General features: G+C 42.1%; 3 protein-coding genes and 1 long non-coding RNA gene across 6 annotated transcripts; 1 reads left to right on the top strand and 3 right to left on the bottom strand.

Moving 5' to 3' along the window:
- Positions 1–3,155: 3,155 nt before the first annotated feature.
- Positions 3,156–40,238, bottom strand: LOC148187465 (uncharacterized). Its single transcript, XM_088087679.1, has 5 exons — positions 40,058–40,238; positions 37,719–37,816; positions 26,700–26,929; positions 21,021–21,092; positions 3,156–3,301 (listed from the first exon to the last, which is right to left on the bottom strand). Exons 2-4 carry the CDS (start codon positions 37,776–37,778, stop codon positions 21,068–21,070), a joined length of 315 nt encoding a protein of 104 aa, XP_087943805.1. The 5' UTR covers positions 37,779–37,816; positions 40,058–40,238; the 3' UTR covers positions 3,156–3,301; positions 21,021–21,067.
- Positions 40,239–49,302: 9,064 nt separating this feature from the next.
- Positions 49,303–58,701, bottom strand: LOC121953272 (uncharacterized). Its single transcript, XR_006106497.2, has 4 exons — positions 58,567–58,701; positions 53,086–53,359; positions 52,306–52,423; positions 49,303–49,892 (listed from the first exon to the last, which is right to left on the bottom strand). It is a non-coding gene; the product is annotated as an uncharacterized LOC121953272 (long non-coding RNA).
- Positions 54,131–59,751, top strand: otx2b (orthodenticle homeobox 2b). The gene is made up of 4 exons (XM_042500985.2): positions 54,131–54,470; positions 56,626–56,834; positions 57,405–57,556; positions 58,201–59,751. Exons 2-4 carry the CDS (start codon positions 56,738–56,740, stop codon positions 58,822–58,824), a joined length of 873 nt encoding a protein of 290 aa, XP_042356919.1. The 5' UTR covers positions 54,131–54,470; positions 56,626–56,737; the 3' UTR covers positions 58,825–59,751.
- Positions 59,752–81,890: 22,139 nt separating this feature from the next.
- tmem260 (transmembrane protein 260) lies at positions 81,891–112,502 on the bottom strand. 3 transcript variants are annotated; one of them, XR_015778634.1, is made up of 17 exons: positions 112,092–112,502; positions 108,674–108,705; positions 106,600–106,751; positions 96,475–96,652; positions 96,246–96,359; positions 95,721–95,900; positions 95,375–95,415; positions 92,451–92,537; positions 91,211–91,319; positions 90,720–90,892; positions 88,637–88,808; positions 86,779–86,918; positions 85,978–86,154; positions 84,085–84,138; positions 83,706–83,790; positions 82,957–83,537; positions 81,891–82,040 (listed from the first exon to the last, which is right to left on the bottom strand). XR_015778634.1 is itself a non-coding variant. In XM_042500870.2 (16 exons), the coding sequence occupies exons 1-16, from the start codon at positions 112,198–112,200 to the stop codon at positions 83,277–83,279; spliced, it is 2,064 nt and encodes a 687-aa protein (XP_042356804.2). In that variant the 5' UTR covers positions 112,201–112,502; the 3' UTR covers positions 81,891–83,276. The 3 variants fall into 3 exon arrangements, 1 of the variants encoding a protein (XP_042356804.2); XR_015778635.1 differs by having other exon boundaries at positions 83,218–83,537; XM_042500870.2 differs by having other exon boundaries at positions 81,891–83,537.
- Between the last annotated feature and the right edge of the window lie 610 nt (positions 112,503–113,112).

Raw genomic sequence — 113,112 nt, 5'->3', positions numbered from 1 at the left:
CATCTCAGCTCTATGCCTGGTCTTGTTATTCCTTTATTATGAGTCCCGGCCACTAACTCAGGGGGCTAATATTGTTTTGCTTCCGACGGTCATTTGGCACTGAGTATTCTTAATTTCTTGCGCCCCCTCTCTCCATCCTACCTTTTCTTTGTGTCTCGTGAGGGTGGGGGCAGATGAGGCATGTCGGCAAAATGCAAAGGTTTAATAACTTTTTGTTGAATTAATTAAGGAGGAAAAACTTGTTCTTGGGGAACAAAAGTGAGGCTGGCTGGAGGCAGTGGTCGAGAATGGGCGCATGGCACAGCGAAAGCGTCATAGTAGCCTGGCAGCCGCAGAGGATTTAATTTAGAGTGGGTCTCCTGGAGGGCCCATCTACTGGAGCCCTGGGCCCCAAATCGACCACTTGGAGGCTCTTATTGGTACCAAGCTTACAGCTATCCATCACTGTCACACCACCCTCCGAAAAGCAGGGCACACGGGGAGAAACTGCATCAACGCTTGTGGCTTCAGGAATCTAGAAGTCACTGTCTGCAGGGAGGGCACTTCAAACCCGAAAACTCAACATTAACTTCATCCTGCGCCTGCAGACAGTCGGCTGTGAATTTTATACAAATAAACAACATCATCTCTCTAAGTGAGAAAAATATGACTGTTTTGTTAATTTGATGCATAGCCTGGAGCTGCTCCATTGACAGAACAAAAAGTTAATTTGTTGATACATCACATGTTTGTTTTAGTTTTTTCACCCTAAGGGCTGTGAAGTTTGTACAAGAAAATGCTCTCATATACCCAAATAAAATCGTCCTCAGTATGGCTGAGACAAGAATAACCAGCTAGCCTGGCCAACTATATCCAAATGTAACTGAAAGTAACTAAATCTGCCTAACAGCACATCTGAAGATCACTAGTTAAAAGGGAACTCTGGTATTTTTCAGCCTGAACCCAATTTTCCCATGATTTGTATCTGAGCGACTAATGGAAACAACAACTTTTGAAAATGGCTCGGTATTGAGAAAGTGCTGTTGCAGTCCACTAACGGTGCTTGTTTTTGCCACAGACTGGCTCACATGATGATTATAAGTGTGACAGAATTATGGAAAAGACCACATCTTGTTCCAGTCTGTTTTGTGTCCGTCTTGCTAACGAGAAGTCTCATTCTGAAATATCACGATAGGCAACTTCTTGCAGGAAAAACAACGGTGAAAACATTAGTAAGAGTTGGGAAGAAGAGTGCCATACAGATAGCGTTACTTAAGTGTTATCTGGAAGATTTTCAATTTCATGGCTGAATATGTATCTGATTTTGACAATGTGGAAAAGTCCATGAGACTTCTCCTTGAGCAAGACTTGGACACAAAACAGAACGGAACAAGCGATAGGTAAGTGAAAACGTGGGCTCTTTTCCCACAATGTTGTTGGACACTTACAATAACATACAATACAACTTACAATATCTGAGCCTGTCAGCAGCAAAAACAAGCACTTTAAGTGGATGTACCATAAAATTTCAAATATAAGCCTTATGTTTTTTACTAGCCAGGTGTGGCTATGCATTTTGACAAATTATTTTGCAAAAATGACAAATAAATCTACCATGTACCTTGTTTGTTTTTTTTTTACTTTTATGGTGCTATGTGGTCCCTTCAGCAATCAAATACAAATGTGAGTATTCCACTCCAGGTATCCTCCTGCGTCAGCTGTTGGCTACCAGGATGCTGCTACTGATGCCGGGATGTCAACAAAAGCACATGGTGGGATTCCACTACAAAATCTGGATATAATTAGGCAACAAAAGCACAAGCAAACCAACACTGAGAGACTTTAACAAAAGCACATGCTTAGGATTAGGCAACAAGGGCACGGATGATTCGGTTTAGGCAAAAGGGGAACATGAAAAAACCATCACATTCAGGTGACAAGCAAACACCGGACTCCTGCATGAAAGTCCAGGAGGCGAGCACTGGACTCACATGAAAGTTTGAGGTATCGTGGACGGGACAGGTTCACTCCGGCCGGGCTCTCAACTGCTGCCACCCGTCCGTGTATCATGTTGCCATGGTAGGTGGTTGTCAAGATCTCCCAAACTCCCAGTTTCTCCCTCTTATCTGGATTCACTGGCTCACATGAGTGCTCAATGTGCCTCTGCACCCTGATTTCATATTGGAAAGACTTATCTCTATGTAGCTGAGACTTATTTTTCTTCCTGTCCCTCTTCTGAACCCTTATCTGCCTATCACATTATAATGTAGATGTCCAATAAAGACATGAACATGAGATTTTTTCAAACACATGAGAAGATACTTAGCTTGGCAAACACGATAACTACACGATGTGTTGCAGTGTATTTGTTTTTTGTGTTTTTGTGCTCGTGGCAAAGGGGGAGGGGAAGGCTGTTTGAATACTACATCCAAAGTGTGCATGACAGAAATATCACCAAATTAGATGTCTCTAATCCCTCGGGAATATGAATTAGCCTGGAATGAATCAGTCCTCAAATGAGTAGGTGTTTTGAGGAAAGAGAGGCACTGATATAACACGCTGGAGCCAGTAAACAACAATCCACAATGAAAATACAAAAAGGAAAGCGAGTGAGGCTGCCAGAGGAAGATGCCAATGAGATCTGAGACATTCAGTATCACAAACAATGAGATAGTGCCTTTGTCAGCGGAGGATTTTTTAGTTTCGTGTTCCTTACCTTTTGGCTTAATGTGAACAGAATCTTAGGGAAATATGGCACAGTTTTCAGCTTCTTGGTGAGGGTTTTTACTTTTGTTTTATTTGTCAGTGCATCTAATATGTTAAGTTTTAGTTCCAAAATGACATTTATAGACAGGCACTGAATGGTGTTTTGTCTTTTTTAAACAGAGATGGACGAAACAGCCTCGCGCTTTGATGTCGAGAGTAGAGAAAAAAACGAATTTGAGTTTTTGTGATTTAGTGGAAGTGGGTTAAATGGTACTGGTGGATGTGTTCATGTCGTCACTGCCAGTGATTCAGTGATCAAAGCTGCTACTTCTGCAGCCTTTGGGTTTGTCTGTGTGAGTGTGTGTGAGTGTGTGTGAGTGTGTGTGAGTGTGTGTGTGTGTGTGTGTGTGTGTGTGTGTGTGTGTGTGAGCTGAAGAGCTGGTGCTGAACTAATGCCTACCATCGCCAGAGTGTAGACTTTCTCCTACCGGGTGGCCGTGCAGCCCCTTAGCTCTGTGTCTCTCCATGTGTCTGCCCACCCACAGTATGGAGGTGTTCAAATCTCCATCGGGACAAATCTGCATCTCTCTGGCCCACGGCTCCCTCTTCTTTCTCCCTAACACACACACATAAACACACAAAAAGATCATACCATATGATGTCATGTAAATGGTGGTGATGGCAGCCAAAGTTAGCACAACTCTCTCACGTTATTCTTTTAAGAAGCTCCAAATTGTTTTTAGGGGGGTAAACAAAGCGGCATGCAATCCTTCACTTTTCTCTGCTGCGTACCAACAATTAAAAAAGGTATAACGCTGAATACACACATTCACACACAGGCATCAAAACAAAGGTTTCCATGCTGAAATATAAGAGACTCCCCTTCCAAGGTTCTGCAGCCATGCAAATGAATTCCCAAGCGGGGTAGCATGGCCTGCAATCTAAAAGTGTTAACTTTTTTAGAGGCACCATCTTCCCCCTTAATCACACTATCAAGTTGTAAGATCAATAAAGCTTAGTGCTTAAGCTCTGTTTTATTTTAGCGAGGAAAATGGAGGCAGTGTACTCTGTAAATGTTCTTACTGGCACATGTGAATTTCTTTGCACTCAAATTAAGCAGGATTAAGGAGTGAGGGGAGGGGGGACAGAGAGGGACAGAGGGGGGAGCACCAGCGTCTTCAGACTACAGCTCATGTGACAATAGCTGAGTGTGGTCAGCCAGACTCTCTGTCCAGCAGTAGGCAGCAGACAAGGGAGGTGTGAGGTTCCCCTCTGTTAGCACACAGGGACACAATAATGACATGAGCAGATATGTGACAAACTAAAAGTAAGGTGTTGGGCCACCAAAAGATGCCAGAGCAATTTAGATACACTTTGGCAAAGATTTTCAAAGTCTCTGAAACCTTGTCAGATAATCAGACTGAACCATTAGTGCAATTCACTTCCTTTATTCAATCTGACATCATGTCCCTGTTAACCCATTTCTTGTTGTAAAGAGGGGTTGCAACAGCTAGGTGCACTTAACTAAACGTTTTCCACATTTATTAAAGAAATATGATCTATTTCTCTGCGTGGACTTTGTCCGTCTGCGTACCTCTGTCAATCTTATCCACGCTTGTTGACATTATTTTCTGTAGCTTCTTTTTTGCATTAATGTAGATAGGCAGCTAGCTAACTATATAGCCTCATTCACACTAATACATTCTCTTTTTTTTTTTTTTTTTTTTTAAAAGAAAGGCCTTTTTCGACAAAAACAATCCCCATATACACAAGTGTTTTTTCACCATTTCAGAAATCTGAAAACGCATATCACGTGACTATTTACACACACTGGACATGTCAATGGAAACAGAAAGCAGACTGTCTACTCTGTGGCTGGTTTCTTAGCTAAAGGCAACACAACAGAGATGACGAAAGGTAAGACCAGAGATTTCTTTACTTGAAACTGTAACTAAAAGTATCATGAGTATATGGCAGTAAAGGCAGTGGAAAACAAATTGGGAGTTGTTATAAATCAATTAAGGCAACATCTCAGAGAGGGAGGATTATTCATCATCGGAGGAAGTCATTGAGACAGATAGAGAGATAGAAATCACAAAAGGTATTTAAGACCTAGCTATAATGTTAATGTTGACTTGAAAAGCTGGGACTGATAAGATCTGGTCCGGATGTGGACGCTATGTGTAACCAGTGGTGGTTAATAAAATGAAAATCTATACTTGAGCAAAAGAACAACTATTTCCAGAAAAAAATGACTCAAGTAAAAGTGAAAATCCCTATTTGAGAAACCTACTCAAGTAAAAGAAGCAAATGTAGTCAAATGTAATGAAGTTGTTAAAAGTACATAACTGGCTCAAAAATCTTCTCAAGTAAAGAGTACAAGTACAGTTTTAAAACAGGAAATGAGAAGAACTCATTCCTTCAGAAAACTCCCTTTTTACTCTCTTTTTGTGCATTACTTGTACTGAATCACTACCACCCTTGGATGTTACTGTACAGTTATGCCTTTTTGAACGAACATGTATGAGTGCAGACGTAGAACCCGGCTATCAGAAGATTAAAACCAAAGGTATTTTCTCAGTGATGATAATGTTCTGTATGAATCATTTTTGTCTCATTTATGCAGGATTTTACTTAAATTTTTCACCTGTCTGTATGATATAGCACTGCCTGTATAGTTTTAGTATGAGCATGTCAAAATCAACACCAAATGCAAACATTTTTTTAGTTTATTTTGGGTTTTTTTTAGTAAAACCCTTTCTGGAGTTATTATTTCTATGAAGGAGTAATTTACCATTATTACAGAGATATAGACAGAACTGAGATGCCATCACCAAGAACTGTTAAAAACATTTATTTCACCATATTGAGGAACAGGGTAGGAGCCCATTGGAATATCATTTATAAAGTGATTATTGAGTATGTAGATCTGTTTTTTTCTGATGATACGCTAATCCTGAAAGTACATACAGAGAAAAGTGGTACAAGTCAGCTTAGAGAATGGTTGGTGCAAGGCAACAACTTTATATAATAGACAGCAATGTTCAGTGTGACCAAAGAGAGATACAGTTGCTTGAGGATGCCTATAGTTTGGTGCACTTTAAGGATGGATGAGTATGGAGTGAGTTGTGCCTCAAATAAAACAGATTAGACTTTTCAGCGAATCCTCGTTACTACCTTCCTTCTCTCTTTTTCTGTTTTTTTTTCTTTCTCTGTCACACACATAAACACACACACACACATCCTTCGCTCATGTTGACCGAGAGCAAATGAAAGCAGGCAGACCCAGAGAATGGATGAAGCTGCGGCCACAGTGTGAGGAGGGGAGGAGGCCCCAGTGTGCTGAAATAGCTTAGGCCCCAAAAGAAATGAGATCCAGGCACTTATTTGTCAGGGTGTCTGCCTGCTCTTTCCCCGTCTCTGCACTGTGTGAATATGCATGAGGATTTGAGAGGTATAAATAGCGGAGGTGTCCATATTGCCACTGCGTTTTCCATCAGCACAGAGAAAGGCTTTAATGGGCTTATTATGAACCGCATTACATCACCAACGGCAAATTACAAATTCCTTAAGGGAGAAGGAAAGGGAGAGCTTACTCTGTGGCAAAGTTTATGCAGCTGACAAGTCACATGGCTCCGTGTTTTGGTTTAAGTGGAGGCACTGGTCCTATGGGTGCCATTTAATAGCTGTAATGTAACACCATTTATATCTCACTTTGTCTGCTTAAGAAACATTTGTTAATTTGCTGTTGGCAGCAGAGCCAGTTACATCTTCATACCTTTCAGTGGAGACTAGTTTTATTCTAAAGGGTGATTTCACCCAAATTAAAATTTCATTTTAAATCTGAGATTTCTGCCGCCAGAATGAAGGTGAGTGGATTTTAATGTGATATTCACAACAGCTCTTTCCATATTCAGTGTCCCTCTCTGTTACTTAAAATTTACAGATCTCACCACAAGAAATAGTACCTTTTAGAACTTTTGATTTTGTGTTTCAATTAACTGGGGCATGAATCCTAGAAAATGATGCTGTTAGTAAAATTTTTATTGGCTCTTTCAATGTTAGGGAGACCACAAATGAACTTCCGCTTACCTGAATTACGACAACAGAAGACTCAAGCCTCATTTTCACTGCATAAAAAAACAGCTAACACCTGCTAACATCTGGCTTTTTAATGCAGTGGGATTGTGTACAATTGGCGTTCACACAAGGGTCAAAAAACTGCAGTAGATGAGGGGTTTTATCGCCTCTGGCTCAGATTGGCATTGATAGGAACACAGCATCTGCATGAACGCGCTAATTCCAGCTCCTTAACCAGTGAGATGCAATGAGGCGCTGCCAGTTATTACCATCCATCTCCAAAAACATCAGTCCAAAGTAGTCTGCACTGAGTTTGAAAGAGAGACTGAAAAAGTAAAAAACGCAGGCCTCTGTCCATTCTGCTTTCTACTATTGACCTGTTTTTTTCTGCCTGTCCGATGTCAAGCGGACACACCAAAAAAATCCACACACATGCTTGTCTGCTGCAGAGCCGTGTATAAAACTCTGCGCTTTGGGCAGTGGGAAAGCAGTCTATAGCCAATATTTAGGGGGTTTACCCGTGTTTAAAAAACCTACATGCACTCACTAGTTTTGGTTGAGAAAGGGGTGTCAGATGGATATCAGAAAACCTGGGCAAACAAAACCAAAACTATATTCCTGGATAGATACCATTACAGGTAAGTGACTAAATGTTTGGTATGCAGTGATTTATTTCAGTAAACAAAATCCTTAAAGTACACTGAAAAACAGATCTTTTTTTAACAGACCAGTTTTGCCACATGAATAAAAATTTAAGGAACTCTTTCAAGAGCACTCCGATGATTTTACACAAAATGTCATTTTTTTTGTCATAATAAGTACAACTCAACTTGTAAAAACATATGTAAAATGTCTTCTGTGGCTCTGAAGTTGTATTATGGGAATTTGATCAATCGATTTAGTTGCTGAAGCAGTCCACTTTTAAAATGACTTGTGCAAAGTCTGGAGCTGTCACACACACCATTTTCCTAAAAGTGAACTGCTTCTAGTCAGCGTGCCTGCAGGTTGATGACGTGGACACCCAAAGACACACCAATATAGCATGCTGTTCCTAGCTAACTAACTTATTAATCTTAGCTTTGCTGAGTGCATGTGTAAGCATGTGTCATTTTTTTTTTTACAGAAAGAAATCATGATTGGATTTTGATACATTTTGAAGAAATTAGGGTTGTCAAATAATTGATTCTTTAAAATCACGATCAATTGCAGAATTTCAATTGTTAATCATGATTGATCACATTTTTTATTTGCATGTATTCAATTCAATTATTTTGCATTACAAAACAGTAGTAAAGTATATACTGACAAGGTAAAGCAATTCTTATCAGATTATCTTGATTAGGAATCAAATGACAGCAATAAATTGCATGAGTCTTGCATAATGTGGGCATGTCTGTAAAAGGGGAGACTAATAGGTACCCACAGAACCCATTTTCATTCATATGTCTTGAGGTCAGAGGTCAAGGGATGCCTGTAAAATAACTATGCCATGTAATCGCATTATGTATTAAATAGTTATTAGTATAGTTAATAGTAATTAAATAGTTGCACAATATGATTGGAGATGTGATCTAAAAGGGTTCATAAGGCATCTTTCATTCCATCTCAACTTTAACAGAACAGCAAAACTAAATCGTTGGAGAACCTCTTTAACAGACCTTAATGGAGAAAGCATGTCTTGGTGTCTGAGCCTTAAATAAACCTCAAGTTGTAGAAACATAACAGCGACAAGAAAAAATACATTTCAAAAGTTTTATTTTGTAGCTACCTGTTTTGACTCTTGTTGGCAAATCAGATCTCCCTGTGCATTTCTGAATACAATCTTTGCTTATGGTGTTTAAAATTGTTTAGCAGCGTGCACCCTGGCCCACTTCCACCCATAGTTCCTGATGGGGATTCACTCAGTCAGACTTCTGCTCCACTTTCTCCTCACAGCTCTGTCTTTGACCCACTTTGATTCACCTGAGTCTCATCAGCATCCCATGACAACCACCTCTAAAGATGGAGATGCTGGATAAAACAAAACTGAAGGAATTATGGATGTATAAGTGGAAATATTCCATCCCTTGGGGGAATGAAGAGATGAGCATGAGGTTGCGTCATCAGAGGATGGCAACTACATGGTAAACGGTGCGTTCAAGAGGAGCACAGAAGGTCAGGAGCAGAAAGCTCCCTGTATGGCTGAAAAGAATGAGTACAGCCGTGAGAGATTAACATGTGAGATACAGCCGGAGTCAGTGTAGGAGAGAAAGAGAGAGCGAGGAAAGTTGAGGAGGGTGGGCGAGGAGGAGATGAAGCGGTGATCTCATGATAAGCCTGATAGAAAGAGGGCTCAGAGTTCTCCCAGGGAGCAGGTCGAGGGAGGCGGATGGATGCGGCAGACGGCACATTGGGCACCCCTGCCATCAGCGGGACCCCGGCACCAGCAGAGGGCCTGCGGCCGGGTAGGTGCCAGTGCAGATGCAGATGAACGCGCGTCACAGAGAAACAATTGGGCAGGGGGCAGCGGGATGGGCATGAGGGGAGGCAGATAGAAGGAGAGAGGGAGCTAGGGAGAGGGTACCATCCCTGCTGCTCTTTATCGCAGCCATTGATCGTGGCGTGTGTGCATTGATCCAAGTCGACCATCTGCTAGAGTTAGATAAGCGTGCGAGGGCCTGGGCATTGTGCTGTCACTCATGGAGTGTGCACTAAGAGAGAGAGAGAATGAGCGAGATAGAGGGAGAGCGAGATAGAGAAAAAGGGAGTGGTGATGTTGAGGAAGGAGGGGTGCTTTGGCTGCAGGGAATTATGGGGGCAGGATTAGCCTCCTCACTTGCAGGAAACAGAATTTTAAACGGCTGTCTCCTGGCTCCCTCACACACACCACCCCCCCGTGTCTTCTCCCCCTGCCCCCACCCTGACTCCTCGCACTCTCTATTACAGTGAACTTCATCAGAGCTCCAGTGTGTGTGTGTGTGTGAGTGTGTGTGTAGGTGTGTGTGTGCCCCCAGAGGCCACAGAGTGGACAGTCTCAATGACTTCAGTGGCCTTGAGCTCTGGCATTTCTCGCCTTATGTTTACATGATGTTAGAAAAAGAAGAATTACTGTAAGTCAGACTAAAACTGGACTTTTAAAACACATGTAAACATGTTCGTTCAACTTAAATCGTACTAAATTGAATTTCTCAAAGTCAGACTAACACACCTAGATAATTCAGTTCAGGATCAAGCTACTCTTTCATGCAGCTGGACCTGAACTGGCCGAGGCATTCTGCTCATGCTCCCAGTCGCTACTCTGGGACCGCTCATTATTTAGGAGGGGGAAGAGGTGATCCAAATCGGGCAATACCTTTAAAAGACATTAAGCACTTTGGAGGGACTTGTGTTTTGAATTTTGGCATAGGTGAGGGGCATAAAACTTTAAATGGTAGTATTTGTATTTATTTTTAAAAAATTAAAAACACCCCAGCCGCCCTCCTCTTCTGATAAAGTACTGTCCCACAACACTGAAGCAAAGCAATGTACTGCTAATGATGAGGCCGCAGCAAAACATATTTTAGCCGCCTAAAAAAAAAAAAAAATCAACATCAGGTTTAGTGTATACTTTATTTGAATATTTGCTCTGCTTTACCTTACACAACAGCTGATTGAGGCAGCAGTAAACCAGCGACTCTGCTGTTCAGAAGAGATGAGAAAAATTGTGTTTTTCACAAAAGTCTGGGATTTTTGAAATAATGGCGTCAAATTTCCATCTGTAAGGGCTGTCTGAAAGCAAGGTAAAGTGATGAAAAATATTTAAATTATAGCATATACTTAAACTTAACTTGAGGCCGACTTTGCTCAGTGCTGTCTGAATATAAGTACGTGACACAACTGTTTTCCATGCCAAAGTTACTGTAAATAAACATTGTTATTCAGTCTATAGCGACTAGCTGAAAGGGGGCATAACACCACCTATCATGGTGGAGTTGGACATACTTCATTCAAGATATTGGTTCTCCCCCAGTGCTGTGCATTTAAATCCCTCACGAGAAAGAGAACCCCTCTTCATCAAGATGTCTCATATCATAATCAATTCTCATCATCACCATCAGGATCGTCACTCTTATCAGATGCCAGTGCAATACATTTTTCTTCTTTGGGGTGATTTCTGACGCAATTTGGTTTCTAGAGATGGTTCAAGAGACATCAAATGTGGACAAAACCACCAAATCATGAATTACTACTGCCTGATTATGAATGCTTACAACCAGTCTGTCCCCATGTAGACATATCCAACTCTTGTTTAAGGAGCCTGAAGTGAGATTCACATTTTGTTGATCATTTCTTAAAAATCACTTTTGATCCACCAGCAAAAAGAGCCCTTGGAAGCCACAATACCCACTTTTTTTGTTTGTTCACATTTGGCTGCCTTTTTGTTTTACTGGCTAATCCAGCAGGATTTAGAAAGAAACAATATGGTGTATCACAGTCGGTATTTGTGTACAACGGTAAGCCCATGTGCATTCGGCTGAGTGGCACCTGTCCCCCCTTCCCCCTGGCTTGTAGTCTTGCTAGAAAATGAAAAAATACGGAGGATTCGGGCGAATATTTCAGTTGCCAGGGAGACCTATAAAAGAGCAACTGCAGCAGCATCAGGGCCCGACCTGAGGGGGAGAGTGGCAGCAGAGGGAGCGTGTGTTCTCGCAGCGACGGAGCCTACCATGCCCCCACCCTCACCCCGGAGCTCACCCTATCTTCTGTGCAACTGTCTTTAAGTCTATTCTGCTCTGTTGTTGCAACTTTTTCTTTGCTCCATTTTCCTCTTTAGAATTTGCACATTGGGGTCCAACGCACAAGACCGCTGCTTTGTGGGAGGGTGGGGGTGTTTTTGATGTGAAGGCGAAAGTGGTATGGAGGGATTAGTGTGGCCGGTTGGATCATCTTACAGCCGCCGACCCCCCCTCCTCCCAGACTTGTGGACAATGGGGATTAAAACTTCTCTTATTCTTCGGCCCCAAACGGCAGGATGACAAAGACAGTATTCCTCAGGGTCTTTTAACACCGGGCTGCACAGCTGAAGTTGTGCACAGGGTGGGGGTTGGGGGCCTGGGCAGGGGTCTTATACAGAAAATTAATCCTATGGAATTTTCTCCTCATTGCAAATGGAGATTTGTAGCTTTTGCCTTGCTATCTTGGCCAATCCCACATAACGCATCAGTGTCACTCAATAAAGGATAACAGCATCCGGTGGAGTGAATGTTTATATCTGAGGCACCCAGGGGCCAGACACAGCTGATACGCATCTACATCCACGCAGCAGCACAGCTTCAAAGGGAAGGTGTCAATGGCTCATTTGGAATAGATGTGATAGATTAATTATATTTCACTTACACCAGCGTCCCACAGCACAGCTCCTTTGCAAATTTCAAGGCCCAGGCAACAGTCAAAAACGGGCCCCGATTTCTTCCTCATCATTTCACTGAGCAGTGTTGCAATTCTCCGCACAGGGGAGTGAGGTGTTTCATCTGAAATTGACCATTAAATGTCATGTTACATTGTGCATGCGAGGTCATCTGAATCATCTGAATGTCAATTACCTGACTATTATAACCTGCCTGCCACTCTGTGACTCCACCACAAGTCAACAAAAGGCTACTTCTAGGTTCAATTATGCTCTAAAATCACTCTGCCATCATCACATTGTATTGTGGTGTTGCTGTTGTTGTCGGTTGGCTTTATCCCACCAGAGGAAACTCACAATGTCACTCCGTTCTCTTTCACTGATGAATGGAAAAATGCAATGTTGTCTTTGGGGGTTGACAGCGAGCAATTTCCAACAACAAATGACAAACTACCCCCGCCTCCACCCGTGTGAGTGTGTGTGTTTGTGCGTGTATGTGTGTGTGTGGCAAAATTGTTTCTCTAATAAAAAAAATGTATCTTTTGATTGTGAGGGTGGGGATATTTTAAATATATGCATATTATCTTTCACCCTAGCCTCTCTCACCCCCTCCCCCCCTCTCTCTCTCTCTCTTACACCCTCTTCTCCCCTCTCTGTCTCTTGCTCTCTCGCTCCCCCTCTCTCTCTTTGCAGTAAATAAAAGATTAAAATGACTGTTCTAAAAACACCGACTGGTCACCAGAAGATAATTGTTTCAGCTTTGTTTACTGTGCGTGAATGTTTTCTCCCTTTTTAGTCCTTTTTTCTTTTTCATTGTGTCCATAATTAAAATTCCTTTATTTTCAAAGTAGTTCTAAAAGAGGGAGCTAAATTGCCTTTTCTGTGTTTATGTTGTCATTGGCCCACTGTCGGGAAGGGTAGAGGAGGGGGAGGATGGGAGACAGCAGCAATGTCCTTGGGCTGGATGGAAGATCACCTTTTAGTGTATAGTAAATGGCACATATCCCACAAGTATGTGTGTATAAAGTATGTGCATGGGAAGTCAGTGTATATTTTTATACATATGTACACTCAGAGGTGTGTGCTCATTTTAATGCTAAGATTTACAAAAATATAAATTTGTGCTTCTGAAGTAAATTCCCACCTGTGTTCTGTGAGGAGGTGCATGCTGGGTGGGCTAATCTAATATCCTCAAATTGGTCGTTATACGCAATTGAGGTGTTGATGGATCCCAACAACAACAATATGTAAATGTGAAAGAAATTTACAAGAGCCACTCTAACACCTTATAATGAACACAGCATCTCCGTCGCTGCACAAACACTGACCTGAAACATGCTTATGTGGCTCAGGCGGCAGAAATGAATTTCCGGAAGCCTGACTTTTCATGCACATTGATGAAGCCACACTGTAGCTCCCATTCGCCTCCCACCCACCAGGCTGTGAGTCTACACCTCCTCCTCCCTTTTTCCTCGAGCAATGTCAGAATTGAGAACACATTTGATGATCAGGGAACTCATTAGAAAAAGGTGACAATGAGGTTTCACAACTGTGAATTTCCACCAGCCAATTTTCCACATCTCCCGTTGCAACCCAGAGCACGGCCGGGGAGACTGACGTGGGCTGCTTTTGAATGACGATGAGACTCCTGGAGGGAGAGATCGGAGGGCCTTTTGCCCCTGATTCAAGCCAGTGAAGGCCAAAAGCAACACTGCATTATAAGCCCTCATATATAACTCACCCACAGGTCCGAGACCAGGAATGTTCACATATAGATACACTTCACACAGATACAGAAACATACGCACAAGCTTCACTATACAATCACAGTCCCCCTCACCCCTGCTCGCAGCGCTATCCCTCTTCTGCTTAGCCAGGCGCCCATAATTGAATCTCAGGTTGGGATTAATTCTAGGAGCTGCACTTGACTCGGTCAAAAACAACTATTACAGGGAGGCAATGTATTTTTTTACACAGCACTTCACATTGATTAGGCAATGTGCAGCGATGAGAGATGCATTGGATTCTAGATGACTGTCATTTGCATTAAATGAGGGGTTTGCCGCATACAGGGGAGAGGGGCCGCCTGACACCAAGCGGAACAGACTGAATAGCACTTTCCATAATGTACTGAGGGCGACACACGCACCTGCATGCACAAGTGCACACACAAACACGCCTACACTCAGGTTTGTATGCATATACACATGCCAAGCCTATATATACATCATACAAAAACACAGCTGGTATGGGTGTAGTAATGTGGAAAAGGGTTCAACTCCATAAAATCGGGGCTCTGGGTGGAGGTGGGTGGAGTTTGCTCATGGTTTGCAGTTCAAGACAGTAGACATGATCATAGTATCTCCAAATGTAGCTCCTCTGTTGTCATTCCAAGGATGAGCTCAATGAAATGTAGTGTGATCTCAGGGGAGCTAGTGGTCCAGGGAAAAGCCTGTTTCATTGCAGGGTGAAAAGAAGAAGAGGGGCGAGAGGATGGAGGGAAGACAGGAGTGGTTGGCGGGTGGGTTGGTTGGTGGGGGGGACTAAAAAAGGCCCTCTTTCAGTTTTGAATGAGAACAGGAGAACGTTTTTCTTGCCTCCTCCCGTCGTGCTGTCAAACTCGATCAGCACTGAGGAGCAGTGACGCTCCTCGCCTCCCAGACTCCCCCTCTGCACAATGGAGTCTGCGAGGACCCACCATGCATTTCACATTCAATTTAGCCCTCCCCGGGACATGGCTGTCAGGGTCAGCATCGGCGGTATGAGACAAGGCTGGGGGTGGAGGCCAATGTCTTGGACTGTGGCAGGTTTCGAAGGGAGGAGGGGTGTAATGACAATGCTGATGGGTTTGGGCTCATAGTCGAGAGAAGGGGTGCTGGTGCTGGTCAGGTTGGAGGGAGGTCGGCGGGGACAGAAGATCCAAGGAGAATGGACAGGAGATTTGGGGTGAAAATGGGGGTGATGGAGGGTGGCCTCTTCCCAATAATAAAAAACTCCAAAGAAAGGTCTGGCCAGGGCCTTTATTTGATGGAGCTTATGCTGCTTTCCATGGGGTCCTCAATGGGAGCTAGGAGACTGTTACTCTGCCGAAGCCCATTAGCCAGCATTAGGAGCGTCCACACATCCGCACAAGGAGATTTGAGACAAACCCTAAACAGCCCACAATAACCGCGAGGTACAAGCCTTGAGCCTTAAGACCTCGGCTTGGCCCAAAAGGGCCTTGAATAGACGCGCCCCAAATCATGTTGTTGAACAAATCAGGTATTAAGGAGAGAGGAGTTTGTCCGAATTTACTTTCCCTAAAGACTTTAGTTAAGCTAGTTACTGCGGAGCTTTAGTTAGGCGTCGGTTGCTTGTGTGTGATTGTGCATGTGTGAGGGGCCATCATTCTTCAGACGTCTTACACTACGACACCCTACAACCCCCCCTGCAATATAAACCCTTCCATCTCTGCCCACAGCCACACTGAAGCCTAAATTCAGCCACTCCAAACAATGGGCTGCTATTGGCAATTAAATGGCATTTGGCGATCCAGGGTGCAAGTTAATGGTATTACTGTTGCAATTCTTCTCCTGAATGGCAAAAAGGATTCCCCTCTCCACCAATAAAGCACTACTCACTGTCTTACCAGCATTACATAGCTTACCTTGGGCTTATGATTCACGGCCTTCCGATTACCATTTGAATATTTCCTTTTTTCAAAGCGTTGGCAGATGTAGTTTTAGGTGCCGCTGGGCCCCTAGCTATTCATGGGTTAGGAGCCCGGGCTGTCGCCACCCATCGCAGGCTTGTCCTTCAAGCCAGCCGGTGCTCTCCCACAGCCCATCACTGGACAACCACCCAGGTAGATGTGCTTTACTCCTTAAACACATTGCTGTTCGGATTTGTCACTCACAGCCTATAGAAGGTGGATGCTTTACAGTTTTGGGATTCCTAAACTAAAAGCAGTTACAATCTGGGTTTTTATCAAATTCAAAGATAATTTTAACTGAATTTTCAGAAATTTGCCCCCCCCCCCCAAAATGGATATCTATGTGCATGTTTTTTTTATCCACTTCTGTTATGCAAATGTCGTTATATCATGCAGTTAATTTCAAGATAAAAAGGGGTGTCGATATCAAAACAACTCTACAACTAATAACAGGTATCCTGTAACAGCCCTGTGTGTATAAACGTGTTAAAAGCCATCTAGAGAAGTTGAGAAGAGCTTACAGGGGCCTATGCATTAACTGTACGTTGCAACTGTACATCATTTATTTGCCAAAATGTTTCCATTGCACTTAGTTGCGTTTACCTTTTAGTGACAAACCAACTTTTCCACTTCCCCAAAGTGTAAAAACCTTTTGCAATTCACCAAAAAGGTTTTCATGCACAAATTTAAAAAGTATCAAAATTGGTCAGATGTCCCCTGTGATGTTTTTTCTAACACAACCAGCAGCAATAAGGAAAGTGGTAGACTGAGGCAGAAATAGGAGGAGGCTTTTTTATTCCTCACCAGTGGTTAAATAATTTGCCTCCTATCTCTCTCTTTCTCCACATCTCTTGTTTGTCCAGAGATCCGGTTTGGCAGGCGCCTTTTCTATGGACAAGATGCTTTGAGAGGAATATGAAAAGGCAGATTTAAAGGTGACGGCTGGTCAGAGGGGACGGAGAGTGAGAGAGCCTGGTTATCACAGCTATACGACTACATTTAGAGCACTCCCTCCCCTCTTCACCCCGAGCTGAAATGAACAAGGGAGGAAACGCTGAAATTTAACAAAGTCACAGCGAGAAAGGTCTGCTCCTCACAAAGATGAATGAAATGATGAAAGGACTGAAAAGCTGTGGGGAAATATCTAATGTATTTCTCTGCTGCTCTATTCATTCACACCTTTATTTTGGTCTGAGGCACATTCTCACAATGTGAAGTGCGCCTCAAACTTTATTACAGAGATACCGCCAGACCCTCAGATGCAAGTGCGTTGAAATATAATCCCCCTCTCGACAATATGGAACAAAAAAACTGGCCATTTTGTTGTAGGGGCCAATTAAATAATGATTCCCATTGAAAGAGCCGGGACGATGGCAGGCCGAGGACAATGCATAGGAAAGACTCGGAGATCAGTTGAGGGTTTGTTTATAGATTTGGTTCCCACAAGCACTAGAGGGGCTCCCTTAACTTGACAGACCAAACAGATCAGGCGGAGAACAGAGCAGGCCCTGTCAATAGTGAGGATTATGGGAACGGCTGTTTGGCCTCCAACCATTTTGCCCGCCAGAAGACACAAGAGGGCTCCAGTTTGATTCAGTTCCACTCTTATTGTCAAGTGTCTCTGGCTCTAACAGGCGCAGCCACTAGCAGACAGACTGACAGAGATTTGGCGATTGACCTACTGTAGACTGAATCGTAATGACTCTTTTTTTTGCCGTTTTTACATAAAACAGTTGAATCAGCAGCAGAATGCCGTGCGCTCAATAAATGAATTTTAATTATCTCTTTTAAAGTGTGTCAACGGTTAGCCGTGAATCAGTTCACTGCCGAAAATATTTTTGATTGGTTACAGATGTCGGTCTGTAGGTTAATTTTTCTACTCTTTAGTTTACCGCACTGTGCACCGCCCACATGCAGACACTGTAGACCGTATGTAAAGATGGATGACGCGTGTACTCTGACTCCCAACTATAAAAAAATAAAGTCAAATTATCCCAGATACGGTCGCTGCCATGTTGCTCTGGTCATTTGGAGTCTGCTGTTGGGGCTGTTTGGGTGGAGACCAGAGGTTTGCCATCATGTTTCCACAGCAACATTGTCCCAACACCGGGATGGCATTACCAGCGGTAACTGCAAAATAGCAGTGTCACTGACTCATTGTCAGTGGAGACTGAAGGGTGGGCAGTGGGCACTATGTTTCAGCCCTAGACTATATATAAAGATGGATGACATATCAGCTCCCAAAAAGTGAAGCCAAAACTGTCCATAACCGGGACATTTTGACCTAATTTTCTAGTGAGGGAGTTGGTGGAGATGCACCATTCATTTTATATACAGTCAATGGTTTCACCATGCTTAAACGACACGCTGTCTGTCAGAAAAGCCAACAGAAAATAAAATAAAGCATTAAAATTCAACCACCTCTAAATGGAAAACACTGAGTCAATGGAGTGCCAAAATAACAGGAAAGACTTCTTGTATCTGACATCATTTTCCATTTTTTCTTAAAAATTAAGCGACTAGTTACCTGTTAATGAGAGTCCAGCTATTGAAACTGGTATCCCTAGTCATATCATTGGCTTAACATGAATGTCTTCACACCAACATACTGGAAATAGCTCTTCTTCGTGCTTTATTAACTCCCATTAATGTAAAGAAAAATGTATTCAGTCATGCACCCTGCCTCCCTAACGCTGTTCTTTAAATCACCAATAGCATTCATGGCGCTGCAGAAAGATGTTGTCTCACTGGCATTGTTCTGTTCCTCTGGGACATGACTGGTGTTGCAGTGCAGTTTAAGCCATTTCAGCCACAGCTATGATCTTAATTAGCTACACCTAAAGCCCATCTCTTCTCCAGACAAGTCTAATTAAGCCCAGCGCCTTCCCCAGCCAGAGCCCCTCTGCTGGCTGAAAGGGAACCCACGATCTCTTGTCCGAGGATTACAACCTGGGATACATCACAAGCAATCATCTTCCCTCGCAGCCCCAAAAACGTTGGTCGCTGCCCCCCCTCCATCCTTGTTTCATGAAAGGCACAATGCTATTTCCTCACTAATTTGCTGTGTGTGTATTAAACAGCCTCTTCACCCGAGTCAAAGAGGAGAATCCCTCTTACAGGAGTCTTAATAAGTCCAGGGCAGAGGGGCTAACTGTGTAGCAAAGAGCAGTCGTTCCTTTGTACACGGCAGCAGTCGCTCAAGCTAAACGGCTTGTTATTAGTAGATGGGGGTGTAGCTTCTCTGTATTAGCTCGAGCAGTGTCTCTTGCCTCGCTTGTGAGCTTCCAACTTTGTGTGAATGCATTGAAAGGCGCGCTTTCTTAATTGGATAGTTCCCTTAACCCTGCGAGAATCTTTGATCCTTATTGTAAACTTTCATTGTTGTCCATCAGTCTTACGGCAGCCACTGCAATTGCTGGGTCTCATCTTAGCATCCTAAACTCCTTAGTGTTAGTATCAGCTCAAGCTCTTAGCGCTGGATAAGCCCTTGCTAATGTCATAATGGTGATGATTTGGCTGAGCCCTCCGGCGTTATGTCAATTCAGCCGAGGGAAGTAAGACCCACAATTAACAGAAATTAGCTAAATGCTATTGAGTGGTTCTGCGTATTTGAGGGCAGGGCGCTGACCCTAACAACCCCACGCTGTGTTGCCAATCAATTATGTTTTTACTGCTGTGGGCCAACTTCATGATTGTGAGCATCAGGCAGAATCACTCAATTATCCATGTAGCTGTTAACGATAATCTGTGGAGTCTGAATGCTTTTTGCCTCATCATCAGTTCACCCTGAGCAGATATGAGTACACTCTTTTATAGTAATGTCGTTATATTCATGAATGGTGCCCACGTTGTCTATATTAAATACATGTCAGCATATGAGCCATACTGGAAATGTGTGCTTTTGAGTAAAACTGACAATTTAATGGCAAATAATTTAAATATCAAAGGTAAACTATGCAGGAATTTTTGGTTACTGTTGGTAAAAGATATTGCCAGTGAAAGCGGAGGTGACAGACAACCTCAGGTTCAATCTTATGCTTTGATTGAACTATTACTATTGAGCTGTAGCTTTGGTTTTTCAGGTGGTGTGTTCGAAATTTTCATGCCTATTCTTGGATGCAAGCTGCTTACCTTACCTAACCTGAGATGAAAAAACAAAATCCACACACTAGACTGTGCTCTCATAAATATTTTATCCATTTACCACCGAGGTGAGCTCTTCATCAGGTCTGATGCATGTACCACCTTGGTGGTAAATGAATTAAATATTTATGGGAGTATAGTCTAATGCATGGACTTAGTTATTTTCTTCTCTTGTATTATATCTTGTCCAGTACGTAGTTTTTCTTCATCTGGATGTGCATGCTTTTGTAAACTTTTGGTATACCTCACCTAACCTACCTTTTTATACACCCTTTCCAACAACGTTAGCGCATGTAAGCAGGTTTTTTAAATGCGGAAAAAAAGGTTACAAGACGTAACAGACTGCCTTTCTATTTCCAGAAGAATAGAGCTGTGTAGCCTACACGGCTGTTTTTTGTTTTTTTTCTACTATTGTCATGTTTAACATCACAGAAAACACGTTAGTGAACAGTAGAAAGCAACACAGAAGCCAGTGAAAATGTTACAGTGGCTATTTCTTTTTTTTTTTATATATCTCTTACATTTTCAGCCACTCTCTTAAACTCTGTGCTGACTAAAATTGACCAACTCAAGCAGCTTGCCGTTGCATTGCACCAGTAAAGAGGCTAAAATGAGCATATCCACCCAGATGTTATATTGCTATAATTGCCGACCGAAGCTGATCGGAACTGGAGCCAATAAATACCGTGACTTCTGCAGAGTCATTTGACCCGGGAGTGAGTACTGATAGTAAACTTTTCCATTAAATAAAAAAGCCAGACGTTAGCGAGTGTGGGTTGTGGGTTTTTGTGCAGTAAGAAAGGGGCTATAAAGTCTTATGTACTGTGCCAAGGAACATCCCAAACACAGCTAAATCAAAAAAAAGTGCAGATAAATGCACGGCCACACACCTCTAGTGAGTCACAAGTTATGATCGAGAGGGATTACTTTTGTATGAGTCTGTACATTATATGTTTTTGTGTTTTTTTTAGGGAAAATCTTGCATGGTGTACTTAAAGCATTTATGCCAGTGGTAATTGTAGGAACACAGTAGAAGGTGTTATCAGCTTCACTCACAGTTGAAACAGCTGAAACGACTCCGTGCACTCTCACTTTGAAGTTCCTCAGCAGACTTGTGGGTCAGACCTCCTGAGGAGAGAGAAAGACTCAATTCATCAGGGTGCAATACAAGTGAAAGTAGAATACTTTTCATGTCCAATCACTGGAGGGGGGCCCGAGGAAGAGCAAGTGTGTGAGGCTGCTGCAGGAAAGACGGAGCAGAGCAGAACAGAGCTGAGGAGTGTGTAGGGATCTCCTGCGAGGAGGCCAGCCCTGGGTGGTTCTCACTGAAAGCCTATTTGTGGATGAAAGTGCAGCAGCCCTAGGGTCCACTCGCACAGAGAGACGAGGCCAGTGATTAAGGGGGCGCGAGGGCAGGACGGCCCTTTAATTTGGGGCTGCGGAGAGAAGGGGGGGCCGGCACTGGTGTATCTGTAGCCAGACAATGGCGATTACCTTCCTCTTTATCTGGCGGAGAGGGGGCTTTGAGAGAGCAATCTGAGGAGCGGAGGAAATGGCACGACACAGGATTAGTGGCACAACAGGACGGTAAATTAAATGTTGGAGATGAAAGAATGAGGCTCTGACATGCATCAATAGAGAGCATTTGCTGCATTCTAATAACAGCAGCCGAGGAGAAATACCTGTAGAGATTAGCGTGTGTGTGTGTGTGTGTGTGTGTGTGTGTGTGTGTGTGTGTGTGTGTGTGTGTGTGTGTGTGTGTGTGTATGAGGGAGAGACAGAGGAAAGATACACAATCATATAAATGACTCTGGACGCCTTTTGTCATGTGACAACCCTGAGAGGGGAGGGTGTGTTTGTGGCCATGAATGTAACTCTACTATAAAGTGTGTGTGAGGGAGAAATGGTGCCAGCAGGTCACAACTCCACAAACACACTGGATGTATAAATGTGACTGCATTTGAACTCAGCTAATCCATGACACAATCCACATCGCAGCAGCACTACCTGGTTAGTGAAATGTTGACTGAAACTTGGATTTTTGTTTATTGTTTGAGGACCTCTGAAGGTTGTATTTGGACATGTAAAAAAAAAAAAGGAGAAGAAAAAAACATAAAGAAAGTGGTGAACGATACCTCTAAAAAGGTTATTGAACAAACAAGTTTACAGATGAGCAAACAAACACCTAAATAAATATCTGATAGCTGCTTCAAATAATAAATCATAATCTTAAACTAAGCAAGGTTGGTTAAGTTTTGGTATTGTTGGCGTTGAATTATTTTAAAAACTTCAAGGATTACTCCACAAAATGATTGTTTGTATATTAGTTACTCACCCTGTATTACATTGAATTTGTAAAGATTTTTTTCTCACATGCCTAAATGTAAAGACGTGAGAGAATTCTAAATGAAGTGGATTAAAGGTGGCCGTGTTAAACTCTATTAAAACATCTGTTTACAAACTCTCATATCACATGTGCAGTATAATCTAATTCTAATCTATCAAGTCGTATGCTCAGTGCTTCTCATACAAATGTAATTTCACTAAAACCTTACTATTTAACTCTTTAACTCCACAGCCACAGAAGAACGTTTTCTGCATGATCATGTTGAAATTGGTCTATAATAATACCATAATAGCTAAAACATTCACTCTTTTTGCAGCAGAAAAATAAGGCTGTCTTCCGTGTTATCACACTGTGCACTCATTACATTACGTTATGTGTGTTGTAAAGATTTAAAAAATATTTTGTTCTTTAGGATAATTTTACCACTTTTATCAATTATTATGGTTTACTGACCTACATACACCTTTTAGCTAAGGTTGTACTGATTTTAGCAATATGAAGCATCTTAAGATATTTCAACATCCCAATCAAAGCATAATACCAATTTAGGCACCAGTGGACCATTTCCGTTGCAGAGTTCAAAGGGTTAAAACACTTTTGCATACGAGTAGCGCACCTGAGCATGCGTGTGCATCTGAACTCGAAAGTTCAAACAAATGTGCACTCCATTTTTTGGAGTCTTCATTCATCGTGGAGGCATGCAAGAAAAATATTCTTCACAAATTCAACACAACACAGAGGGAGCAAATAATATACCAATGGTCACTTTGTGGGTAAAGTAGACTATTATTATATTTATTTAATCCTATAGTATCATAAGATATGATAACGTATCTGTCACAATCATTGTCGAAGCTTTAGGACAAATAGGGTTTTAGGACAGAATCACTTCTGTTTTTTTAATTGTCAGATTATGACCTTACACACGTGGTTTTAGGCAGATTACTTCTGAGCACAGGCCTAAGAAAAAAAAATGAACTGCTGGTTATCATGAACTTTGTCATGCCGACCTTGAAAGACCCTCACCTTGAGTCAGGGGTCAACCTGAAATTTCTTTGCCTTCTGTATGCATATCTCTACCATGTGCCATAAATATGATACCCATAATTATTAAGAATGTCTTCAGGATTTTTTAATTCATGATTATGGAACCATATATTTCACTTCCCTAAATGATTGTTGGTACCGTCATCAGGCCAAATAACTCATTTTACACAGCATTTACATGGTATGATGTAATTGAGTGGCATAATTCAGAGTTAATATTCATATAGAAGTCCAACACATCAAAACCCCCAAAATCCAAAAGACATGCTGCACCATTCCCAGGCCGCCTAATTTGAATATGAGTGTGTGAGTGTGGGTACATCATTATGAGGCTGGCACCTATCAATACGAATGTTGTACTGAATGCGACCGAGGACACCTCCGGAAGGATCATCAATAAGTCCCTGTCGACTCCCACATGACACCAAACACGGCTGAAGTCTCCTACGCAACACTGTACCTACACTCAGCCCCCAACATTGCAAAATAATCCTGCATTTATAGACTGCCGAGCATAACTGCTCAAATTAGTTGGTGTTTCTTACATCATCTGAGGATCCAAAGAGGACCCAAACAAACCTAAGAGACTTGAAGCAATTATTAAAAGTTCTAGCAGAAGTTCTTTCCTTTGTTTTAGATACAGTTGAGATATTTACAAACAATATTCAAGTCATCATTAGTAAAAAATCAGCACTCACAAACATTCTCATTAGCATCGCGCATTGTGACTGACAGGTATTATAGATGAAAAAGTGGGAAAATAAAAACAGAGTTATGAAGGGGAATAAAGAGGAGAAGCGAAGCGTCTGATGCACGAGCGACAGCTGATGGGGGGTGAGTGAGAGCAGGTCCTGAACGCGGGCAGAAATGATTCAATCAAAGAGTAGCTTTATCTAGGTTATTACTACACTGAAGCAGGATGATGAAGAGGAGGTTCGCCTTAATCTCAGCCACAATGGAAGGGAACAAAGGCGTACTTACAAGCACTATCAGCCACAAATATCAAATCAGCTCGAGCTGCACCTAATCCTGCCAGACAGCATTGTTGATTCAATGAACCTGCGGTCAGAGACATACACAGCCATATGTGCAAAGGAGCTACACACACTGACACGCACACACATTAGGTGAGAGCTACAATGTGTGTCATGTTGTTCTGCGATGATTCAAACTGTAATAATAACAGGAAGCACATTTAATGGTTTTATTTAAATGGTTACTTTGCTGATTTTCGACCAGCTTTGTATCATTACAATGTAGTGTGTGTTAATGAACTATGGCAAAGTTCCCTCCACTTTAACAGCGCCCTGATCTCCCAGCTCATCTCTTGGCTCAACTTCACACTGGCTTTAGGGCTGTTGCCATAAATGTATAAAAATAACTGCATACTGGACCCTTGGGGCGCCCAGTAGCTCAGTTGGTAGAGCAGGCGCCCCATGTACGCCTACATCCTTGCCACAGCAGTCGCAGTTTCGATTCCAACCTTGGCCCTTTGCTGCATGCCATCCTCCCTCTCTCCACTTTTCATGCTCAAGCTGTCCTATCTAATAAAGGCAAAAAAAAAAAAAATTCTTAAAGAAAAACTAGATATTGGACCCTGAGATGGCACCCATTAATTCCAATGGAGTTGCGTGCCTTCAGCATACACCAAAAAACATTTCCTGCCTTACTTTCAAGAAATGTGACCCACTGAATATGCCCAGCAGTGTTATCCCCTTTGGTCCTGCCTAAAAGTATCCAGTCAGCTCATAGACTTCATCTTGTGATGACTGATTTTTAAATTGCTTTTCTCGGCTCAAGGTAAGTTTAACAAAAATAAAACCGCCCTTCACATTCTGGCAGTTGTAGGTTTTTTATCTCTTCAGCAAAAGCATCCTTTTGCTCTGTTTTCTCTGGTCATGTAGCACCAATTTCAAAAGTCTTTGCATCCTTATACTGCATAAATAGACCAGTTTTATGAAAAGGCCATCTTCCCAGCAGTGAAATACTTCTTTAATTAGTTTTCATTAGGACATATCATGTATATTAGACTAGTGGTGTCTTACAGGCCACCTCATTTCATTAAGTGTTGATTACACTTACTTTTAAAGGCACCGCTGATGCAAATATCTGCTCGAACACAAAATCAATTAAGGGTAACTTCCTCTGTTACCACAACACCACTGTTATTAGACAAGCCTCACCACGACTAAACCTCATACTATTTCCTGACAAAAGGCCCCTGCAGATCTATGACACACCTCTTGACCTCTGAACTCCACCACACCCTCGTCCACAGGGTCCTGTCCACAGTAACAGCAGCAGCAGTGGGAACGTCCTTGCTCAGGATGGCACTTGGCAGAGGGAAAAGGACACTGGCAACTTCATTATCCCACAATAACAGGCTAATTATTGTGTTTGTTAGCAACAAATCAGAGCACAACAGCCTGCATGTCCCTGTCCTGTTTTGAGCATCTTAATTACTTACCCCCCCGCCCACACCCCCATCCCTCTCTCTGTTGCCACTGCTGCTGTTGTTATTTTGCATATAAAAGGCAACAGCTAATTGTCTGGACTATAAATATTCGGCATGCAATTAGCGTCCTGGCCTGCCTCTGCGTTGTGTTATCACCTCGCTGTTTGGTACGTGGTGCAGACCGCACACTCAATTCTCCATATCTAATGGGAGTTTGATAGCAGCACAGAACCTTTGTTTCTAAGAACAAATGACAGCGAGCGCCTCCCTGTCGTCTCGCCCCTCCACTTGGCTTTGAGGAAAGAACACATCCACATCATCACTTGAGTGAGGAAACACTAGAGGGTTAATGCCACACAGATTACACCTGTGAAAGGTGCGCTATGGTAGGTGAGGTAGGACAAGTTAATTTGTAGCACAGTTTATACACAAAGACAAGTCAAAGTGCTTTAAATAATCCAATGAAAACACTGAAAAAGAAAGAAAAACAGCATGGAATCATTAAAATGCAAAGGAAGCCTTTTAAAAGGAAATTAAAAGGGTCATGTCAGGGTCATAAATAATAGGTGCAGTGTGTGACAGAGAATTAGATTAAAGAGAATTTTTTCTTGTATTCTGAGAAAAGACAAAACAAGGCAGACTTTTATTTGAATGGTATGAATAATCAGTCTTTTTGCTTCTTAGTATTGCAACAAAGAGAAGTTCACACAACTCTTGGTGACAACAAAGTCAGCTTCACTGTTGCAAGTAAAATACCGCAAAGGAAATATTTCCCACTGGCCTCGGGGAGACAGAAAAAGAGTGAAAGCATGAGAGAGATGAGGAGGGGCTGAAGAGAAAGAGGAGTCAGAACACCAGAGTATGCAGACATTCTCGTCCACCTCACCTGAAATCAAAGAAAGAGGGGCAGGGGAGAGACAGCCGGGGTGGACGGGTAAGAGAGCCTTCACGGATGATTGCAGCCCAGTTTGAGCTGCTAAAGTGCAGACGTGAACTTCTTTCATCTCCCTTCAGGGTCACTGTCCATGGATGGAAGGGTCCTGTCATCCTGCCCTCACTTCCCCACAGTGAGCTTCCCAGCTCCTCAAGATTCACAACAAGCAGAGCCATGGCACCCTGTGAAAGCCCAGCGAACGCAGAGAGAGCAAGATCACCCCAAAGCTGAGAGCAGAGCTATGTGCAGGGGAGAGTTAAGGCATCACATGAAGCAGGTTAGAAAGAGGCCTTATTTGCTCACACAGGAAGGGAGGACAAAGTGACAAAGTTCGCTTCAGGACGAGTCAAAATGTGAAGGGTGTTCAGAGCAGGACCAAAAACGATGATTGGAAGAAGCAGAGACTATGCCCCTTGAAAGTCGAATCAGTCAGAGACCCTCAGTCAACTGAGATTGCTTCAAGTTTAACAGCTGTTTTTTTGTTGTTGTTTTGTTTTGTTTTGGCTTGTTTGTGTTTTCTGTTTGTGTTTTTTTTGCTGGTCAGTGTGCTGTGCAGTGTGCTTCCGCAGACGTTTGTAAAGTGAGTGAGTGTGCTGGACTTTTACGCTACTCTTTGGAGCTGTGATCATGCATGCAGCGGCACAGAGGAGGAGAGACCTTCTGCTTTAAGGTGGTGAATTCGCAGCTCACAGCAACTTAATAGGATACAGTCTCTGGCTTCTGTTTGATATCTAGTATCGGCAAAAAAACGTTTTTGCACATTTACGACCGTCGTTAGCACCATTAGCTTGTTTACTATACTAAGCAATTACCACTATCACACTAGACGTCCCACTGAGCCCATTCAAACTTAAAAACTTTGTATGGAAAACAGAGATAGAATCACTGAATGTTCAGATTGAACAGCCAAATCCGATTCAGATGGCATAACTCTGAGTTGGGTACAGCCCTACATGAGATAAAAGCAAAATTCTCTGTCGGTGAATAGGGCATGTTTTTTAAATATAATGAGTTGAAGTGCCCGGATGAGTGAAAACAAAAAAAAGAAAATAGTTTAAAGAAAATTCAGACCACCAACCTCCAAAGTGGGAGAAACCAAAAAGATTAATGGAAGAATAAAGCAGGTGGAGATTTGGCAGGGGGGGAAGAGGCGGAGAATAAGTAAGACTGACCCCCAGTCTGTGTGGAGAGGCCGACTGGAGCCTGGAGGCTCGTTAGAGGCAAGATCCTGAGGGCTCCTAATTGGGCTGGCCAGGGCCAGGCAGTCTGAGAGAGAGAGAGGGGAGTCAGTCTCAAGATCTGGGTTTGGAGAAAGGGGAGGATGGAGGGGTGTGGGAGTTAATGGTGAAGGGGGCTTTCCAAGTCACATGAAAGTTTGTGGGGATGAATGTGCCATAATTAGATTAATAAGTAGCTTAATTTATCGCAGCAGAGGATATCAGCGGCTCCACATTAGAGGCAGGCCAGAAGATTAGCCTCGATCGGCGTTTCCAAAACACGATTAGCCCCCCGGCACAAAGACCAGGCTCTTTCACAGGTTCCTACCACAAGGGCTGGGATTAGAGAAACATGTTGAATAATCAGCAGTGCCCCTGCATGCTCCTCTCAAGTCTGCACCGCAGCCAGGGGTGCACCACAACCCTGTGCCCCTTCCCTGTCCTGCACATAACACTTATCAATTAGACTATTATGGGGCCAATTAAAGTCACGAGCAGCTACACTAACACCAGGTTTGGCTGTGCCACCCAGGTTCAGACACTTTCTGCATGTTCGCTTTATCCACCTGTCGATACATGCGTCGTCCTGTAATAATATCAAGAAAATCAGTGTTTCAGAAATTTCACCCAATGGCATCTGCCCACGAAGTCAAGCCCAGTCAATTAGCATCTTGGTGTGTGTATGGTCACTAAGTCATTTGGATATCCCCAGAGCCCCTGGGGACACACAGCTTCATGGCTAATTGATTGACCCTCCAATCTTCTCTAGAACGCCAATAAAGACCTCAGCATATGTTCGCTCCAGACCCGGCCACCAGCCACTGCATCATGAATGCAGTGCTCTTACTAAGCTTTAGATCCCTTGATCCTCTACATCCTCTACATCCTCTACATCCGGCCTCTTGTTTGAAAAAAAGTGGATGAAGAAAAAAAACTGATGGGCCTTGAGCCAAGATCTTTGCGAAGTAGCCCATCGATTGTAGAGAGGTTGCAGCTGTTAATCATCTCCTGATAGAGAACTCAAGCAATATCTTTTGAGCCCTTTTGCATGACCTGTTCAAGGCAGGAATGTTGCATCGTTATTCCACTTCACCTTCACTGTTCTGTATAAAAGGTACAATCAAGAAATCGGGGGAAAGCATTGTCTCGCCTTTAAGCTGGCAGCGGAGGTAGTGTAAAAGGGAGAGCAAGCAGAATGACACGTGTTTTGATGATGTATTATGTACGCTACCCATTGCAGGAAATTTAAAAATCAGCTAGCAGCAGTTAGCAGATAACTCAAAGTAGAAGAACAGCAACCAAAAATGTTGGCAAACTGAGGAGATAATGAGATCCGGGAGCTCCTTACCTTCTGCCATATACAGTCAAGGATTGTTTTTGCCATGTTTTGCCATTGTAAATGTTTAGATACTCTACTAACGATATGTATATGCTACTCTGGAGGCCAACATTGTATTACACTTCATTCACCGACGGGCTACGCAGCTGCTGCTAATTCAACATACTGAATCAACAAAAAACAGCCGACGAGGGTCGATGAGGGCCAACGGTGCGAGATACACCGCGTCAAGGAGGGCCTCAAGCACTTGCCATTGGCCAAACATGGGAGGATGGCCGACAGTGTGCTTGACGTGCCTTAAAAACATACCCTGGGGCAGCATGATGGCGGCGTTATTTGGATCTGTATTAAAAAAGCAAAGCAGGCAGAATAAAGGGTCTTTGTCGCAGCCCTATCGCAGGATCTAGGATGTAAAAAAGGCTTCGGATTTTTAAAAAATAAGCAAAACCTTAGCATAAGAGGACACTTGACTGGTCTTTGTTTCTGTTTACCAGGACAGTTGAAGAATTTTAAGGGCCATGGATAAGAAAAGCATCAGGTGGGATATTTCTCCGAAAACTGAGAGCCTTGGTATTTCAGCACTTCTGTGCACCACAGGAGCACATTTACAGCATCTAATGCCACTTCTGCCGCAGATAAGCCATCTTCACATGGTTTATACCTCTCAGAACCATGGTATTGTAATAAACATACCAAATATCTAGCAGGCTGGTTTTGGACACTACTGGTGCAGATTTTGGGGCGTGGACACCCCGTCATGAATATGGACCCCTTCCCCGGAGCATGTTTATAAATCACACAGCTGTCACCACCTTGTCAGGGAGGCGAGTCCTGTTTACCCTTGAAAAAGCAGCAACTTTTACATTTCCCGCTGCTGTGCCGCCACTGCAGGCCAATTATCCTGTGTGACTATGCAGCGCCATGCATTGGTGATAATGTGCACAGAGTCAACATGTCTTGCAGACTGAGCTCGCTGGCAGGGGTTGGCCTCCACAAGCCCCAGCCCACCCTGCCACACAGGGTCACTACAGCAGGGCTCATCTCTGTTAGCTAAGCTGGAGGCTGGCTGTGGCTGCATTAGTGTGTGTGAGAGTGTGTGTGTAAGGTGTGGAGATCTGACTTGATCTAACTCCAGCAGCACTGTTGGGAAAGGTGTCACAGTGCACAATATCTACACTTAAAGATTCTGTATACCAGTGGTTCTTAACCAGGGGTCCAAGGACCTCCAAGGGGCCCCAAAAAGGCTCCAAGGGGTTAAAAACAGATTTCCCATGAGAAATCATTGTTTGCATTGTCCTGTTTAAATCAATTCAAAATAAGAAACGTAGTAAGTAGAATATTCATTCTTTTTGCAGCACAAAGCTAAGGCCTCTGTTTTCATTTCATCATGTTGCACGCTCATGATGACACAAGTACGTTACGTTCTGTACAAAGAGTTCAGAAGTATTTCGTTCATGATGCTATATTTAGAAATCTTTTAAATCAATAAGTTTTGATTTAGTAAAATCTGATGAAAAACATGTCCAAAATTGTAATTTTTTACATGTCAGACAATTTCAATACTTTTATAAATGATTATGGTTTATTGACTTACATAACCTTTTAGCTTAGGTACAGATTTTAGGGATATAAAGCATTTGATGACTTCACAATAAGTAAAAATACCACAGGCACTGGTGGATGACTTTTCTTATCATAAGTGTCACTTCCTTCACAGTTATCTTCGCAATTGTCATTGACAATTACAGAATTTAGATCTAAATCGAATCTAACAAACAAAATCTAACAAACAAAATCAGATGGAGGTCACTGAAGAGAAATCTTATCGAATGGGGATCCATGACCTGATGTGTATCAATTGAGGAGTCTTGAATATACCACTTATAGGGACCAATCTGCTGCACGATGAGTACTATACCTGAGGGTATATTTGGCTGATAGAACTTGTGTACGTTTTGTTATGTTGGATGCAGGACTTTTATGTAATGGAGTATTTTTTCTCAAATATTGCAGCTTTTACTTAAGTTAAACATTTTAATATAATCTCAGTACAAGATGCAACATCAAAATTGGAAGTGTGCTGTACATTTTCAGATAAAGTCCTTCTTATGTGAAATTCTATTATTTTTACTTTACTGGAACTTATGGCAAAAGAAACTGGAATATACAGTATATAGATACCACTTAAAGTATATACAACATGTGTTTTTGTCTGTTATTACATTTGTGCAAATAAAAGTCTTTGTTTAAAGAACACCCTAGTGTCAGCAGTTTCTTATCCTCTATCAGTTCTTATTAAACCTTTAATACTTTGGAGCTCTTTATTCCACTTTATTATATAAATTGGTGCTTAAAGCAGAAATCAAGCTTAGTCTGACTTTTTAAATTGGTATCTTGACCTTTGAAATCCCTCCTTGGCATTAGATTGTTAAATTTAAAGGGTTGGCTGGAGCTGAGGAGAGGACTTAACTAGCTGCTCCACCTGAGAGTCACTGAGTGAAAGGTAAAAAGAAGTTTAGATATACAGCGTGTGCTGCAGAGAGAAAGTGACAGCTCGGGGGCCTTGATGAAACATTGTCAGTAACTTTTAAATCCTACTTTAAGTGTGACTTAAAAGAAACTCTTGGATGGATTAGGTTGGTGTCTACAAAATAGCATTGATAATGTAACAGGCCATGATTGCCAGCTCCACCAGTGGTCAGCCAGCTCTCTCCAAACCCTCACCCCAGCATCACGGCCCAGCACTCTCTCTGCACTCTGCTTGTTAGATAGCAGCTGTTACACTCTCTCTTGGTGAAGCAATGTCTGTTGCTGAACAAACGAGGGGAAAAACAAACAAACCCCGGGCTTGATCGGGCCATGTGTAGCGTGCGGCGTGCTGCACGCCCTGCTCCGCTCCGCTAGTTACCCCGGCAGCTAGCCTTCACCATGCACCAAATTAGAAACCCTCGCCATCAGGCAGACAGCTGGCAGCCTTCCCCCGGGAATGCCAATTAAGTTTGTAAATCATTTAGACAACAAAACTGTACAAGAGAAAAACATCCCATAGAGGCGGACGTCCCCGCAACTCCCAAAAGTCTTCAACACGACCTCCACTGCACCCCACCCATCCACCCCCCATCTGCAGCAGCCTCAGGAAACACCACCTCCAAGCATACACAGGCCCAAGAGATCAGCAAATATGCTCAGAGAAATACATGAATACAAAATCAAAGCCATTGATTTTGTCATGCTAATGTGTTGTTATAGAAAATTAAGAGATGATGTTTTATTAATAAGGTGGCATCAAATCCAACGGATAATGATTCAGTCTTCTCCTACACAATCACATATTAACTGACAGCTCCATAGCAGTTCTGATCACTTAGTTTGACAGAAGACAGGCGTTGAACCCCTGCCTTTGTCGACCTCTCATGCCACACACAGAGTCGCTACAAACTAAACCACAGCTTCAAACTTGAGCACTACACCAGATCAAGTGTCCAAAGTGGTAACCTGAGTTTGTTCGGCCTTGGGGGGGGTAAAAAAGCTGGGTAGGGATTAGAATAATACCTAAGTAGCTTTCTGAAAATTGAACCCTTGAGTAGGAAAGGAATATGGTGGCCTTAGGCAAGAGTGTGACCCACGCTCTCCTGCTGAACGCTCGCGCTCTGACTTGTTGTTTGTTCATCTCAGGCAGCCCACTCCACAGTTGTTCCAGTGTGACACACCAGGATGTGACAGACAGAGTGACAGCGTGAGTAACTAATTGAGACGGATGCAAAAGAGATCCTCTGAGCTTTAAGTAAATGGAAGTGGGAGAATGCCCTCATCTCCCTGCACCCCCCACCCACCCCTCCACACAAACACACACAGAGCACTATCCCTGCTCAGGGCGTCTCTATCAATGCTAATTAGGTGAGCAATGATTAATATGGAAGCTAGATGAAGTTATTTTATGAGATCCGTGTTTCCTTTGAAAGATTGCTCGTTATGTCAATAAAACTCGGGCTTCCTGACAGGCAACATTGTTACAAGTGAGAGGGGTGAGGTGACGGAGCTGAAAGACTGAAAATGAAGAAACTTCCCCACACAGGCCGAATTTAATCATTCATGACAGAGCTTTTCTTTCACCTCTTCCATTTGAACCAAAATGCCCGTTTCATCTCTAACTAGCAGCGATTCATAAATGTCCTTACAACTTAAGTTCTTGTAGCTCCAGTACATGCATGCGTTTGCCATTTTTTCCTGCAGATGCAATAAACATTGTCATAGATGCACACATTTAGACAAACTAAATAACAAAAGTTTGATGCATTTTGATTTTGATGCAAAAACGCTATTGTAGCAGTGTCCTTCTATGAGCATTCAGAAATATAACAAACCGTATTGTCATATCTATACTCAAATTATTTGCAACTAACTATTCAATCAACCTGCTAACACATCAATACAGCTCTAACTTTAAGTTAATGCAAAATCAATTTTAAATTGACATAAAGGTCCAAACAAGTAAGTTTTTTTAAGCTGTACCCCTTGTACCACGATCATGTATATTTTAGGCACATTTTAGTGTAACATGTGTGTAAAGCCAGAGAATCAACTTGAGACCGTTAACTCACTCTACACTCGTTACTGCATTATTTATAGAGGTGTATCAGTACTCCATATCTTTAAGGTATTGACTGAAATAACCCAGTACCAAGAAGTATTAAAAGTCAAACAATATTTGCATTGTTTTTGCACCGGGGGTTTGTTACCGGACAACCCGTACGCCCCGTCAGATCAGCAAACTTTCTCCTGTAGCAAACTCTCTATGGCTGCAAACTTTCTGTTGCTGCCATCTCTGGGGCCACTTTTCTGCTGACCAACCTTCAGCTCAAGGACTATCCAGTTAGCTCAAACTAACACAGAAGTGGCGGCTAACATCCATCATGAGCGAAACGTTAAACAGACCAACAAACTGGCACCAACACGGACACAGCTCAACTCTGTCATTAAACCTTTTCATTACCATTAGGCAATGTTAGCTGTGTGATGCTAACAGTTATCCCTGTCACTGTGTGTGCGGCCGGGACGGCTCTCTCAACTGTCCCTGAAGCAGAGCTCACACCCCTGCAGCAGCAACTACAGCCCACACAGATTTTGATGTGGTGAAGTCAAGGGTGGTGTGCTCAAAAGAGATGACAATTCAGCTTTCTGAAATGCCACCAGAACGTACTATACTACACACCCCGATACTATATGGGTATCACTTTGAGGGTAATGATTTTCTAATTTTTTAAATGATTCAGACAACAATAAAAGCAGACATCATGCTCACTGTGGCGAGAAACCATAATCCAGCAGGTTTCAAGTCTCTGCAAGTTGGGTTTCAATTATTATAAACTGCGGCTGTATGAGAGGCGACAAAAACTCTTTCCAAAAATCTAAAATTGCACAACATGTGTTTGACAATGGTCAGCAGTGATGCGGTAGACACATCTGCAGGAAACTGGCTACAACATATGAAACACATCTGTTATTTCAAGGTACAGAGAATGTGGACAGTGGCCAAGAATAATTTAGAGCAGCAAAACTTTTTTTGTCTTTTGCCAGATAGGGGGAGTGGAACAAGCTGTAAATACAACACTGACATATTATCATAAAGTTGGTGTGGCATACAAGTTGGCAAACAGTTGCCTATTTACACCATCAAACACAGAGACACACACATCAGCATTAATTTCCACCAATTCCTTAAAAAAAGGATGTGATTCTTTAGCAGCCAGATGTATGCAAGTTCTTCAGCTCGAGTCAAAACTGTATCTGTTGTTGGTTTATCGGGCACGTAGCATACAGTGGATTTTTGATCTTTTTCACTGAGAACTGTGTCCTGTTGCTGGATACTATGGGGTTCAGCACAGCAAGTGAACCTAAACAACACAGTTACAGGCCATAAAACGAGCTGAAAGACAGTAAAACCTTCTAAACCACAGCTGTCCAAACTTTTTTGAATGTGTTAGTTTAGATTATGTGAAAGTTACTTACCCATTACATGGGTTATTAAAAGGAAAAAAAACACAGATTAGAAAACATGCAACTGTTTCATATTTAACTGAAAAAGTTTTCAACTCCTGAAAGCGATGGCCCTCGCTGCCAGCACTGTTTTGCTTCTCGTCTTTGTTTGCTTGTTTATTGTCTCTTTATGAAAACACACTTCTTCTGCCTGCATAGTTCCTCCTTGGCACATTTCTACAACTGTATGACAGTTATGCCATGAGCAAAAAAAAATGCAAACTGATATTGTTTAATTAACCTACATTATGCGATGGGCCACATATAAATAGTATATTTTGGAAATCATGCCACGGGCCGTTTAAAATCTGTCCGAGGGCCACAGCTGGTTGGACCACTTTTGCATCATACAAAGTCATTTGATTAAAGGTGTACTGGGCAGGATTTTTGTGAAAAACAAAAAATATATATTTTCTTTCTGTCTTATTTTGCTGTGGTCAGCATGTCGACAGGCGCGTAGCCAATAACAGCACGCAGGTGAGGTCGGGAGAAGCAACACACATCCAAGAAGAAGCTGCTAAAAGCATGAACACAGCACCAAAAATACTGTTAAAGCATAGTGAGGTGAGCAGACAAAAACTTTCTAAAGCGAAAGTAAAACTAGGGTTTGTGTACACTTTCACTGGTGAGCACCGAAGGAGAAGACTGGACTGGACTGTTTTCTGTTAGACGTGTAGGTGGCGGCTGTTAAGCTCAGTTAGCTTGCTAAAGTATCAGCTTTTCCATTTGAATGTTGTGTTTGCAAACAGTAAACAACAATTCCTATATTGTATACTACCTTAAAAAAGACATACATTTAAAAAATGTTGATCAGTGCACATCTCTCTCACCAAATTAAAACCCAATGAAACAAAATTACATACATCCAATCAGACAGCTGTTGTTTCTGCTGATGAGTGTTTCTGCTTCTAGAGTCTGAAGAGGAAACAAGTGGATGGTGACAACTTGTTTTCCCAAGAAAAAGTATGTATCAAACAACAACACTGGCTCTCTCTCCTTCAAGCTGTGATTGCCAAAAAAGAAAACTCACCAACTGTAACACCAAACTATTCAATAATTCTTGGTGTCTGCTTCCTCTGACCAGAGAATCCTGCATGCACTTACAAAATCATCTTCTTAAATTAATATTTACCGCGTGTGTTTAAATTGCTGGAGCTGACTCCATCTGCCTCTGCAGTGATGAAGACAGCACACTGTAGGTGGAGCAGAGCCGCGGCCACTGGAGGCAGTGCAGCACAAAGACTCAGAATCTAACTTTCCAATGTTTCAGCTCTCTTGTAAATCAAGAGCAGCAATCAGTAGATTAAACTGTTGCCATTGTCAGCGTCTGTGCGCCTGATTTACTCCTCCTCTCTCTCATCATCGCTGCTATCAGATGACCTCTCTTTCCACGGATGGCACAAGAGCAGATGCTGACAGCTTCATAATTCTCCTGACAAACAGCTCAGTAAATGATCACTTTGCCCCAGTGTTAACTGCCAGCGTGGACGTAAAGCACTCAGACCCAGGAACGGAGCCAGAATTTAATTTCAGCAGACTGTGTGCTTCATCTAGATATACTTTTATTAAGAAATGAAAGCTGGTAATTTTAGATACAAGCAGTGTATACGCATAGACTGCTAATGGAGTTCCATTTTAGAGAGGCCTTTTCCTTTTTGGGGCTTTTGGAATCTAATCTCCGCCTATTGTCAGGATGGTCAGGGTGTCTAATCATCCTTAACCTTGCATCAGTGCCATAACCCCTTCTTTTTTCCCTGCCCTCCAACAATTTAAACATCATTTTAACATAATAACAAGACTTTAAGCATCCCAGTGACTGCACCTTCTACCAGAATCACCACAACTAATGGGATCTAATCTATACAATAAGGGACATTAATATATATGCAAATCAGCCGAGGCTACATCTCTCACGGGGGAGATCGACCAAGTTGGCATACACTTGTATCATTTCTGTCACATGTGTCACTTAGTCGTTAATTACTGTTAACATTCCTAAAATGCAAATATGTAGTTCTGCAAATTACCACAGCGCATGTATCGTTAAGTAATAATGTTTCGGGAAGAGAAAGGCCCCCTCCCCCCTTGAAGGTCCAGCAGTGTGGGGGGAATTTGAGGCGTTGGGGGTTGAGGGCTGCAGGTCGGCTGTTCAAAGCCACTCTGTGCATTGTTGGGTAGTAGGGGATTAGGTCTCTCCAGGCTGCAGAATTTGCTTTCTAATTAAAAGGGATAAGATGTAGAAAAATAGTGAGGGGCATTACTACTGTAGAAGAGAAGAGGGGGTGGGGGGTGGAAAGGAGAAATGCTGAAAAGAGGGGATAGAAGTTTGTAGTGTCACCACTGGTGTTTGATCACAAGACTATAGCAAGAGTTACCAACCTCTTGTTCTGACTCCCACTGCCCAGTTTTTCCCCTCTGTGCTCCGACTCCAGCCTCCATCTCATTAACTCGCCTCACACCGCTCACACACTTTGAACCTCAAAACAAGGAGAAAACAGTTATTTTTACTTTTCACTATTTTTATGCGTTGGTGGTAAACATGCAGGCTGCAGCAGTCTTATATATCTGTCCCAATCTTTGTTCATATAATTTAAAGCTGTTTGTACTGAATTAAAGTAGGCTGTCAGCCATTAAGGCCTGAACATAACTTCTTCTTTTTTCAAATCACATTGATCGTATGCTGCTTTTATTTCAGTTGACAAGTCAAAAGTAATATGCACCTTGTGTCAAAAGGATTTCATAGATCACCTAAGTACTTTGAGTTTAAGTTACCACCTTCAAGCTGAGCACAGAAACAGGAATGGAGATCGAAACCCAGTTCTATTGGGGACACTGTTCCACTTTTTCAGAACCTGAAAATCAATAATGTTTGAGCTTATTGATACTGCTGTAGAGTCCCGTGGCACCGATAACGTAACATTACATCTCGAGTCGAATCATGTCATTTAAATCCAATCACTGGCCGGCAAAACGTCATCATGATGTATTCAAATGTAACATTGAGAAAAACAAAATTTTGTTTTTGGCGAGAAACTTGAATAATACAGTTGTTTGGGTGAGAAATTTGTTTCCCCAGCAATTCAAAACAGATTGTAGAGATGGAATTACAACCTGTTTAAGGTCCTAACATGACCTCTAATCATCGTATAATACATAATTAAAACTACTGATGCCAAGATTTTTCAAAGTATCGACAGTGGTATCGATGAGGACTGAGATCGTTAAGGAGTCTCGATAATACAATCAAAATCAATAAAAATGAATGATCCCCATCCCTACACAGAGATGCAGCTAATCAGACTGATGACAGCGGGCAACCGCAGCGCCAAAGATGCAGAGCACTGCTAAAAGTGATGGACAGTACCGAGGGACATTTACTCAAGTACAGTTTTTTTTTATCTTATTACCTTTACTCCACTACATTCAAAAGACAAGTATTGGACTTTTGACTCCACTACATGTCAGGCTCTCTTGACTCATAACATTTGCTTTGAAGTCAGCGGCAAAACTCTATAAACTGTGATCATGCAGTTATTTGTGTGGTTTGTTTATACTAAGATTGGGCAGCTCATTGGTAAATACAGGTAGGGAGGAGAGGTTATCAGCAGGCGGTTGTATTTGTTTATGCCATGTCAGAAATGGCTACGGCAGAAGACGGAGTTGAGGATTCCCCGCCAGATCACCCGTAGATATAACTGGAGTTCATGTTTGAAGTTTTTGACATGAAGAATTATTCATTTCATTCTCAGTGTTTTCTGTGTTTACTGTTCGTAAACGTCATCACGGCCTACAAGAACTCGCCAACCTGAGAAAGTATGTTGAGGTGTTAATTTTCCCCCTCAGAAAGTAAAATGAAAGTGGTGCTCATTTTTTCAGGCTGTGTTTCTATGAGCATTTCTTCAGGCTTTAGTTTATTCAACAAGCATTTCATGCTACAGATTAAGCAAGCCAGTCAGGGCCTTCAATTGGTTGTTTTATATATGCAAATATATTGTGATAATATACAACAACAGGTTATGTTTTTATAAAATCACACTGAATATTTGAGTAGCCCATTTTTAAAAGCAAGTAGGCTACTCAAGTGCTCTAGATAGATAGATAGATATACTTTATTGATCTCAAAACTGAGAAATTGGGGTGTAGCAGCGCCATGCAGTAAGAACAAGAGAATAAAGAGCACACATTATTAATAGAATATAAAGGAATACGCTCAAAAAAACTAAAAAAAAAAAACTAAGAGACTGTACATATATACATATATACACATGTATATATGTATATATGTACAGTCTCTATCAAGAAGCCTAATAATTTGACTCAGCAACTTTTACTTGTACTGAAGTAATACTTGACCTGGAGTATCAAGTAGGATACTCAAGTTGTGAACTCTCATTTATATGATGTAAAAGAGGCTTGTGAAAATCACGTTAGCATCTTAGCATCATGTTAATGTCATTAGCACTACTAGCATTTAGCATTTTATAAGTTAGCCTAGCAGCTGGAGGGGTTTTACTCTACTCATAACAGGACAAGGACAACAACAGTATTTAACAAAGTAAAATTCGGCTCGTTAAAAACTCACAAGGTTCACCGATAAATTGTCTAATACTAGACACACTATGTACACAGTTAGAACATGCTAACGTAATTAGCAGAAGTCTACAGCATTTACATTGCATAAATTAGCACCGCGGCTAGCGGAGAGTGTCTCTACTCACCTGAAGGCAGAATAAATCACACACGGGACTCAAAATGCAGGTCTGCAGTAAGTTTTCACCACAGTCTGTATATACAGTCTATGTTTGTCAGTCATAGCGCTGTAGTCACCTTCTGTTTCATCCACAGGTCAGTGATACCTGGCGCACAATGTTGAAAAGTTTTACCGGGTTTGTTGATGTGGTTACCTGCTGACGTCAGTGTGATTAGCTGCAGGTGCGTGCTCAGCTCAGAGGCGCGAGCTCAGGAGAAATAACAAAATAAGACTTTATTCACAAGTTACAGCAGCTCAGGAGACAGGAGCTAAAGAAAAACGTAATACAAAGTTATTTGACGACTTCCAAAAAAGGATCATATATTACAAAAATACAAATGACATCATATGTAGCCTACACTAGGCTTATATAGGCTACACACAGATGAGCCTTCCAGCTAGACTACTTTGAACTTAAAGTAGGCCAGCTGAACCTACAAAGAGGTTTATTTGTTTGCTTTTTTTAAGTGACGGGAGTTATTCAAAAGCATTGTCTTATTTTCCATCACTGCTGCAGCAGGAAGCTGCGTCAGTTGAGTATAGGCATTATTTTCTCAAAGCTATTTTCAGACTGTAATCACATCACATAATGTTGTCAGCCCTAAATATTTCCTCCCTGTTTCTTACTTTAATCTGGAAAAAAAAGATGTAAAATTGCCAATTTGCTGTTTTAGTTATGGTTCCCCCCATGAAATTGTGCGGCATATAACCTCCTGTAAACTTGCTGTTCTAACACTTTTGTTTTGTTCATATTAGATCAGTATTAGAGTTTAATAAATATATTTTATAGAAATATCTTTTGTCATATTTGCAGAAACTGTCAGTATTTCCTGGCAGTAGTACATGAGACAGATAATCTGTGAAAAGAAATCAGGCTCCTCTGACTCATTTTCGTACTCCTAATGGCATTTAGAAAAATTTATCAGAGCAAGAAAGAGTAACACACATGCTGCATAGTAACCTACACACCCATCCCAACATATTAAAGTGGAATCAATCTTCTCAGCTAACTTTCCAGCAGAGCTAATAAGCATATTTCCCAAAATGAGCAGCTATTGCTGTAAATGTGTAGCTGCATGTAGCAGTGAGGTTGCAGAGCTGAAACTCCCTTGAGCAAAACGTGTAGGAACACTACGGCAAACACACATTTCTCTATCTAGAGCCAGTGTTTGATTTGTTTATTTAGCCATTTAGCCATCCTTCAAAAAATGTTGCAAAACTACTTAACAGCAGTTAAAATTAGCATATCAATACAACAATAAAATGTTACTTACACATTTGAAAATATCAATAATATAATACTCACAAGCCACCTTTTTTGCATAAAGGGAAGTTTTATTTTGCTACTTAAAAGTACATTTTTTTAATAATACTTTTGTTGGAAAATTTTGAATGTAGAACTCTATTTGCAATACACTGTGGTATTATGACTCTTACAGTAGTGCAAAAAAAACTTCTATTACCACTAATAAAAATAGGAGATCAATTAAAAAAAAACTATTGTATTAAAGTAAAGTGTGAGGGATCTCCAGAATATTGAAACCCTTCATTTGTGCCACTTAACTGTATAATACTGAACCCAGGGGGCAGGTCTGTGACCCAGCATGTTTTTATTTAACCCTTTCCTCCAGTGTCCAGCCCTCCTTCAGTCAGCATGCTGCTGTTTTGTTACCTTGTCCTCCAGCGGGGGTCCAGCTCTCCCCAGGCACCTTACAAACGAAGCTTGAGTTTTAAGCACACACAGAGGCCTACTTATTCTCCCCTGAGCCCTGGGAGGTTAACGACATGCCAACGACATGCCGGCGAAGAACAAGACCTCCACCTCGCTCCCCTCCTCTCTTGGCCGCCCCCCTTTACTAGCACACAAGCGCAGGGGTTTTGTGGTTGTTCTGCGCCGGCACAAACCCCTGTAAAACCTTCAAACTCCATCTCAAACAGAGCTCATTTCTGGGTAGTGTCTGGTTGCGGGAGCTCCCCCTCCACACCACCACCTCTATTTTTTACCAAGCTCCATGAAGCTCTCACCTTTTACTCCCAGGCAATCCGATCCTATTTGGAGTGTGTGACGAGGACCATTCTCCATCACCTCACTGATCAAGAGCCCCCCTGTAAAGCGGGCCCAGGGATGAGCAGGTACAGATTTGGGGAGAAGAGGGAGTGGGGCATGTAGTAAAAAGAATCTGCAGTGAGCCAAGGAGAAGATTAAACGGCGGCTAACCGTCAGTGCTCCTCTAACCCCCCTCCTTCTTCCTTCAGCACTCCCTTCTACTTCACTGGTGCCCTGAGGGGGAGTACCAGGGGGAGGGAGGGGAGGAAGAAAGCGAGGGGAGGCCAGTGGCACAGTGGTGGCTGAGCCATCTTGTCATCATAGCAGGACAAGCACATTCAACCGTGTCCTCTGTACCCTCCCATCTTATTCCAGACACTGTGCTGCCCTCCACTGAAATCCATCAAAACCCCTCTCTCGGCCACTGCCCCCCCTTGTTGGAAGAGTGCTCTCCGCTGGTGTCTTTTCTTTTTTTAAAGGGCAGAGATGAGTCCTGGGCTCTGCAGTCTTTCCAGGCGTCCAAATTAATTTGCGTCTGGGCAACAACATAAGCAGCACGGGGCTATTTGATGAGAGTGTAGGGCAATGACATGCACTGGCAGTCATGCCTTGATCTCTTGCTTTCTTTCCTTGTCACTTTCCACCTCACCTTAGTGCCAGACTCATGCCAGACTCATCCACATGGGTGGCACACAGACCAAACCTTGTGTCTCTAGGAGTAATAACTGAGAATACACTTCAAATCAAGTGTTTGTTTCTGTGCAGCAAATATCTTGTACATGTCCTGCAGAAAATGCTGCGAATGCCAGATTCTGAAATTATTTCAAAAACAATGGTTAAATGTCAAAGGTGGAAGTTGAAATTAACTGAAAAGGTTCAAAGATAAATGCTTCATACCTTAAAAAGCCAAAAAGCAGGACTAAATGAATAGAAATATAAACACCCCTAAAAAGCATAACAGTTTGAGATTTAAATGGTTTCTGTAGCTAAAAATATGCAGGAGTAGGAGCCGATCAAAAAAAGGATACAAGCACTATACTGCTAGTACTAGTACTAGTCGTGGTAGTAGTGGCAGAGGTAGCAGCATTAGTAGAAGTAGTAGTTGTAGAAGTAGTAGTGGTAGTTGCAGTAGTAGAAGTAGTAGCAGCAGAAGTAGTAGTAGTAACATAAGCAGCAGCAGTAGTAGTAGTAGTAGTTGTAGTAGTGGCAGAAGTAGTAGAAGTAGCAGCAATATTACAAAACAATACTACCATACAATATTTGTGCATCAAATATCCCTCTTAATACAATCTTAAATTAGCAACCCCCCCCCAAAAAAAAAACACAACTCATAAAGTGTATTGTCCTCACAGCAAGTTAAATGAGGATGCACTGCACTAAGCAGTTTCCGAAAATCCCTCTGCTAATTTTTTGATCAATACCTCAAGAACAGATCAGTTTCATAATAATAAACAGACTAAGGACATCTACAAAACAGCATTCCTTTAGTTTGATAAATGGATGTCAAAGTAAACTTAATGCAATTTGACATGCATTTGAAGTTGTGATCCAAAAAGGGGACCACAGTTAATGCCTAATTAGCGTCCCTAAATAATAAAGCAACTTAGACTAATAATTATTGCATGTACCCATTCTACCAGTTGCACTGACAATTAACCTTTCTCAACTGGTGATTCGCAATTTGAGTAAATCCTGTTATCAGCAAATATAACACATGGCACACACACGCACACACACACACGCGTTTCAAACACCACTCAAGGAAATCTATGCAGTGTTTACGGTCGGAAAGCAGAACAACAAAACAAACAGCAGATATCTACTTTCAGTAAACACCACCCAACCACTTATACAGTATCTTCCCAGTGGCTTAGAGTGGGTGGAGAATCAACTTTAGGTGGCTGCTGTGAATGTCATTGAACTACTTGTGTTTACGCAGGCTTAATATTGCCATGACAAGGTCTCTTTAAACACACAACGAATGCTTCTGAATGTATCGGGTCAATTCTGCCCAGCGGCCTAGTTTTAAAATGCCTGGTGTTTGCTGTCAATAAACTGACAATTAAAATTTTAGCATCCAAAGAGTGGTTTAAAGGGATAGTTCAGGTTTTTTAAATGTAGTAGTATCAGGTATGTATCCACAGTCGGTGTATTACACACAGCGGATGGCAGTCTGCATGCCCTCAGTTTGGAGGAGCAGGCAGGAGTCTGACACAGGAGTGAAGCGCTGTAGTGGTGTGGATAGGGACAGCAGTAAAATGAACTTTTACTTTACCTCTCTGTCAGACAGTCTGCTTTATCGGGGAAGTCAAGTCATTAACGGATTCAGTTCTCCATTTATGCTCTCATCAAAGCCACCAGACTCCATTGAGAAAAACAGCAATTTTAGCTCACTGAACACAGGAGCTGCTGGTCTACTGCTGCCGTGAACATGCATTCATTCATTTTCTATAACCACTTTTCCTATTTGAGGGTCACCAGAGAGGCTGGAGCCTATCTGAGCTGACATTGGGTGAGAGGTAGCGTACACCCTGGACAGGTCACCAGACCATCACAGGGCTGACAATAGAGACAGACAACCATTCACATTCACACCAAAGACAATTTAGAGTCACCGATTAACCTGCATGACTGTTATGTTGAATTACAGTTTTTCTCAATCAAATCAAATCTGGTTTTGAAGAGAGTGATATAACAGCTTCATTTTCCTGTTGGAAATTACTGTCTGACATTAACATTAAAATACTCTCATTATAAAGCACAGTAAAACTGGTATTGATTTTTTAAGTGGGAGTTTTGTAAGACGGCTGAAATACATTTTGTTGCTGTTCCCATCCACAATAGTATATTGCATAACTCCTATGTCAGACTACTTCCAGCTTCTCCAAACTGGGGTCGAGCTGACTGACATCTACTGTGTACAATATACTGTCTATGGATAAGTTCCCCACTTCAAAAAATCTGAATTAATTGTTTAAGTAACATGTTGCAGTGGTGGAGAAGCACACAACACAAAGTGTGGTTGTCTCTGCTGCTGCTGACCACCATTCAAATAACAAATGCCATCCAAATCTCTGATATTAGATCACTGGAGCCAAAAACACGATTACCCAGAGACAAAATAAAGGTGAAAAGATTCAGGATTGAGCATTCTCCCAAAATGTCTCTCCCTCATCCCAATTTGGCAGCACTTGGCTTGTTGCCCACTCACATTGTGTGGACGGCCCTGCCACTGTTGCCATGGGGATGTGTGGACCTGCGCAGGCCCTGAAGGCAGAGCGGCCTGGTGGTGAGGTGGGGGTTATCATCAGCAGCAGACTCCGCTGGGCCCTCATCCAGAGGCCTGGGTGCAGGAGGTGCTGTGAGGCAGCGGAGGTACCCACCAACCCCCCCATCGCTGCGGGGCCTCTGTCCCGGAGGACGCTGCCGCTGCATCAAACCCAGCGGAGGCTCTAAGATGGGGCTCAGTAGTGCAGGGCTCCGGCCTGTCCACTGGGGGTCGGCTGCCTGACTCCCGTAAGCCTGGGCCAGACGGGGTGGGCTGGGGTGGGAAGGGGCCAGGCGAGGCGAGCTGGACCGTGGCCCAGTGCGGTGACTGCCTGTCTGCCCAGGCGCTGGGCCACGCTGCCACTCCTCCCTGGGCTCGTGCCCCTGCACTTGGATTTCAAAGGGATGTGACAGGGGGGACTGGCTTTCCCTCTCCGTTGCAGGATGCCTGCCTTACCAACTTCTCCAAAGCCCCCCCTCAAACAGCTTTCAGCCCCCACTCTCCCCCAGCCCACAAATGCCCCTCCAACAGCTTTTCTGTTTCAGCCATGAACCCAGACTCCCTCTCACACTGTGCCATTCCCACCACTGCTGCCTCACATTTGGGGAGGAGAAGGGGGAGGTTGTGCTGCTACACTGCACCCATCTGCCCCATGTCTTTCCATGCTGTGGACCATGATGCTGCAGCATGGCTCTCTGGGCGCCGTAAAGACTTTGGCAAGTACACTGGGCCTTCAAGCACCCCTCCCTTTGTACTCTCCCTGTCCGCCACATGCACACACTGATGCACACCATCTGATTTAAAATGTACTTACACAAAAACTAGTGCATGTGATCATCCTCGTGAATTGGAGAGACAGATGGCGACTAATACAGATGGATGATTAACACTGAAACTGTAAAAACAATAATGCGTTTAAAAATGCAGTGACTTTAGTTGAAGCTACCTCAGTGACACCCAGTGAACCCCCAAGCCATCTGCGAAAAGATCTGAGTCAGATGCGGTGCCACTGTGTCTGTGTGGCAACCAGCTCGTTCAGCAACTGGCCCATCATCAGTAAGCATCCTACAAAACCAAAATGACACTGACAGGCTGCGTTTCAATTGGCTGAGATCTCCTTTTCACCCTCTCTCTCTCTCTCTCTCTCTCTCTTTCGCTCTCTCTATCTAGGTTTCTCTCTTCATCGCTCCCCGCATGGCATTTCTCTGGCAGGTCCTCCAGTGAAATTCCTCCCCTCCTGGTCTCGGCATTCCCGCAGCCAGCCTCCCTGCCTGGGCAGAGCGGAGTGGCTGGGGTTGGGTGGGATGGCGCTCCCCCCGAGCAGGTCCCAAGCTACGGCTACAACTCCAGCCCACAACACATTCCTCCAGCCGCTGACCAGTCCCCCCAGCAACCAGGAGAGAGGTGAAGAGAGGAGGCTTAGCGGTGGTTTGGTTCATATTAGGGGGGCTACGCGGAAATAAATCTGGTCAAAATGTGAACAGAATTCAGAAAACAGCTTTTACTCATCAGTGTGTTCTTCTGAAAGCTCTCAGATCATTTCGACTGATCAGCTTCTTTGTATTTTCTCGACAAAGGTTCAGTTCAATGAAAAGACTCCTCAGTGATTCACTGATGCTCAACAAGGTACAAACGGAAGTCTGATGTTTCCCAGCATCTTAACAGACTCTGCTCTCCTTCACAGAGATGTGATGGGGGGCATATCACAGTCTGTCAGTCCAAAGTTGCTCCTGGACAGCTCAAGCAGCAGTAGGACAGGAGCCGGACGGTCCCCTCCTCCGCTCCCTCCTACTTCTCCCCCAAGCCGAGCCAGGCGCTGTGTTTACTCTCCTAATTACAGGGGAGGGGCCGGCTGACAGGCGAGCCATCACAGATTCCCCACAGGCCCGGGGCTGGGAACGCTACAAACACCCGCTGCTGTCTCCCAAATGTGAGGGCAATGTCCAACTGTCACGGGGGAGCCTTCACTGGCAAAACCCAAGGGCCCAAAGAGAGATATTAAAGACATGAGAGGAATTGGCAGAGTTGGCACTAACAGGGGGTACGCTTGAGAAGTCGAAGTGGGGAGCTGGGGGCATCGCCAAAGTGTCATTCAAAGCAAAGTGGGGTTTGGACAGGGCACAAACACTGATTTACACACACACACACACACACACAACAGTGCTCTCACTCTTATCGAACGAAGGCGGGAGATGTACCAGACGAGAAATCCAAGCAGTGGAGCCACCAAACCATGTGATGGAGCATGTTTGTAAAGAAAGTTAATTCACCGGATGACATTATTTACTCCTTTTTGATGATCTAAAACACCAGCTGTGTTATCTTTTTGCTGTTTCAATAAAGCACCTGGCCAATGATTACAGGTTTGGTAAGCACATACGCCTCATTTTGAAGGCAAAGGGGCATAATGTTTAAAGCCACACTCCATTTGACAATATGTTTTGCTTATTGATGCTTCACTCAGAGCTTTTTTCAAATTAATTTGCTAAAGGAGAAACTTTTCTCTGTGCTCGCCTTGAATATGAGCTAAGACACTGTGACATCGAAACGCATCTGGAAGTCAATCATGGTTGTCCAGTTTGCACCTTATGCCCCAACTGCACAAAAACCAACTAACACCCGCTAACATCTGGCTTTTTTTATTTAATGGGAAAGGTTAAAATCTGCATTTATTCTCTGGGTCAAATGATTCTGCAGTAGTCACAGGAATTTATCAACTCTGGCTCTGATCCGCTTTCATTGGCAGCAATGGAAATACAACACCCAGACACCCACTGATTAAATAAAATGTAAAAAAAAAAAGAAAAAAAAGAAAAAAGAAAAAAAGAGGTAACCAGTGTAACATTTTCATTGGCCTCTGCTGCTTTCTACTGTTTACTTCTACATCTTTTCTGGTGTATTTGTGTCATTAAATTTGACATACCTGTAAAAAAAACCCACACACAGAAAGGCATGATCGTCTGCTGCGGAACCATGTACAAAGCTCTGGTCTTTTTGCAGACTATTGAAATAATTTTAGAAAGTTTTCCAGTGTAAAAAGAAACATGTACAAATGGTCATTTGTGTGGAAAAAGGGGTATTACACAAGTGTGAGTTCACAAACACTGAGCATGGACTATTCAGTGACAGACAAGACATCTTATGTCCAGCAGTTAAACTTGTGAGATTATTGCATATTCATTGATTCTGTTTTTTTCTAAATGGTGAAGAGGGATCAGCTGCAGTTTTATGAATTTTTAAGATAATTTAACTTTTTTTGTGGAAAAACCATATCAGACACTAATTATTATTCAACGCTGTGTATCTTATATGTCGTACAGCATGTCTGGAGGGGGCCTTTAAAATTGGACTCATTAGACTTGCATATTATTTAATACTTTGCAACAAGTATGAAACGATACAGCCGCACAGTTTTCTACTTATGCAAAGTATGAATCACATTATGGAGAAAAGAAAGAGGCTTATTAATCTATGACTGCGGCTTTGATAAAATATACACAGAGTTTAATAAACTGTACCTTCAGTGTGCGTGTGTGTGTGAGTGTGTGTGTGTACACTAACCCTCCTACCAGGGAGGTATAATCCACTAGAGGTTGTAATGCTCCACTGCTGTTGGGGGGTCTGAGAGAATCCCTCTGGAGGCACGGTGACTGACCCTATCACACATTCAGGTCAAATAAAAAGAAAAAAAAACAGAATTGAGAGAAAGGTTAAAATCGTCTCCTCACCGGCTCTCCCATCCCAACGGCCGAGATCGTCCCGTTCCCTGCCAGCAACACACACCTCACCCCCGAGAGGCAAGACAAGAAAACCATTTGATAAATCATGAATAGTCACAGTTGTGCAAGTGCTGTGACCATTTCTAAAATTTATTATGGGGATTACACACAAAATCACACAATGTAACATTTTCAAATGTGTTATGAATGCCTCCCAGAATCCAATTCAAATCCTAGGTTACCAAATAAGCCTGAACAAATCCCCCACATTGAGTTCTTCCTCCTTTGAAGACTTGAGAGGTCCGGTCTGCAGGGCAGGTTTTACCACGCCATGCAGACACCTCAGCACACACAGGAGAGGGCTACTGAAGGTGCAGAGGGAGAGAGGAGGAGAGAAGGGTGGTAGTTTGACAATGACAGCCTTTATTTTCAAATTATTTTTTGATTACTTCCAACACAGTGTGACAGTAGGAAAGAAATGTTTTTTTTTTAGCAAGCATACAAAATTATAACATCGATTAAGAGTTATATCAGGTTGTAAAATGAGAATGTTTAATATAAAAGTGCTACTAATGTGTGTTTGTAGAAGAAGTATCAAGAGAGAAGTCAGGCTCTTAACACAGTTCAAGTTTAACCTTGAGGCGGCGGAGTCTTCTCCCGTCTTCCATTCGTCCTTGTCGCCTTTTCCACCAGTCTTGACTTTGCTCTCCTCATTGATGATCTGAAGGCGAACGCGTTTAATTGCATCCGTTTGTTTGTTGGTGAACTCCTGCACAAACACAACACAAACAATTATGGCACTAATTAAAAGGCATGTCATTAATGTCATTAATGGAAAGAGCAAACTTGGCAAACACACAGGCACAGCCGCAGCACTATCGACGCATCTTGTTTGAATTCGCAGAGGAAATATGTGTGGAAAATAAAAACCAATAATTTCATGATCAGCACCTTTTCATTACAGAGCACTAAAAACTAGACTCATTCAACAACATTTTCTATAATCTTTTTAAGCAGAAATTAGAGCCAAAGCTAAATTTGTAACATAGTTTTATAGATAAAATCCAAGACGCAGAGTGTCTCTTCTGTGTCAGTAAACTCTCCCCAAAATGACACTGAATGGGGTTTCTCCCCCTTTAATCCCCAGGGAGGAGACTGAACGTGTTTTGATGACCTTTAGGGTCAGTTACATGTTACATTACACAAAGGTTTAGCTCCTTTGTGATAAGAGAGCAGCATGGGGAAAGCCCTCTGTTTAGACACCTTTCTCACTACGCTCTGCACCTTTTTTTTTTTTTTTTTTGCAAAGCAGCAGCAGAGGCAACGTATCCATCAAACCTGCCAGGCTAATTAAAATACAGCTTGTGATTATCCTACTTCAGCTCCCCTCTCTCTCTCTCTCTCTCTCTCTGTCACCCACACACACACACACACACACAACCAAATACACACACACCGCATATCTATCCACAATAATTACCCTCTGTAGCCAGGTTTAAAAAAAGGACTGTGGTTTTATTCACTTTGCCCAGTGCGATACATACACATCATCCTAAATAAATAATAAAGATTTCTGAAACAAACCAAAAAAATAATCAGATTGTGTCATTTTTTTAGGCAAAATAATGTAATTCTGTAAAGCCAGAAAAGTGGTTGGAGGGTGTACAGATCTAATGTTTTAACCTAGTAGTTAAGGCATTAATAATAACTTTGTGCTTTTAATAACAAAATAAGAAAATAGGGGGAAATGTTGATGAAGGCAGCTTTTGAGTAACATATTGTTTTATAGCCAAAAGGCAATATGGACTGAGGTAAATTTAAATCCCAAATGCAGAAGGAAAAGCTTTTTCTTGACATTAAATATGATCATCATTTCTATATGATTTAGCTTTCTTGGATTTTTTTTTTCCCCCTTTTTTTCAGCTCTTTTTTAAAGCTCAGAATGAATTCCACCAACACATTCCTCACATTCAGCCATGCGAATATCAAACAAGGAGGGAAAAAGGCAGAGCAGAGGAGAGCTGCCTAGAGAGTTAGAGGATGTATATGTGTGCTAAATATGCAGCTTTAAATTCTGAGGAATCATAATCAGCATCTATGATTTATTTTGCAAATGACCCAACAGTTCAGTTATTGTTCTGTTCGGTTTTATTTTGTTCTATTTATTTTATTTTTTAATTTGAAAAAAATATCCACTCCATAATTTGTTGGTTATTTCTTTTTATGGGTGGATGAGAGCAGGGGGGCGCAGGGGGCTGCCTGCCCGGTAATTATCCAATCTTGAAATAAGATTTTTCTTTTCAAGGCTATCAAAGAAGGGTCAAACATCCATGCCTGCGCAATGCATTAGTAAAGATGTATAGGCTACGCATTAACTGGTAGAAATCACAGGTTGGAGCAGGCCTGGTGAAATCCTCACCCTCAGGTTGAGTGTAGCAGAGGCGGAGATAAAAGCCGTCGTCGTCAATTAGCCGGGAGTCAGTGGGAGCGCTGCTCGCCAGAGGCGTTTAACTCCTTCTCCCTTTAAACGTCCTTTTAAGATACAAAGTCCCCGCGGAGGGCCTGGCTTTACACTTTAATAAATTATTTAGCAATTTAAACGGTGAGATCCAGCAGATAACTGCATCAGACGTCATGATTTTCCACGCAGCAGTTTGAAAGTCTCGCGTTAGGGCGCATTACCATGCAGCTGCTTAATATGAGGAAATATTGACTTTTTTTTTTTTTTTAAATGTAGATTTAGTTGCAAACTGATTGTTCTTATGTTGCATTCTGAGACTATAATAGACGCTCTTATGGGCTCGATGTGTTAAGGCGTGAAAGTTAAACATTTTTTAAGGAGCTATAAGTCTCCTATTAATTTAAACTTCACATCAAGCGCTAAATATGATTTTTGTCTGAAGAGCTGGTGAAGATGTTACAGTAAAAATGTGGCCGTGACCTTTGTGATGGTCGTAAAGCGAACAGCAACATAATTAAAAATCCACCATCCCAAGACTGAATCTGTCCACCCGTTTGAAGCTGCACGCTGTGACGCATGTCATTAATTTGACATCAACATAAACAGGTGAGTTTATGTGATTTTGCTCCACTTTTCTCCATCGTGTTAGATGACAAAATACAACTGTATTATCCGGTGGTGAAATCACATAAAATCATAAAGAAAAACACAGGAAAAATACCTGAAGGTGTTGCAGCTCCTTTCTTCCAGACAGGCATCAAAACTTCCCCTCTGCAGTCTGGTCGTTAAAAGAAATCCGGAGGTTTATGATCCATTCATCCGCATCCGCTGATCGAAATCTGTCAAAAGAGATGTCACTGAGTTTGTAAAGTTGATACGTGTTGTATCAGTTTGTGTGAGCTCCCAGTATGCAGGCTGCAGCTCTGAGTGGAAAACCCAGTTCTCCCAGCAGCAGCTGTCACTGCACCTTTGACTCTGGCCTTCCACACGAACCACAGAGAGAGGCAAAATGACGATTCATAAAACCCACGGTCTGCCTGTGTTTATAAATCTAAATCAATATTCAAATCTGTTTGAAGTGAGCGGGTGTGTCCGTGCAAGCGCGCAGTGTGTGTGTGTGTGTGTGTGTGTGTGCGCCTGTGTGTGAGTGTGAGTGTGAGTGTGTGTGTGTGTGTGTGTGTGTGTGTGTGTGTGTGAGTGTGTAGGTGTTCCGCAAAGCCTCTTAAGATGATACATTTACCAAGCCGTGACAAAAACCTTCGGCATATTATTTTGAGATGGGCACGCAGGTTCAAAATTCAAGTGACATAGAGGGGGCTTATTTGTCCCTTGCAGCTTGTGGCTCCTCCAGCAAATATGAAATAATATAGACAATATTATAACATCAATTTTTTAAAAATTATATCATTATTATTATTATTATTATTATTATTACATGCTACACAAAACTTCAAAAATGCACTTTCTTATAAATGAAATAAAAATAAAAAAACAGGCCTACCTTCATATTTATGTCACATCTTCTTCCTGCAGAAAATGTGTCAAGTGACCGTCCCCAGCAGCAGCAGCAGCAGCAGCAGCAGCAGCAGCAGCGGCCTATTTGTTTTTTCTCCCCTTAAATTTCTCCTCATCTCTGGGTGCATGCACACTGCAGCTCCGGTGCCTGCAAGTCCTCGGCTGCTCGGTGTCTCTCGGTGGGAACTCCCCTGTACAATATTGTAGGTGAATTTTTGGTGCAGGCCTGTATCAGGCTGATGGGAGCAGACTGGCTGGCTCTGTGGATGGGAGGACAGTTTTAAGAAAATAAGTCGCTCTAAATCCCCTTTTTTTGCGACGCGCTGGAATGTGAGAGGACGGTGCAGCCTTCACATGGAGAGCCCTGCTTCAGTGCAGGCGATTTTTTTTCTGCTGTCTTTTTGTCACATATTTATTTTTATACTCTTTTATACAATACGTAGAAAGAGTAAAAAAAATGCTTGCATTTGTTTTGTTCGGATGCCTCAGTTTCATGTAAGGATGCTTAATTATTCCTGTATTGTTTGGAACTTTTTAAATGTTATTAAATCTGGGGAAATATATAAATCAAATTATCTGATGAATTTATAAGCAGTGTATCAAGATTAATGACGCATGGGAAAAATATTTAAAATATATAAATATGAGTATGTACTGACACCACTAATATACTGTACATGTATTATTTCATTTTTTTTATTTGCGCCCAGCCTTCATTTAACTTCCCTCAGTTTAATGCATCCACTGGATAACAGCGAACATAAAATATAATTTAAAAAAAAGACGACTAAACTGACTTTCCCTCGGTTTAAACTCCCCTTCTCGACATCCAACCGTTTATTTATTATCAATGTCCCCTCTCTGCGGTGGGATGGGGATGTTGTCAGTCGTTCTGTCGCTGCCATTGGCTGAGCACTGTGCGTCAAAAAAAGTAGCTGGAGACATTTGTTTCCCAGAAAAAAAAAAAGAAAAAAAATCCTCATCCTCCCCACCGGTGTGAGAGACTGAGACAGAGACAGACCTCAGCTCAGTCCTGCGGCTCCTATTGGCTGGCAGTTTGTACAAAATCCAACTCAAACCACTTCACTCACAACACACCAACAAATCCTAAAGGCGTACATGCAGCCTCCTCCATCACTGCGCCGCTGTCGCACCGCTCCAAAACCTGATGCAGCCGCTCCACGTTTAACTTTTATCCGCACTGTTGTTCTTTTACAGAAGAGGAAGAAGAAGAAGAAGAAGAAGACGGCTGCTTCTGCTTGGTTTTGTGTTTTTTTTATCCGCCAGGACGCCGCTTCTCTGTTCTGAGTTTTATTATTTCTGCTGGAGGAAAGCGAGTAGACAAAGAACTTTGCAGACATCGATATCAGGGTAAGTTTTACTTGTATTACTAATGGTATTATTAGTGAAAATATCAGCATTATTATTGGTATTATTATCTTTAATATTCCTATTATTATTAGCCTATATCGAATTAATGATCGGGATCGATTAAAATGAGTAAAATAGGGAGCCTACAAAACATCAAAAAAGGTTATAAAACCACGTTTAAACAGCTTACAAAATCAGTTTCTTTAAAATAGGCGAATATATCGGTGGATCTGGTGCTAAAATAAAACCCACGAAGAAGCTCAAAGAAATGCCAGTGAGAAGCTTTAGGCTGCAGATGAAGGCTAAACCCTCTTTAACTCAGCTTTTTTTTATTCAAGCAGAGACAGTAAGTGTGTCTGCTCACCAAACCCCATTTATAAGAACGCTCATTTTAACGATATAAATGATGTAAATGCACATAAAGATAATTATAAATGAAGGAAGATGCATTATCACAGTCTCTGCTACTAAAAACAAAGATTCAAAGCTAAATTAAAGCTTTACTGGTATTGTGATTGCATTTTTTAAAATAATAATTTTACAATAATTAGATTCATGGCTCATATTTTACAAATCTCACACTCACTCAATCTCTCACTGAGTGAAGCCACCGAGGACACCGAGTCCACATTCAGTGAAGTTTCAACTTGAATCCAAATCATTTCATGCTGCACACTTGTCCTCGACGTGGATTTACAGACGAAATAACGCAAGAAAAATGGATCATTTTTGGAGAGGGTGAGGCTGAAAGCTGCTGAACAGGAAAGCACAGTTAGGCCTGCTATCGAAATAATGTTTCGGGGCCTTACTTTTCCTCTCTGCCTCCAGAGACGAATCATTAAGGGGACAATAAACAAACACGTCACATTTTATATATATTTGAGGATCCAGTGACAGATTGTGTTTACGCGTCTAAACTGGCTCGATTAAATAAATATTTATAAGAATTACATGTCTTTTCTGAAGGTTTTTTTTTTTTTTTTTTCAAAGTGCTGATAATTATTCGCGTAAGACTGAATAATTTAATATGATTATAATTCAGCACCGGCTGCTGATCTGCAGCATCATTTTTAAGGAGCCTGAAGCACTTGCATTGATACCAAACTGCAGCTCCACTTAGATGCCACTCGGATTATCTCTTTAATTCATCAACAGGAAAAAAAACATTTATCATAATTAATTCTCGGACAGGGTGATTAATATTGAGCGGGTGTGTGCAACTGGTAGACGGGTGTGTTTTAAGTGTGACAGATTGGGATGAGGGGGTTAAAACCGTTGGATATTGGAGGAAAAAAAAATGCAACTAATCAAGACGCGCAGTGGGGATAACGGGTGAGGGTCACTGAAGTTGAAGTGACAGCAATCACATATTTACCAATCAACATCACAAAGCACATTTATGGCTGTTTAAACAACTGCAGCAATTAAGTGTTCAGTATGAGAGCATGTCTCTCTCTCGGAATAAATTCTTCTCTGCATCAAATAATCTCGTTTTTTTTTTTAAAAAAATAAATAAATAATGATAGTTTTCACTCTAAATTGCCCACGACATTTACAGCAATCTTATTATAAAATAAAATAAATTTATTCAAGACTTTTTAAAGACAGAGAATATTTTTAAAAGGGTTTGCCGTGTTAAACTGATGATGATCCTTTATGTTGGCGGTACGTGTTTTACAGAGTACATTTCCATAACAGTGATTTAAGTTATTCTTTCACATGGTGGTTTTCGGTTTACATTTATAAACTAATCTTTACATTAAATAGAGAGGCAATTAGAGGATAAAATGACGCTAAAGAAATACAGACTAATAGAGTAAAATAGTTTTTGCTTTGTTTTTGAGCTTTCTTTTAAAATTTCTGGGCAGTTAAAGTTCCTATATTTAATTTCATTGCGCTTCACACACATGAATGAGTGCCTTTAACAGAACTTTTAAGTGACTTGTTGCGATTCTAGTGTCGGTGTGTTGCTTTTTGTTTGTGGGAGGGGGTGGGGGGCTGTAGCGATGAGGACAGCTGGAGATGTGGTTGGTGCTTTTTAAGGAGCGCCGTGCATTTTGGAGAGAGGGGCTTATTTCGCGACAACAGACCTCACTGTCTCTTCACAAGGTGCCTCTTCATCGGTGTCTTTTACTCTTGTCATTTTTTGGAACAGGTGCTCAGTGTAACGCGGACCACACGGCGAACAGTGGACACCCAGTGCATATCGAGAGCTCCATCCATTTTTCAAAATTTTCTCCAACTTCAGCCCACAGACAAACATTAGCATGATGTCGTATCTAAAGCAACCACCTTACACAGTCAATGGCCTCAGCTTAACTACTTCCGGAATGGACCTTTTGCATCCATCAGTGGGCTATCCAGGTGGGTTTCAACTTTATTTTGAAGAATAAATAAGGAGCTATGAGAGAACATTGATGGCTTGGGGCTACAAACTTAATTGGATGGGAATTTTACAGTGTGTAATCAAGGTTAATTTCAAAACTCCTAAATCTAATAATGACTTTTGAATCGTGGGGGATACAATACAGGCTAGATGAGTGATATTAATTGCTAAAGAAATCGAAGAGATTACACAGGCTGTTTTATCAAACTTCTTGCGCAACAGCCCTCAGCTTGGAAGAAACTGCATTTTTCTCTTGTGTGATTTTATTTATAGATGTGCCTTTCGGATGATTACGGGCAAATTGCTTTGATTTTTGCTTAAACTGCATCACATTTTTGGCACATTAAATTAAAGTACGTCGAGTATAATTTGCCACCGGTGTTTAAGCCTCACGGGACTTGTGCGTAATTACGCAAACAACAAAACAAATATGTGTTCTGTTACGGATGTGCCTTTGATTACTTTTTTTTAAACTTGCCTTTTATATTTGTTTTTTTTTGTTTTTAAAAACATATCTCATTTAATTTACGTTTCTCCTCCACTTGCAGCAACACCACGGAAGCAGAGGCGAGAGAGGACTACTTTTACGCGCGCACAGCTCGACGTTTTGGAGGCGTTGTTCGCCAAAACTCGGTATCCGGACATATTCATGCGCGAAGAGGTGGCGCTAAAAATCAATCTACCTGAGTCCAGAGTACAGGTGAGTTAACGGAACATCTGCCATATTTGGAAATTAATCGATATGAATAAATATTTAAAGGGTGACGGAAAGTGTCTGTTATTTGTGAGACACCAAAGCAAAAATGGCACTGTGTGCCCAACACATTTGATTGATTAAACAACTAATGGACAGATTTAACAACGTGAAATTATGTATATCCTACGTCTTATTTAAGGGGATAAATACAAAACAAAAAAAAAGCTCGACTGAAACTGTTAAAAATCAATTTTATATCTGCACTGCGAGAAACACTCATGTTAACCCCTGACTGACAGACAGAATATCCAAAGCTTAGCATTTGTCTTCCTTAAATCAAGTGGAAAACTTTTGCCAGTGGGGTGAGATAATTCCACTTAACGGTGGATTTTTGTTTCGAGAATTTGAGCACTGAATTGAGACCGAGCTGTCCGCTGAAAAACGTGGAGGAGAAAAAAAAAGTCAACCAACATCTTGATTTGGACTGAAAAAAAACATTGTTTTTTTTTTTTACAGGGATCAATTAAAATTGGATATTATTTCAGTGAGGGGAAAAATAGTTTGTGCTCTAAATATTCATAGATTTGGAGTTGCATTTACACCCACAATTAAGGGATCTTGACAATAACGTTGTGTGACTCTTCCAGGTCTGGTTTAAGAACCGGCGGGCAAAGTGTCGCCAGCAGCAGCAGCAGCAGCAGAACGGGGGCCAGAACAAGGTGCGACCTGCCAAAAAGAAAAGTTCCCCAACCAGAGAAGTGAGCTCAGAGAGCGGGGCCAGCGGCCAGTTCACGCCCCCCACCAGCACCACCACAGTCCCCGCCGTCTCCACCACCACCGCCCCGGTGTCCATCTGGAGCCCGGCGTCCATCTCTCCGCTCTCAGACCCCCTGTCTACCTCCTCCTCCTGCATGCAGAGGTCCTACCCCATGACTTACACCCAGGCCTCGGGCTACAGCCAGAGCTACGCCGGCTCGACGTCCTATTTCGGCGGCATGGACTGCGGCTCTTACCTCGCTCCCATGCACCACCAGTTGTCAGGCCCCGGCTCGACTCTCAGTCCGATGAGCACGAACGCGGTCACAAGCCATCTGAACCAGTCCCCGGCGTCCCTCTCCACCCAGGGCTACGGGACGTCCGGCCTGGGCTTCAACTCCACAGCAGACTGCTTGGATTATAAGGACCAAGCGGCGTCGTGGAAGCTGAACTTCAATGCCGATTGCTTGGATTATAAGGATCAAACTTCCTCGTGGAAATTCCAGGTCCTGTGAACAGAGCAATCACAAAATAAGTGCACAAACAGTGACGATCACATCAGACACGGCGCTGCCATCCCTCAATAAAAACATCGGACTGGTTAAAATGTGGCTCGGCGAGGCAGGGCTCTCAGGGGCCTTTGGGGTTTTTTGGCATGATGGTTCCTCCTAGAGGAGAGGTTTAATTTATTTTAGCACTGGCAAAGAGATTTTTCTCCCCGTTCATTCACAGGTTGTAGCCCCTCATCCATGTCTGTCAGTGTGTGCCTCTATGCGTAAAAAACACCTGTTGAGGGCCAACACAGAGCGGACTCTGAAAGAAAAGTACACCACAGCCACGGAACTAATGTTTATCCAAGAACAAAACTCAAGTTAATTCTCCTGGTGAAGTGCTCGGGCTGGACAGACCTCCTTTAAGCTTCTTACACAACTTTGCCGCCCTGCTGGCAGAGAGACATGAGGATGGTGTGTGGACATGGATGCACTACTTTATTTAAGAAAAAAAGTGTTTATAAGGAATCAATATGTAGTTTCTAAGAGACAATCAGTGTGTGTCTTATATAAATGGTACATATGTGTTTTTTTTATCTGTGCTAGCCTTCGAAACTGTGATCTGTTGTATTGTATGCAATTTGTGAGCCCCCCTCGCATCAGACTCTCTGCTGTGATTTTAATAGATTTCTAACTTTTTTGGAACAAGATGCTAATGGTTAAAAAAAAACAAAAGACCCGCGCATCAGAAAGAGAGACAAGACTTTTCCAAGCACATGGTAGTAATAATCAAGAGTTAGCCATACTGGAAATGACTCTCGGCTGCTGAGAGCTCCACACTTGCTCCCCCTCCATTGATCTCAACACACGGTGATTGTGGATCCTTCACTGGCTCCAAAGATGGTGTGACCTCACCGCTGAAAAGACATGAATAAAGGTCCTGTGAGCTTATTCTTTCATCAAGAAACGATCTGTGTGTGTGTGTGTGTGCGTATGAGTGTGTGGTGGTAGGGAGAGAAAATGGAGAATGAACAGAGTGACAGGAAGTGTGTGTGTAAAATTAAGCGTGTTTTTTTTTAACTAAAGGAATATTCTTACACTAAAATAAAAAATGAATAATCACAAATGCATATCATACAATTTAACGAAACGAAATAGTATATATTAAAACCGATACAACATATGATAATTAGGCTACTTTATTATTTTTTATTTTAAATGGGGCCTTTCTTCAAAAATCTGACTCAATATGTAGGGAAAAGGAAAAGGAAAAAAATCCACAATTTAATAAGAAAAAGTGTTTTTAAAAAGTCTACGGCAGTTTTACATACCAATAATTCCAGTCTTATTTAGCCTACTTCCTTGTGTATAATTAGCTATTCCAACATATGTGATATTATAAATATTAACACAATATGGATTTAAATCACATTTCTCGTTTTGTTTCATATGGTAATGGGGAGACAATAACCCCGAAATATTGTAGGTCTGTTAAAGATAAATAACAAAATTAGAACGCTGCAAAAATAAATAAAATAAATAAAAATGAGCACAAATAAAAACTAGGCCTGAATAAATAAATAAGGGGTCATAGTTTTATCTTGGCTCTGGATTTTGTTCTTTTCTTAGTTTCCGGTACTGGTTTGAGAAAGCAGTGTGTTTAATCCCGCGGCCTCCAAGAGATGTTAATCCCAATATTTTGCCGGCGGGGGTTTCTCTGAGGCGCAGGGGCAGCAGTGGTCCCATTCAAAGCCCACCGCATGGGTTTACACGCCTGATCCCCAAATGTGCGCTCTAATATGAAGCCTAATAATTCATCTAACGAGGAAAAATGTAAACACACGTCAATATGTCATTAATCTATGAAGAAATAGCACCAATTTGCTTTAACTAGATTTCAGGAATAAGAAATGCAGCAAAACTTGAAATCCTCGGGGATATTAGAAAGTACAAAATGAACTAAAAATCACTTCTTGTGCTGCTGATTTTTTGGTAGTTGGCAGTATATGTGATCATTTCCGTAAATATGAAGCTGGGTCGCGATTTTAAAAAAGTCATCCAAGGGATAAAACCTGCAGAAACTCGGCACCAAAACCCACAAAGTTACTGCTTAAAGCAACATTGTGTGCTTTTGAACCTGAACTCAAGAAAAAAAAAACTCGCCATAATATTGCTGTCGAATTATTAAAGGGGCTATAAAGTGTGCAGATGACTTTGAAACGCGTTTTACAGGATTATAACTTTTTTTCTGTCACCTATATGCTGCATAAGGTGAATGGGGTTTATTTGCACATTTCTCGCGACGGTAAATAAATTGCTCTCTAACTCCACTGCAGAGGTTACAGCTGCTGCAAATAAATCGGATGAGTCAGATGGTGAAGGCTGCTTTTTATTTACTTTTTTTCCTTTTTTCTTTACCAACTCTAAAGTCCAGCGTTACTGTGAGCTTGACGACAGGAGACAATAAAGTCAGAGCGGCTATGGGATCTGTAATGAGTCGACATGGCTCTGCAGTGGGCTAATTGTTAGAAGTCCAACATTCAATTAGCATCCTTGACATTGCCAATAATCTCTCTTTCATTGGAGTCTCCACTAAAGGAGCGCACTAATTAAAAGCGTTGCTTGAAATAATCGAAGCGTTAAAGAGAGAAGAGCGACTTTGATTCCACTCCTGCGTGGACAAAAAATAGGTGTGTGTGTGTGTCTGCATGTGTGTGTGTTGTACTTTTGAAAGACTTAATTATACAATAGCCCGTATCCATAACTTATTCAAGGGTGAAGCAGAAATAGCTGTTTATATCAGGGTGCATATTTTAATTCATCACACGGGGCTGATTTTAATGTTAGAATATTCAAAAATCGAGTATAAAATCGCCACAATAACGACGCCAAGTTTAGCACCACGCATACGCATCGTTATGGCGATAAAACAATGCAACAATTGAACTTGTAAACAATAGCCTGGGCTGACAGAAGCCTGAATATTCATGAGACGCGTCTCCTCTCAGTGTCAACAACTCCACTATCCAGACTGCTCGAGAAAAAGAGACACACAGAAAGTGTTTCAGGCTGCGGGGTCACTTTTGAACAATAAAAAAAAGCCATTTAACGACTGATTGAGATGCATCAAGTGACTGGAAGGAGGAAGAATGAGAGAAAAGTTTGGAGACTCCATCAAAAGACGAAAAATATTGGACTCATTGGATATAAACAATTCCCTTTCAGCATTATCACAGACGATTATAAAATTACCATATGCGTAAAGTTTAAGTCACTACCAAACGCTAAATATCGAAGAAAAGATACTGTAAAATACACCAAGTTGATCTTTCTTTAAAAATCTGGGAAACCAATTGCCTTGAAAATGTAAGTAAATACAGCCTAACTATTAGTCTTAATTTATGTTTACTTTATACTTAATTGTTGAAGTTGTAGCAACTTAAAAATGACAAATTTAATTAAATCAATCTCTCTAAGTTTAAGCAACGTCAGTAAACCAAATTTACTGTGCTATATATCTGCATTCTGCTGGCGGCAAACTATCATATTTGTATTTTGTTAAACAGAAATCAAAGATCTCCTAACGCTATCATTGTCAAAAAAATGGTCTTTGTGAAGATCAAGTCAGAGTAACTTGGTTTACTGAAGTTACCAACACTTAAAAAGAAAAAGGTAATTCCACGTGCAACTTTAAATTTGCAGCATCTGTGCAAAATTAAGTAAATACTTGATTATAAAGTAGATATAAAGTAAGATTTACTTGCCTTTTTTAAAGGCAATCAGTTTCCAAAATTATTTTAAGTACGATCAACTTGTCAGATTTTACAGCGTAAGGCCCTTACAGCGTGATTTAAAGACAGAGCACAAAGTTTCACGCTAAACAAAGCACCCACTTGGCCCTAATCAATGCTCGCACTGATACATCCAATATCACCCAAAACACAAAGGCTCCACCCCGCTTGTTATTGTAACCTTGGAGCCTTCAAAGTGCACAAGTCATGAGGAGGATTAGACATCCGGCCTCCACAATGCTTCATACATACAATGAGTTTTAATCAAGACCAAAGCAGCGCTAAGGAGCATATGGGACCAACAGACGCTGCATTAATCCCTCTTGTTTTTTTTTTTGTCTAACAGCGGGCTGCACGGCACCCCTTTCCCCTCGTCCCCCGGCCTGGATGCTGTCCGGTCGGTCACAAACACGAGTCGTCCTCCGCAAAAAGCACCGGCCTGCTCTGAGGTGGTGTTTCAGGCCGCAACGCCTGCAGGAATGAGGACGGGGGGATTATTCACAGAGTATGTGGTCTGATTATGAGCTGTGAGAATGATATGAGAGCAGGTTGAACAAGCGATCCTATTTAGAAAATATCAAAAGGGATCAAACAGTCTGTCATAGTTAGGATATGGTGATTGGGAGATTCCCTTAAGGAGGGTTTCTGCAGAAGTCTGCAGGCATTTTCCCCTAAAAGCAAGCAATCCTACTATTTTGCTATTGAACTTTCAATGAATACTAAGGGTAAGAACTGGACATGAAAAGGCCAAAAAAACAAAAAAGAAAAAAATACCCTAGATTGTTTTGAGACAGACAAAGACAGATTACAAAAATTTCACAGATATATGGGCCATTTAAACATATTTGTTAAAATATAGAAATACATTTGTGGCTCTAAAAAAAAAAAAAAAAATCACAGTAATTTAGATTCAAATTATTGCTTTTATGTTCTTACAACTTGTTTGATAGCCTGCATGGTAGGGTGCATGATATGCACAGTATATGCATGTGTATTTATATGAGAATAAGTAATAGAATAATGATGTGGAAAAATGTGCCAACAACTAATAAAAAAACAAAAATAAATAATATTTTTTAAGCTAATCCAGCAGTATCCCCTTGAAAGTGCTTATCCAGGCTTAGTCGACATTTTCTGAAATTATTTAAGTTTGTGACATCATCAATGAATTTGATAATCTTGTCAAAGATTAAATTAAAAGGGTTTTGTATAGCCTACATAATAACAGATTTAGATGTTTTAAAAAATGAAGTCTAAAGAGATTTGAAGTAAGCGCAGTAAAAAGCATGTTATTTTAATTTCTCAGACTGCTCACACAAATCCGTGGATTTACAGAGATCCAAAACTGATAATGATACGAGCAGCTTGACTAGCTGGAGGTCTGTTGAAGCAAAGGGCCACACATTATTTCAACATGAGACAAATCGAAAATACTCAAAATGTTGAACTGTTTCTTTCATGACCTACAGTGATTTATTCTCACACTGCTGCAAATGTAGGGACTATGTTATTTATTTATTTCAGCAGGGTCCTTTGCCCACATAAGTGCTCTTTAAAAAAAAAAATCAGTCTCACTAAATATGCCTAAACATTTGGCTTATGATGTTCATAAGCCCCACAGGACACAGAGGGCTTATCAGTTCATTAGCCACTTGATGGCCTATTTCAAGTTATAGTAGCAGGGAGGAGGGTGATGGATGAGGATACAACCATCCATTACTGAGGCATATTTTGTTAAGCTATTCAGGGGCGCAGAAAAAAAACCTCAAACCCATAAGAAGATTACCAGATCTCAGCATATGTTAAAAAACACATTATTACTATGCTTATGGGGTCGAGTTAATACCTAGTTAGTTAAAGCTCACCTAGTTAGCAATAAAAGTCATTTTTTGACAAAGAATTTATGTTTCATTTTGACAATTTAGGACCAAGCATTCAGACTAAATCCACTTTTTTTTTTTTTTTAAATATCTAAAGAAAAATAACAGATATGTATAATGACCACATTGTTCTTGGTGAAAGTACCAACATATTAAAATGGTAAAAGTTAATGCACTTTAAGCTTACAGGTCTTTCAAACTCCTTGGATTAAATATTCACCGACCATTAATAAAAATCTCCTTACCAGACAAATGGAAATATTTTCATAGTGGATTATGCTTCATCCTAATGGTGATGTCCCGAACACAGCGGGATGGTAAAGAGTAAAGTGCTGAAATATTCGAAGTATAATCGCCCCTAACTGATGACTAATGGGCATTAATAATGCTGAAGTCCTATAGAGTTCAGACAATTTGGCCACTCAGTATTAAGTGGAGCCACATTAAGCTTCAAAGCAAAGGACGGTTCTCATTATTGCTTTGTTGGTTTCTGTCTTACATGTCGTACGTACGGCATGTAAAGCTATGATAGGAGAAAACACTTCAGCTATATGCAATCAAAAGTGCACTCATTTCCTAAACCAGGGACACTTTTGGAAAATTACAGAAGATCACTAACAAGTTAATAAGCAAACATTGATAATTAGCATGTATAATAAATTAATTGCCTGTTTTCAACCTTTTGACATTTGTTTTCTTCACTCATCTTAACCAAGAGGCAAATCCAGCCGCAGCAGCCCTGCACAGGTCAGTTCACACGGGCACTTCTAGGATTTAAAGACAGTGGAGGCTTAACCCCGACGTCAGTTGGAGTCCAAGCTCTATTTTGATGCATTTTACTGCACTATGGCAACTTTTTTATCATTCATAGTACAAAAAAAAAATCCCTGTGTGAATAGCTTCATTTCATTGCGAATTAGAAAATCGTCAGTGGGCACCATACTGAGGGCCACATTTGGCCGAGGCAGTAAGGTGAGTATCACTGCCCTAGACCTGCAATAAATGGGTTATTTCTGCAATGGAGATATGCAGGTAAATAAACTATTCCAGCAATTTACAACTCAAAATATGCATACTGACATACAAGTCCTCAACAAATGGTCCAGCTTATGTTTGGTTTCTCAGACGTTCTCGTGACCTCGGTCACTGGATGGAAGAAGCTGCCATGAAGATATCAGTTTCTCCTGCTATTCTACCCCAAAATTCTGCCGAAGGAAAGCCACAAGATGTGGTTGAAAGCTCCAGAAACAAGTGAGTTGGACATTTATTATTTTTTTCAAGCTGCAGGTCAAGCATGAACCTTCAAAGTTCAAAATATTTCAGCATGGTTTAGTCCGTAAAATGTACACTATCAGGGCGTGTGGTCTGAGCCAAAGAACTGATGGACACAACCCAAAGTAATCCTATCTGAAAACCCACTGAGTCATTGCAAAGTGAGATTTTTGGGGCATCAAATGGGAGTCAGAAACAATACAGTATATAATAAACTTCAGTAATGGTATTTAACAACATTTACATAGCAAGCTTTTGATATTCTCCTCTGGTTTAATACTTACTTTCAACTGAAATTGGAGGGAAATAGCAGGAACAACTGACATTTGACACTGCATGTAAGCCATGATCAAACTCCTTAGTTAATGGCCTCAAACACACCTTTTGATCACAAATAGCTTACAAATTTAATGACTTCATGGTGAACGGAGCCAATTTCTCTCCATTCTGCCAGTATTCTCACCACAGGCTACACGGTATATCAAAAACAGCTACAGTGTATCTCAAAAGAGGAGAAGTAGGTGCAATAATATAATTTACTCACATTTTAGACACATTATCCCTGGCCCCATGAATTCAGCAAAGTCAATGAATTATATAAAAGCCAAGATTTCTCTCCGTGGTAATACCAGTAACGACAATTTTTATTTTTTCTCCAACATGTTTAGACTCTATAAGTACACGGGGTCCTAGTTACCTGTGAAAGACCCACTTCTCTCCTCCTCATCACCAGGCCGCCGAGCCCACGAGACTCCTCATTATAACAATTAACACAGGTGCATGTGATGAGGCCTCCCTGATAATTTACACCTTTCTAACAAACACTCTATCTCTTAATCTCCTGCAAACACTATTCTCTTGTGAGACAGTGGGCCTATAGGAGGAACCAAAAATTAATTAGCTGCATCAAACAGATTAGAGCCCCCCCTAGATGGACAGTTAGTTCGACTGCAGTGCAGAGAGGGAGGAGAGGCAAATCAGCCCAAAGGCGGAATCTCTTCTTTGCTTATTTCAATATTTCATTGAGTGTTATACATCAATGAACTGTTTCAGGGTGTCATCGCACAGAAGCTAAGCCTTTTGAGTTCAAGGCCCCGCAAGTGTATGCCTTCGTCCAACGTGCCTCGAATACATGAAAGCACGCGTCTCTATCACACAAGTTTAGCTGAACTTTGAGAAACAGTGCAGCCACAAGACTGAGACACTTTTCTACCAGCAGCACAGACACAACTCTTAACTCAAAAATCAAGCCAGTTCAGCATCCAAACGAACATCTTCGATACAGTTAGTTACTTCTGCAGTGTGAATGTACGATGTACAATTGTACTCACAACTGCAGTTAGAATATTTACGCAGTATGGACCAGGCACAGCTACAGAGGCATGGATATAGGCTTTTTCCCATTACGAAATCCTCACATTTTACAATATAAATTCAGTTTCTGCCAACTGCACAAACGCAGCAACAGATGCCTGCTGAAAAAATGACGCTCAAGGGCCTGAAAGCCAATATGGCCGTTAGGCAGAGACAAAAAGTGCTTCTCATAATGCAGACCAAACATGTAATGTGGCTTAAGGGTTAAGAATCTCCTCTAAGTGAAATCTTCCAGGGACAGCCAAATCTCTCTCTTTCTTCTTATAAAGCTAATTTGACAGTTTTAAAATCCCTCCATGATCAATTTTACCTCTTGTAATCCCCCCTTTCCCCCCTCCACCTGTTACTGGGTGTGCATGCGTGCCTCCCTCTCTCCTGAGAGCATATGGGGCAGTGGCTGACGCAGGGAGTCGTTGAGTGTGGGGACAGATGCAGCCTCTTCCCTCCCCTCCCCCTCCTCGTCCCCCCTCTCAGTCCACCCACCACCACCAGCCCTTCCCTCCTATCCACCTGTTTAGGTCACAGACCAGGGGGATGAGTGGCTGTGCGCGTGCCACACCAGCGGCTTGGCCACTTCTTTGTTATCCCACCCAAGACAAAAGGGTATTTAGGGAGGCCGGCTGCCTGCCCAAGGGGAACACAATGCCATGAGGCTGCCAGGCCTGTGGACTCGGGACTGTCGATCACATGCCCGCTTTATGTGAATGAGCGTCAGGGGGCATCTGTTGAGTGTGTGTGTGTGCGCGTGTGTCTAACCTGAGGTCTTATGCCAGACGAGGGGGCAGGAGACAAAGAATATGACGTGTGTGTGTGTGTGTGTATTTTTTGGTGAGTGTGAGAAAGAGGCAAGGGGGGGGGGGGCTTTAAAACAATTGCATCCATTATAATTAAATGAGGTCTACACTTGCATACATTGTAGTCTTTCAATTAACAGGTCAACTTCTGCTGCTAATGAAATTCATACTGGAGTACTTACAAACTTGTGCCTCATAATGTATGCTTTGAACTGATTTTAACGTGCAAGAAAAGTGATGCTCAGTAGTCATAACCTCATAGTGAACTGTGGTGCACTGTAAAGTAATTATGATGTGATATGAGTACACAGAGTGCCAAGCCAAGACTTTTTTTTTTTTTTTAAACGAATAGACATTAATTGCAAGGGCTAGAGGCTAGAGACAATTTTGCCCGAATGTTTATTGTAACATATAACATAACCTGGTGACTTTGTGTTCCTGACTTTGTAAGGGGAATACCACTGCCATGACCTCCATTGGGCCGAGCTTCTAAAACTTTTTGAATTAAATACGCCAAGTCTCATATCCATTGTTTTGTACTAGTTTCAGTCATTATGCAAAATCTTGGTTGAATGGCCGATTTTCATCCTGACACAAAATATTAGTGTTGTTGGTTCCTCTATCCTGATCTGTGTGACATTAATGCAAGAGGCACCCTATAACAAGTTTTAAAAAACAGATATTACTGATGACTTTGAGATTTCACAATGCAGAGTCAGAAAAAAGATCAATAAATCCTAGAATTCCTAGAATTGGCATTTTAGGAGTACTGAAAGATTGTTTTAAGATATTTTAATACCAATTGAGGCCTTATTTTTAGATTAATGAATTCAATGGCTTTTAAGACTTAAGGATCTTTGGGAACCCTGACTAAAAGTTAATTCACAACTCCACTGAAAAATGTCAATATTCTACAAACTGATCCAAATCTGAAGGTGAATATTTTTTTTTCTTTTATTTCAGAAAACATCTACAATTCCATGTACTCCATGTACTGTATAATTGATGTTTTGACTACATTTTGTCTCAGTTGGCACTTGCTACAGTCCTTGCTCAATCACATCCCTTCACAGATCAGTACAATTGATCAGCTCAAACAAGCAATGATTAGCTGCTGTGCGATTTATGAACTCAAGTCAAGAGTGACGTTTTAATCAATCCTATCTGACCTCTGGGCTTCTTTAAGAGGGCAGACATTGCTTCAAAATCTTTCTTATAAAAAACTTAATGTTAGACCTCTTTAAAGCTGACACATATCATCAGCTGACATCTCAATAACTGCATTTTATAACTGTTATAGCTGTTTAAGTCTCCTGTAATGTGGTGTTCCTGTTATTTTGTCCACCCCCTGTGCGCCTGCTTTGTAAACCCATTAATTCATGCGTGTGTTTTTGTTTAGTCTAGACAATGTTACATCATCCTGGCAGGAGTGTTTGTATGTTATTGTGTCTATTGTGGCTCGCTACATTGTGTCATGCTCTCTCGTCAGGCACGGTTACACATGGCTTGTGGCGCCCTGACCTACAACTCCCCCTCTTGTTTGTCAGCGGTTGTTTGGCCTACTTTCATAAAGACAAACACGGTCATTTGTTTTGTTTTGCATTTCCATGAAAATGGAATAAACAAGTGGCAGGGAGGGGGACAGTTGGTGGTGTTTTTTTTTTTTTTGTATAGGATGGAGAATACTTAACTGGACAGAGCAACTTCTGAGTAATTCCTAGAAAATTATGTTTAAAAAAAAATCTAAATTATATCAATTTAAAAAAAATATTTATTTAAATTATATATATATTTTTTAAAATAACACACACACACACCATATATATATATATATATATATATATATATATATATGTGTGTATATATGTTATCTTATTGTAAAATATGTTTTTAAATTTTTTAACATATATTTAAAGACAAGAATAAACTGTCGTAAACAATAACTGTAAAGAATGAAAAGCTGGTTAACACTGAATAAAATGAATCAAACTAGTTAAAGACCACATCGTAACTAAAAAAATACTACAATTACCACCATGTGTTTTACAAGTGACAGGAAAAATATTCATTTTTCATCTCAGTGGGTCTTCCCTGACCTTCTGGACACCAACTGAACAGCGAGCCACGAGGCCAGCAGACCTTCAAACTGAATCAGTCCTCCCTCCCCTATTCTCTCACTCTATGGACAGTAAGGATGCTACAGTTCGTTAATGAGTGTGCTTCATGGCTCTTAAAGAGTCCTTAATTAGTGGTGCACTGACACTAGCCAGTCATGCACCAGGCGGGGCATGCTGGGAGGATGGGGAGGCACACTGGGGGAGGGGAGGGGAGTTTATAAACCCACTGCTGCCTTCGCTGTTGTAAGAATTTATCTTGTTTAAAAAAGCAAAAGGACATCTAACTTATTGTGAATTATCAGCCCACCAATTGGATTCCTAAAGAAAATCAATTGTTTTGACATGAGGAACTTGATCAAACAAAATTGATTAGGTCTTTGAAAGGGTGTGACATGGATAGCACTCCAAGGCTAGGCAATGGACTGTAGCAAACACATGTGATTGAAAAGCTTTAAATGGGTGTCAAACAAGCGGGGACATAATGTTTGACTTAAATTATCAGCAGTCCCACAGGATGCTTCTGGGACCGCTCCCCGGAGCAGGGGGTGTGTGTGGAATACAAACAGGGGATTCACCAGTGACCAGTGGGTCAGCGCTGGAAGAGGGACGGGTGCTGGTTGCTCCTGTGGGACTTGGCGGCATTCCTACAGCAGCTTTTTTAATTTGCTGGACATGACCCCCCCTAGCAGGCGCTAACGGGGCAGACAGCACTTCTAACATACAGCCACAGTCCCTTTGAGAGTGTGTGTGTTTGTGGGGCAGGTGGGGGGGGGTGGGCTGTTGTAGGGTCCCAGATGGGTTAATGGGGAGTTTAGCATCAGGATTACAATGCAACAGTGTGGCTTTGGATTGAGTAGTGATTACCTCAAACTCACACTGGCGACCCCCTTCTACTGCTCACCAACACCACCGCCGGGCCAGAACGACAGGGCATGGTTAAACATAAAAAGAAATACATTAATATGCAGGTGCATATAAAAACAATTTCAAACCACAAACTACAAATTTAGCACAAAAAAATGTGCAGAAAAGTGGTGGTTATCCACAACCAAAAGGTATCGTGTCTTTTGAAAAATATGTCACAAATCAGCATTTTAGCTACGATTAAAGAAAAAGTTTTTTGTTATAACATATCATTATCAAGTAAATGTTGATTACACAATGTAATGGCAACAAAATAATGACATTATTGTGCATTATTAAGTCTGGTTCCTTATAAGCCTAACTTTCACTATGCAATTCTGTCTGCCAGAGGTCAATTTTTGGTGCAAAGGAAATTCATCAACCATTTTATAACCAAAACAAAAAGAGGAAAGTGCTTGTGTTTTCCCTGGTGGCTGTTACTATCCCCAGTAGAAGAAATGGCGGGTGGTGGGACAACAGCAATTACTGTTGAAACCAGGCCCCCAGGAAGTGCGCCAGGCTTTGAAGCCAATTTTTGTGGTAGCCAAAAAGTTTAATTACATCTGTCAGTGATGTCCTGTGGCCTAAACAGACTTTTTGCCTTTGACTTTGACTTACATGGTGAGAGACGTCAGTCAATCGTGGATAATTTATTTATTTATTTATTTTTTTGGAGCATCACAACTCGCGCAAAATAACTTGTTTCATGATCCTAATCCGATGAATTTGGTCTGATAAAAAGTGGAAAGTCTAGAAGCGCCGTATTAGACTCTGTGTTTTTCCCATTAAAGGTAGCAGAATGCTAAACCGGAAGCAGCCGGCTCAGACGGCAGAAGTCTCTGGTGCTTCTGTTGCAGCAGTGCCGATCATCTGGGGAATTTTATACACAGCAGCTGAACTTTTTTGGCTTCACACATCACTGAGCAAGTTTCAATGAATGAATGAATGAATGGGGCTACACCTCCAAAACACAGTACGTTTACATGCGCAGTTAAATCGAACTATGGTTTTAGCTCCACTGGGCCATTTAATTGGACTTCTGCCCTTGTCCCAGTATACAAGCACCGGGGGAGAATAGATTTTTTTGATGGAAGTTTGTCTGACTCTGCTGCTGATGGTGGTGATATGCCGCCTTTCAGCTAGTTGTTATAGACCTATATCATTTATACAGTCTATGCTATAGCCATATCTCGTGCATATAATCAAACAGCAAGGAGCAAATTCTGCCTTCACTGACTGATTTTAACCTACCAAAAAAAATCGATTTCAGTTTAACTATACGCTATATTTACAGTATTTTTGCTGCTTCACCTTGCCATAAGACAGCCCTTAGCGACTCCATAGAACAGGGGAGTTGCTGGTCTACTGCTGTCTCGATCAGCTGTTGTGTTAGATAAAGATAAAAAAAATATAAAAATGTATGTCACTCCTTGGTGCTTACTTTTCAAAAAAGATGCCTGACCTGTTTTGGAGCACCCCTTCCCTTCTCATAGATAACAAACAGTCCCCTTCCCTAACCACCAAGGGAGGCCGACATGGCAACTAGGAGCGCAGAATGCCTAGTCCAGTTAAAGTACGACTAAGGTGTCCACATGTCAGAGGAGATCAACTTCCAATCACGTTATCTGGGTGTGTTAGTCCAACTTCAAGAAATTCGATTTAGTCCAGTTTCAGTCAGACTAACACAATTAGACTTTTCCAAACAACATGTAAACATGCTGACTGTATCCAGATCTTTTTATACAACCATGGCTGAAACTGCAGCAGTTGCTAGGCTCTGAGAAAAACCAAAAAGGAGGAATCTGGTTGTCTTTACAACAGTGGAGTCAACAATGATACCACTTAGCAGTGCAAGTGGGAAAAAGTGGAAAAGTTGTCTGATTCCACTTTAATTGATAGAAAACAATACAGGCTCCCTCTCATGGCCATAGCTGGTTATTATGATTTTTAAAAGTTAACATGTATGTTATGATAATTTTTCTACAGTGTGTCATCAGGTCAAAAGACAATGTTCATGCTTTGTCAGCCCTTCTCTAGTCCACCCTTCTCCATCGCCTCCCCCCACCAGGAACACTCTACCAGGGTGCTAGACTAATCTGTTTGTCAAACGCGTGTCTTGCCTCTGCACCCTACATCACCCCTGCCTCCCTCCCTCCCTCCCCAGCTGCTGGCCACCACAGGTCCAGCTCCAGCACCGCCAGCCAGCTCAGGGAGATTGAAATGTTAAGGGCAGAGACGACAGCTCCACTAATTAAATTCCCCAGGTTAATCCCTGCCGATCCCCTCATCGCACTCTCCAACCAGGCCCTGCAAGGAGACAGGGGGCAGAGACCGGGGGAAAGGCAAACAAACATTCAACACTAACAATGGCCAAGAAAATTTCAAAAACAAAAAAAAGAGGTTGAATGTGAAAACGAAAAGAGTGAAATACTGCACGTGGCGGGGGGTAATTTCAATAAGCAAATATGTGGACAAACAAGCATCAGTATGAAGCCAGAAGCATACACCAACATCGCCGAACAAACATGTGCATCCCAAGAAAAAAAACTTGCTGTGGGTCATGATGATAATTCATCTTAGTCCTATGTCTTCCCTATAAATGTGAAAATATGTTTTGAATGATTCGAAACAATGCTTCTGCTGGTTACGGCATCTTCTTCTACGTATAGACTTATTAAAGTAACCACTAGCAGCGCTCATGTCGACAGCCTGTGTGGCTGAGCCCCAGGACTACCCTCAGACCTGTCATCATCTCAGCATGTACAGTGGCCTTACGTCTGACCCTGTGCCACTGTACTGACGTGCTGACCAGTCATGAGCAAACTATGTGACCTTGGCAGCATCAGAAGAGGTGATACATTCCACCTCCTCATAAGTGCAACGCACAGAAATTACTTTCAAACTGGTCTGAGTAACATCTCACTTTTGCATGGGCTTTTATCCTGAAAGAGACCATCAATTGGCCATCATATTATCATGGAAAACAAAACCAATGAGGCTGGAATACAAGGGAAGCTTTTTTGCTCCATACCACTTCTGCAGTACAAGATGTTATCAACAAACATGGTGCGCAGACTATACTCATCTTCCATCATGCACGTCAACATGTTGTGTCTTAAAACTTCAAAATATACGAGACTAACAACTCGCTTTGCCATAAATGTGAGTTCTAATATTCACAGCAGATGCATTGTCAAAAAACAGCACAACAGGCAAAAAAAATTGCTGTCTCAATAGCTCTTTGGTAGTGACTGGATGCACTGGGTACAGAAAAAGTACATTTAAAAGGAAATGAATACAGCAGGTGCTTTTGTACATAGTGGGTGTGGTGTTGGAGAAGACGCGGGTGTATCACACAGTGTGGGCGTGCTGCGTCACAGACACCACGCGCCTGCGTTGTGGCTTCGCTCAGAGGTGTAATGCCTGATTAGGGGATTACAGGAAAGTGCTTCTTTGCAGTTCTGTGAGAAACAATTATTAACATGTTGGTGTCTCTAATCCTGGATAAACACAGCTTTTCAAGAACAACAGCGAGTCTTTCTTCCCCCCCTTTTTTTTAAAATCCGTGTTTAAACCCCGTAGTCACTTGAACTCCAAAGCCTAACTAATACCAGCGGAGGAGACAGGCCAGTCGTGTGGAACACTGTCATTACAGAGGTTGTGCTCTTGGTGGAAGACATAGCTGGCCAGCAGGCCTTCACATCGGAGGGGGAAATCCACATTTAGCTTGGGGAGAGAAAAGCATTGTGCTGAGCACTGCTTGTTGAAAGGGCATTAGACTGAAACATGTTCACAGCCTGTAATCTTTTATTTGTTTGTACACTTTACTCATGTAATCTGCTTTCTACTAATACAGAGACGATTTCCTAAGTCATGCCAGGAAACCCGAGGATAACAGATCCAGGTGGGGTAGTATCACAGAGACTTACGGCAGGTTGACAACGCTGCATACTACCAAATTTTAACATGAAGATGTTTTTGTCAAATGGGCCTGCCAGCAGGAGTGTTAAGCTCAAAGCACTGAAATGTGGATTGGCTTATTTTAGGTATGAGAAGTAGTATGGCCCCTATGGATTAAGACTGTGGTGGCAACAGCCAATAGGTAGCAGGTATAGCTGCAGCTGGAGCAGCTACATGACCTGCCCACTATGAGTCAAGCAGCCTGCTTCTCTTCTTGGTCCAGAAGAGGAAACCCTGAAGACAATGCTATGTTAGCTACAGAGAGTTATGAAGTGTGAGGTTCTGAAAAAAAATAAATTGATAGAGTTGATTATGGCTACGTTGGGCCAAATATTTAGTCACTACAAGTGGCACTGTAGCAGAGTACAGCTAACCGTCGCATTAGTGGGTTTGTCTTGTATTGTTGGTGGGCGCAGTTTGGAGCAGGCGTGTTGTATACGCTACAAACAGACTGTGGGTGCAGCTATACATGTTCAGATATTTTGACGATACAGCCAGTGCACATCCACATAACGGATAACGGCTATCAGATATCAGGGCCAAGACTTCCTTGTCCAGGTGCTGGTTGCAGTTAAAAGTTTGATTAGCAAGTTTAGTCATTGTATACTCCTGTCGAGTTACTCTATGAACAGATATCTGCATATGAATGCAAACAAATACATTTTAAAAATCCTAACATAAAGCTAAATCATTGTCAGTCGATAGCTGATGGGTTGCTTTCTGGTCTTTTGCTCTAAATGTGGACTGTTCACCTGCATACAACTAAAGGCTGCTCAAACAGGATTCATCTGTACAACTCTGACTACAAACATACTAAGGGTGTCTACTTTTTAAACTTTTTGAAGACCTGCAGACACACTGAAACTATAAATGGAAACCAGAACACTTCTGATACCAACATCTTGTGCCATTGTCTACAGATTCTGCATCTATATGCTTATATCTCCTCTTAGAGAATACAATAAATATAACCAGTGGTGAAGCTGACTTGAAATAGTACATAGAAGGGGGCACTGGTGTCGGGTGTATGCAGGTATACATAGTATACACCCTTTTTTCTGTCCGTTTACAGTATATCAACCAAGCCAAAAACCCATCAGAATATAAAGGAGTATACCCACTTCCTCCTCAGTAACCTATCCATCTACCGAGTGGTACGGTCACCTCATCAACTACGACTATACCAGCGGCAACAGGTCACAATAATGACCATCAGACCCTCTTACAACCATAAACTTCCAATTTATGCCCCTGTAATTTCAAATGAAGTGTGACTGAACATGAATGTCTTCCAGAGATCATAAACGTATGCATAAAAACACTACCAAATAAAGAGAAACATCTAGTGATTCATGCACTGAATTGGAGACTATTTAGAGCCGGTTGTGTGCGATAAAAGTCGAGCAGGAAGCAATCAACACACTGCTGATTCCTGAGCCACCAATCTATCCTCACACACATACACCTGTACACACACACACATACACACACTTTATCATTTCAGTGTTGCCTGTGGCTCTGAAATACAGCACATCAAAACAACCTGTAAGTTTCATTTCCGATACCCTTGAACCTGCTGACTGGCCATACTGTCCACTAGCTGACACTTTGAAGAGTACCTCATCTCAGTCGTCTCCTCTGACGCCGTTCTGTGTGGTCCTGAGAAGAAACGATTGATGATACATTCACTAAACAAACACATCTCATCCATGTAAATAATGAGCTAAAAAACAGCAATTTTCAACTGGAATTAAGGGATAATCTTTAAATGCATCAATTAATAATTTCTTTCAAAAGTTTTATACTAGGTAGCCTCCATATATAATTTATTGTGATCATGACAATGCACTTTAATTGACCTCTGAGCCATTAAAGAGGCATACCAGTGAGTATCAGCATGGTTCCAGTCGCCTGGTTTCCACAGAAGAAGGTGCTGGTGCTGATGTGAGATGCTCTGGATGTGCTGTGCCCATCTGGCAGGGCAGGGTTTAGCCCTAATCCCAGAGCCCCTCGGCAGGGGTGCCCCAGTCTGTTGATCACTGCCCCCCTGCTGGCTCCTCCACAGTCCTGACCTCCTCAGCACACAAACACGCAGACCTTCGTCGCAAGAAAACAAGCATGCAAACAACATCAGCACAGAAACCACTGCACGCTATGCAAGATTAGTTCAAGAGAACACCGTACTCACAAACTTTCTCTCATTTTTGTGGACATATGTCAATATTGACTTTTGATGTCCAGTAGAAACACACAGGCTCAAGTAGGAGCTCCAATACACAAATACAAACCGGCACTGTGAAAGACAAGAAGGAAACGTGACCTCGACCAACAGGAAAACACAGAGAAACATATCCCCACACATGCAGAGGGCACAGAGACTTGTTTTTGTGAGGCAATGTAGAATAACACATTTATCACACACACACAAGTAGAGACCCGAGTAAATATACACACACATAATTACAAAAACATAGACAGATAGGCAAACACACAAAGACACCCAGAAGCAGTCACCCAGCCATACACACCACACACCTAACCACTGATAATCCCCTAGACACGGGAACACACTCACACACACACACGCACACATACAGAGCATCATTATGTTTATCACTGTGAACCAGCCCACCGACACCCATCACTCTAATTCCATTTGTCTGTTTAGATTCGTTTTGCTTTAATCCTCCCTTGTTTGTGCACATCTGCAAGCACTGCAATAGTACAGACACAGCGAGACCGGGAACGAGAGGGAGAGAGACAGACGGAAAGACACAGAGAGTGAAAAAGAGAGAGAGGGAGCGCTCACAGGGAGCACTCTCCCTCCTGACATATACTGGTCCCTGTAGCTCCAGCAGAAGGGGCAGACAGGCGTATCTCCTTACCCAGGGAGAAGCTCCCTGTCCCAGCCACGGAGCCGCCGCCAGGCCCGCAGGCCCCTGTAATCACTGCAAACAGTCAAACATCCAGTCACACAGGCTCTTACACCAACACAACATTACAGGCTTTTTACACAGTATTACACCACATCTTATTATCCCATTCAAGTCCCTCTATTAGCTCAATTGGATGGTGGGATTTTCATTTGTAAATTGGGGGATTTTAGATTAGCTTGTCTGTCAGCGATGAAATGCCCCCTGAGACTGTGAATTATGTGACCAATCACATATGAATCAATGCTTACGCATACTGTAGTGCATGAATGGATGGTGTCAGCAGAAGGAAATGAAACAACCTTAACCTAGATTATATGCTGTACGTATACTACATCACAGATTTTTATCAATGTAAGCACCACAGCTGTATGGCTGCGTGGTCACAGATTAGACACACTATAGTCTTTAACTTCTTAAAATGCTAAATACGGCCTTTAATGTATCAACAAAACGTGAATGACACCATTTTTGTGTAGCTGACAATGAGCAGTGTTAGCTTTTATATGGCAAATAATATTCAGGTCTAATAGAGAATTATTAAAGAGATAAATATTAGATGCAATACACACCTAGCAGCAACATTATGCAGAACTGAAGCCGGTTGGTTGAAAGGAGGCGAATGAATTACCCCTCTTCCTCCCCAGGCCTTCCATTCAGACACGGAGTGAGAGAGAGAGAGGGAGGAGAGAGAGGAAAAAAAGACACCCCGAGCTAGTCGAGAGACCCGGCAAATTATGAAAATGCCTCTCTGTGTCCTAAATGGAGGCCGAGCTCTTTAATGTGGCACAAAATTAGAACCTGGGGGAGGAAGTGTGGCCCGCTTGATTGGCGAAACCCCTCCTGGCCCACTACCCTCCTTCCCCTCCTCCCTCCCCCTCTCAAAGCACACAGAGATATTATCCTGTGGCTGGTGGCACTCTCTTGTATTGGGGAAACTGAAGGACCCCAGAGAGAGCCCAGGGGCGTCCATAAAGGTGCCTAATTTGTCAGTTTACTCCTCAATTATTTAAATAGATCTAAGAGGGGAGTGGAGAATGGGGCTTTTTCTGCCTCTTCGCAGTCAAAGGCAGAGAGAGACCTTTCTCCACGGTAGCCATTTTCAATTGCGCTCTGCACTGCTGTCTTTGATATACAGAAGTGCTGTAGTGGAGAGGGGCTGTATCAAATAAACAAATGTGTGTACACAAGATAACAACGGGAACTTGGGGATAATATTCAGTTTGCTCTGAAGAACTCAAAGTTATTTCACATTTACAGATTAAAACAAACTTTACGAACGTGTACACACAGAGTACACACACACACACACACACACACACACACACACACGATAACACATGTCACACATGAGCACACACACATGCATTTCCGCATCTATTTGAGAGGATTTAGGTGAGGTTTGGATAAGGGATGCAAAATATTGGATATTTTTTCCCAAGATCCGATATGCTGATATATAACAACTTATTTCTGTGATAACGGACACAGATATCGATACCTTTTTCTCTACCTAATTTTAGTGATCCACAAGGCTCTTCTATAGTGGAATTAACATATTATCATGATGGCCCATCAGCAGATGGGGATATAAAATGTAATACTTTTCAGTGTATGTAATATGAATTCATTGTGCAAAATAAGAAAAATACCTTGACTTAGGGTTGATGTTTTCATGTTCACTTTGTCAATTAAAAATAAAAAACACTGGTTTGTAATATCTGCAAAAATCAGCATGCTGGCAGATACCGATATTTCATTTTAAAGCCAAAATGAGCCGATACCGATGACGTGCCGATGTCATCATGCATCCCTTGTCTGGATATAAAACGAGGACCCTTTGTTACTCATCCCTCTGCTCTTCCATCCATCCACACTATCAGGTTATAACCCCCCCCCCCCATCCTATCAGCTCTCAACACTCAGTGGGAGCACCAGCTCACACAGCCTGGCAATGCCAACTCACAGCCAGAGAGACCACTGGAGGTATGCGGGGCCTGGGGCCAGAGATTACCAAGCAGTTGAAGATTGATCCTGGAAATGGAGATGTCGCATTCCCCAGCCCTCTGACCTCTAATCCTTCACATATCTGCTTCTATTGTTTGGTTTGTTTTACTAGAGGGGTGAGGCTGTGCTGGCTGAGGAGGATGAGGACGCTGTGAAGGTGGAGGGGGTCCACACAGGGTCCTAAGGTGACCTTATCTCTCATATGCGTCTGGCGGAGGCAGGTGAAGGAGCCTCTCTGTATATGAATGGCTTGCCACAGACCTCTATTGAGATGAACTCTCATCTGTGCAACAACAATCACTTTCAATAAGCTCTATATCAGCAGCCATGCCAGCACTGGGTCCAGTGGCAGTAGTACAATAGACTGGGTGCGCCTACACAAAGACGTGAGCACCAAGACAATAACACAGTCCTTTAAATACAGGAAAGACACTTACAAACAGCGAAAACACTTTGTCCATTCTGGCACAATAGACGCATCGCAACCCAAACAGGAAACACAATGGAGAGCATGACAAACACCTGAGCAAATAAACTCAGTAAACCTGCAAACATACTGTACCTGACACACAAACCGTGGGCACCACACACTGAGAAACACACACATCAGGAGTGATAGCAAACAAAAACCTGAGACAAGTCAATCATGACATCATGTCAACACAGACTGACGCTAATGGGTCTAATTCTACCCAATACACATCACAGAGTTAATAGAAAAATATTTAATTTAGCCAAAATAACAATAGCTTGAAGTATGTTAAAGTTAAGGTTCCACTCTGTTGATTATCTGTTATCTAAGACGTTGCAGTCAACCAAAATGACAAGAGTTGCCATTTTGGTTAAACCTGCAACTTAGTGGGCTAGAATAACAACAAAGCTACAAATATGTGTGGAGTTTGGTAGCAAGCATTGGCACCACTCACAAAGATGGGTGGCACCTCGTAAACATCCTTGAAACAGGTTTCTCATGCTTAGGGAAGGGATCTGCCGGCAAAGTTTTTCAGAGTGCAAGATTCTGCAAAATCTGTGGCCAGCTCAGTATATCATGCCTCTCACACCCTCTATTCTCTTCCCAAACACTAACCAACACACCCCAGCCCTCCGCCTCCCTCCACTCCAAGCTTCCATCCAGCCAGGGAGAGGAGAGGAGAGGAGATAGGCCCAGTTGCTAAAGCTGTCTTTTCAGCCCCTGCTCCCGCTCGGTCTATCTGAGATACACAGCAAGCGGAGGTGTCGCTTTTCCGCTGGCATTTCGGACAGTATCTACTTATAGACGGGAGAAAAAGAGAAAAGAAAAACAGAAGGGGTATTATCAGGGAGGGATGAGAGCAGCAAAGGCATTTTGTCTTTTTATTCCCCTCCTAAGCCCTGGGCTTTGCTCCCAATCCGATTGGTCGATACGGCCAGGGATGTAAATGAAATGCAAAGAGGAATAAGGCTGGCTTCCCATCTCCAGTGTGTGCCCCCCTAAGTCCTCCGCCCCTCTTTCTCTGTTTCACTGTCTTGCTCTCTGGGCTGTTTATGGTGTTGTGTTTCTGTCTCCCCATTCACAGACTTGCTGCTCTCCCTGCTTCCGTCTCACCCTCCTCACTCTGCCTCATCGTTGTCCTCCTCCTCCCCGCTCTCGCTCCTCTCTCGCTGCATCCCTCCCCTCTCCCTGGCTGGGCTCACAGCTCTTATCTCCTCAGACGCCCCACATTCCAGCGTTGCCGTGGCTCCCTGCCTGCATCCCTGGTCACGGCGATTCCATGGGTTCCCACAATCCTCGGCAGCTTGCTGATTTAGGGTGGGCAACTGACTCTCAGAGACAGGGGAGAGAAGAGGAACAGAGGGGTTAGGGAAAGACAGGGTGAGAGGGGATGAGAGGGTGGGAGACAAGAGAGGGATGACAAAGGGGAGGACAGGAATAAAGTAAAGTAAAAATAACAGCAGGGCACGAGAAAAGTGACGGCAAATGACTGCGATATACACAATATGAATATGTAAGGGAGGTTAAAAAAAACAATATCAATATCAAATATCAATATTTAATCTGTGGAAAAAAGGGTCCAAAATGTAATAAAATAAATAAAATCTTTATTGAAATATTTGAATTTGTAGAAAGCAGAGTGACAGTTTTCCCTTTTTTCTTCTGAGAAACCAAACCATCTGTGCTTACAGCAGGTCGAATCTCATCATCCAGCCAGCTGACAGCCGCTAGCCAGGCCTGCGAACAGAGAGGGCAGATTACATTCTGAGAAAACTGCACTTACTGTCTTTTGCTTTCTAGTGTTGTCTTAAACAGATTATTCCTCCCACAGTGTTTTATAAACTTTAAAGTAATAGACCGTTTTGACTTTGTGCAAAAATATGCATATGGAATCAGCGTTTACCAAAAAACAGTGTGACATTTCAGACTCTGAACACACGCGAAAGACAAGTGACTCTGGTCCACTTGCTGTGTTTGTATGCTATGCTGTCTCTCCAGCACCCCTTACTAAACTAAAAGTCCTGGGAGGCTGATGGTCCTGCATGTTTACGTGTGTCCCTGGACTTTGCATGACTTTGTATGATGATTGTAGTGCTTTTCAGTGTGCCGATCTGTTTATCGACTATATGCGGTTCCGGGAGAGAAAAGGCTTGGGTGGAGATTTAAGCGTGTTCACACACACATGTCAACATGCAAATGCACACAGAAACGCACCTCTAAAAGGGTCCCTGGCATTGTGACATTTCACATTTCATTTAAATCCACGAGGGATTATAGGCGTCCCGTTAAAAAAAAAAAAAACACTCATCGAATCCATTAGTTTTAAACATTTAAAGGACCATCTAAGATAGACTGATGGAAGGATAGAGCGGTGGGTGGGTGGGTAGTGCTGGTTATGCGGAGTGAGGACTGTGTGGCACAGCACAAGTCTGTCCTAGATTAAACAGCCGCTCTAATCCCCCATTTCTGCCCCCAAATTGGTTTTCCCTCAATCTCGGCCTTGCCATCCTAATGTGAGAAAAAGAGAAGTGGAACAGTGGCTGAGGCAAAATAATCAGAACGTTAAAAGCTGTGAGAGCAGAAGAGGAGAGGGAAAAAAGAGCAAGATGTAATGATAAAACAATAGAATGGGTGATTTTAAGGGAGCACGCACAGTTTGATTGGGGTCAGTCAAGGCTCCCTAAAGTCAAGCTCTGACCCTGGTCGACTGTAAACGTCCATCCAATGAAGCACTGCTGAGTGGTAGATCTCTGTCCTTTGTGTTCTGCTTGGTAACCAAGTATCAGTACTTCTGTATCACCATTCCTCTTAACTCTCAAGTCCAATTTCGCCAAAACTTTAACTAAGCAACATTGTATCCTTCTGGAGCACTGCCTGTAAAAAAGCCCACTGTCTCAGACTTCGTCCCCAGCACCTTGTACTTTGGCTGGGCTCGCAGCACACTCTCAGCTCCATGTAGGTCTCTGGATCTTGTCATGGGGTTGGCCTCCGTCTCTGGCGGAGCTCACCTCTCTCTTTGAGCAGGTGAGCAATGGCCGAGCGTATGGCGGGCTCCTGGGGATCTGTGGGTTCCTTCTCTAAGTAGAGACTAAAGTGCTGGGTGCTGCAGGTCAGCAGGCTGTCTGGACTGTAGCCCCGATGACCTGAGCGGAGCAGCCTCTCGCAGGCCAGTGCCAAGTTCTTATCCCAGTTTGGAGGGTAGTCTGAGTGGGCCTCCACAATCTCCTTATACAGCTGCCCAACAAACACATATACACACAGTGATAAACACATAAAAGCAGATTTTACCACAAATAACAACAAAGACCCTGAAAATGTTGTACTTTGCCTTGTGTGGCACTTAAATCTGCCCCATTATCGCAAAACAGATTGTTGTTGCATGTTTGTCGAGGTCAGACTCACAGTGTAAGACAGCTCAAAGAGGCGAGCTTTCCCCTCTCCCTGCATCCTTTCTGCCAGGTCAAACAGAAAGAAAGCCGTCTTCATCCTGAAACAAAGCACGCAGGGCTCAGGGCTAAGTGCTGGATGGATGAGCCATGCAGATCCACACTCACAGACGCACCACTCCAATGGAGTGATTTATGTAGATGCTGCCACCAAATAGAATGTACATGTAGATGCTCTACCACACAAGACTGGTTTATGGAGATGTTCTAGCGGGCTAGTATGCATCGTGACGCAGCTTTTTATCTGCACACTAAAGTATACAACCTTTCCAAAGAGGAAACTGCTGTCTTTTGTAAAAAAAAAAAAAAAAAAACAATAAAAACTTTCACTGTACCTGGCTTGCCACATCTCCTCATTAGCAACACGCTCCCAGGACGCAGGATGGAAACTGTTCACACATGAAAAAAAAATAAAATTCTTTATCTAAACAGCTTCAGGCATTGGCTTGTGCACAGTTCCACTAACTATAAATGATTATTTATGTGAATACATTGTTCCACTCAGCTGTGCAGGTTTTGATACACTAAACATCAATATTTGCTGCATAAACATTAAATGACTGCGCAACAATACCAGCTAGCACATTAGACATGGAGTAAAACCACATCTCCCTTTTTCACTTTGTTGACTGTAAACACTTGACCTCTTCTTCAAAAGAATATTTTAGCAGGTTTCCCGAGCTAATATTTGGCTTGTGGGCATTGGCGGACACGCTTGTCACGAGGGTGCGGGAAATAATGTCACAGTATTCAGTCGTGGATATCTGAGTGAATGAAGGGCTGCTGGCAACAGCAACAGAATATGGAGCTTTGACTAATTCTACTTTTGACACAGTTATTGACAAAATGCAATAAGAAACTCATTATTTTTCATCTTCAGTTTCATTTCAGATGGCTGAGGGCCTAATGTCTTGCTCTGGTTGAATTCACAAAAAGCTGGATCACAGCATGGAGAACAGAGGACAACCTCACTGAGGGGAGCTCTGTGGAGTCTGTGGAAGGATGATTGAGGAGACCACAGAGAGACGAGGAGGGCGAGGAGATGTTGAAATATACAGTAAAGACTAGTTAGTTGGAATTATTATCACTCTGAGTGAGCATTGCTAGTTTCATCTAAACATCATCAGTTGATTTCATCAATATGCAAAAGGATTCGTTGAGTAGGTCTCCTGGACATTACATGCTTATTGAACTCCTTAAACTTCACTGTGTTACCACAGGGCCAGTCTTTACAAACTCACAGTGGAGCTAAAAAGGGGTTAAATCCACAGAACCTTATTTTAAATTTAATTGGGATCCAAAAGTGTCCAAAGATGTCCAATATGTCAGGCTTGACAGTGGGGAAATGTGTATTAAATTATGCACAAAATGTACAAATTTTCATTTAAAGAATGTTGCTGCCATAAAAAAAGGTATTTTTGTGTTTACGTCACATAGCTTTGATGAAGAGGTGGAACAAGATTATACAGAGGATCTTCGTTATTGTTCCTTTTCGAAATTAAAGCTACTTGAAGCCACAATCAGTAACTTTTATGTAAATAAATAAGTACATGAGACAGACAGTCTTGAATACAAACATGTTCCTTCTCTTGTTCCTGCTTCTAATGGCATTAGCTTGAATCTGCTGTGACGCACCGCAAACAACCAATCATGGCCGAGAAGTCTCTAACGCAGTTTCTGTCATGTCAATCCCTGCTCATGTGAAGTCAAATTAGGCAGCACTGATCAAAAGTGAATCAAGATACTGTTATTACATTGCCCATTTCTCTCCCCAAATGTTTTCAAAAACATATTTCAGTGCACTGTTTAGCAGTAAAATGAGAAAATTTGTGACTTGGCCACCATTTCGGAAATAGTCGACCAAAGGACCAAACCGACCATAGGGACTAACTTTCTCATTTTACAGCTAAACAGTGCACAAAAATATGTTTCTGAAAACATTTAAGGTAAGACACTGGTTATGCAGAAATAGAATCTCAATTCATATTTGAGTCTGAAGACAATACGGTAAGCAGAGAAATATGATTTTTTAAAATATTTTCTCTCTCATCAAGTGCTGTATGGATAAAGAATTTCAGCATAGATGAAAAAAGGCTTTTTTTTAAATAAGTTACCAAGTACAGCTTTGAGAACAGGAAAAAAGGAGAACTGTAACTTTAGGGGTTAAGCACATGCCTGTGTGTGCATGTGTGGAGCTATTACTTAATTTTGCATATTTGTGTATGCACCTGTTGTGTGGTTCACTCCAGTTGTAGATGTTGCGAGTTCGCTGGGCCCACCTCTCAGGGTTAAAATGCCTCTGAACTGGCACCAAGTAGTCACACACACCCATCGGCCAACGAGAGAAACTCTGCTCCCAGCTTGAGTCTCCATCAGGCAGCCCAATGCAGGTGAACACATGCCTCCTGCAGGAATACAATCAGAAAAGAGGCTTGCACGCATCCTCTGTTACCATCCCGATAAACACCCCACTTTCTCCTCCCAGGAAACTGATGATGATGAGACACACAGGAGCACCATGCAGACAAAAATTTCTCACATCCAAACTCTTTCTAGCTTCCCTCAAGCCCTTTGCTGCTAACCAAAGGCTCGGGGCCCTGAGGGTTAATCCCACAGGTCAGTGTTGCCCCACTGAAAGACAGGCATGTTGGCCTGGCAAACACTGCCCCCTGGTGGGCTTGGTATTAACAGGTCTCCAGCCAGTCTCTTGCTCTCAATTCTTCTTAGAGCAGGGAGCAGCAATGAGTCCGCCAGAGACTGTTTAACCAAATCAAGTAGATTAGTCGACTTCTGCAGTTCCTCAAACTCCTTTTATGGACTCAACAGTTCTATAGGCTTATCTTCTCCCTGCACTCACCGCTGTGTCGACCATCCCACCGATCTCTGCCTCATTAGATCACCCACTTGTTCATTTGGACCATTGTTGCCCTCCCAATTCACTCTCTCTCCAATTAAACACTCCTCTATTTATCTGTTGAGACCACCCTTTTATCCTCTCTCGGCGCTCTGCCTGTGTCTCAGTGACTCACTGTGTGTTGTGGGACAGAAACTGCTCCAGACTGAAGGTGTCTTTCTCCTCAGGGTGGACTGGGTCCCACCAGCGGCCAGGAAAGTGAACCCCCGGGTGGTGCTGCGCCAGCTTGGCTACATACCAAGCATATGTCATCATCTAGAAAGGAGGAAGAGTACCACCAACTCTACTGAGTTCTTTATATTCCCGTGATTAGTAGTTAAATTACCATTCAGCTTACAATTCACCTAAAGAAAATGATTTATTGACTTTTTTAGTGACTTTTGCTCCATATTTCAAAGGGGTTTTATTTTCTTACTTGAAGTTATGGTACGCAGGAATTGTCAGCTACTATTTAAACCTGCTAGCCAGCAAAAGTGAAATTCTCATTCTGGAACAAGCTGTTCTCTGCTCAGTATTCAGCTTGTTATATTTGCGTTTTTTCTGTGCTACGTCCGACTTTTTGTAGCTTCCTCTTCGATACTTGTTGCAAAAGATTTGGCAACTGATTGCTCCCTCTCTAATAAGTCCCTATGTCACCTGCCCACTGTGCTCAGTAACTTCCTGAACACTGAAATAGAAAGATAATAAGCCAATACAGGCAAAGGGCAGAGTCTGCAAACAGTGATTACTTTTTTACTAGTCAATACATTGTTATTTTAGGAAAATCCAGCATACCACAACTTCAAGAGTCTTAAGTTTGAGGCTCTTGTTCTCACTTTTAATTTTCATTACATTGCCGTCTTAAATCCCTTTGTGATTGTGAAGAGATATACAAATTTATGTTGTATATAATGACTACATAATCAACTCAGAAAGCCTGCAAGAGACTGTTATTACATAGAGAAGGTACATTACCATTTTATCCAAAGATATCATTTGCCAGACAAATCTTTCTTATCTTTGTCTGAACTCTACTGTATCTTTCTGACTTGACAGCCAAAATAAACCATAGCAATTCTGTCATAAATCAAATAAGCAGCTTATAACATAAAGGACAAAGAAAGAACAAAAAATATTAATGCAATACACAAAATACAGCATAATGGCTTTTTTGTTCCTCTGGTTGGCCGGTGAGTTATTCTATTTTTATACCTACATTTGTAAAACTACTTAAACTAAACTGTGTTTAGGGAGAACTTTGCTTGGATGTTTTTTGATTCTAAAATTAAACAGTTTGTAATATATTAAATTCCTAATTTTGATTTGTGCTGAATAGAGTGCTTCCAGAATGAGTTCTAAAACCCAGAAATGAGTAAGCATTTTAGCACTCCCAGTTTCCTGGACTCTAAGTTAATGGGTTTTTTGAATGTTTTGTTGGTTAGATGCCTAAAATAAGGTCTATGATTAACATGAGCTTAGGAGATTTTCAGGTTTTGTTCTACTATATAAAATATGTCAGTAGATACCCCACTCTTGAATTTTGAAGCATTAATCTTTCTTAAAAAAGAGGATTGATATCAAGTGGCTAAATGAGACTACAGAACATAATATATGTCAAGCACAGCGTCGCAGCCTTTTGTGGTGGTGATGATGAAGTCATGTGACTGTAGTGTAGTTCATCTATTGCCTAACATTAGTGTTTTACTTCTGACAACTGCATTTCAAAAATCATAAAAGAGGTGTTCATTTATGAAGATTAACTTGCAGAACAAAACGTGTAAGTGTCATAAACTTTTGTTTGTTACAGCAAATATTTTCTGCTACAATCCAAAATCTGATGAAAAAATCCCATAGGCTTTTTGTGGAGGGAAGCAGGGCAATGCTAACTTCTGATCTGGCCTACAAATAAAAGTCATGTCTGCACCACTCTATATTAAAACTTCAATGAGTAGAGTTTTGCAAAGATGACATTGAGAAGAAATAGAAGCTCTGACCTCCTGGTCAACCAGACGTGCGTCGGGCCGTACACCCTGGCAGTAGTATAAGTAGCGTAGGGAGTTTCCGGGCAGATCTCCTCTGGTCAGGATGATTGAATCTGCTGGGACGGAGGCCAGAAGCTCCCTGCCGAACCTCTCAACCACACTGTTTCTGCTCTGATCGCACTCCCTTAGGATTATCAGCACAAACACCATCATACATTTATAATATCATCAAAACACAACTTGTGTTTACTTGAATTTAAAAAGGGAGTTGAGTACATCCTTACTCCCGCTTAGAAGTGTGTGTGATGTGTACATCGGTGTGTATGTGAATGTTTGTAGGTACGCTTTCAAGGTGCTCTGAGGGTAAGTTGTCAGTGCCCCCGCCCCATCCCCTCTGCAGAGCGCTCTGGCTGCCTATCTAATCGTGGGGAGACAGGTGTGATGGGTCTGACAGCACAGGCCATGCTCTCCCCTTGATCAAAGCCGCTCAGTGATGGCTGTCTGGCACTCCCCAGCACTACGCTGGTGTAATCTGCCTTCTCGGACAGCTAACATCTCAGACTGAGCTGTGTGAGTGGAATCTATGTGCTAACCGTGCCTCTCTTTAGCCCCTACCATGGGGTGAGCAGAGAGAAACCTGACATGTGGAGTTCAGACCTGCGGTATGAAGCGCAGAGGAGAAACAAATCAGGTTGACTCAGGGAAAAGTTATGCATAGGGATTTTAGCAGGAACTAGAATGAGAAGGGAGTTTTTATTTCACTTGAACTTTACCAAACAGAGGAATTAAAAAGTAACTCCGGGAACATTTGGCACAGGTGTAGTTACTACAACAGGGACGCTGTAAAAAACGATTTCACGGATAAATGCACACAGATTGTACAGAGTCGGACTGCTTTTTGAAATCAGGACAATCAAAAGAACTTCTAAAAGAAGAGCAGCTTTACACAGTTAGAGCTTGGAGTCACTAATAGCCTACAGAAGTACAATACAATGCTGCTACAATTATGTAAGAATATTTTACTTCATTTCATGCAAACTTTTTAATAAGTTCACTGATGCAGTGTGATCGCAGTCTTTATTGTTGTAGATTTTGCTTTTTCAATTTTATTTTGTGTGGCTGTATAGACATGCATTTAGTTCCACCCCCACCAAAGTTGAAAATAATTTATCACTCTCTATTGACTTTGTATTGTGTGAAGATGCCCCCTTGTCACTTGTCGCTTCTAGCAAACAACCTAAAAATGCCTAAAAGCTGGCATGTCATGGAATGCACTATAAACAGGATAATGAATCCAGAACCTGGTTTTCATTAGCTGCCGAATCGAAAAAAGGGAGCTTTAAGGCAATGAGATGCGAGGCATCCCCAGGATGATTGGGAAAACCGTGGGATCATGACACCTAGTATGGTTATATGCAGCTACCATTTTGCTAATTTGGTCAGAAAAACTGTACAGATTAAAGCTAACTAAACCTAACTAAGATCTGGTTTTGATCTTTGTTATATTAAATGATGATCTTACCTTGTGATTTGATTAAATAGTTGTAAATATCAAAGTATTTCAGACCTGGTCATTCAGTGGACTCACTTCTCCAAAATAAGCAAGGTAAGGAAAAGGGACACTTAGACAGATTGACAATATTGAGTTTGTAAATGTAATATTTCCCCTGTAGTAGACAAAGGATGCTACAATAATCGTTTGACATCTTATCTTTAGGCATTTTGTTAGTGTTTCAGCCCTTGGTTGCATATCGTGGTGCCATTTATCTTCCCCTCTGTAGGGCGTGTTTTTTAGAGTGTGATGCGCTGCGCTCCGTCTCTGCTCTCTGTTGGGTTGGAAACAAAACAACCCAAGGGCAAAAAGGACTATGGGTCCTTCAGTGTTCATCCACAATCCATGTTAACACCACCAAAAATCTTAAAATTTAAAGTCAGCCTTTTTAATATCATAGCCATTGATTAATCTAAAATCGAATATGTTGTACCCAAACAATGAAAACAAATAATAATACTGTTTTGATATTTAGCGACTACAATGTATGTTTTCATCATATTCAACAGGAAATTTATTTCTGTAATTGAGTGCAATGCTCACCTGTGATTGGTGTGCACCATATGTGCCAGCAGAGCCATGGTGAGGACCCAGCCTGTGGTCTTCCACACCCCCCCACAGCCCAGCCTCCTCTCCAGCTCACTGTGTGTCCGGCTCAAGCCGAGGCCTGCCAGCACACACACCGCAGCATCACTCTGCAGCCAGAAACGCTCAACCTGCAGGTAGTGAGAGTGAATATAGACAAACAAACACACACACACACACGTCAGTGTTTCCCGTAATATTTGGGTTTTTTTGGCTCTCAGTCCAGTCCTGAGGTTACTAATGGACCAGTTCCAGGATCTGCATATACTGCTGTTTGAGTGCTTTAACTTCACGATAGATGTACTGTCTACTGTATAAAGATTTATCATATACTGCAAATTAAATTGTAAATAAATGTATAAGCTTATTGTAAGAGCACCGCAGGCAAATAAAAACAAGAGAAACATTTTGGCTTGGAGGGAGGATGTTGAAATGAGTTGAAGTCTCACCACTCCGAGCAGAAGGGGTCTGCTGATGTCCAGGTTGGCTCTCCAAGCAAAAAAGAGCGAGTAGACCACCAGCATGGCCGCCAACAGCCAGGACACTGAGCGACACGTCCTAACATAGGAAAGGCCACTAGTTATTCAGTATACAAATATTATTCCCTTTTTCATTATCACTTCATGAATATTGTTCTACAAACTCCCGAGCTGCCATTTCCCCATATCTAGTCTAATGTATTATTTTGTCTGTTTACTCTGTAAAAATATTGTTGTTTTGAATAAGTCCATACAAACATTAATGCAGGGATGGAGATCACAAGCCCAAGAGCAAATGTATACGCCAGCCAGCTAAGAGGTGCATGATTGATTTTCTAATGCAGACTGAGTCATAATGAGCTGGTGCCAAGCGCTGAATCACAAACTCATTACAGTACAGCTGTAAAATGTACTTATGCACTAAAAAGAAAACACGTTAGCCTTGTGGCAATAAAAAATCATCATCTGAACCTGAAGAGACACTTTCAAGCCCCAGAAAATGACTTTTGGATTTTCCAACAAATTGATCTGATGGGTTCCACTGAGTGGCCACTAACACATACTGTCAAGATTCTGTTTTTCTCTTCACATTATGCACAATTAGTAACAAAGTAAATGATGAGTTTTTAGTGATAAATGTTCTGATATTCTTTACATACAAAGAGTTCCACTCCACATTTTAACATTAGGTAAATTTGCATGGCTTCCTTTTGGCATTTTATAAAATGACCTTGCTCTTTTTCATCTGTGTGTGTATGCAGCCAAGTCTATCAAAGTGCACCCCAGGAGAGGAGGAAGCAGGGGGTAGCTGGCCGGTGCACCACAGACCCCCAGGGCTTCGCTGAGCTTTATCAGCTCCACCCCACAGACCCTAGTAAAGGCACTGCTGTAATGAATTACTGGATCACAACGCCACACTGCCACATACAGATACATACAAGCAGCGATTTACTCGTCCACACAAACATGTTTTTTTTGAAAATCCAAAATACACATCAACCTCTCTTGATTTGAATGTGGAGCGTCGCGACAGCTTGACAGTTAGGTGCCTCAGTGTTTTTTTGTATTCTCTTTTTCTAAGATCAGCATTTTGTCAGTGGTTTTGTTCCCTGTCTTTTACTCCGGGGGATTAGGTTTTTGGTTGAAGTGGCTGCTGAGATGAGTGTGACAGAGTTTGGTGTTTTGTATGCCGGCGTCTCGCTCATCCTACCTGTCCCATGATGAGAGGAGAAGGCCTATTCCTGCCAGCACCAGCACAGGAAGCGAGAGGTCTTCCAGGCAGTGGTCCAACTGGGCCCTGCGCATACACAAACACACACAAGATATATGATGGACACCAAAGACAAGCTCAATTACCCTCCCTGCTAATGAACTCAAGGACACCAATTACTAAATGCCCTCCATCCTCTATCAAAACAAACTCCTTGGACTGTGCGCTCCTCCTTTCAATCGGATTGACAGATACGAATGACTGTGTCATCCACCCCCCGCTGCCCCATCCTCTCCTCACAGTGCCTGTCAGTCACAGAGCGCTTGCTCAGAGCAGAGAGATAGTTTCCTGCCTCTTCCTTAATACCCATCTCTATTTGACAGCTTATTGAGTCTCTATATCTCCCAATGTACACTATGTGTGAATGTGCTCATGAGCGTGTGTTTGTGGGTGTGTGTGTCAGCTTCTCCAGCGGGTTTACGTCTCCAGTGCGACATGCCTGTCATGTTCGCCTCTCTTCCCCATCTTGAAGGTGTGCTTGTCCATCAAGCAGCAGGGGTGATGGGAAGGGGTGGGTGCCTGGCAGAGGGGGGGCTGGTAGTGGGGGGTCTTAAGACGCACATGCACCCCCATCCCGTCAGCTGGAGAAAGATACCAGGAGTGGGTTGACTGCGGTGGTGGTGGTAGCGGGGAGCAGGGGAGGGGGGATCGGGTGGAGGAGGTGGTGGGAGGGGGGTGTTGCTGGAGTGGAAAAATACAATTTCTCCAGCTCTATTGCAGTGTCTGTCATCACAGCTTGTCACGCTTAAACACCAGAGCTGAGTGATCATTTCAAACTGCTGGAGAAACAGAACACAGCGATTTGGCCCTCTAAGCAGGTTCAGTTCTGCTTTGATGGGAGAGAGTGGAATGGGAAGAACAAAAGCTGCTGGGGAGGAGAGAGAGGCAGAGAGAGATGGGCTGCAGAAACGACTCTGGGCTCTCAGAACAGATTGGAGTGTGTGTGGTTAAACCTGTGTAAAACACCGGAACCAGGGCAGAAAGTGGTTGGGTCCTTCATTTGGAGAACCAGCCTATCACAGTGCCTTTAGATCAAATCTCTACAGCTTTCATTGTTGTTTCTTTCCTACTCCATCTTCGAACCTGATGTTTAAAGGCCTAAACAATCTGACGAGAGTGTTTTGAAGTACACCTAGTGTTTTAAAAGGCAGACTGTGCACCAAAAGTGTTATGAGGAACATGAAACTGCTCTGACGCCACTACTGTGACCTTCTTTTTTGATTTTGAGCTTTCAAATAAGGACCTTGCGACCAAAACAGTTTTTTCTGCAGCTACAGAAGCTGATGCGAAAGGTCCCACTTTGATTTTTGGGTTTCGGGTTTCCTGTTTGGGTTTTTCCTTGTTTAATTTTATTCACTCATAATTGGTCTGTTTCCTGATTCATTTTAGGTCCACTCCTTAAGTCAAGTCCATAGACAGTATATAAAGATGGACAGCTACCCCAAAGTGAGGCTATTCGATCTCGATCGGCCCCTGGTGTCTGACTGCAGTACAGGTCCTTAGGCCCGCCCCTCCATGTTAGTGAGTGGAGATAGGCCAAACTAAACTCAAAGTACACACCAAATAAACGATTCCCAAAGACGGTTTCTGTCACTAAAGGTAGTTCTCATCACCATGATGTCTGTTCAAGTGTTGGTTTTTATGATACGTTGTACAACACGTTATACAAAAGGGGGCTTTTCCACTGTGATTGACAGCTATGACAGCCAATCCGTGCACTTGCATTCAATGGAGCTGCTCATAATTGGCCGGAGGGGTGTGTCTCAATGACATCACCCTCGCAAGATGACAACGCCCGTATCCTGGATATTTTAACCTCACCTCAGTGCAGCGGGGGTAAGTGGGGGCGTGTCGTCCATCTTTATATACAGTCTACATTTTACTTTCTGCCTTTATGTGTTTTCCAAATTAGAGATCATCTGACTCAGATACTTGTTTAACCTTATCATCAACCCTGCCATCTCCGTGGCTATTCAAAAGATGTTGGGGCACGCTTTTTGACAGCATGGGAGGGATATGACACGTGCAGTGTAACCAGAGTTGTGATGATGGAGGGTTATAGCAGACAGTATTAGATATGAAAAGATGATGTCAGCTCAGGTGCTTTTTGAGTTAACTCAAACTGATGGTGGCTTATAAACAATTGAATGTTTATGTAGAAAAAGTATTTGTTTATTTGATGAATGATATTGTGCAGTCCGGTGATGGTCTGTTGGGAGCAAATGCACTAGTAGCATCCTGCAGAAGTAGTCCTGTCTGTTGTTTGTTGGTTATTGTGGGTCTTCTGTTATTGTTAGTCCACCCTGGACTGCTATTCAATGAATGAATGGTGATCTGTTGATCTTACTATCATCTGTCCATTATGGATGTGGCACATTGTTTCCTGGTGTTTCTGACCATTTTTGTGGTTGTGCTTACACAGCGTGAGCTCGTCCAACCAAATGCACTGAAGTACAGCTGCAAGTTTCTTCCTCTGTGCTGCAGGAGATATGGATCTTATGCTGTGACGTGTATATTGTATTGTATGTATTTGTGATGGACTACTGCCCGTAAAGCAAATTGCCTGTTGGGGACATGGATGTTTTTTTAAATCTTGATAGAAACACTATCATTTACAATTTTACTACGCTTCAGACCTAGTTGGCACCCCTGTTTACAGAACATTGTAATTTGTTAGCATGGATGCTCAAATCGTTAGTGTCATAGATATTGTTCTTGGTCTAGACGGCCCTTTATCTCCATTTTTAAAATCATTCTCCCCAGGAAAACATTTCAGTTCACTCCAAAATATGTAATAAGTAGTTGCATTTTGTGTTTTAAATGTGTTAAAGACAAAAAGTTGAAAAAAGGCCTAGCAGACTTACTTTAGCATTGAGGTCAGGTTTACAGAGCTCTCTGTCTTTGCCTGCAAACACAAAAACAATACAATGAAAACCTGATGCTGTGATGAAGGCAGCTAGGCTGAACTGTTAGCATGTTTCTTTGACATGGCAAGAATAAATTATAACTGAGACTAGTTAACTTTGCCCTGACTATCTGTGTGTGTGCTACATTTTTACCATTGGATATTCAGCATTGGAGTTGTAGTGAAAACCACTGGTATACAAGGTAAAAGAATGTCACCAGAGCCCATATACCGACTAATGGTACATGATAAAAAAATCTCGAGTAGTGGGTTGATTTTCTTATAGTGAGGCAAGCAGCACGTACCAGACTGAAGGTGCCATATTCAGCCCTCAGCAAGTGGGTGAGCAGGCCTGGCAGGGAAGTCTGATCCCCCCAGCTCCAGCGGGCTGTATTGAGGTAGGAGGAGATGGGCAGGTAGATGTATGGCAGAAACCCAGCCAGGAAACACACTCCCAGAGAGACAAGGCCACGCAAAGACAGCTCCTGATGAGATTGAGAAGAGATTTTCTTTGTATATGTATGTGAATATGTATGTGTATGTATATATATATATATATATATATATATATAACATTTTATTTTTTTCCAACATTGTAGTAAAATTTTACATATTAAAAAAAGCTGCATCCCAAGAAACTCAAACGTACATTTTTGTTATTACACTTGACTTGATATTTAATATATAGAATAGCAAGTGCCTTTACTGTAGATGGGACAGCAACCAAAGCCACTGTATGTTTATAACCATACTTTTTGTACCCGTCTTGAGGTTCTTAAAAACATAATTAGAATCTGTTCTACGTTTATAAAGAAAACCCCAGGACTTACCCTGAGAGAGTAAAGTCGATGAAGGACCCAGGGAATGATGACTAATACATACAGCACCAGGGTGTGCTGGTTACAGAGCCCCAGGCCACAGCACAGGGCTCCCCAGTGTGCAATCTGACAAGGTCAAGCATTTAAATACAGCACAGTGAGTCCAATTTGAAGTTTTTTTAAGGAATGATCAGAGAAAACTGAACAACAGAGACCCCAAATGAGGGTCGCACTGAGTTACCTTCCCCCTCTGGGTGGCGTTTTCAGCACAGTGGAAGCTGGCAGTCAAGAAGAAGAGCAGACCGACAAAAAGGTTGTTGAGGGTGAAGACCTCTGCCACCATGGACCACTGCCAGCCCAGCCTGGACACAGCGAACAGCCCCCCAGCCAGTACTGCTCCAGGGCCGGGGCCTGCCAACCTGACAGTGAGGGAGGAGAGGCCTTCATAACTACACACAACTTTAGAAAGATCTGCAACTTCTCACACAAACACAAGAATATCACAAACAACACCTTGTTCTAACCAAACTGAGTAATTACAGTCCAATATTTGAATATACCAATCCTAGCCTTACTTTTTGTTGTTAGTCACTTTAAAAGGCTACAGAACTTCTTTTATTTGATCTAAGTAAAACTAAACTGACACAAAAAAGGAAAAACAACAAAGTCAGCAGCTTCACACAAAATTTAATTTTTGAAAGGCACAACTTCCCCCAGACTAATTTGGGGACCCATTATAATCTTCCCGCGACCCAAGTTTGCTACTCGGACAAGACCTTGAAAAACACCCAGTAAATTGGGCCATTCACATATCATGAGAACTCCCTCCCCAGCAGAGGGTTGATCTCGAGCAGACTGGCACAGAAACCACCGTGGTAGAGATAGCACTTTATCCTCAGCCTCTTAAATATAATGTGTGCACAAAAGTTTCCCCCTTCCTCCTCTCCTGTACTGTCTCCATCTCCTTTGCAGTAATTGAAGCAAACTTGGGATAATCTGTCATACGCTAAGACCCACCACTTACTAAAAATGAGAGACAGAGGGGGAGAGAGAGAGGCGACAAATGATGGGGAGAAGGAAAAGAAAAGAAAAATAGTGCAGAAAAGTGTGCGTTAAAGGGGTGAGACAGTGTGCGGGATAAAGGATGAAATATAGAAAAGGGAAGAAAAAAGTTCAAGAAGAGAGAGGGGAAAAAAGAGAAAGGAGAAAAAAAAAAGCAGCCCAGTCCCCGGCATGCTGGCTCTGAAATATGAGCAGGCTCGACAATTAGGGAAGTCAGGCAGTATGGCCCTTTCCGCCATTGTGTGGAGTGGCTTAGAGTCCTCATCAGCCTATCAGCTAACTGACAGGCAGAGAGCTGCTCTATTCAGCACCGCAGATACAAGCTGCAGGCCAAACGGCTGCCAGGTCCCTTATGACCCCACAATCCCTTGCCGGTGACAGCTTCAAGCTCCATAGCAAATTAGGCGCTCTCACATTACAATCGCAGAAGACAGATTCCATTAACGGTATCTGAAATTGAGTAGAGAGCAGGCCCGTTATCAGACCTGACTCATAAGCACCGCCATTAATCACAAGGCATGATACCATTTATACATTTCCAGCTCTCTGCCTGCCGCTGTGATAGTCAGCCACAAAAGGCCTGATGAGACTTAGGCTAGGGGAACAATGGAGCTTTCTGAGGAAAGCGCGGTAAATCAGGAAAAAAAGGAGAGGGAGAGCGAGAGCAGGGTGAAAAAAAACTCTTGCTTGCTGACTACTTCCCCTTTTTTTCTTGGTTTTTCTCTCTCCTTCTCTCCACTATTTTTCCTCTGTGTTCACTGTAAGGCGAGCACGGTGAATGAGTATGTATATGTGCGTGTGTGTGCACTTAAAGACGGGGGGGGTGGACTGTGTTGATGGGGCGTCTAGGAGTGGGTCTTAATAAGAGATAGCAGCGTCTTTCTTGCTGCACCGCTCCAGGAATTAGTTGTAACTTGAAGGAAGGATGAAGGAGGATGGGGTGGAGGGGGGCAGATGGAGACTTTTGTTGAGGTGCAGAGACCCCCCGCACCCATAATTTTACCTCCCTGCATGACAATTAACCCACAGCTCATGCACCTAGCAGGGGGGCTGATTTTGGGGGCAGCACTGGGTGCACAACAGTCGTGGGGGTCCACGGACGAGGTTATTACACCAAGTGTGTCCCTGCCTCTGATAGTCAGGCAGCACTCGTCACATATTCAGAGACACACACAAACACGCGCACACACACATTCCTGTTCTTCAACTTCTTTATTCTCCCCGAGTGCCTGACAAATCTCTCTGTTAGAGCTTGTCATTCGGTAAGAGCCCAGTGATGTGTGTACAGTGCGGGCTGTAAATGACCTGTCTGTCTGCACGGGACCACCTGGGTCCCAGTCAGCCTCTCAGCCTCTCCATAGCTCATTCTGCGGGCTGGCTGCTCCCAGGGCGTGCAGATAAAGCAGGACATATTCTGACACCAGTGTGGCCGTGTTCCCTGTTATCATGACTCAATGCGGTGCAGGGATGCTGCTGTGCTGAAATGTTGTGGCTCAGTGACAATGGCCTGGTTGAGACGTGGCAGGAGAATAACACCGCTGACAGTGAGACTGTTCTACCCTGCACTGATCCACCCTGCCAAAACGTCTGTGTCATCACTTGGGTAATTAACTGAATGAAAAATACATAATGCATACACTCTGGAATTGAGCACAAACTTCGTAATAATGTAAGAAAATTACAAAAATTTTTAGTTTTTTTAAAAAACTAAAAATCATACATACAAGGAAAGAAAATGGTTAAATAGAAAAAAAAATGAAAATGTTTGATACAAAACAGGTTCAAACAGTAAGTTCGAAGGTAAAGTAAAAAAAAAAAAGTAATGAATGACTGATACAACAGACTCTGGTAAGCATTGCCCCCTTCAAGGACACAACAAAAGCTCAGTATAATCACTTTGAAGTGTCAAAATGGGACCTGCCTCATTTACTCCCTCAGTTCTACAGTACGGGCCAGAGACGTGCCAGCACCAGTCGTCTGTGCTAAATAACAGCACACAAAAAGCCTTCACCAGCACTCTGCACTGAATCAGGCTTCACAATGGAGCTGGCCAAGGGAGCCACTGTCACACACCACCCCGGGGAACAGACAATACCACAGCTGTGCCATCGCGGATCAGCACCGCACTGTTCTCTAACCGAGTGGTGGTTTGGGAAAAGCAGCGTTGGAAAAGAATCACACATTCCTGAAGAGGGTAGAGAGCCCAAGAGAGGAGGTGGCCAACTCGGGCTGAGGCGGAGGTTTCCAGCTGGCCCTCGCTGACACCCTAGGGCTCTCCTCTGGCCAGGACACCAGGCAGGGTACTTAGTAGCTATTATATGACAGGGGTAAGTGTCTGATGCACAGCTTTGAAATTTCAAAGCCAAGCAGAGATTGAGATACAATTCAAGCTTTAAAATGAAACAGTATGTATGTGTCAGGAAATCTAATACTACATAAAAATACTACAAAATGTTTTAGAGTCAGTTAATGTATAACTTTGGGCTGAGCCATGTCTTGAAGTGAAATTAAATCATTACAACATCATCACATCATTTAATGATTAAAAAAAAAATTGTGTGAACTTTACAATGTTCGTATCGCAACACACGTACTTACATTTACAGAGTAAAACCGACTACTGGTCAGCCTGTGAAAAAAGATGGACAATAACTGCGTCTAAAATCGCATACTATACACCATGTATAATATACATGTATGATAACTGCATCTAAAATTGCATACTATACACCACATACCCAACATGTTGACAACTGTTCAATATACTTTTGTGTCCACAAACAGTATGTATCTTTTCCAACGCGCTGAGCTGTAATTATCTAGTCACTTTTCCAGAGCCTCCTTGCCGGTCGCCAGGCACGTAACCTGCTGTGTATTTTTATTTTATTGTATCTGATTTATTTATTCTCTTTAATTCTATAGACTTTTAATAATTTTTTAATATGTTATTGTCTTATTGTTTTAATTTTCTAGTCCCGTAAAACTTTATGTATATATAATTGCTTATGTTAGCCTTTAAATTGTGTCTGTGTTATTTCAATTTTACTACGTGAAGTGCGTTGGGTCCCATGTTTGTATGAGAGGTGCTATATAAGTTGAGTTGAGTTGGGTAACCTGTGCTAACCTCAGCTCTATTATTTTGCTTTAAAAATATTTTTAAAACTATATTATTACGCCTAGCAAAGTGAAATCTTACACCTCTGACATATTAACACTTAATAGGAGGCTTTATTGATGATCCAGAACTGTCTTGGCTGCTGTCCATTACAAACTTTGTCCACTTCAGCATTACATTGTGGAATATATATGCCAGTGTTTATATGCTGTAATACTTCACTGGGAATAGTGTGGAAATTCCACACTCTTGGTTTCCTACCACGTTTTCAGACTATTGCTGCGTTCAAAAGGAACTCTTGAACTTCAAACATGTTTACAGCATGGGAAGTTGTATACACGAAGTCTAGAACTCTGAGTCCTCCAAAATTTTCCACTAGAGGGGGGCGTTTATATGGTCACTTCTCATGAACATGGTAAACACAACCCTTTTTGAATGCAGAAATAATAAAAATCTCACATGTTGCCTTAGCCTATTAAAAAGTATGACAGCCAATGTCTTCTGTGGCGATGTAGGAGCTTTCCAATGTTTAAAAAAAGATGCTGACATTATCAGGTTTATTTTGGCTTTGGATTTTTTGCAGAAAGCCTGTGTTACAAACATGGGGCATGGACATGGAAAGACATTAACATTAACCAGGCTGGGAGAGTTTAATGACAGATGCTAATGAATTGGATTTTAGGAACTGTAAGATCTGGTGTTTAGATGGCTTTGTTGTTTAGTCCCCTAAATTTATGTAAGTGCAATACTAAATCACTGGGGTGCCCCATTAAATTAATGATTTCAAGCAAAATGTAACTAAAGACGAACATTTCAATGCCTTATTTTATGTGTAGAGTAACAATAACAGTGTAACGGAATTAGTTGCATCGAAAATTTTAGATGTATTCTTCAATAACTTTTTCATATTGACCGGCCTGGGAAATAGATCGACATTATATCAATATTGTGATATGACACTAGATGTTGCCTAAGATTTTGGATATTATAATATCGGAAGTTTTGTCTTTTTCTGGGTTTTAAAGGCTTCTTTACAGTAAAGTGATTTAATTTTCTGAACCTACCACACTGTTCTGTTATATTATCTGACACTGTATCCACATTAGTGATGGTTATTTATCAAATAACTCATTGTGTAAATATTTTGTGTATGTAGAAAATAGTTAAACCTACAATAATATTGATATTGAGATATTTGCTCAAAATTTCGGTTATATTCGATTGTCTCCATATTTCCCAGCTCTACATATTGTGATATCATCATCACTGATTACAATATTGTTTTTAGCCATCTTATCCCATCGTTTTATTGATATATTATTGATATCATTACAAGATTTTTTTTTTTACTTGAAAAGCTGTTCTATTTGTGTAAAATACTCAGTGAATGCTTTTACTTGTATCATTTTTTCAATAATCTGGGGTGAAATTATCCTCCACAAGAACCCACAGTCACCACCAAAATTTCACATTATTAATGTTGAGGTAAATAAAATACATATTACTGCATTTTTTCAGTATTGCCAAGCCCTGGTCTTTTTTTATAGCTGACTTTCAAACAGTATATTGGAATCTGAGATGCCACAGCGTAATTTTCAGCCAATCACCAATCCAAGCACTTCCCTGTCTTTCCTGCCTCATCCGGTGTGCAAAGAGGATGCTGTCTGCTTGAACAGAGAGGAGGGTAAATAAGGGTCCCAGCGCTGCCGCTCAGACACCCCTCCTCCAGGAGAGCGCTCCAGTGCTCCAAGTGCGTGTAAAATTAATCACCACAATTCTGCTCAAACAATGCAGCCACTGACATGACAATTTCTTCCAGAATGCCATCTTAATCTCCACCCAACACACAAAAATTACAGGAAGAGGGAAAAAAAACAATTTACAAAAACCCTATGTTTATGCAATTCACTGAATGCCATTTCTATTGCTGCTTTTTCCAACAAAGTCATTAGGCACACACCAGTGATACATAAATGTTGCTGTATAGATTCCATTAACTAATTCTGGGTGAATTGTAATTGCCGAGTCTGATCCGTCTCCGTGCCTGGTGCCTTATTAAGACTGCCTGTGGTGGGTGAGGAATGTAATATTGACGTCCGAGGCAGACACAATCTCGGGCCCACGGGCGAAAGGAATATTAAACTGGTACTGTATTCTGCTGTCTATCTAGCCCTCCTCCCTCCTCCTCTCTATCCCCATCCCATAGCCAGTAATGAGGAAATAACATCTTCATTAGACATCTGTTTAACTGTATTAGAGGATGAGTCCTGGGGGAACCATTGGTCATGCTGAGGATGGGGGGGTGGGGGGTAGAGGAGGTCTGTTGGACTACAATATGACGGATGAGATATTGCAGAAATGGAACAAAAGGTCCAGATTTGGGGCCTTTTAAATAGACAAACCTAAAATTGTCTTTTGCATTTTCAGAAGAAAATAGAAATGGGGGTATTTTCTATTGCCACTTGGGATGAAGATTTTATCCTAGCATAGCAGATGTGAGAGGGAGGGGCAGCTTTGCCACCTGCAGGGAGAGGTGAGAACATTATCCAACAAAACAACTCTATTCAACTGTTTTCACAACTCAAAACAAAACCACGCAAATGGCTGCAAAACACAATCCCCACACACATTGCTCCTGACATGACCCCAACAAGATACACGCAACTCTGTGGAAAAACAACCCACCTGAGCGAGGAGGGAAGGCGCCATCAGGACCATATGGTGAAGGTCCTTATAAGGAGCTGGGGACACAGCACAAGGCAGGGGATGGCACCACGCCCACCCTCAGGTCCACTGAGGTATCAGCTGTGCCACATGGGCCAGCTCTTGGCGGGGGAGCCTCTCGCAGGTGCATTTGTTTAGAGGGCCGCCAGGGAAAGGGAAGGCCAGGCGCTTCAACAGTTATGTAATCATGTGATCAAAAAAAAAGTGCTGATGACTGAGCGTTGCGAGGTTGTTTTTCTGCTCTGATGGCTGTCAGCACACTAACGTGTCTGCTCCTGGTTTCTCAGGATAAGCTCGGGGAATGGAGAGAGATTCCTCCCAGGTAGCAGAGATTCAGAGCAGCTTTAGCAGATAAACTGTGAAACGAGAGAGCACAGAATACCAAGCTGTCTGGATTATCCCGCTATGAAGGGTGCATTCCTCCAGAGACTCGTGGCTGAGGAGGCCTTTAGCATTCCACAGGCGAAATGTTTCTTTCTGTGAACCTCTGAGTGCAATCGATAGTAATTATCATTACGTCCACCATCCTCAAAGGCTTGTCAGGCCATGGTGTGAAAACATAACAAGACATGCAATTTGGCCATCAAACCATATGATCAAGCCAAGAGAACTGTAATTGACAAATCAAAGGGAGGCTAAGTGCTACATTTAAACTTATGCAAGAGAGAGAAGTGGCTTCCAAGCCTATCAACTTACATTCCCCCACATTAAACACGGCAATCTGGCCGACTAATTTAAATTGATACATCAAAGGCTTGCCATGTTGGGTATACTCCAGATGAATTTCAAGGTCTTACAATTTACTATTTGAGAGAAACTGCCTTCAAGTACCCGCATTAACTTCAATACATTTTGCCATCTGAAAATAATCACACAAAGCGATGATTTGTTTGGGGAGGGGGAAAGTCTACTTCTCAGCTGATGCAAACCCAAAAATAAGAAGTAGTGAAAAAGTTTAAAAGGGCCTCAAAGGAACAGAAACAACAAAATACATCCCGGAAGTTAATTATGTTTGGGAAAAGACACCGTAAACTGGCGTTGCTGCAAGGACAGAGCAGGTACGAACGGGTGTCAACTGGTCAGTTTTGGCATTTCATCTGAGGGAAAGGCCTGGCCAGATAATCCCTGCAGGGATGTGGCATGACATCTATGCCAGTCGTCTCAGTATGGTCAAAGCACCCAATGCCCTCCGTGCCAGAGCTGAGATGGAGGTCTTGACCATCCGGAAACATCCCCCCTTCATCTTTTGCCCTCTCCAGTAACCCCTCACCAGGCAGAGTCTGCCAGCTGATCCACGGCCACAAGCTCATCCCAAACTAGGCCCTGAGCAGATAATGACTAAAACCTTTTATGCTTATTTTTCAAATTGAAAGCGTAGATTATATGTTCATACTTAAGAGCTTATATGGTGTGACTGTGTGCTCTGGCTGAAGTCCTTGCTCTCCATCATCCCTTGTTGGGGAGTGGGTGGGGTTGGAGGTCCTCATAATGACTTTTCACTTGACCATAATCCAAAATTGGATCTAAATCCCCAGAGATTACAAACAGGGCTACAGTTAACATGCCCACAGTGAGCCAAATATCACCCAGACTGCATGGATATTTTCTGGCCTCAAAATAACTGTCTGTAAATGTCTGGCCAAGAACAGAGTCCAATCCTCCAATTGACTGGTAACTCATCAAATGTATTAGGACATGGGGGCAGTATAGATACAAAGGCAAAAAATCGCAAAAGAAGCACAGTGCTGCCTCCTTTTTGTTTTTGTCCACTTTTTATTCTTTTCTTGTCCTGGTTAAAACTGGTAACTTTTGATTCACCTCTGAAAGGCAGAAATGCAAGGCAGGGTGTAAGACTGATGCAGTCTGGGCTTAAGGCCAGTCCCCTGGGTAGCATTTCCTCCCAAGCCTCTGCCCTTCTGCAGCAGGGCTGACCCTGTACCCTGACCCACTGCAGACCACCTGCCACCTAGCACACACTGGCCAAGCACACAGGAAGTAGGCCCAGTGCTGAGCACCAGGGAACACACACACAACTCCATTTTCACCTGCTTTTCCCCCCACTATCACAGCCTGCCGAGGTGTACAGCAGGAAGAAATTACATCATATTCAACAATTCCTATTCTGGCCGAGTAAATTAGAAGTATATGACATGCTTGGAAATGCCCCAGTATGCACAAACAGTGACAAAAAGGAAAAATGTTGACACTAAGCTGCCACCAACAATGCAATGTGGGAAATTACTAAGATCAGCAAAAGGGTGATGTAAGGTAGTGCGGCCAACCATGGGAGATAAACACACACACAAAGAGGGACGGGGTAAAATACTCCTTACATGATAGGGTCAGCAGCAGGCGAAACTGCAGGGTGGTAGATGGCGATGCAGAGAGCGTAAACTGTGCTCATGACTGAGCGAGGGGAGAGATGGTTGAAGAGTGGGGAGAGGGAGGAGCAGAGTTAGTGATCCTGTTCCTCTCAGACCCAGGAGGCAAGAAGGGGGAGATAAGAAATCGTGCCATGTCAGGATTGAGAGCATGCTGGGCAGTGGGGGGTGCAGGAGAACAGGGACGTCAGGATGGGGGTTTGGAGGGCGCGATAATTGTGATATACATACACACACACGCACGCTCACAACGGGTGGCTGATGGGTAAACAGGCAGGGCAGGGTGGTGGGAGGGAGGAGTGCGGCGGGGCTCTGCTCCTGAATACTGAACAGAGGATCAGGGACGACACTGCCAGTCTGTCAGGACCCAAAAATACCACTCTCTGTTCCAGACAGCATCAAGATGCAAAACGTCAGTAAGGGAATGTTTGAAGACCCCCTCCACTTTAAATAATGTCTTCCTTTCATTGTGACTTCCCTCAGATGTTTGACTTGTGCTATACAGACTGATGCATGTGCAGAGTTTGTCAGTAGACGGCTGATGTCAGATTCCTCTGCTGAAGGGGAGCTTCTTTGTGCTTTCCTGAAGATTGCAAGTGCAATTAAGTGACATCAAATCATCTCAGACAACTAGACAACTTAAAGAAGTATCTCACTGATATAAAGAAGTCCCTCACATAAAACTACGCTGTCTCTGCAGTAGAAAGACGCAAATACTCTTGAAATTGGTGCTACATGACCAGAGAAAAAGGACGCTTTTGCTCAAGAGGTAGAAAACCTACTATTACCAGATTGCTATGTGCCTGATGTGATGTGGAATGGTCCGTGAGAATGAGGGGGTGGGACATCTGGGTACTGGTTAGACCGAGGAAAGTTTACCGCAGTTCATCTACACATACTACCCACACTGTTTTGATACAAAGCTGGTCAAAAATCAGCCAAATATCTCTTTGAAATACCCTGTTTGGGAATTATTTTTATAGAAGCACATTATTCAAAATATTAGCATAGTACTTGCTGGGCAGAGGAATAACATAATTATGACAACAAACTCTGGAAAATGACTAATATTTCATGTTCCTACCTGCAGACAGTTACGCAGAGGGCGCCGCAAGCTGCAGCCCCCAGCAGGCTACTCATCAGGTTGACACTGTGGGCTGGAGAGAGTGAGGGCAGGAGACACATCGCCAGGCGAGCCAGCAGGGTAAAGAGAGGGTATCCTGGAGGATGGGCCACCTAAGAACAAATGACAAAGTGTGAAATCAAAACCCAAAGATGCACTGAGAGATCACAGCCTCAAGAGAACAGCAAGGTAATGCGCCATTCAATATGTGCTTGTGTGGACGGCAAGCTAAGATGATAAAGGTGTTGTTGGACTTTTTTAAAATGATATGGGAGGAGTGAAAATAAAAAAGCAAGAACATAAAAGCCTGAATGAGAATATAACAGGTGACCACAGCGCACTTACAAGTTAATTTTACTTAAAAAAAAAAAAAAGATCACCCTAAAAAAAAAAAACAAAGGTATATATAACTCGTGATATTAATTTATGTTTACTGTATATCCAATTGTAAAGTTTATTTAAAATCAAGTTATATTTACTTGATTTTGTGAAGTTGCTGTACCTTAAAAATGGCACATTTAATATCATCATTTTTTCTAAGTTTTAGCAACTTCAGTACACATGTATTGTGCATATGTAAACAAATCAGAACTTGAAGATCTCCTTACTTCATCACTGGCAAAATGAGTTTTGTCACAATCAAGTTAAGTCAGACTTACTACTCCTTGATTTTTTTTGTAAAATCAACTTGTCAGATTTATAGTGTGAGGCAGTGAGGGTGTGTTATTTTTTTACAAGCCTCTTCTGACAGAGTGAGAAATCTAGTTGCTCTTCTGCCCTCGGTAGATGCCAGTAGTGGTGTGCTGTAGAGCTGCAATAATGGAAAATCAAGACACATCCCGCCTGGTCTGACCGCAAACTGACTCTGCTATGATACCAGAGCCCTCTTCTCCCTCACTTCCTCCCTCCTCTCACTTCTTTTCCTCTGGCCTCTTCCCAAGGACAGTGCAGCTCCCCAGAGCCCGTGGAAGAGCACGTGGTGCTCACCAGCCTCAGCCCCCAAACCACCTCCGAGCCGCAGTCATTCTCGCCTGGGGGATCTCGGCAATCACAGCAATTAGCCGCTAAGTCTCCTCTACCCAGATAAGGGCTCAGTCATTAAACACAGACTCATTCCCTGGCACTGATAACACGAGCCATGCAGGCAGGGAGAAGGGGCAGCTCTTCCAATGAGCACAGAGCTGAAAGGTGAGAGTATCAAAACCTCACTGGTCACCTCAGACATGGCAAAGGCTACTTGGTTACATTCAAAGAGACACAACTCCACCTAAATCGAGGGACGAATGTCATGCAATGTCACGCATGTAGGTCAGGAGAAGTTAAGGAGCAAAAAGGGAAGAAATAATGTAGAGACAAAAAGACAGAGAAAAGATGTAAAGTCAGGTGTCAGGTAACACTTGAGAACGTGGATGAGGAACTGTGTCGCCAACAGGAGTGGACAGACATGCAGCAAAAGGACAGCTGAGGGACAAAGGCCACAGGGAGCACGGGAAAGCGGAACTCAGGAGCTCTGGGGATCAGAAGGGGGGGCCAGCAGCCTGGGGCCCAGGGACGGCCTGTGAGGCCCTGGGGAGGCCTGAAAAGCAGACAGGCAGGCCACACGGACTGCAGCACTAACGGCAGGATTACTGGCATAGTGACACCGACACAGCCTCCCTAAAAGGATCACAGCGGCGTAATAAACTTTATTAAATAATAAAACTTATTATAACTGTTAACCCGATTTAGTTCATTCTTCGCGGCTTACACACACACACAAAAAAGAGGGGTGGATATAATAAGCCTTATACCGTACATAAGGCAAAGCCTACAAAAGCCATCGCCTTACCATTGACTTTAATTGGATTTGAAAAACGGGTTGCAAATTATAGCATTCTCTACTTGCAACTTAGTAAAATAAGTGTATAGAAAAGAAGGGGAAAAACCTGTGGACTGAAAGTAAATTAATCTGCTTTCTGCCCATGCTTAATTAAACTTCCTTAATGCTTATAAGAGTTAATGAGTGAATTGATTAAACAATACAGCTAATACTTACCCCCAGCTCACAAGCAGTGGTGATCAGCTCTCCTGTGGAAGAGAATAGGGGAGGAAATTAATGTAAACCCAATAATTATTATTAAGAGACAAGTCTGCTCCCAAAGTTTTCCCAAATCAAATACTTGCACTGGGGTTTTGCATTAATTTGCCAGGATCAAAACCTACAAATCTTCCCAGTGTGACATTTCCTAAGCGGCACGCTCATTCTCTTCATCTCTCGCTTCTCCCCTGATGCCTTCCTCCCCGTCTCCAGCACATACACACAGTTATAAACACACACACAAGCCATTAGACTCCCTCTCCAATGCTCTGTCACACAAAGACACACACATATGCTGATCTGAGAATAATGCTTCCAGTCCCATCCTCCCAATGCATCAGGGTCCTTTCCTTTCCTCTCTTTTTTTCTCTCCTGCTGCTCTACGTGCCTCTCTCCTGCTCCCACACTCCCAATGCCTCAATGTCTCGTTTAGTCCGTTGGGCACAAACAGAAAGGCAACGTTGGTGACAGTCACAGAATGAGGTAAGCTGTAAAAATAAGAGCCGGCTGCACAATTTTTTGACAAGCTCTGTGTGAGGCGCAGCACAAAGTGAAAAGAAAACCCCTAAAAGCTATTTGAGGAAGCTTTAATGTATCTGGGCACAAACCCATTTGTGCCAGAATACACCCAGAGCGTTTCAAATTATACTGATTTCTCACCAGTTGTTTGCATCTCCCACTCATGAAAATTGAAATTTGGTTCAGATTAAATGACATTGATAAATGTTTAGGTTCAAGATGGCTCCCTCTACTGGTACTAAATGGGTAGTCATCTCTTGCAACCTATACAGCCAATTAAACAGTGGCCTTGTTTCCCATCACTTTACCAGCATAAAAACTAGAAGTACACCTGGTAAATTAATACAAATTACGCTGGAAACAGGTTTTAACTTACTTTTTAACCAAATCCTTAAAACAGCAACAGATTAGTGTCGGTTATCTTCAATTCTAGCATCTGTAAGTGGTTTTTCAAAATAAACATTTGAAGAGAAAGGACACGGGCCCCAATGAAGCATCGACCATTATAGAACAGAACGGCTGAGTTTCAGATGGCATTGGCTGCATCACGCATTTTGCAACCTTGCCGATACAGTGAATTATTATGCCTAAATTTCTGCCACATGAGGAGCCCTAACTCTTATCACTCTAATGGACCATGAAGTCAGAACTCCTCCACCTGCACAGCTTAAATGTTTTCACAGCTCCATTTCACCTGGCATGAGCCGCCAGCTACCTGCCATCATTTTACATCACACTTTCTCAACCCTCATCGGTTTCTCAATTTCACTTAATTTCCCTCAGTAGTGGCACACTTTTTACACCATTCAACACAGAGAAACTCAAACTAATACTGAGCCAAAACATCCATCTCAGTGCCACAGAGATGCAGTTCTGCAGCCCCAATACTAAAAAGGGAAAAATATTGACTCAACGGGGTAGCAGCATGGGTGCCAAGAGTCTTTGTGATAGTGGAGCATGGGCACCCACACCAGTCTTCCCATAATCCCCATCATTTCCACACTCCACATTCCTAGACAACAGCGTACCCGCGGGGCTGTGCTCAAGCCTCTCCAGGGCACATCACACCTAAAGAGATTAGGACACAGAGACGGAGACCTGGAGAATTCAGAAGGGTGTTCAGCTGGCACTATCAGAGCGGGCATCCTGCATGGTCCCTAAACACTGTGGAGAAGGGGTTGGCCATTTTTTCAAAGGCCCCGTTCGCCAGACAGCAGCACAAGCAGCAGGGCTACTCAGCGCTCCAATTGCCTGCTCTCTCCTCGTCTCTCCTCGCTCATATCTGGCCGAGCTTTTCACACGCTTTCATTCTGCAAAATGTGCATTCCCCTCCACAGCAGCTTGTATGCCAGAGCAGTGCAAACCTAACAAGCAGAGCCTCCATGCCCTCAAGTCCACATTTACAAGTTTGTAACCTTGCTATCACTTCTAAACACTGTTTGTAATTGTGCAAGGCAGTCCTTCATGAACTGAATTACAAGAATGTTGGAAAACATGCTGGCCTACAACATAGGAATGTACTGAGTGAAAGTCATTTGGGCTATGGCTGGTTACAGAGGAGAACAGATTAAATTTATGCATACACACATAATATGAAATTAAACAGCCCATATTTTTTGAGAGTAAGGCACTATAAACAACACACTGTCATTACAAGTGGTGTCTATATTCCCCTCCATGGCACTGCAGTCAGTATTGAAATTAATTCTCTACTTTATTTCTCCTTGTGGCAAATGTTGGTTAAAACAATAGTTATTGTAGATATGTAAAATGGAGAACATTTTGACGCAGTAAATAACTTTCTGATAACTTTATGAATAACAAAGGAGTTTGGTGCAAGTGACTGAAATAAGTTGTTGGTCAAATGGGCAAAGTTAATATTGTGAAAACAATCCTGGCATAAACTGATGTTAATCCATTGGGCCAAATTTGTTTTTGATCCTGACAGAGTATGATTTTGACATTTTTAGATTTCAAAGAAGCCTTCTTATCACATCCTTTCAGTCAAAAGTAAAATGAAATTCTTTCTACAAGCATTATCTCAATTTAAATTTACAAAACCCTTTCAAAACTCATTTATATAATAAGATAAATAAGCTAAGCTGCCCCACCAGGGCATGAAATTAACTTTTGTATCACCAATAAACACAATGTACAATGTACCAAAAAACACAGAAACAATATATACAAGACGCTTCACAGAACATCAAAAAAGGCAGACGTATGTGTTCAATGGTTCATACAATTTATAAAATTGTATTTGTTTTTTTTTTTAATGGTACTGATTGCACAAAAAATCCCTTAGATATCTTCTTTTTCTATAAAGCATCTTTAAAATCAACCGTTATAAAGTGCTTCATGCACAAGGACATGCATAAAAGAAGGCAGAAAACAAATGCAAATTCAACAAAAATCAGCAAATATCAACAACAATAATAGAACAAAAACAAAAAACAAAAAACCCCACACACAAACGTGCACATGTAAGAAGAGATGACATAGATAACAGATAACATAATCAATACCAGAGGAACGTTAGACTATGAAGACACTGCTGATGTGTGAACTATTTTGTTCTTGCAGACTCATTTAAATATAATAAAGATGAACCTTTTGAAAGTTCACAAAGAACATGTCCTAGTCTGCCAATGTCAATCATATGCGTGTTTTAAAATTAATGCATTAGTAAAACATATGCATGGTTAAGTAGATTTTGTCTTTCATGTACCTGCAGTACCACGGACAGCACCAGTTTAGCTGCAGCGATTGCACCAATAAGGCACCTCACGATTGGCTGCCTAGCAACAACAAAGCCACATGACCAGAGTGGAGCATTAGCTAGCATGTTAGCACCAACCTGAGTCTCCTCCGGGGACAGTCCTCTGCACACAGGGCACATACAAAGCGGTGACACAAGCGACAGTAGCGCCTGCCAGTATCCAGCTTGTGCTCCGCTCCGCAGACATGTTTCTGTCTAAATAAATGCCGACAGATTACAAACAAATGATAATGTCGGCTAACTGACAAGCTAGCTACCGTTAGCATCAATACAATTCCGGAACCGCGGACGGTAAATAGCACTGTAAACTGCCAGTTACATAAAAAAAAACCGATGGACGTCTGAAGTAAAGTTAATATAAAAGTAAAAACGTAACTTTACGGTTTTATTTGAGGAGTCTTGGCAGTTAGCGAAGTTGTAACGTTTATGTTCCCGAGGAAGCAGCAACCGACTTCACGCTCACGGGGTAAACTCGCGAGACTACCGGACGCGCCATTCTTTAAAGTTACAGCAGTCGTTAGAAAAAATCTGTTTGTTGCCGCGATGTTTCTTTTTCACAGATCTGTTACCTGACACAACCTAATAATAATATTTCCTGATTTACTGTGCCTCAGTTGTCGAGAATGAGCTGAAATCTCACATCATTTTTGTTCACATGGCCACATTTACTGTCACAACACCTCTAAATAGGATGTAGGGTAAATGTAATTTAATCAGCAAATAACTAAAATGATACATGCCTATGCCTTTTTATTTCTTCCTTGGTTTATATTACTTTGTCATAATTATGACAAGTAGGCCTTTAATATGGATGTGTGCTATATAAAAAGTGTCCACACACAAAAATAAAATAATTATGTAGCTACTAAGTTTTCCAACTGATATTTTTAAGGTCAGGATTGAACTCTTATTCTACATTTTATGGATGACGTCAGGCAGGGGTATTTTCAGAATTTGAGGACATTGGGAACCTAACTTTCAGGTATGCTTCTGTTTTATTTTGTTTTTTCTTTTGTTTCCTATTTTGAAGGTTTTTAATGCACTCTGGTACCTTATTTACCCTTAAACTTTCCAGATTGCCTATGCATTGTGATAAAAA

Source organism: Plectropomus leopardus, chromosome 14 (genome assembly GCF_026936395.1).
Source record: "Plectropomus leopardus strain MGB_pleo_1.0 chromosome 14, ASM2693639v1, whole genome shotgun sequence".
Classification (NCBI taxonomy): domain Eukaryota; kingdom Metazoa; phylum Chordata; class Actinopteri; order Perciformes; family Serranidae; genus Plectropomus; species Plectropomus leopardus.
The sequence above is the reverse complement of the archived record's forward strand: the minus strand, read 5'-3'. Positions and strand labels throughout refer to the sequence as shown.

Coding starts and splice junctions, on each gene's coding strand:
- LOC148187465 (XM_088087679.1), bottom strand. CDS start 37,778: ATGGAGGCTGGAGTCGGAGCACAGAGGGGAAAAACTGGGCAGTGGGAG. Junction 26,930..37,718: donor AGTGGGAGTCAGAACAAGAG/GTTGGTAACTCT, acceptor GGGCTTTCACAG/GGTGCCATGGCTCTGCTTGT. Junction 21,093..26,699: donor CCCTCTTTCTTTGATTTCAG/GTGAGGTGGACG, acceptor CTCTCTCCTCAG/GAGGTCTGACCCACAAGTCT.
- tmem260 (XM_042500870.2), bottom strand. CDS start 112,200: ATGTCTGCGGAGCGGAGCACAAGCTGGATACTGGCAGGCGCTACTGTC. Junction 91,320..92,450: donor CTCCTCTCATCATGGGACAG/GTAGGATGAGCG, acceptor TTCCTATGTTAG/GACGTGTCGCTCAGTGTCCT. Junction 83,538..83,705: donor TCTTTGAGCTGTCTTACACT/GTGAGTCTGACC, acceptor TTTGTTGGGCAG/CTGTATAAGGAGATTGTGGA.
- otx2b (XM_042500985.2), top strand. CDS start 56,738: ATGATGTCGTATCTAAAGCAACCACCTTACACAGTCAATGGCCTCAGC. Junction 56,835..57,404: donor TCCATCAGTGGGCTATCCAG/GTGGGTTTCAAC, acceptor CTCCACTTGCAG/CAACACCACGGAAGCAGAGG. Junction 57,557..58,200: donor TACCTGAGTCCAGAGTACAG/GTGAGTTAACGG, acceptor TGACTCTTCCAG/GTCTGGTTTAAGAACCGGCG.